This window comes from Arvicanthis niloticus, chromosome 9 (assembly GCF_011762505.2).
Source record: "Arvicanthis niloticus isolate mArvNil1 chromosome 9, mArvNil1.pat.X, whole genome shotgun sequence".
NCBI classification, from domain to species: Eukaryota; Metazoa; Chordata; class Mammalia; order Rodentia; family Muridae; genus Arvicanthis; species Arvicanthis niloticus.
Genome location: NC_047666.1, coordinates 58,251,459 through 58,381,313, shown reverse-complemented (window position 1 = coordinate 58,381,313; position 129,855 = coordinate 58,251,459). Strand labels below are relative to the sequence as shown.

General features: G+C 39.8%; 2 protein-coding genes across 4 annotated transcripts; one reads left to right on the top strand and one right to left on the bottom strand.

Moving 5' to 3' along the window:
• Positions 1-22,048: 22,048 nt before the first annotated feature.
• Positions 22,049-97,583, bottom strand: Kdm5a (lysine demethylase 5A). The gene is made up of 28 exons (XM_034511294.2): positions 96,051-97,583; positions 94,357-94,434; positions 92,464-92,586; positions 79,590-79,760; positions 73,871-74,005; positions 72,608-72,713; positions 70,411-70,502; positions 68,729-68,887; positions 65,960-66,079; positions 65,077-65,235; positions 64,002-64,183; positions 60,501-60,663; positions 55,995-56,114; positions 52,488-52,682; positions 50,367-50,548; positions 49,688-49,812; positions 48,703-48,853; positions 46,894-47,008; positions 42,616-42,971; positions 39,687-39,825; positions 36,463-36,642; positions 35,639-35,800; positions 33,356-33,907; positions 32,888-33,031; positions 32,371-32,530; positions 30,819-31,039; positions 28,742-29,152; positions 22,049-23,316 (listed from the first exon to the last, which is right to left on the bottom strand). Exons 1-28 carry the CDS (start codon positions 96,213-96,215, stop codon positions 23,110-23,112), a joined length of 5,073 nt encoding a protein of 1,690 aa, XP_034367185.1. The 5' UTR covers positions 96,216-97,583; the 3' UTR covers positions 22,049-23,109.
• A 3,862-nt stretch (positions 97,584-101,445) lies between these two features.
• Positions 101,446-127,640, top strand: Ccdc77 (coiled-coil domain containing 77). Of its 3 annotated transcripts, XM_076940462.1 has the most exons (12): positions 101,742-101,885; positions 105,544-105,597; positions 108,550-108,790; positions 110,164-110,306; positions 112,834-112,930; positions 115,866-115,929; positions 116,880-116,971; positions 119,948-120,096; positions 122,823-123,042; positions 124,264-124,389; positions 124,480-124,632; positions 126,415-127,640. In XM_076940462.1, the coding sequence occupies exons 2-12, from the start codon at positions 105,560-105,562 to the stop codon at positions 126,559-126,561; spliced, it is 1,470 nt and encodes a 489-aa protein (XP_076796577.1). In that variant the 5' UTR covers positions 101,742-101,885; positions 105,544-105,559; the 3' UTR covers positions 126,562-127,640. The 3 variants fall into 3 exon arrangements, with proteins under 3 accessions (XP_076796578.1, XP_076796577.1, XP_034367737.1); XM_076940463.1 differs by lacking the exons at positions 101,742-101,885; positions 105,544-105,597 and adding an exon at positions 101,446-101,564 and having other exon boundaries at positions 126,415-126,715; XM_034511846.2 differs by lacking the exon at positions 105,544-105,597.
• The last annotated feature ends 2,215 nt before the right edge of the window (positions 127,641-129,855 follow it).

Here is a 129,855-nt window from a genome sequence, read left to right as displayed (position 1 = left end):
AAACAAACAAACAAACAAAAAAAAACCAGCCCACAACCAACACCCCCACATGGGATAGTAATATAGTAACGAGTCCACAGAGGTGACTGGCCAGGATCTTCTGAGTTTGGTTCTAAGTGGGAGCATCAGTACCTGAGTCTGGGAACATGAAAGGTCTTTAGGTTCCTAGGAAGGCTGGCAATCGGATGAGAAAGTACTCAGGTTAGACACGGACGTGCCCTTGTCAAGGATGCTGAAAGTACACTGTATATCTAACAGCTGGACCAACACTGAAAGAGGTAGAAGATTGAGATTTGGATGAACAGAAAGAAACTTCCAGAAAGGGGGAAGTGCTGAGAATGTAGGGGAAAGGGCATTCACAGAGGGCGTGCCCTGTCGTAGAACAGTAACTGATGCTATTCCTGACTTCATGAGGATTAAAAGACATTAGTTACTGTCATCTAAAATTGCAACTATAGGGATAATATGTAGAGATTTCTGGCTTCCTGTGTACTTTATTTTTTTTAATCTTTTCTCGTTAACAACAAAAAAAAAATGCCCCTCCAAGGTCACAACTGTGAACCTCGGTTTCATCCTCTTAGGACAAGACTCTTATTTTATTTGATATCTTATTTTTAGCATCCCTTATCCCAGAATCTTTTCTGTGTCTAACTTATCTGATTCTTCAGATAATAACTTATCTTGATAGAGTGACTTTTAAAAAATATTTTATTATTGATTCATGTTCCTGGGAGGGAGTGTAGTTCTAGAGGAGGCCTGAAGAGGGCGACAGATTCCCTGGAAGTAGCGTTTCAAATCGTTGCGAGCAAGTGGGTGCTGAAGACCAGTCTCTGCTCCTCTTCCAGAGGGAGCTCCTTCTATTAAGAGAGCGACCATTTCTCAAGCCCCCGGCAGGGTGACTTTTTCTAACTCTCAGGCCACAGGGTGAAGAGAGCGTGGCAGTGAAGATCCAAGTGGAGGGGAGGTTTTCTTGACTGGCAACAAGGAGAAACAGTATGGTGATTAACATAAGAGACATTCTTAATTTTCCATGATATGCCATGTATGTAATTTAGATTTAATTTATATTTGGCAGGGAAAACAGTAAGCAACAATGAGAAAGAATTGTTGAAAAGAATGAAAGTCTGAAGCTAAGGGGTTAAAAAGAATTTTAGATGAGGGTGAGTGTTGTATGGTGAAATAAGATTTTCGTTCTAAGAATAAAAAAGGGAGAAGTTTAAAACCAAGTTTTGGCCAGGCGGTGGTGGCACACGCCTTTAATCCCAGCACTTGGGAGGCAGAGGTAGGCAGATTTCTGAGTTCTAGGCCAGCCTGGTCTACAGAGGGAGTTCCAGGACAGCCAGGGCTACACAGAGAAACCCTGTCTCGAAAAACCAGAAGAAAAAAAAAAAAAAAACAAGTTTTGAGTAGATTGTACAAGGTTTGTGGAGGGTGGGCGGTGAGGGTGGTGGGAGGGCGGTGTGCGTGAGATGGTTGAAGTTTGCGAGAGTTTCCTAAGGCTGTACTGGCCTACACTTGACAACATTTACAGGAGCTGGCCAAAGAACAAGAACATATGTCTAACTAAGTGCACCCCCAACCCCCATGCCTCTGCTCACCTTTTTAGGCTTAAAAAAAAAAAAAAAAAAGCCTAACTCGGGGAAATTGAGTCACAGCAAATCCAAGATTTAAAAAAAGTTTGGATTCTTTTGCCTAAACTTCACCTAAATGTTACATAGACATTAAAGGGACAAGCTTGGCGGAGCTGTCCTGTGTTCAGCAAAGCTTGGAAGCCTGCGGCAATGGAGACAAGGGGGCAAAATCATCCAGCCAGGACCCCAGCGGAATGAGACCCTTCTCATAAATTACTCAGTCTTCTTGACCAGAACGGTCACAGATCCCAGAGACCGGGCTCTAACCAGCACATACCTTCTAAGAGTCCTGGGGCCTCCAGTTATGTGGGATGCAGTATAAAAGTTATAACCATATAACCACATGAAACTCTCTATACCATAGCTCCACAGGTGTGTGAGGGATGTGGAAGTTGCTGAAGACAAGCAAAAGATGAGAAAACAGACCCCAGGGGGAGGCCGCCTGAGCCCAGACCCCTTCAGAGTCTGCAGGTGGAGTCACAGACATGCCCAAGGTAGAAAGAAGGAAACCCTGACTGAGGAACGGATGGACCGCCTGTATAGGTGGATTAGAGGCCTTCTCCTCCCAAGTGCTGCTGCTGGTAATGTGATTACAATTATTTTAGAATAAGTTGAGACATGATTTGGCCTTGAGAAAAAAAAAAAAAAAAAAGAAACTCAAACAATAGAAGCCATCTTGCTGCCAATATTTTAAAAGACCTCATGAAGGCAGCGGGTGTTAAGGCAGCGGTACCTCATGGTACCCTCTCCTAAATCTGGTAACAGAGTGAAACGGTTTTAAAATGTATACTTAAAACCTGGACTAAGAGTCTCCCTTAGATTTGCCTAGGTTTGAAATAGCTCTAGGAATGTTGTCTGCCTGTTCACACAGCTGTCTGACCTTATGTGTCTTAGTGATTCACAGAGCTTCCCACCATAGAAAGTAAGAATCAGTTTCTCCAAAATTGTGTGCTGGGAGTCTCCTCTGTGTGTGTGTGTGTGTGTGTGTGTGTGTGTGTGTGTCCCCAGCCTTCTTTTCCAAAACCCTCCACTCAAATTCCCAGCCTATTCTTTTCAGCCTGGGGACCAAAGACTGATATAAAGCAGAAAGAACAGATCGGAACTGACCTTGGCGCATCCTTTCTGGGGCTCTTAGCCACTGAAACCAAAATCAACGGAAGAAAGTGTTTTGCTGTCTGGTGCCAAATCGCTAGACCCCCTAAAGGCAAGGGAGACAGGAGCAGGAAGCTGAGGAAGCAACATCCTAACCACACACAGGAAGCAGAGAGAGCAAGCCAGAAGTAGGCTTAAATCCTCAAACCTCATCCCTAGTGACATACTTCCTCCGGCAAGGATCTCTAAATGGTTTCTTAACTCCCCTGAACAGTGCCACCAATGGGAAACCAAGGTTTCAAATATACGAGCCAGTGATGGACATTTCTCATTCAAACCCCCATATTTGGCCCACAGCCTCCCTAGGCTCGTGATTATATCAGAATGCAAAATAGATTTAGTCTAACTTCAAAAGTCCTCATGATGGTTTCACAGTCTCAACACTGTTTAAAAGTCCAATGTCTTTTCTGAGACTCGAGGCAACCACGTGGTAATCTGAACAGAAAGAACTGAACACAAAGGCTCGTTAGCAAAGAACCGCTGATTAAGGGATCCAGAAGCAAAAGTGCACAAAGCACTCCCGAGATTGGGACTGAAGTAAGGGAGGGAAGGTAGCTGCCACAAAATATGTGACCAGTGAAGGACAAAGTCAGAGCTAGCCCACAGGGTCATCAGAGGATGTATGAGAGCCAGCCCATACAGGTGAATGGTGTCACGCCCCAACCAGCCCAGAACTATCCAGGAATCAACAACCCCCCTTCCTTCCTTATTGCCTCCAGGATCTCTCTGGGATTCCCTCTCCACAACCCCACCATCATGGTTCTGGTGCGGCAGAAGGTGTGCCCTGTGCAGCTCTGGTATGAATGCCTGGGAGAAAGGTGGGAGCTGAGAGGCAAGATGGGACAACAGTGCCCTATTGGTCACTCAGCTAACACGATGTATCCTACATCCAAACATCCACCCAAGGAAACAACCTTCTGTTGCCACCGCACAAGATGTAACTGCCCTTTCCACTAGGGAAGATGACCTTATTCTCCCTTCCTAAAGGAGCGAACTGCCCTCAGACATCACATCCATTATACTGGGTGCTTGAAGTTTGCAGTTAAGCCCCAGCCCCCCCACAGTCTTCTTACCCAACAACCAAACTTTCCTTACAGCTCTTGCAATTCGCTACAAGTTCATAGTCCATATCTATAGCGTTCTCTGCTCTCTTTAAAATGTCTGTCCTCCCTGGCTGGTAACTTTAATCCCAGCACTCAGGAGGCAGAGGCAGGCAAATCTCTGAGTTCGAAGCCAGTCTGGTCTAAAGAGCGAGTTCCAGAACAGCCAAGGCTACACAGAGAAATTTTGTCTTGAATAAACAAAACAACTTTTTTTTCCTATCCTCAACTAAAACCATACCTAGATGGGGGGCTTGTACATGGGTGAGATGACCCAAACCATCATTGAGAGTCTTGACTTTTCCCCCTTCTGTTTTCTCCAGTTTTTATTGACCTCTATGGTTGGCTGAGGAGCCTGTGTGGCAGCAGCCCACTTTCCCATGGGTAGCTGGGATCCATTGTGCCAGCCAGTAGTTTAACTGTTTCTTGTGCTCATTGGTTCTGTGGTGTACAAACCCCACTGTCTGAGCAGTAGCTGTCTCTGTGAAGAGGGAGCCAGTTGTATCTTTTAATTCCCACCAAGACCTCCAGTCCAGGAATGTTTGAGGCTTCTCAATGCTGTTGTATATGAATACTAATGCAAGGAACTTGTCCTGTCTCCCTGTGGTTTTCAGTACAAGATCTCTGCCTCTTGTCACCCACTGCTACCCTTGAAACATATTCCATATTTTTTAAGGTGTCATCTCACAATTGACACCATGACTGGCTTCTGGGTGACAGGGGATTGAACATGCATGGGCACAAGCCTACTGCTTGACTCCCCTTGCTGTGAAATTTGTTCTTTGATCAGATGTGATCTTGGGCATGACAGTGAATGAGAGAGCCCATGGGTCTACAGATAGGCATGTGGGCAGAAGTACTATGCAGGAAAGGAAAGTTTATGTCCAGAAAAAGTACTCCAGGGAGGACGACTCTCTCCTCTTACAGGGGGAGAGGTCAAGGGTCATCAACTTGCCATTAATGTCTGACTGGTGCCCTAGGGAAACAACTCCACACAGAGCTCTCGATCTGTGTTTGAGTTCCCTCCATCTCTGCTGCTAAGGCCACTTTGCTCACAAATCCTTTGAGAAATCAGTGTGGCAGCTGGAGAAAGATCCTGAAAGAGTCCTTGTTTGGTTGGTTTATTGGTTGGTTTTTCGAGACAGAGTTTCCTCTGTGTAGCCCTGGTTATCCTGGAACTCACTTTGTAGACCAGGCTGAACTTGAACTCAGAAATCTACATGCCTCTGCCTCCCAAGTGTTGGGATTAAAACTGTGCACTACCTAGCCTGGCTGACAGAATGTATCATTTTGTCCACTTTATTATCAAGCATGTGGGGGGAGGGGAAAAACACCTCCCAATTCTGGGAGGTGCTTCTACTTTTCTGTTCCTTTTAGGTCCCTGACCACACTGTCAGATTGTTAACTGCTCAGAGGATGTGGTTATCTTCTGGCATCTGTCAGTCTATTGAAGTGAACAACCAGCTGCCAACCAGGGGACTTAGATTTTCTACTCCCTTCCCCCAGAGTCATTCCTGACTTTGTTGTCATTCCTTCCAACACCCCATCACCAGGTAGGAAAGAAAGAAGGTTAGAGGAGGAGCGGGGTGTGGGTCTCTTTAAACTACTTTCTGCTGTTGGATAGGGGCATTGAGTTTCTTGGGGCAAGTCCGATATCCATAGTCAGGATAGCTCCAATTTCTTCTTCTAGTCTCTTTTCTCTAGACCACCAGCAACCGCAGATGAAGCAGGAACCAGCAGGAGGAACAACTGTACCTCCTTCTCCTCTTCTTCCTCTTCCTCTTTTTCCTCCTCTCCTCTTCCTCCTCTTCCTCCTTATTCCTTTTTCTGAACACCCACTTCCACCTCCTTGAGTGCACCCCTCTTGGGACTCTGGCATTTATACCCTCTCCAGACTTCTCAGAATTAAATCAGGCCCCTGCCAGAGCATGTGTGAGGCGAATAGTCTACTGTTGAAAATCTGAAGCAGCCCCATATCCCACATCTTGGATTAAAATAAAAACATGTTTACATAATATAAGTGGAGTTTTAAAGAAACCAAAATTCTCACTACCCAGCCTATTGTGAGAGGTGCTGCTGTTGGACAGGTGGAGCTGGGTTATGCAAGAGAGCAGTCTGAGCAAACCAGTAAGCTGGATTCCTCCTTAGTCTCTCTCTCTCTGTCTAGTTCCTGCCTCCACATTCCTGCCTTGGGTTCCTGCCTTACCTTCCTTGATGCTGGACTCTTAAAATGAAGCCAAAAGAACCTTTTCGTCCCTAAGTTGGGTTTGGTCCTGGTGTTTATTACAGTGATAGCAAATAAACAAAGTTAGCGTATGTAACCATCACAGCGCCTGTGTGATGGCATGAGCACATGTGTGCAGGTGTGCACACCTGTGACCGGGCAGAGATCACAGCATCTGTGTGATGGCATGAGCACATGTGTGCAGGTGTGCACACCTGTGACCCTGCAGAGGCCACAGACCAGAAGAAGGTGTTGGATCACTCAGAGCTGCATTATTGGGTTTTGTGGGACTCAAAGCTTATTTTGAGAGTTCTGGGATCCAAACGCTGGTGGTCCTCAAGATTGCAGAGCAAACCCTTAACTACTGAACCATCCGTCTCTGCAGATGGCTCCAGATAGAATCTTTTCCTTAGCATGAGCTCATTGACTTGTCTGGCTGGCCAGTGGGCTTCAGCAAGCTCCCTGTCTTCACTGCCTGCCCTAATGCTGATAGCTACAGACTCATGACTCAGTGCTCAGCCTTTACATGGATTCTGGGCACTGAATTCGAGCCCTCATTTCTGGGCATACACTGAGCCCTTATGCTGCAGGTCCCTACCTCTGTGTTGTCCATGTATCATGAAGAGCCCTCTATAAACCAGCCTCTGGTCCTTTCTCTTTCAGGAAACTGATCTGATGTAACTCGTGATGAGGCCTAGACTGAAGGAATTAACACGGAAAGTCTGTGTCAAAGGACACTGGCTCATAACTTTCTTGCACTGTGTTTTTATGAGCTTAGAGTAAATAAACTCTCCACTCGATGACAGATTGTTGAAGTGCACACCTAACTTTATGGCTGATACATGGTAACACAAAGTTCATGGCAGAAAGTTCTCCATGTCTTCATAGTTACCCAATATTGCATGACTGGATATATAATCTTTTTATTTTCTTTTTTTTCAAGACAGAGTTTCTCTGTGTAGTCCTAGCTATCCTGGAACTCACTCTGTAGACCAGGCTGGCCTCGAACTCAGAAATCCACCTGTCTCTGCCTCCCAAGTGCTGGGATTAAAGGCGTGAGCCACCACCGCCCGGCCTTATAATCTTTTTTTTTTTTTAAATTTTAAATTAATATATTAATGTGTGTGTGTGTGTGTGTGTGTGTGTGTGTGTGCCTGGTGCCCAGGAGTCCAAAAGAGGAAGTCATATACCTCAGAACTAAAGGTACAGCTGTGAACCACCATGTGGGTGCTGGGAATTGAACCTGAGTTTTCTGGGAGAGCAGCCAGTGCTCTTAATGGCTGAGCTATCTCACCTGCATGAATAATATTTACTGACAGTCAGTATCAAGCCAGAAAAACTCAGAAAGGTGAGCAAGGTTAGCCATGGGGCATGGGAGAAACTCTGTAAGCCTCTGCATGAGGAGGGCTCTGGAGAAGATAACTATCTCATGAAGGAGATAGTTACTCCTCCCATCCCCTTAGCATGGCTTTCTGATTCTAGATAGGTGACTTACAGGCCTAAGCTGGATTAACTCCTTTTTTTTTTTTTTAATATTTTTATTTATTTTTTACATGAGTACAACTGTAGCTATCTTCAGACACACCGGAAGAGGGCATCGGATCCCATTACAAATGGTTGTGAGCCACCATGTGGTTGCTAGGAATTGAACTCAGGACCTCTGGAAGAGCAGTCAGTGCTCTTAACCACTGAGCCATCTCTCACTGTAGATTAACTCTTAATTGAAGAAACAGTAGTATATAAATTCTGGGCATATCAGAATGTCCTGTCTCTATCCAGGGCCAGGGGTAGAACCCAGAATTCATCATTTTAACTGGAAGGATACTTTCACTCAATGGGCCTCAACAAACCCTTGAAATTTCCACCTTTTATATGGTAATTTAAATCTTTTTTTTTTTTTAATTTATTTATTAAGTATACAGTGTTCTACCTGCATGTATGCCTGCATGCCAGAAGGGGGCACCAGATCTCATTACGATGGTTGTGAGCCACCATGTGGTTGCTGGGAATTGAACTCAGGACCTCTGGAAAAGCAGTGTTCTTAACCTCTGAGCCATCTCTCCAGCCCGGTAATTTAAATCTTAAGGGAGCAACTACAGTGCTTTGCTTGGAAGGTGGAGCACTAAGGTGCCTATTAGGGAGGAGGTGCGTCCTTAGTAGCCGCCAATCTCTGTTTAGCTAGTTAACATTAGATGAGTTGTATGGAAACTTACTAGAAAGGATCTAACTGAAATATTTTATTTTATGTGTATGGGCATTTTGCCTTCATGTGTATCTGTGCCCCACATGCAGATCTGGTGCCATGGAGGCCAAAACAGGGATAGTTATTTAAAGGACAAAACCAAATTCTAAAAATAGTGGTTAACTTTGCTATCTGGTGTCCTTTTGACCCCCGTCTCAAAAAACAAACAAACAAACAAACAAACAAACAAAAAAAAACAAAAAAAAAAAAAAACCAAACTCAAAATCTCTTCTAAGACTCAAAGAAATCTCTCTTAATTGTGACTCCTTGTAAAATCAAAAAGCAAATCACATACTTCCAACTAATAATGACACACAATATTTATTACTATTCCAATAAAAAGGATACATAATGAGGAAATATTGGACCAAAAAGAAAGACCAAAACCAGCAGGGCAAACTCCAAATCCTGTAGCTCCCCGTCTGAAGTCTAAGGGCTTAGAGGTCTTGTAACATACTTCTCTTCTTTGGACTACTTCCATCCCCTCCAGGCAGCTCACCTTGACAGGTATTCATTCCAAGGCTCGACAATCTCTAACATCTTTTTGTTTGTTTGTTTGTTTTTTTGAGACAGGGTTTCTCTGTGTAGCCCTGGCTGTCCTGGAATTCACTCTGTAGACCAGGCTGAATCTCTAACATCTTGGAATCTCCAACACAATTTCAGCTTCTCTTTCACAGCATCACACAGAGGTCTCTCTGGGTCTTCCATACAGGGAGAACAATCCTGCCATGTTCCTGGCCTGTCTTAATTTGGGTTAGTATTTCTCTGATGAAACACCATGACAAAAGCAAGCTGGGGTGAGGAAGGTTTATCTGATGTATAGTGATGCTGATGTATACTGATATTGCTGTTCTTCATCGAACGAAGTCAGGACAGGAAGCTAAACAGGCAGGAGTTGGAGAGAGGAGCTGATGCAGAGGACATCGAGGGATGCTGCTTACTGGCTTGTTCCACATGGCTTGCTCAGCCTGTGTTCTTATAGAACCCTGGACCATTTTTCTCAGGGTTGGCACTACCCACAGTGGCCTAGCCCTCCCCCCGTTGATCACTAATTGAGAAAATGCCTTACAGCTAGATTTCATGGAGACATTTTTCTCAACTAAGTCTCCTTCCTGTCTGATGACTCTAACTCATGTTAAGTTGACATACAAAGCCATCCAGTACATCCAGTTAGCCATGGGGGCTGGTATGACTATTTATGGATGAAAGAAGAGAGATGTTTGTGGTAATGGAATTTCTTGGTGCAGTGGTTACACAAAGACACACATGTAATGGCATGTGTCACAGGTGCACACACATACCTGCATTGCTTTCTTGTTTATGTCATACATAATAACTGGAGGAATTGGGTCTATACTTCTTAATTATCTGTGCCTTTGAATAAGGTTTATTTTTATTCATGTGTATTGTATCTATGTGTATTGTAGATGTGCAGGTGCCCACAGAGGCCAAAAGAAGGTGTCAAGTCTCCTAGATCTGGAGTTGCAGGCAGTTTGGAGCCAAGCAACCTGGGTGCTGGGAACTGACTTGGGTCCTCTGAAGACCGGCGAGTGCTCCTAGCCACTGACCTCTTTCTCCAGCCCCATCTGTGCTGTTTTTTAGTTACATTTTTAAATTTTGTTGTATGTGTGCATACATTTCCAGCACACATGTGGAAGTCTGAGGACAGCTATGGGAGTAGTTCTCTCTCTCATCCTGCAGGTCCTGGAGAATAGACTCATTGCCTGGCTTGCTGGCAAGGGCCTCTATTCACTAAGCCAGCTTGTGGCTTCTCTACACTATTTTTATAACTCCTTACTCCTGTTAATTCATAACAGGAGTTTTCTTTTTAAAAATAAGAGATCAGCCGGGCAGTGGTGGCGCACGCCTTTAATCCCAGCACTTGAGAGGCAGAGGCAGGTGGATTTCTGAGTTCGAGGCCAGCCTGGTCTACAGAGTGAGTTCCAGGACATCCAGGGCTATACAGAGAAACCCTGTCTTGAAAAACTAAAAACAAAAACAAAACAAAAACCAAAAAAAAAAAAAAAAAAAGAGATCATAAAAATTTGGTGACATCTCACTAATTTCATTAAGTGACATAGGAAGCACAGCATTTACTTTGTTGAGACAGAATGAGTCTTTGAATGTGATCATTCTTTTAATGATTTGTTTACTTTTATTCTATGTGTGTTGGTATTTTCCCTGCATGTTTGTCTGTGTGAGGGTGTTGGATCCCCTGAAGCTAGAGTTACAGACAGTTGTGAGCCATGTTGGTGCTGAGAATTTAATCTGGGTCCTCTGGAAGAGCAGCCAGTGCTCATAACCATTGAGCCATCTCTCCAGCCTCAATAGTTCATTTTTATGTTTGTGGCCTCTTTCACAAATGGCTGGAACTCTCTCTATAGACCTTAGGCTGGCTTCAAAGTCAGAGATTCCCTTTTCTCTGCCTCCTGAGTCGTGGGATTAGTGTGTGTCTAAATCTTTGTGTTTAAAGTTTTTCCCATAAGATTTTAACATTTCTTAAGTTGTGATTCTTTTTTTGTTTTGTTTTAAAGATTTATTTATTTAATGTATATGAGTTGCCGTCAGACACATCTGAAGAGGCATCGGATCCCATTACAGATGGGTGTAAACCACCATGTGGTTGTTGGGAATTGAATTCATGACATCTGGAAGAGCAGTAAGTGCTCTTAATTGCTGAGCCATCTGTCCAGCCCTTATGTTTGGATTCTTAATAAGATTTTTTTCATTATTGGTGGAGTTTTCCTCCTCTACTGTTCTGACTATTGTCTTGGAAATAAAAGTTATAGTTCATTTTTAAAATGTCTAGATCTTATTGTGTATGTTTAAGTGATAGGAGACAGAGAGGAAGAAAGAAGGGGTTGGGGGGGAAGAGATAGAAAAGGGAGACAGGTGTAAAGAGTAGGGAAGAAATGGCTCAGTGGTTAAGAGCACTGACTGCTCTTCCAGAGGTACTGAGTTCAACTCTCAGCAAACACATGGTGACCCACAACCATCTGTAATGGGATCTGATGCCCTCTTCTGGTGTGTCTGAAGACAACTATAGTGAACTCATATGCCTAAAATAAGTAAATGGTTTTTTTTTGTTTGTTTGTTTGTTTTTTTTAAAGAGTAGGGAGGAGAGTGGTGGAGTAGGAAGAGTGGGAGGGGTGGGGAGGGAGAGAGAGAACGGACACGGTGAGGTCACAGGACAACTTTATAGAATTGGTTCTCTCCTTTCCCCTGCAGGTTCCAGGGCTCAAGCTAAGCTCTCCAGACTTTTGCAGCCTTTTAGCCACTGGTCCATCTCATTGGCTCTGTTGCTCACCCATCAGAGCCTTGCCTTAAATATGTAGCTGGGGGGAGGTGGGGAGTCTTAAACGCCTGTTCTTCCTGCCATACCCTCTTGAGCGCTGACATCATAGGTACACATATAATATACAAGTCTATGGTGATACTGTTACACACAACAGATAGCCAACGTGGCAAGTATATTGAACACACACACGGAGAGGTTGTGTTTGCACTACAGGTTTTGAAATGACTATGTATAGATGCAGGGAGATGAAAGCACAGGCCAACAATCAGAAGAGTGAACAACATGCCATATTTACTTAAGAAATGTAGTCAAGAGGGAAATAGTTTAGAGAAAGCTGGCATTCTCACACTGGTTAACTCAGGACAGAACAAAGATGTAATATAAAGAATAAAACTATGGAAGCATTAAGCCATCAGGGAGGTCCTTCTATATCGTGTAACGGCAAAGCTCACTGTAAGCATGTAAAACAAAACAAAACCCAATCAACTAAACAAACAAAAGCCCAGGAACCATAAAATTTAAAAAGTTGATTATCATAAAAGTTAAAGAAAACATAAATGAGGCTGACAGACTAATACCAAGGTGCTCAAAATTTGCAACACAAAATAAAGACCGTTTACAACATACATAGCTCTTAGAAATCAAGAATTCACATAATGGAAATGGCATAGTCTTTAAAAACCATAAAATCAGTATTTATGGTTACATACCAATGTTCTCAACAAACTAAAAGGCAAGTTACAAAGAAGTACATTGAGTGTGAGATCCCTTATATAAAAGTGTACATATTTGTTTACATAAATATGAAGAGAGTTGTCTTAAAATAAATAATTAAGCCAGGCAGTGGTGGCACAAGGTTTTTGTTTTTGTTTTTGTTTTTTTTTTTGTTTTTGTTTTTCGAGACAGGGTTTCTCTGTGTAGTCCTGGCTGTCCTGGAACTCACTTTGTAGACCAGGCTGGCCTCGAACTCAGAAATCCACCTGTCTCTGCCTCCCAAGTTCTGGTGGCACTTTTTAATATCAGCACTCAGAAGTTTGAGGCCAGCCTGGTCTACAGAACAAGTTCTAAGACAGTTAGAGCTACACTGAGAAACCCTGTCTCGAAAAACCAAAACCTGCTGGGCAGTGGTGGTGCACACCTTTAATCCCAGCACTTGGGAGGCAGAGGCAGGTGGATTTCTGAGTTCCAGGCCAGCCTGTTCTACAGAGTGAGTTCCACGACAGCCAAGGCTACACAGAGAAACCCTGTCTCCAAAAATCTTAAAAATAAAAAAAAAAAAAAAGGAAAAGAAAAACCAAAACCAACCAACCAAAAAAAAAAAAAAAAAAAAAAAAAAAAAAAAAAAAAAAAGAATAGAAAAAGGATAAAAACCCAACAAAGTCACCATAACAAAAACATTAAATCTTGCTAGTGGTCCTTTTGTGTGGAAAACTATTTTTAATTATTATAGCATTAAAGTAAATAACCCACAAGGAATCAAATGGCACCTTTAAGCAAATAAGCTTGAAAACAGATGTTCAGGCATCAAAACAAAACAATGTCCTTTAAAAGAACATTTGGGAGCCATTGGTGCATCTATAAAGCAAAATGCCTAGTAAAGGGGTATCCATGTGAAAGAGCCTTAAAGGAGAATCATTTTAACTCTTACATTTTTGTTAGTTAATTGTGTATACAGGAGGTCAGAGGGCAACTTGCAGGAGTCAGCTCTCTCCTTCCATCACGTGGTTCTGGGAATCAAACTCAGGTTGACAAGCTTGGGGCAAACGCCTTGCTTGCCATGCCATCTTAACAACCCCCAAATAATAATGGCATGAACACAAGTACCAGTCATTTCTGGACATCTTAGGCAGATGTTTCTCCTATACCTTCTAGAAAGGTGCCTAGAGAGGCTTGGATTAAAACAAAAAGTTATTTATTATTATGTATACAGTGTGCTGCCTGCATGTATGCCTGTGGGCCAGAAGAGGGCACCAAATTTCATCATAGATGGTCATGAGTCACCATGTGGTTGCTGGGAATGGAACTTAGGACCTATGGAACAGCAGCCAGACCTTTTAACCTTTGAGCCATCTCTCCACCTATCCCTCTTTAAGACAAAGTCTATTTTGCAGCTCTGGCTGTTCTAGAACTCAGTAGATCAGGCTGGTATGAAACTCATAGAGATTCTCCTGCCTCTCCCTCCTGAGTGCTGGGATTAGATGCATGCATCGTCACTCAGTAGAGAGGTTTTCAAAAGAACCAGAGGAGAGATTCATTTTTCATTCACTGTTGATCCAAAATCCATGGTTAGAACTGTTGTATAAATGCCAACAGAACCCCAGGAAAAGAGGGGCTGGAAGATGGCTCAGTGGTTAAGAGCACTGGCTGCTCTTCAAAAGAATAATCAGCAGGGTTCCAATTCCCAGCACCCAAAAGCACCTCAGAACTGACTGTAACTCCGGTTCCAGGTGGAATCTGACATCCTCACACAGATATACATGAAGACAAAACACCAAGCGACATAAAAAATAAAATGAAAATAAAAAGCGTCAGGAAAACACATCTGAATTATACTAGAAGAGTAAGCTGAGAGGCTTCAGAAGTTTGAGCGAGAGAACAGTAAGGAGAAAAGGTAGGAAAGTGTGGTAAGCTACATGTAGAGAGTAGAACGGGTCAATAATGTACAGTGAATAACACGAGTGCCAATCAGTACTTGTTCAATGGTGCTTACAGAAATTAGCTTATATGCATACTAATTTCCTGTTTTTTAGATATAGAAAAATCATGGAAACAAGCGCTCTCTTCTCATGGGATGTACAAATACATCACATACTGCAAAGTCACATAAAAAATGGTCAAATATATCACCTACTGTAAACTTCCATAAAAGAACAGAACAGGTCATTGGGAGAGAGAGCAAAAGGGCCACTTCAAGGTAATATTGGCACTGGCTTCTCAGAAGAAAGCAAGCTACAGCATTCCAGAGGCAATGCTGGAATACAGTGAGATCCAGTATGTCTGAGGCATAGTGACTACAGACTTGTGTGGAAGGCAAGCTCAGACAGGGAAACCAGGCAGATGGCACAGCAAAATAGATCAGCTCTCCATTACCAAACTAAATGATGGTCCAGGAACAGAAACCCAGAGAAGTGACAAGGATTTGAACCATGGCATCACAATGGTGACAGAGGAGATGAAGACGGAAAGTAATTGCATTTAAAGAATGTAGTGACTTGGGAATCATCCACCAAAAGTAGTAATTAGAAGAGCATAGGATACAGAGAAGATTCAATTTTATGCAGGTAAAGAAAAAAACAAAACAAAGCAAACAAAACTAAAGAAAACCCCTAAATCAAAAATTAGTGACTAAGCCAACAAGGAAGTTCCCAAAGCAGAGTAGACAACTGTCAAGGCCAGAGAAGCAAGGAACTGAGATGTCCACTGACTCAGCAGCACAGCATTAACTGGTGACGTTAATAGGAATAATCTCAGTGAAATGCAAAGGCAAGAAATCAGTGACTGTAAAGTGACACAGTTTGGCTACAATGGATAGAGGGCAGGGAACAGCATGATGACTTCGAGAGAATATTAGTGGGAGAAACATAAGCACATTTGGGTGCCAAAAGAGGGAGTGACAGAAAATAAAAGACAAAAGATAATAAAATGGACTGAGGACTCAGTAACGTGTCTGCCGTGTAAGCATGAAGGCTTCAGTTGGATCCCAAAGACCAATAAAAGCTGGGTGCAGTGGAGTCCAGAGAGGTTACTGATGAGCTGTTTTGGTCTCAACATGGCTTTGCCCCAGTTCCACTCTGGCAGGACAGGATCATAAAGACAAGCTGCTGGTACCCAGCTGAGCTACTGAGCACCTGAGGAGGCTAGAAGAGTATTATGCACAGTTTGGGAGAACGACCCTGCTCTTAACTGATCCACAGAATTGCAGTCTTGAGGTCCAAATGGAAGTGCTTCTGCAAAACTTAGAGCCAAGCAGAGGCAAGCTCTAAGAAGAATGTCTTTGGCCAACAGTTACACATCTTTCTAAAAGTAAAATGGAGATAGTCAACATGGGTTGAAGGAGGATACCATCTTTCCACATTTCCTTATGATGGCCTCATTTACAGATGACTTTCCTCCTAAAGGTTACAAATTATTTTTGTATTATTAAGCGGGGTTTGTACTACTTAGGCTCTAGTATCTTCTTTACACCCTTTCATCTTTTAAGGGAGTTATTTTTTTTTTAAAGATTTATTTTATGTATGTGAGTACACTGTTGCTGTCTTCAGACACATCAGAAGACGGCATCGGATCCCATTACAGATAGTTGTGAGCCACCATGTGGTTGTTGAGAATTGAACTCAGGACCTCTGGAAAAGCAGTCAGGACTCTTAACCGCTGAACCATCTCTCCAGCCTGGGAGTCATATACTTTTTTTTTTTGGGGGGGGGGGGGTTGGAGACAGGGTTTCTCTGTTAAGTCCTGGCTGTCCTGGACTCACTCTGTAGACCAGGTTGGCCTCAAACTCAGAAATCCACCTGCCTCTGCCTCCCAATCGCTGGGATTAAAGGTGTGTGCCACCACACCCGGCAGGGCAGGAGTCATATTCTTAAAAGTTGTCTTTCTTTGTCTAGGCGAAAGGCTATAACTTAAATTCCTTTGGATTCCCTTTAACCTACAAATGGTAGGAAAACAGGCTATATACCTAACAAAAGGTCACACGTAGAGCTAAAGCCCAAATCACCTCATTTCTAAATTCTTTTTAAATTTTCCCTCTGTAAGTTCATGGCAACTCAAAAAGGTTCCTAAATTAAAAGTTTACCACAACATTTCTAAAGTGTCTCAATGCCTTTTTGTTCATGGAGAAAATACACAATCCAGCTCCAAACCTCACATCTAACTTCACTATATACAATTTTAAAATAGTTCCTTCTTACCAAATTACAGCAGAAACACACCTTATGGAGCAAATAGATGAGAATTATCAATAGTTCCAGTCACTCAGTTTTTCACATAATATTTGGTTATGTTCTTTTACATTTTCTACTATCATGTGACCTATTTAGTGATAAAAATGAAGAAAATCTGAATCTTCCTTTTTTTGCTGTTAACTACTTGAAATTCTCAAGATATACTTGATCTAAACCAAAAAAAAAAAAAAAAAAAAATCCCATGAGTATTACAAATAGGCTTGTTATCTTAAGAAACTTCAAATATCCACCAAAATCATTTTGCAAGATAGATTTCTCTGCAACCTCTTCTCATCAGCCCTCCTCAAAACACACACATGGAACCATACACTACTTGAAATAAGCTACTGGAAATATACTGCAGACATTAGTATGTTAACAATGATCTGTCAGTCATACTTGCATAATCTGGTAGCCTTGGCAACAGGGAAAAAGCTTCAATTACTCTTCTAAAGTAACTTGGGTTTAAATTACTTGTAAGTAGTTGAAGGCCAAAAGAAAAAAGGAAGTTTTCCCCATTGTTGGTTCTCAGCAAAAGGATATCCTAAGAACCAAAGTGGTGTAGGCCTGTATCACTATGTGGGAGCCAGGAGTAGGCACAATGTAAGTACAAGGCCCACATGGTGACAAGAGTAAGTTCAAGGCTAGCTTGGGCAACTTTATTGTAAAATGTAGAAAGGTGGCTGAGAATACAGCTCAGTGGTAGATGAACGATCCACTAGTTGAGAAGGGGCTAGGATGTCTTTTTGCCCCCCCCCCCTTTTGATGAAAACAGGACATACATGGGTAGTACATGTCTGTAATTCAGGCAGGAGGACCCTAAGCTAAGAGAACAGGCAAACTAAACAGGTCATCTTAAAAAGAAAACATGGACATGTAAAGTCCTCAAGAGTTACTTCTCTCCACACTCTGTATTACTTACACACACACACACACACTCTCAGCAGTGATATCAGGCAACACACCACTGATCAAATCATTCTTTCAGCTTAGCTCTTTTATTTTATAGACAGCAGGAAAAAGAAACAGTTTTGACCCAGGTTAAAAGTGGCTCCTGTTTATTGGCTAGTTTTCCTCAGGATGTTCAGTACTCATTTTCAGAATTTACATTTACTTGGAAACCATTTGAAATCACCACCAATACAAATGATGGGATCAGCTGAGAGTTGGGATGAGGAATCTTGAGCACAGACGTAATGGAAAACGAACAATGTAATAAAATTAACCACAGTTCAGACAAAAACAAAAAACAGAACATGTTCAAACATCCTGAAATCAAGTTCTAATTTCTGTAAGGCACAACTGTAGAGGAATTTTAATTCAGAACATGGCTGCTCTGGCAAGAGATCACATCCAAAGACCTTTTAGGTCTATATGATTTGGCTGGAATACAGACATGCCTTTAATCCCAGGTGACATAGGCAAACAGATCTCTGAATTCAAGGCCAGCCTGGTATAGAGCAAATTTCAGGTAATGAGAAGCTTGAGTCCAGAGTACACACCTTTAATCCCAGCACCCAGGAGAGAGAGGCATGCAGATCTCTGAGTGCTAGTCAGTTCTGTTCAGCCAGTTTGGTTGAGTCAATCCGCTGAAAGGCAGGCAGTGGAGCTGAGTTCATGGAATTCAGAGGCAGTTTTACTGGGAGAGTTTTACAGAGACAGGTGAAGACAGAATGACCCAGAGAATGAAAAGGAGCCAGAAGATTGAAACAGATTGCTAGGGTTAATTTGAGGCTAAGCAGAGTAATTCAAGCAGAGCAGAGAGGAAAACAAACAAACAAACAAACAAACAAAAATCCAGCGTTCACAAAGAGCTAGAAAGGGTGAGCAGAAAGTCATGGAGGCTGAAAACATTCGAAGCTTAGGTTAGCAGAGGGAGGCAGTAAGCCTGACAACAATTAAATCAGGAGAATAAAAGTTACTCTTACAACCAATAACCCAGGTAAACTTTAATGACCATGTAAGGGAATCATCAACTAGGGGAGGTTGAAGTTCTTAAAATATATTCCTGTTTGACAGACACATTATTGTTGAAGATGCTGTATCCTTTCACAGTGTACATTCTATGCCACACAGTGGTGAGTGGATGCAGGCTAAGAGAATACTCCAGTCTTAAAGACATCAATGTCCATTCTTTCCCTCTTATGTTATAAATACCTCATGGCAAATCCATATTCAAAGTAATGGTGTAGTTTGATTTAAATGGACATGATGTCTGAGAGGTTTTGTGCTTAAGGACCTATTCTAAAAGCAACATTCTACACACATAAAGCTAATTCATATGCGAAACTTTAGACTTGGGTTTAGGGTTATTTGGGACTTGAACAGCTTAAAACCTTTACACTTTGCAATTTTTGAAATCTACTCAAACTGTTGTGTTCTCCCAAAAATATACTGTTTTAACCTTTTGGTTTTTTTTTTTTTTTTTGAGGCAGTGTCTCTGCGTAGCCTTGGCTGTCCTTGAACTTGTTCTGTATACCAGGCTGGCCTCGAACTCAAAAAGATCCTCCTGCCTCTGCTCCCAAGTGCCAGGATTAAAAGTGTATACCACATGCCCAGCTGATAAGCAGTTTCTTTATATTCAATGAACTGCATCTAGCAAACTAAGAAACACAAATGGGTATTTCTCAGACCCTGTTGAGGACACAAAGCAGAGCTGGAACGGAAGCACTAGGGAAATAATGCTGATCTCAAGGATCTGGCAGTGTCGCCATGTTCCTCTCAGGTTATGGGCAATCACAGACTGAATGTTTGCTTCCCAGCTCTTCCAAGTATGACATACAGTAATTCATAATCTCACTGTGGCTCAAGTCGGAGTTGGGCAGGCAGAGCTGGCTCATAGCAGCCACTGCTCATGGCTTCTGCAGGAACACCAGGAGGTGAAACCGACACCCAAGAGAGGATGAGGACGCTGCTTCTCTCCAACTATGGACCAGCAACTACTTCGACCTTGTACTTCTGAATGTGCGGACCACACAGTTACAAATGACCTTTCCTGTGAACAATTATCAAAGACTTAACTCCCCCCAACCACCCCCCCCCATCTTTTTTTTGAGACAGGGTCCTATTATGTATCCCTGGCTGGTGTAGAACTCACTACATAGACAAGACTGGTCTTAAACTCCTGCCTCTGCCTCCCAAGTGCTAGGATTTAGTTTGTTTACTAAAACATAAGGCAGACTTCAACTTTTTTTTTTACTTCATTACCTTTGTCAAAATATTTGTAATAGGCCAGGCGGTGGTGGTGCAGGCCTTTAATCCCAGCACTTGGGAGGCAGAGGCAGGCAGATTTCTGAGTTTGAGGCCAGCCTGGTATACAGAACAAGTTCAAGGACAGCCAGGACTACACAGAGAAACCCTGTCTCGAAAACAAACAAACAAACAAACACATATTTGTAATAAAGGCAGTGAGAAGTAGTTTAAAAATATTAAATGCTTAAGTTAAAATGCTAATAATGAAGAATTGCAACTTTGAGGAGGCAGAAAGAAAAACATAAATCAAGTTTTAATATAAAATGTAAACAAACAATACAGAAGAATGGAGTTACTTGTAATTCTTCTGAAACAAAGCTTTACATCAGAACATCTACTTTTCGTTAAATAGATGACTCTTATTAATTCACAAACTCTAGGGTTAATTTGTGGGTAGAGTGCTATTTTCTCTTATATCCTTAAAATAAGAATTTTAAAAAGATTTTAATTACTTGTATTTGTATTTGAGTATTTTCCAGAACTACTGTCTGTGTACCACATGTGTACAGAGCTCTTGGAGTACAGAAGAGGATGGTACAGATGGCTGTGAACCACCATGTGGTGCTGAGAACTGAACCTGGGTCCTCTGGAAGAGCAGCCAGTATTTTTAACCGTTGAGTCATCTTTCCAGCCTCTCTCTTATGGTCTTTTGAGTTTTTGTCTAAATCTATGGTTAAGACAAATCAAATTCTTCAAATAAGTACAGAAGAGCCAAATGAATCAATTAAGTTATATATTTAAAAGTTTCAAAACATCAGAAGATGATAGGCAGCTATTCACAGGTAGACTGCCTATTCACAGGTACAGACTGCCTATTTCTGAGGTCTCAATAGACAAACACTGTACAAAGAACACAAATTATTACTCAAACAGTCACCTTTCAGTATCTTCATGACTCTTTACTATTGATAACACAGTTAACTGGATGGAAAATCAAAATTGTAAAATATATTCTGGGATTCTATCACTTACAATGTAAATTTCTGAAGGGTTGGTGTACACTCAATTTTTAAACCACAAGTATCTCAAGTCTTTTACAAAGACTAAAAGGTAAGAAATATTGTGCTTTTTTTTCATTGTTAACAAAAACCAAATAAAATTCTTAAGTGGTAATCTTCATGTTTGGTAAAATGAAAATGTGTGAAATTAGCTATTTACTTAATTAACCTTATAACCACTACTGAGATCTTAACTTACACTCACATTGAGATGGAAATTCAAGATACAAGCACAGCAACACATTCAAACAACATAACTGGTCAAGATAGGTTACTTAACATTAAGTGAAGAGACCAAAAAGTAGGTAGTATAAACCAGAGAAAGTAGTTTCAGAAACTGGATGTTGTACCTACAGCCGTACCACCTGCATGTGTATGTCTCATTTGACCTTGGAAACTAATCAGGGACAAGCCTGGTTAGCACTTGGGTTAAGGGGTTGGTTTCGTAAGAAAACTTTTCTTTTCCTAAGATGCCTTTTGAGGTAACCCTCATACCCACACAGTCTGTAACTGGACAGTACATCTCACTTCTAGTTACTAGAAGACATTTCTTTAAGAGACTGGGGCAAAGGGGAACAGAGGCTACAAACTTTCTAGGTTTGCTCAATGCCCCCTTTAACAGGACAACTGATAAGCTTAAGTCAAATTTTAGATTCTTAAACCAAGGTAAAGAACAAAGCATAGTGAAGATAAACACTATTTTTAGAAAACCTTTTTGTCCTTTAAAATATATTAGTCCCCTTCTAGCAGGAGTTTACAGAGTCCACCTAAGACCTTAATAAGAACACAGAACCCAATGGGGGGGGGGAGGGGGCACAGCACCATAGTTTCAAACATACAAAACATTCAGCACTGACTGGAATAAGACCAAGCTGCCCACAGACAGGGACAAGTCCCAACAAGGAGGAAATATATTATCTATTTGAATAGAAGAAAAGTGGAAGATATGTTTAGGTAAGAATAAAGAAGGAAGTGCTAACTCCTTGTACTACAAGGAAGGAATGGGATTTCTTTATCAAAAAGCAGAAAGAAAATGCAAGCTCTCAAATGGATTTTTGATGCTCAAACTCTATCATATGCTGCTGGTAACAGTAAATATATATATATATATATATAGATCTATATTCATATATGTATATCAAAAAAGGAAAAATAATCTATAGAACAGTCAGTAGTCAGAGACATTTAGAAAAAAGTAAAAACAAGTCTTTCTTTTTAAAAACGGATTTACTCGAACAGCTTCACACCCAGAGGACCTACAGCCCCACATCCTCTGATGAAGCCATGGTGTTACTCATCCACATCTGCTGGGGCCATGTTGGAAACTGCAGGCATTGGGGTTAGGGCTGCAAGGCAAAAGCTGTTATCTGCCAGTCTTGCTCATAGCCATGCATGAAGCATGGTGGAGTCTGGAATACTTGTGAGTGAGGGTTTCCCAGAGAAGCATGCATCACCGAGGCTCAGTACAACGTTCTCATTAGCCAACCTTACGCCCTCCAGAAACCTGGATCCGTGTACCTACTTTTCTTCTCTAAAACACAGACCCAGATGGACTTCCCAAACCAATGGGCTACTTGCCTTGAAGTAAGAAAACAAAACAACTCTTCTTCCCAGAATCCAGTCTAGTCAGATGTGCTAACCTGCTGACATACCCCTGAGGAAAGTGAGGGGCTCTTTTGGAGGATTTTCTATTGGTATAATTAAGCACAAGCAGCTGAGATCATAGACTGCACTGCCACCCCAAGACTTCTAGAAGGGATAACTTTGGCCTGCTCCTCTTAACTGGATCAGTAGGGCATAAATGTCAGTAATTACGGACAGAGTTGTACTCTGACTCCTGTCCAATTATCCTAATTAAGGAAAGTCAGGGCCTTCTGATGGCACCACCTGTATGTTGTAGCCTTCTACAACTAGCATCAGTTGGCTGACAGACACTTCTTATATGCCCCACTAAGCAATCCAAGTGTTAATGCCAAACAGCCTCCTGAGAGTTCCATTAGAACCTGACCTTAATTCAGCAAACCATACTCAAAGGAGTCAAGAGTTGAAATACTTGGCTGCTGCACCAAAGACGACATCCTCTGCACAGATGATAAGAGAATGGAGCCCACACAATCCATGCAGAGAGGAAGCCAGCATTAAGAGGACTTTTTCTTAAGTCCATTCATCTTTGGAAACAACATTCTGAGTGGTCAGAACCACTCTGCTTGATGAGTAAGGTCTCAATGTGGTCCACTTCCCCCCATGTTGCAAGCTAACAGGACATCTGCTAACTGGTCTCTTTAAGATCCTCCATTGGTAGTTTGTAGCTCATTAGAAAGGGAGGAGGTGGTGCTTGGCCTGGGCTATCTGGCCCCTGCTTCTTTGCACAGTTTATACAGATGTAATCTTCATTTTCAGCCATTTCTGGGGATACACCAACACAAACTTGATGAAACCACTCATCACAGCCACCATCACACTGTACCCAGTCTACCTGTAGAAGACAAAGATTGGGAAATGTTTAGCATCATAATAGTAAGGCCAGAATAAAAGCAAACCAGAGAACTTTCTTGGAATTAAGAAGAGCAAACAACTGAAATATCCAGAGATAGATATGACTTCTTATGGGGTTATTTTTCAAAGAAAGAAGCTGAGAAGTTAATACCCCCAAATTATATTTTACCATAGTGTGTCCACAAAATTAGGCCTCTTAGGTACTCCATTACCTTATGAATACCTGGGGTTCCTAGTGAGGCAGAAACATGATTGGGGAATACTTAACAAAAAAGGAAACTTCTAATAGAGCAGCCAAGTAGTTTTAGCTAATATTAACAATTTCTAGGCTCTAAAATAATGCAATTAACAATCAAGAAAGAAAGAGGACAACAACGTGAGGCAGTCCTGTGGATTAGCTTTATTTCAAAGAGATAAGCCAAAGTACTAAGAGCATTAAATACCTTTTTAGAAAAGCAGTCACATAGGCCACTTTTAAAACTACTATTTTTTATTCTTCTCTTCTTCCGTTACAAATACAACTCCCTATAAAAAGTTAGCAAATATCAGAGGTCAAATCTTACAAGTTAACCAATTACAACAGTCAAAGACACAGGTCAATAGATTAACTCTGGGGTTTAAAATTAGTCTGACTGAGAAAGTGACAGGTGTAAGCGGCAGATGCCAGGCAAACACTGATCCTTCAGACCCTACAGTGACTAGAAGAGGCACGAAAGGCTTTAGTTTGGTGACTTAAAACCTTGGTGCTAACAGTAAAGTAGAAAAGTGCAACTTCAGGCTTTTCTATTCGGAAGATGACCGTATACTTAATGTCATATTAGACAAGATCTATCATTACGATAACAAGAGCTACAGGCATCCCCCTTCACAACACAAAGGCTGGTCACTGAGGTGGCAATACAGGAAGCCACTTAAAATCCTAAGCTTTATCAGACCTTGGAGTAAAGAATGATTAAGGGATCAAAGAAGCCCCTTAACACAGCCAGAAGGACAAAGAAGGCCTTGGCTAGGTAAATAAGTTTTATTTAGGGAAAGTGAGTAGTTTTAAAATGCTTCCATAGCTTATAAAACAACAGTCATGTCAGTAAGTCTTGGTCTTATAATAGAGGATGGAAAAATTATTTATAAAATATTGCCATTTGGTTTTTATTATTTTATCATTTCTATTTTAAGCATTCTTAAATATTTGTATTGTTCTTAAATATCTGTCCGTTTCCCCCCTGTAATTAAATTCTTGAGGTGTTTCCTCCTAAGCATATAGTCTTACTGTGTAGCCTAGGTAAGCCTCATCTTCATCTTCAGTCTAGCACTCTGCGAGGCTTACACTTGAGACCCTCCTGTCTCAGTCTCCAGAGTGTTGGGATCACTACGGCAAAGTTGTAAGTTTTATTAAGCAAAGTACATACTCTGAGAACTAAGTGTGGACTTAAAGACATTCTACATGATTCCTACTTATTTCAGACCACTGCTGTCTGTAATATTGCTTCCCGTAAATTCAGAGGAACTTAATTATTCCCAACTAAACTAAATTCCATTTGTTTATAACTGGATGTTTTGCCTCAGCAGAAAGCAAAAGTATAGTTATAAAACTGATAACAGCCAGGCAGTGGTGGTGCTCACCTTTAATTCTAGCACTCGAGAGGCAGAGGCAGGAAGATCTCTGAGTTTGAGGCCAGCCTGGTCTACAGAGTGAGTTCCAGTACAGCCAGAGCTACACAGAGAGACCCTGTCTCAAACAAAACAAAGTAGAACACCCCCTGTCCCACCCAAAGAAATAAAAAAAAGTTCCTGCTGTAACCAGAGAAAAACTAGGATGTAATAGGCTGTAGAATAAAGTAAACGTAAAGGACCTGTAGGAAAGTAAACATTTATAAATGCTAACTACTGCAAGTGAACTGAAGATGAGTTTTCTGGGTATTTGGAGCATGTAATTAGAAAAACGACCAGCATTTCATGGGATTTGAGATCCTATGCTATTTTATAATGACACCCTAGCCAACGGATTCCTTTGCTCCTACCTCTAACCCTATTAACTTAATCAAGTCTTCATTTATGCTAGTCCACAGGAAAAAAAATGTTACCAAATCAGAGGTATTGGTATTTGCTACCAAAAAAAAAAAAAAAAAAGGCATTGTATGGTTTTTAAATCTATTTTTTCACTGTGTCTACTGGTTTCAAGTTTCTAAAAACTAAATCTATTATTTTCTTTCAAATAAGAAAGGCAGTACTTTCTCTCTTGTGATCTTGGTTAGAAGTACCTCCTAATCTTAACCCTTCCATTGCTTCAAAAAAAAAAAAATCAATAAATAGATAAATAAATAAAGACTTTTCTTGAGGTGGATATTCATTTGTGCAGATTCTGCTTCAGCCTTCTGGTTATATAACAACTTACCCTGATAATCCAAGTAAGGAAATTGTATCCTTCATTCATCAATTTCTTTATTAACAATCAACCCTAATTCTACTTCTGTATAAAAAGCCCCACAGGAGCACAAATCAAATTAAAGTTCAAAATGTTAACTGAATCCACAGACAATTCTCAGACTTAAGTTCCAGGCAATTTGTATTTTGTTGTATACATTACAGTGTAATACTGTTGGAGGAAAGAAAGAAAACTAATATTTAGTGATGGCCTTAGCTTACTAGTTTAATCAATATCTGTACTCTAAGCATTGTGACTAACCATTCTAGTTTGCCTAGGAGCAAACTAGGATAAATGAGCAGACCTCAGGGAGAAAAAGCATCTAGATTAAAACATTTCCAAACCTACTTCTATCTTGTTTTAAAAGTTAATTTCAGCTCAAATTTCATAGCTGATGGAAAAAATAGACTTTCAGAAACCCTCACCTTACTCTGATATTACCTTTCTTTATTCTTTGTTAGCTATTTTGCCACTGAAGCTATGTACATTCAAGTAAACAATCTTAAAAACTGTTTTCCCAATCTTTTTATTTTGAGAAAAATTAATATCCATTATCCATTATTGATAGGAGAAATGATGAAGGGTCATTCAGCATGATTTTTAAAGAGCATGGTGTTTTCCTGAAAAAGTGTTTTAAGTGTTTTTCTTATTCTGAAGTTGTATATCAGACATTTGTTAGGTACTTAAATACAAATAAAGAAAGTTGAAAAAACTTAAAAAAAAAAAAAAAAAAAAAAAAAAAAAGACAGTTTCTCTGTGTGTAACTCTAGCTGTCTTGGAACTCCTATATAGACCAGACTGGCTTCTAACTCACAGCCAGTCACCTCCTCTGCTTCAAGAATGCTAGAAAGGTGTGTACCACTACAGCCCAATGAAAAATTTTAATTTAGTAAACCAGTGCCAGAAAAAAAAACCCTGCAAAATAGCAGTGGAGATGAAATTTTTATAATCTGAAATAATCTGCATAAAACTAAACAAAGAAATACAATATTAGTTTTATAATGATAATGTCAGGGAAAAATATAATGTTAACCTTTAAACATTTTTCCAAAATATGTAGCTAAATCTATGTTCTACCAAAATGTACCCACATAAATATCAATTATGGTAGGAGCAAATCTCACCTCTTTACATTTACACAGCGTCTCCTGTTACCAAGTGCTCTCACAGACTGTGTCCTCTTTTTTTCCATGAGTTAATTTATATTTAATTGTATAGTGAGTGGGTGGTGGTGCCTGCAGTGTTTACATGCTGAAGGAAGAGGAGGGGGACACACTGCTAGTATTGAAATTATTGAAAATCAGCTAAAGAGGAAGAACATAGAAGAAGGAGCTAAGAGCCCTGAGCTGCTGTCTTCACAGCCAAAGAGGAAAAGCTAACTTCCCATCAGCTTGTTTAGTTAATAAATGAAGAATGACCCGTGAGTTGGGGATTTAGTAGAGAATCAATCTGCAACAGTTGGAGACCAGGGCTGGCTTTTTCCTTCTGTGGCTCTGCTACTAGTTAGCTCTGTAACTTTGCTCACACCATCATCTATAAACGTGAGAAGCTGGAACAAGAGACTTCTTGGTCCCTTTTCAGGCTCTAAAAATGTGTTAATTTTATTATTCAGAAAGTAAGTGGGGTACAACTTTCAAATTGTGTGTAGCAGCAGCAGGTCAATCGACATCAGGCGTCTTCCTTTAATGCTCTACACCATAGTTTTTGAGACAGGATCTCTCACTGAACCTGGAGTTCAGCAAGTGGCTAGACTGTGGCCAGCAAATCTGGGGGCTGCTCCTGTCTCTCATCTGCCCTCCCTCTCCTTCACCTCAATGCTACTGTTACAGACACATGCTGTTATGCCCAGCGTTTACATAGGTTCCAGTACTCAGGATCTTACATGCAAGCTTCAACAACTGAGCCATCTTCCTAGCCCTTTAAAATTACATATTGGTTTTAAATTTTTGGTAGCTCAAGCTGTCTCTAACTTGAAATCTTTATTTTCTCTACCTCCCAGGTGCTGAATTGTTTTGTATCACTACAATGGGTTCTTTCTAGTATTCTTGAGAGGAAGAATAAAAGATGTCTTCAGTCACTTAAAGAATTGAGATTTTTTTTTTCCTCCAATAAAGTCTGTCTATTTCTCCCAGAAACTAATGAAAGCATCACCTAAAAAAGAGCCAACACTGAATTACTGTACTTAAAATTTAGGATTAAAAAGTTACTACATGAGCCAGGCGGTGGTGGTGTTTGCCGTTAATCTCAACACTCAGGAGGCAAGAGGCAGGTGGAATTCTCATTTTGAGGCCAGCCTGGTCTACAGAGAGGGTTCTAGGACAGCCAGGGCTACATGGAGAAACCCTATCTTGAAAAACCAAGAAAACAAAACAAAACAAAACAAAAAAGCCCAACCAACCAACCACTCAACCAACCAACCAAATAAACAAGTTACTACACGTATTTGCAATGCACATAACAGTCCATATGTAGGGGTGAGAGGACAACCTGAGGAATCTAGCTTTCTCTTATATCATGTGGTTCTGTGAACTCAGGTTGGTAAACTCGGTGACAAGTACCTTTAACAACTAGGCCATCTACTAGCCTAGGCTGAAAAATTTTAACAATAACATTGTGAGTCTGAATTACTTGCTTTAAAAATCATTTTCTATTTAAGAGAGTATCTTATTAAATATATATTAAGAGAGTACTGTTCAAATATAAATAAGACAAAGATGAATTTTTCAGGTCAGAAGAGTATTTTGAAGACTGACCTGCACTGTGTATGAGGAGTACAGTGCTTGCCAGGGTGTCAAGTTCTCTATGCTTCTGTACATTTCTAGTAAATGACTTAAAAACTTCTTCCGTTAACACATACTTAAGAAGCTTAATTAAAATGGTTTAAAAATATGTCTGAAGTCCAAATTCTGGCATCACACTATACTATTTTCACATGCACACATCTGCCGCCCTTCACAGCAGGCAATGAACCCTCGCACCTCACCTTGTCCTTACAGGGCCTTTGGCAGTTCTGGGCTGCACACACAGCGTTCTCATCGTCAGACTCCTCTGCGCCCGACCAGTCGTACTTTGAGGGGATATCCAGCACCTTCCTCTCTCGTTTCTTCTCAGTGCTCTCTTTCACAAGCTCCACTTTGGCGGCGGCAGCCTTCTCTTTCTTTTTCTTTCGCTCTTCTTCTTTTGCTAACTTCTTGGCCAATTTATTAAGCTCTTTTGATTTGTCCACATTTAATTTTAATTTCTTCTTTTTAGGTTTATCTATTTTCTTTGGCTCCTTGGTCTTCTGTTTTCCTTCTCCAAAAAACTGTTCCACCTTTTCTAGCTTTCGTTTCCGTTTCTTCTCTGAAGAATCCTTTCCTTTCATTTTTAATGGTTTCTCTTCTATGCTATCATCCTTTAAAATATGAAATTAATCAAATCTTAATACAAAACTTAAATATAGTGTCATTCTCTTTTATGAGGTACTTAGAACAAGAAAATTGGACAAAAAGCAGAATAGGAGGTGGAGGAGACGGAAACAACTATTTTTTTTAATGATTCAGATTTCCTGTTTGGGATGATTACAAAGTTCTAAGAAGCTAGCTAAGTACAGATCTGTAATCCCAGCACTTGGGAAGTGGCTGCAATGGGGTGGCTTCAAGTTCAAGAGTAGCCTGGTCTATATAGTGAGAGTGAATAAGTTCTAGAAATGTATTGTGGTGGTATTTACATACAATATGGATGTATATAATAGAACTGAACTGTTACTCAAAAAAGGTAAGATGATAGATCTTGTGTTGCAGCTACTGTACCAACACTTTAATTTTTTTGAGACTTTATCTATTTCAATGATTCATGCATTTTTATTTTATGTGCATTGGTGTTTTGCCTGCATGTATGCCTGTGTGAGACTGTCTAATCCCCTGGAGGTGGAATTACAGACAGTTGTAAGCTGTAATGTGGGTGCTGGGAATGGAATCAGGGTCCTCTGGAAATAGAGCCAGTGTTCTTAACTGGTGAGCTGTCTTTCCAGCCTCCAACATTATTTTTTTTTGGGGGGGGGGGGTTGGTTTTTTTCGAGACAGGGTTTCTCTGTATAGCCTGGCCAACCTGGATCTCACTCTGTAGACCAGGCTGGCCTCGAACTCAGAAATCTCCCTGCCTCTGCCTTATATATACATGTATGTGCATACATGTATATGTAAGTCCCAACGGGTGTGGAAGCTGATGTTGATGTCACATGTCTTCCTCAGTAACTCTCCACCTTGTAAACTGAGGTACAGTCTCTAATTAAACATGGAGCTCACCATTTTGGCTAGTGTGACTAGCCAGTTTGCTCCAGAGATTCCCTGCCTCTGCCTTCTACAAACTGGGATTATAGGCAGGCCACCAAGAGCATCTACTTTTTTTAAAAAAAAAAATGTTTATGTGCCAAACTCTGGTCCTCATATTTGCAAAGCAGGCAATTCCCCAGCCCAACCTTTTAAAAATTTCAACATTTATCTAGTTATCTAAGTGACTGTTATAAAACGGTTTGATTAAAAAAAAAAAAAAGGTATTTTAAATTATGTGTGTTTCTGTAGGGGTATATGCATGTGAGTGGAGGGGCTTTTGAAGTAGAAGAGGCTTCAGATCCCCTAGAGCTGAAGTTACGGGTGGTTGTGAGACACCCAATGTGGGTGTGTTGGGAACTGACCTAGAGCATATGAATAATCTTAACATCTCTCCAGCCCCTAAACTGCTTTATCAGTTTATGTGTGTCTGAGAAAAGAGCTTGTGTAGTGGAGGCTAGCCTCAGTGTAGCCAAGGATGGTTCTGAATGCCTGATCTTCTTGCCTCTACTTCCCCTGTTTTAGAATTATAAGCCATGTGTTTTTTTATCCTTTCTTCTCTCTAGTAGAAATAAAAGAATCATTATATAAAATTTCAATGAAGAAAACAAGGAAACAAATATTTTTGCTTAAATGAGAGAACATGACTGTCAAACTACTACCCACTCAGCCATCCTGTTGCCAGCTGCAGCACTACTAAGCAACATGGACAGGTTAAAATCACTAATGAAGTCAGCATCAAGTCCATACCTCCATGATGTGTAAGAATCTGTCCTCTGAGGGTGGATGTGTGGCCTGCAAGATCCGCCATATGTGCTGTGTCTCATCAAGAGACACCTCTAGGAGATCTCCAACCATCATGAGTTCTTCCAACTGGGCTTTTGCTCCAGGAGACAATTCCAATACTGGAGGCTCCAAACTTCTGGGAACTAAAGGGCTCTTCCGAGGCTGCTTTCTTGGAGTGCTAGAACCTTTCCCCAAAGACATCAAGAAACAAAGCAAAAGTTTAGAAAAAAATTTACCTCTCCCCTTTATAGTAACTTTAAATAACTGAATTCATTATTTTAGTACAAAAAAAAAAAGGTTTTAAAAAACTGTACTAAATGGATAAGATAATGATCCATAAAATTTCTAAAGTTTATCATAGAGAAAATAATCTCCATTTTCCAGAGGAGTGAAAATAAAGTATTACTTATTTTCTCTAGGTAGAAGAAAAGTGAACATCAGTAAGAAAAAAATTCATAAAAAGAAAGAAGTTCCTAACAATTAAGAATACCAAACACTCATACATACATTTAAAAAAATAAAATAAAAATCGCAAGACAAACCAATCAACTCCAAGTCCTATACAGATATTAAGCATCAGTGAGTCCCTTGACAGCTGGCACTCAGCAGGTAGAGGGTAAACAAAGGTGTAACAGAGATTCCACACAAATGTGACACGTGATCATGTGACCTAAAAAACATTCCTAGTTGAGACTCTATACTTCTGTTATATTTTCAGGCCATCACCTAATAATAGAAATGAAAACAAATTTTGGCTTTTCACAACCACAGCAGTGTTTTCAAGCTCTCTCATTAGGTGACAACCAGATTATGTATTCAAGAGGGGTTGACAATCTGGATTAATATGTCAGAAAAGATTAAGATATGTCAATTAACTTTAAAATTAACTAAAAGATTAAGCTATGTCAATTAACTTTCTAAATATATATTATTTTGTTTTTCTCTGGGCTTAGAACCAGATCTAGGCCTTTTACTTGCTAGGCAAACACTACAACCAAACTCAATCTCCAACCCTTATGTTTTCTGTTTTGTTTGCTTTTTATTTATTTTATGTGTGTGTTATGTGCATTTGAGTCCAGGTACATGTATGTCACAACATGTGGAGATCAGACGACAATGCTTCGAGTCTGTTGAGGAACCTGTTGTTTCTCCTGTTGTGCTACTTACTGCAGACTAGCTGGCCTGAGAATTCCCAGCCAAATCTGTCTCCACTCACTATTTCTTGCACCAGTACCAGGACTACATACACATGCCCCTGCATCTAGTGCTTTTATAAGGGTTCTGGAAATCAAAGGTAGGCTGTCAGATTTACATGGCTGGTGTTGAACCATCTTCCAGGCCCACTTCTTTTTAGGAAGACAGGATCTCAGGTAGCCTAGGCTGGCCTCAAACTTGCTATCTGATAGGCAAGAATGAACTTAAACTCCTGGGCTCTCCTGCCTACATCTCCAATGCTTGGATGACAAGCATGTACCACCTTGCCAAGATTATACCATTTCCGGTGGGTAATTCCTACCTTGAGAACAACTCTTAGAAGCAGAAGAATATGCATGCTCTGCACAGAATGAAGGTGCTGTCCACATGTGAGTCACCACTTCCTCAGATTTGATGGGAATCTCTTCATCACAAAAGAGATTTGGTTCCAGACTGCTAGAGGACTTCACACTGGCTGAATCCTAAAGAACAAAGAAAAGTTATCAGAATTGTAACCACTTAATTTAGAAAAAGCTAAAAATAAAAGCTTTCAGGTTAAAAACTTCTGACATAAGACACTAAAAACATGACATTAAAATTAACTATAATATTACATAATACATAATCACCATGGCAGGAGCACCTTACCACAAATGCAAGATGTTATTTAAAGTTTCACTTTTGTTTCTTTTTAAGTTTTGAAAAACTGTCATTACCACATACTCAAGACAAATACATGACTAGGTTTCTCTTCCATCCTCAGTCCTTAAACACCAATGGCAGCAGTTTTAAAAACAGAACTTACCAGATATGTATCCTTAGCCTGTCCCTATAATTACCTTCATGTCATAGCCATATGTCTCCCGAATATCTTCATCAGAATCTGTTTCTTCATCATCATAGTCCATTGTTTGGTGGGGGGAAGATGATACACTGCTTACCACCCGGTTAAAAGCAGACTGCTGGAAACTAGGTAAGTGTCCCTAAACAACAAGATGAACAGACAGACTAAACAAACACAGGTAATTACTGTATGCTTAACACCAACAAAAATGTAACTAATTTACTTAAAAAGCAGCTAAGAGACGTCTTCAACAGTTAGCAGAAAATATGTTACAGTCTACCTGAATATTTTCAGATAGTATTTCACTAAAATGACTTGAATTTTTACTGAGAAGCACAGCTGTGTATGCAGAAGAAAGAAGATGCTATGGATCACAGAACTGCTGGCAAATTATAGTTGCTTTCCTAGTTACATACTAACAGACAGTACCACATAAACATGAAAAGGTAAATCAGTAGCTGACCTGTAAATCTGGATTAGCAGCTGCCTTTTGGAGTTCTGCACTGATAATCTTTTCAGTTTTTTCTCTAGCTGCTTGTTCCACCATACGTTGACTTAACACAGAGAGTTTGGCCAGGGCAGAGGACAGTTCATCTGTGGCTAGAGCTTGTCGTGCTCTATCTTGCCAACTCATGGCACGTTCTGTCAAACACTGCAGTGCCTCTCCTTCAGGCAACCGTACAGGCAACTTCTGAAGGGATACCAGGAGTGACAGAATAGTCTCTAGCCTCGGCCTCCGCGATCTCATGCAAAGAGGGCAAAGGAATTTTACGTCTTTAGCCTGCCAGCTGGATCCCTTTTTCTGGGAACTTGATTTAGGAAGGGGAACACAGCTGTTATGGAACCAGTCTTTGCAGAGCTCACATTGTAGCATAAACCCACTGGCTGTCTTGCGGCAAATACAAAACTTCACTTCTTCTATGCGGTCCACAATTGTCATCTTGGCTAGGTTGGCTGCTCTGAGGGAATGCATGGCTTCAATCTCCTTTTGCTCTCGTTCTTTGAAAACTGCCACCTGTACACAACAGGCATTTAATTAAAAGGCATCATTCTAAAATACCCACAAAATAGCAAATGTTTAAGCTAAGGATGTTTCTCCAAGTCCCAGCATTATGGTAACAGAGTATTGCCCATATAAAAAGTTTAGTGGCAACTTCCTGAAATGTAGGGTTATCACACAAACATTTCGACACGAACATTTCTCACCTGTGAAATGGACATTATTATATCATAGTACTTTATGCAAGGAACAGTATATATAGAGAGGGTATTTCTTGAGATCAAGCACCCTAGGTGCCAAGCCTGGCTATTGGACTTACAGACCAATGGTCTGAGGTACCAATTTTCCAGATTTTAGTTTTAAGTGCAGGCACACCACCAATCACATTTTATTGTTTTAAGGATTAAATACAATTATACACCAAAGTGCCTAATCTAATCCCCAGCATAACATACACAGTAACTAATGTTTTCCCAATTCTCAAGGGCAGATAAACATTTTTACTTTCCTTGGGAAGACCTCTTCATTTCATTGAGAAGCACAAGAAGCCTGATGATCGACTACAATAGTATTATGTAAAAATCACTTTAGCCCAGTAAATAAGAACAACTGTAATTTAAAGATCACATGTACCACCAGCATATTTTCTTTTTAAATTACTGGTAGGTTAGAAACAATATTGAAATAATTTCCAGTTCTATTTGCTGACAAGACTGACTTACTGAGCAAGCTCTCTAATGGAAGATCATCTTCTTTGGCCTCAAATTTATAGACAGAAGAAGTCTTTAAAAAAAAAATATTTATTATGTATACAGCAGTCTCCAACATGTATGCCTGAAGCCTGTAAGCCACTGTACGCCACTAAGCCTACATGTATGGCTTAGCAGTTAAGAACATTGACTGTTCTTCCAGAGGTCTTAAGTTCAATTCCCAGCAACCACATGGTGGCTCACAACCATCTGTAATGGGATCTGATGCTGTCTTCTGGTGTGTCTGAAGACAGCGACAGTGTACTCATATACATAAAATTAATAAATATTTTTTTTAAAAAGCCTACATTTAAGAGTAGCTTTTATCCATGTAGTAATAATGTAAGATATTATTTCAAGATCACCAAAACTGACTTTGAATATTCTTACCATAAAAAAAAAAGATAAATATTTGAGATCCAAAAAAGAGAAGGTCCTACAAAGAAATTCACTTTTTTTTTTTTATTACCTATAACAGAAAAGGCTCAGTAACAAGCAAAATATTTAAAACTGAATGAAGGGGTACAGCCAACAATAGAGCACTGTGGTGGTCGGTCTAGAAACCCGCATTTAATCCAAGCACCAAAACAAAGAAAACTATGCAGTAAAATATGGACTACTTTGATGGAATACTTAGTATTATAAGAACAGTAAGGAATAAATGTGGAGCTTGGGAATGTAACTCAGTGAGACAGCATTTGACCACACATGAGGTCTAGGTTCCTAGCAGCCAAAAAAGAAAGAGAGAAAAGAAGGAAGAAAAGTGTGTGTGTGTGTGAGGGGCAGGGGAAACTTGGGAAAAGAACAGCAAACTTTTTACACTATGACATACATGCAAATACACGCGTACACATACAACACATAAACACAGACATACACACAGACACACAGACACACACAAATAAGGTAGGTAAATAAATAGTTAAGAAACTGCTAACTTCCTCATAAAATTTTGCATTGAGAGAGCAAATACAAGGTCTGTCCCTTGGATCCTTACCACCATGGCTGTATCTCTTGACTCCTCCAGTCCTTCTTCTAAGTCACTCAAAGTCTCCAGGTCTAGGTCTTTCTCCTTTTCTTTTTCTATTATTTCTTTTACTTTTTTCCTCCTGTTTTTACCACTCCCATACACACCAATGTCAGTTCGTGGACTTAGCACCTGCAAAATTTTAAAAATATTTAAAAATAAAGACTAGTTTAAAAATTAAAACTCTTGAGAGTAAAAATAACCATTAATGGACCACTTTCCATGTCCAAGGTACCTTTTCATTTAACTTTAATGTTTAAGAGGCAAGATCTTACTTTGTAGCTCAGTCTATCCTATAATTATTAGTGATCCTTCTCCCTTCTCCCTCAGTCATCACACCACAGGTATGTTATCTAATTAAAATTTGACAACTATTCACAGCAGTTACTACTTCTCAGATTTTATTGATAAGAAAAACAGACTCAGACAAGGGACAGCTTGACAAAGGATAAAGGCTGAAATTCCAAAGTGTATCTATCCTCTTTAACTATTGTTAAAGATGTTCAACTGTTCAAGATAAAAGGAATTAAATTTTCTCTGAGGGATAAGACTCTTCAGCAGAATCTATTGACAAAGGTTTAGATATATGCTGGTTGCTTTTTCTGGATACAGCATAGATTAATGAAAAAAGGGTTTGCCTAAGACCAAGTTTCAATTCCACATCTGATATTAGCTAATAGAAATTAATTATAACGATGACTAAATTAGCCGAAAAGACCCTTTCGTCAACACTTCTATCAGGAGTGGTTTATCAACTGCTGAGAGAATGCTAAAGCAGACATGGTTATCTTCACCTGCAACAATGTATGGCTGGAATTCTTCTTAAGGAAAGTCCGCCCAGTCCGCTCTCTCCAGGCCCGTGCTGCTGCTACTTGTGATTCCACTTGAGGCAAGGCATCAAGACGCACAGGGATAGGACGTCCTTTAGCAGATAAGCTCTCAAGCTGTTCCAAGTAAGCATAGTTGTTGCCGCTCTAGAAATGAAAAAGTAGATCCATACAATTTTAATTCTGTCATGGAGTCTGGCAAAGTATTTGGAGAAACTTAGTCAATGCATTCTTTCTTTCTTTTCTTTTCTTTTCTTTTTTTTTTTTTTTTTAATTCAAAAAGGGGAATGGAACCTAGGCCTTGTAAACTAGGCAGGTAGTAGCCCCACTAAGGGACATCTTCAGTATTTGTGTTAATTTCTTTCTTTCTTTCTTTTTTGGTTTTTTTCGAGACAGGGTTTCTCTGTATAGCCCTGGCTGTCCTGGAACTCACTCTGTAGACCAGGCTGGCCTCAAACTCAGAAATCCACCTGCCTCTGCCTCCCAAGGGCTGGGATTAAAGGCGTGTGCCACCACGGCCCGGCTTGTGTTAATTTCTGTTTTAAATAAAGTAACTGGGTCTCTTTAATGAACTGAAACTTCAAATTTTCTACAAAAAAAAGTTAGTAAAAATTAATTTAATGTAGTTTATTTATTTTTGAGACAGTGTAGGCCAGGTTGACCTCACCCACAGGTATCCACTTGCCTCTGCCTCCTAAGGAATTCAACTTTTTGTTGTCGCTGTTTATTTTATATGTGTGAGTACACTGTCAATGTCTTCAGACATACCGGAAGATCCCATTACATTGGATTCCATTACAGATGGATGTGAGCCACCATGTGGTTGCTGGGAGTTGAACTCAGGACCTCTGGTAGAGCAGTTAGTGCTCTTAACCACTGAGGCATCTCTCCAGGCTCTTGTTTTGTTTTAATTTTTTTTTTTTAATTTTTTTTTTTTTTTGTTATTTGAGACAGGGTTTCTCTGTGTAGCCCTGGCTTTCCTGGAACTCACTCTGTAGACCAGGCTGGCCTGGAACTCAGAAATCCGCCTGCCTCTGCCTCCCAAGTGCGGGGATTAAAGGCGTGCGCCACCACTGCCCAGCTTTGTTTTGAAAAGACAAGGTTTTAGGATCGCCTTGATGGTCTTGGAATTAGCTCTGTAGACCACGCTGGCCTTGAACTCACAGAGATCCATCTGCTTCTGCCTCTCAAGTGCTGGGACTAAAAATGTGTGCCACTAACACCTAGGAAGAATTTGTAATGAACAAATTACCAAAATTTTTCTTTTAATAATTAATAAGAGAACCAGTAAGGTAAAAATATTTCAGAGAACAAGCTGAACAGAAATATATAAATGAAATTAGAAATAAAGAATGAATTTGCTACTAAAAGTAAATATTTTTAAAAGATTCTATAAGACCGTCTTGCTAATATGTATGTGTAGCATGTACAGCGCCTACAGACGCCAGCAGTGTTGGATCCCCTGGAACTAGAGTTACAGATGTTGTGAGTTGCCATGTGAGTGCTGGAAACTGAATCCAAGTCCTCCACAAAAGCAATAAATCCTCTAACCTGTGAGCCATTATTTCAGCCCCCATAAATAATATCACAGAGGACAACAAAAGAAACTTTTTTGTAGTGTAGAAATCTATGTTACCATTACAACCCCAAAATTAGTTTCTATGGACATAAGATTAAAAACAGTATCTTAGACTGTATAACCACTCCTGCTACGTTACAGAATGAAAGCTATGAATGATTACTTTCACCCTAAACACATGGTATTTTAGTATTTTTATGTTATGAAATCACTTGTGTTTAGAAGCATTATACTATATTCTAGGAAAAGGTTATTTCTCATAACTGATATAGTTGCTTGAAATTTTATTTTAAAGACACATCAACACATCTTGGAAAATAAAGACAAAAAGAAAAAAAAAATCAATGAATTTTGCTGATGTATGCATATAATCCCAGCATTTAGAAGATAGGAGGTAAATTCAGAGTTCAAGGCCCACTTTAGCTACACAGCTTAAAGCCAACTTAGACCATATAAAATAGTGTTTCAAAAAATAACCAAATCACTCTATCAATTCTTTACAATAATAATATAGAAATAGGGGACTGGAGAGATGGCTCAGCAGTTAAGAGTTTTTGTTCATGTATTAGACCCAGGTTCAGTTCTAACACCCACATGACTTCTTACTACACCATATAACTCCAGTTTCAGGAAATTCAAAACCCTCTTCTAGTTTTTCTGGGCTTGTGCATGAATGTGGTACACAAACATACATTCAGGCACAAATACATACAATTAAACAATGATTTTAAATAATAATATATTGTGGTATTATGAAACACTAATGGCAAAAATCACTAAGGTAGTAGGATAAGAAGAGTTAGCTTAAACATACAAATAAAAACACTCAAATATCAAAAGGGCAAACAAATAATATGTTCGTTCTTACTCCTTCTGGTGCCCAGCTATTGTCCCTTGACTACAGAATATCTTCTGGGTCAACCTAGAAGTCATGTAACCTGAGGATCTGTCCTAGTAAAAGAACCTATTCACTCAGAGCCTCCAAGTCAGTACTCTACCAAAGCGAAGGACTGACAATCCTTAAAAATGATCAAGGGCCGGGCTGTGGTGGCGCACGCCTTTAACCCCTGCACTTGGGAGGCAGAGGCAGGTGGATTTCTGAGTTCGAGGCCAGCCTGGTCTACAGAGTGAGTTCCAGGACAGCCAGGGCTATACAGAGAAACCCTGTCTTGAAAAAACTGGAAAAAAAAAAAAAGATCAAGGAGGTAAGTCAGAAATGGTAGTACGTGACTTTAAGCCCATTACTGAGGTAGCAGAGGCAGGCAGATCTCTGTGAATTGGAGGCCAGACTGGTCTATGCAGTAAGTTCCAGGCCAGTTTCCAATGTGTAAGAAACTCATATTCATGACCAATCAGAGCTACACAGTGAGACCCTGCCTCAAAAAACAACAGCCTCGCCCTTTCTCTGAAAAGTTGATTATCTAACTCTATCAACTTTCCTAATCAAAGCTAGTAATCTTTAAATATTTAGTATTTATCCTGAATTTTAAAATCAGAGGAAAGAATAAATGAATTATTACCTTATTAGCATATTCTAATGAAGTAAGGTTTATATCATTTACTTATGAGAAGGCATTACCTGATAGGCAGGCTAATCTGAACGTTTCTTTACCTGAATAGCTTCCACTTTAGCTGTCCATTCACGAGCCTTTTGTAAGGCTTCTTTTAAGGACAACACATTGGGTAGAAAGGCTGGAATGTTCTTGGCTTCATTCACAATATTTTCTAAATTTGCCATACTGTGCCGTGGTCTAAATGAACAATAAAACAGCAAGATACTAAGTAAAAGTTAAATTGCTAAAAGAATTAAAATATCATTTTCCAATGTGTTAGAAACTCATATCCATGAACTCATTTAATTCTTTTTTTTTTTTTTTTTTTTAATATTTTTTATGTATAGGAATACACTGTCACTGTTTTTAGACAAACCAGAAGAGGGCATCAGATCCTATTATAGATGGTTGTGAGCCACCTGTGGTTGCTGGGAATTGAATTCAGGACCTCTGGAAGAGCAGTTAGTGCTATTAAACACTGAGGCATCTTCTCTGGGCCCCACTCATTTAATTCTTATCACACTCCCACAAGGCAAACAAAGCTACCATCTTTATTTCTATTTTACAGAGAAGAAAACTATCTTATTTCTCATAAACTAATTGGATGTAGTACATGACACACAGGATGTTCTGATTGAGAATGAGTCTTGGCTGCAGGCTCCTTTTACTTACTCAGTGCTAGACTACCTCTACTCTACCACTCTAAAATACAAGCAATGATCAGAGGTGGGCATGGCTAGAAACACAGGGAACAACAGAACAGAAACCCATTTATGCTGAGCATTCACTGATGAACAAAACAAAGACCTTATTCTCACTCATCAAAATCTAAGAATTACACTGGTACTAAAAACTAGGAACAAATTTTTTTAGGCTCAAAGCCATAGGTAATAGTAAATTAATTCTGCCTAGAGACTTGAAAGTACTTTAACCAAGGCTCTAAACGAGTACATTATCTAATGAAAGAAAGTGAAAAGAAGTATGGGCAAAATTTATTTTTAAGTTGGCAGTTTCCTTTTTCGATTGGAGATGGTATGGTAGGTGCAGGGAGCAGATGGCGTGTGAGTGAGCATGAACTACAAGAGTTTGGGCAGCAACACATAAAGGACTCTGAGCCTCACACATCTGCTATGTAAAGCAGTGGGAAGCTTTAAAGGAGTGCACTGTCTTATCATGAATTCTGTTCCTTGTTAGGAGGCATGTGGGAAAATTCAATGGAATTAACTAAAAAAACCAGAAAGCATTTACCAAAGAAATTTGTTATCGATTAAAATTTTATGAGTTAGGATACTGTGGTAATGTATGCCTTTAATGCCAGCACCTGATAGACCTCTGTGAGTTCAAGGCCAGCCTATTCTACACAGAAAGTTCCAGGACAGCCAGAGCTACATGGTGAGACCTCCATGTAAAAAAAAAAAAAGAAAAAAGAAAAAAAAGTTTTGCTATATAAATATATACAAAGATGGTAAATAAACTTATGAAATTTCCAAGGAAATTCAATATAGAGTAAAAGGAAAAGGCTGTTATTTCTGTGAAAAAGCCATTATTTAAGCGGCAAAGAAAAGGCAAATGGAAGACATAGTAATCAATGCTAAGAGATCAAATGTACTAAGATATGATCCAGAAAGCTATACCACCACCTTTTTTTTTTTTTTTTGTGGTGAACTTTTTGATATAGAGTTCTTTCTTTGTGTAGCCCTGGAACTTGCGTTGTAGACCAGACTGGCCTAGTATACACAGAAATCTCCCTGCTTCTGCCTCTCAATTGCTGGGATTAAACCACCCCAGCTGCAAACCATCACCTGGCCAGACATCACAACTTTTTATTTTGTTCAAGATATTCAGTATCTAAAATTCATTTATCTACCTTTCTCTCCTCACTGAAATATTAGCTCTATAGGAATTGGGACCTTCTGGGTCTTGTTTACTACTGTCCTCACAGAACATAGAGATAGTGTGATATGTAGCAGATAATCCACAAACACTGCACTACAAAACTCAAGGGAAAATATATAATGATCATTACAGTTAAGCTAGTGGCAACAGAGTTAAAGACAGATAAAAATATAGTGAGGCAAAATCATCAGAATTTAGTGACTTAATCAAAAATTACTAGTTTCTTATTCCAAAGTCATTTCCTCTTCCCCATTTAAAATGTTCCCATCTCCATGAACTGTCACAAACAGATGATACATAGTTATCTGAATATTTAGGATATCAGAAGTTATAAATAAATAAATATTGGTATGTATTCTACACAGCATCTACAAAGCAAAATATCCAAGCTACACAGAGGCCCCTTTTAAGAAGCAAAACTATGAAATCACCTGAAGTTTTTCCTATCAAATACTTCCAAGGGTGTTTTGCCTATGTGCACGTCTGTGTTTGAATCCTCTGGAACTGAAGTTATAGACAGTTGTCAGCCACCACATGGGTGCTAAGAATAAAGCCAGGGATCCTTTGAAGAGGAGCCATTGTTCTTAGCTGCTGAATGAACAGTCTTCCCCCTCAATGGGCATTTTGTAACTCTTATTTTGTAATTGTATTACTAGCATAGACTTGAAACAATACTATTTCTCATCATTTTAGTTACCTAACAACATCCATTACACAATAGTCTGGACATATCTGAAACTGTTCTACATGTAGCCAAATTTGATAACTAGTGATTGGTCAAAAGGCACAAGACAAATAATGTAAGTTAATGAAACAGGCTGTATGTTCCTCCATCTCATCGACTCTCTTACTTAGGACGAGTGTTTTCTCTTGCATATATGTCTATGTACCGTGTGTGTGCCTGGAGGATACCCTGATACCCAAAAGAGGGTATCAGATCCTCTAGGATTGAAGTTACAAATTCATTGTGTGCTACCTTGTGCTGATACTTCAACCCGAGTCCCTTGGAAAGGCAAGCAGTGCTCTAAACACTGAGCCATCTCTCTACCCCTTAAGTTATTAAAGAGACAGCTGTCACCAAAACATGCTCACCTTGCTTGCAGGCAGACCTTAGCCTTCTCTTCCCATCGTTCAGAGACTGTGAGGAGTTCCTGTAGTTCAGCCATTGCTTTTTCCACAGCATGGTGAGGTGCCAAGCCTACCCCAGAGTCAATCAATTTCTTCATGACATCCAAAGTGACTTGTTGTGGATCTGATAGAGTTAGTCTTACTTCATCCAGCCACCGTGCCTGCTGTAGTTCTTGCTTTAGTCGGGGCAATTCAGGTAGCTCCACATAGAGACTAGAGCCCATGTCTATTAACATTTGGAGTTTGGAAGAATCTGGGGTTTCATCCATCATGGCCTCCTGGGCACGTTCATGAAATTCTTCTACGTCATCCAGCAGATTCTGAAAAGGTAAAAAATAAAACAAAAATAAACAGCAGATTTTGTTTGACAACCCATCTAGTTATAGAGTATTTGCCTAGTATGTACTAAGGCCTTTGGTTTGATCCCCAATCCTCAACATTACCACTAAAAAAATAAAAGAGCAAATGCTAGAAATAGTTCAGGCATAGTGTTAATTCTAGGCCCTTTTACAGTCTCACCAGACTAGCACAAGATATTTACACATCTGAAAATCTTAGTATGTTACCTGGTAACTAATTTCTTTCTACACTCCCCTTTAAAACGATTTTTTTACATACATGAGTGTTCTACCTATATGTGCATATATGTTCTACATATATGTGCACATGTGTGTGTGGGTGCCTGGTACCCTGAAAGGGCAAAAGAGGGTTTCAAAGCCCCTGAAAATGGAGTTAAGAATGGTCATGAACAACCATGTAGGGGCTGGGATCCACACCTGGGTCCTCAGGAAGAGCAAACAGTACTCTGTAATGTTGAGCCACCTCACCAGCTTCTACCTCTTCAATTAAAATATGGCTAGATCAATAAAACATGTCTTCTTATGGCAAGGAAAGTACGACTAATTCACTCAATAGATATTAGAAGATGACTAACTTAGACACAGGCTTTTCTACAGTATATAGGATAGAGCAAGATGGTTTCTTTGAAGTCTGTTGCAATCAAAGAAACAGCATATGTCTTTTGTTCTGCCCTTTTCTTTCTTTTCCTTCCTTCCTTTTCTCCCCGCGCCCCCCCCCCCCCCGAGATGGGGAGAAGGGAATGTGCCTAAGTCAGAGACAACTTGTGGGAGGCGGATCGCAGCACAGATTCCGCAGGTATCAGGAATGGCACTCATTTGGTGAGCCTAGTGGTGAGCATCGCCACCCCCTGAGCCATCGTGATAGACCCCATACATTCTAATATAGATAGTAGTAAATACCTAAATAAAACTGTTTCAATTAGTGTTACACATCCTAAATGTAAAGCAGGACAACCTAACAGAGAATGACCCAAGGTGAAAAAAAGGGTGAAAAAAGGCATTATTAGTTAGCAGTAGGTAGTAACCATGTATGAGTGAACCAGAACTAAAACAAAGAATTAGGGAGATGGCTCAGTAGATAAAATGCTTGCTGTATAAACGTGAGGATCCACACAAAGATGGGGCAGGAATGGTGGCCTGCTTGTAATCTCAGGACTTGGAGCCAGCCATAGAAAGAAAAGCTCCAGGACAAGTTGGCTGGCTGGACTGACTAGCTAAATAGGTGAGAGCTCCAGGTTCAAGCAAGATACCCTGCCTCAGTAAATAAAGTTGAAAAAGACCCCACCTCATTAAGTAGAGAATGGTTGAAAAAGACACCACTGGCCTTCATATACACAGGCACCTGTATAAATGTGTTCAGATATGAACATACATATGTAAGTGCATGCATATCATACATATGGGAGGGAGGGAGGGGAGAAGAGGGAAAGTAAAGATTAAATGAAGAGGTGTAATGGGAATGTAGTAGAAAGTGTTCAAGCCTGGCAAACATTAGTCACTGCCCCATACCTTGTTTTGAGGCAGGTTTTCATGTATTCTAGGCTGACCTTGAACTCACTATGTAACTAAATATGACCTTGAACTTCTGATCCTTCTATTGTTTATCTCTTCAGCACCGAGATTATAGATGTTTATTGCTATACTGGTTTTTGTTTTTTATTAATCTGATATTGGAGATCAGGGTTTCTGGCATGTTATATATGCATTCTACTAACTGAAGTACATACAGTCCAAGAGCTACTAAGCACATGATTTCCAGAGATGCTTGAGCTGAGTATGTTGCTACAAGTGAGTAAAGGACAAGTAGCAAACCTAAATAAGCAGAAGATGAGACAATGTCTTACAGATTACAGCAAGTTAAGCTTTCATTTGAAGCCAGGTAGTGGTGGCGCACACCTTTGAACCCAGCACTCAGGAGGCAGAGGCAGAGAAATCTCTGAGTTAGAGGCTGGCCTGATCTACAGAGCTAGTTCTGAACAGCTAGGACTGTACAGAAAAACCCTGTCTTGAAAATAAAACAAAACAAAAAATGATTTCATTTGATAATTCTGGAGATCCAGAAGAAAATGTTAATCATAGAAAAGGAATCTAATTCGATTTATATTTAAGATGAGTAAAAAGGAAAAGAGAAAAACAGTTAAGCAAGAGGTACTGCAGAGGAACCAGAGAGATGGTTCAGTTGCTAAGTGCACTGACTGGCTGTTCTTCCAGAGGACCCAGGATTGGATTCCAACACACAAAGAGAAATTTACAATCATCTCTAAGTCCAGTTACAAAGAATCAGATGTCCTCTTTTAGACTTCTTGGGCACTACACATGCAAGTGGTCTACAGACATACATACACACAAAACACCATACACATAAAACCACAACACGCACGCACGCACACAAAGATATGGCACAGAGCAAACTGTAAGTAAAAGAAATAAGAGGTTTACTGTGGGATAAAGCTAATAATGGAAGATGCACTGGAAACAAAGCAAACAAGTATTTTGACTCATCAGAAGGCCTTTACCATGCTTTTTAGTCTGCCTACAAAAATAAAGAGCATCCATCAGAACACAGGGTCTGTAGGAAGGTAAAAAGGAAAAAAAAAAATCTCAGAGCTAGAGATTTGAAAATGAACATGATATAGGTTGATTCTTTTTGAATCACATTAAGAAGGTATTAGGAAAGAGCACACCTAAAGAAAGGAGTATATTTGCTGATATAGTTTAACACTTATTAGTCAAGCTAAGAACAATAATAAAAAAATAAACAGGGGCTGGAGAGATGGTTCAGTGGTTAAGAGCACTGACTGCTCTTCCAAAGGTCCTGAGTTCAATTCTCAGCAACCACATGGTGGCTCATAACCATCTACAATGTAATCTGATGCCCTCTTCTGGTGTGTCTGAAGACAGCTATAATATACTCATATACATAAAATAAATAAATAAATCTTCAAAATAAAAACCAAATTCTTCAAAAATAAATAAATAAACATTTTTTTAAAGAGGAGAAAAAGCAGAAAAGAGGTACAAATTGTGTTATAAGCAGCCTTAGAAGAAAACTGTTCCTAAAATAGGCAGCTAACAAAGTACAATACAACAAGAATGTAACCTAAGATATTACAAACTGATGAGTTAATTAAAAAAAAAAAATATATATATATATATCTATATCAAAATTACTAACTATGCAGAATACTACTTGACATAGACCTTTGGCAGGTTTTGTTTTGCTTTAAAGGCATGTGCCACCACTGTCTGGCCACCTTTAAGATTTTTATATGATCATTAAATAATAACAGTCCTAGAAATGTCAGAGCCCTGATTTTAAAAGATCGTGCATATTATTAACTAATCATTATACCCTTGGTTCTTTTTATGTACACTGCAGTTAAAATACATTTGTGTTAGATGGAACTTTGACTCAAAATTAGCATAGAGAATAACTCTAAAATACTCATAGCTTAGGATTTTTAAATGGAATAAAGGCCAAGGGGCTGGAGAAATAAATTATGGTTTAGTGGTTAAGAGCACTAGCACTGGCTGCTCTTCCAGAGGACCCAAGTGCGACGACTCCTAGTACCTACATGGTAGAGAAAATGACCTGTAACTGCAGTTCCAGGGGATATGATGCTCTCTCCTGCCTTCCATGAGCACTGTACACACACGGTGCACAGACATACACGCAGGAAAAACAACTTAAAAAAAAAAAAAAAAAAGCCAAGAGACTGCCCTGTCTAACTAAATCTCAAATCATAATATCTAAATCTTGTATCTCATATATATGCTATCTAAGATTCCTTACATAGCAATACACAGAACCTAACACTAGTCTATACATACAATTCTAATTCGGAACAGAAGTTCATAAACAAAACAAAAAAGAATGTTTCACCTTTACTTGTCGAGTTTGGCTGATGACACACGGAAGACTAACAAGTTGTTGGACAAAGGCCTTCAATTCTTCTACTGTCAGTTTGGTCCGAGTCTTCCCACTATCTGAGCTCTGCCTGATATGAAATAATATTGAGACACAGAAAAATACAGTCAATCTGATATCAAATGGGGCTCCTACTCTCCGATGAATTAAGCCCTTAGCAATCCTAGAATTCTAGTGTTGAATAAACCCCCCCCCGATAATTATCAAGAAATAGTAACAGTCTTCTAATCTATAACTACTATATATTTGAAACATTAAATATATTCCCATGGTAGAATATGAAGCCCACTGAGAAAATGAAATCTTTGTGTCTTAAGAGGCTCACATTGAGAACATACGGGTTTGACCTGCTTTAGACTACTGAACCCCTTAAATACACCCCAAAATCTGTTTTATTTAACTATAGTTATTCTTATTTTCTGTGTATATGTTTTGCTTGCACATATGTATATCACATGAGTACAATGCTCAAAAAGGACAGAGGGCATCAGATCTCTCGGAACTGAAGCCAAGGGGGTGCTAGGAACTGAACCTGAGTCCTCTGGAAAAACAGTCAGTGCTCTTAACCATGGAGCCATCTCTTCAGTCCCCCAAAATCTTTTACATGTACACTTATTTTGAAACATGTCTGAGCTCTGTCTGATATGGAATAATACTGAGACACAGAAAAATATGGTCAATGGTCAAGCTTTCCTAAAAGCAAATTAATGTACACTGGAAAATGTCTCTAGCAAAGGTTCTCTGATTAGATTCTAAAAAATAAAAACTTAAAATCCAATGTAAAGAACTATAGAAATAACCACATAGATAGAAGAAATGTATTGAATAACTATAAAATAATACCACAGAAAATGTTTATAAAGTAGGAAGGACAGAAGGAAAAAGAAGTGAACAAGCCGTCTAATATATGGCAGGAAGAAAGCTCCAAGCTGAATGAAAAGCAAATGCAAACACTAAACAAAAGCATACCTTGTACATATGAATAACAGCAAGTCAAAGAGTGTTACAGAATGGAACAAGTTTATTGAAGAATAGAAAATTGTGAAATTAGAAATATAACTTCTCCTTAAAAAGTAAATCAGAAGCCCAGCAGTGGTGGCGCACACCTTTAATCCCAGCACTTGGGAGGCAGAGGCAATTGGATTTGAGTTCGAGGCCAGCCTGGTCTACAGAGTGAGTTCCAGGACAGCTAGGACTACACAGAGAAACCCTGTCTCGAAAAACAAAAAAACAAAAAAGTAAATCAGTTCTAACAAAAGGTAGAAAATAAAGCTAATCATCTGAACTAAAAATATTTTATTCATATTCAAATCTTTTGTTATTAAGTATTTTGATCCATGCTGTTAACAGACCTTTTCTGGATGCTGTGGTATGCCTTTAATCTCACTACTTGGGAGGTAAAGGCAGGTAGAGCTCTGTGAATTTGAGCCTATGTGTTTAAGTTTTTTGTTACTTCAGATAAAGTTGAATATACAGCTAGGTCTTTGTCCCAAAGATACTACATAAACTTCAGTATTATTTTCAGCATTGAAACTGGTAGGCCTTTTGCTGTTTCCTTAGTGTAGTTTCCAACGAGCTTAAATTTAAAGAACTTCTGATAATTTATGAACATGGAGAAAGGGAAGGAGTGGAAAAGAAGAATGAAAGTTACTAGGGATGGAAGAAACATGGCCATTGGAGCAAAATAGAACACAGGGCCTCATAGAGCAATTAAAGTGGAAAAAAATAGGAATCCAGAGGAGAATTCTACTCTTCTTGGTTTACCTGTGTTTTTGCTTTTTGCTCAGAAGAAGCTGAGCCACAGAACCACAGGTCTCAGCTTCTTTCACTGCATCCCTGAGCTTTCGAAAGAGATCATTCTCTGGGTATTTCCTATCCTCAGCATCTTCCAGCATTACTCGCAATTCAATCAAATCTGTAAAGATAAATATGATAATAAACACAAAAAAGCCATTCTACAACGGTCATAAAGCTCAGTCAAGAGTCACTAACATACTAGTAGAAACAATGAGGCTTTCAAAGTCTCCAGATGCTTATTGCCAATGGATGACTTCACTCAAATAAGCTATGTCTGATCTGTCTCCTTAACCCTATTCCCTCCTCCCTTTCTCTTTCCCTTTTCCTAATTTGTCTCTATTGAAAACAATCACAAGTCTTTCAGTGTCACTAAACTAAATCTGGCTCTCTAAAATATGTCCACTACAACTTACCTGTGGCCCTTTAAGCCAGCTTTTTCATTTAAAACAGATTCTCACTAGGTATGGTGGCAGTGTCGTATAATCTCAGCACTGACACCAAGGTAAGAAAGGTCATGAGACTGAGGCCAGTCAGAGCAACAAAGCACATTCTGGATCACAGCAGATAATCTTAAAACTACAGCCATAGCAAATGACCATACCTGCTACCTGATCTCAGAAGCTAAGTTATACCAGGTCTGCTAAGAACATGGATAAGAGAAAACTAAGTGTATATTCAACTCTGTCATTATAAGCTAGGATTTCCACTTGTTAATGGAAAATAAAAACACACATAAGTTTTTTTAAAGTGATAGTTTTTGCTGGGTGGTGGTGGCACACGCCTTTTAATCCCAGCACTTGGGAGGCAGAGGCAGGTGGATTTCTGAGTACGAGGCCAGCCTGGTCTACAGAGTGAGTTCCAGGACAGCCAAGGCTACACAGAGAAACCCTGTCTCGAAAAGCCCCCCCCCCCCCAAAGTGATAGTTTTTCATAATAAAGAAGGAAACTTAACCTTTCTTATGGTTGAAGCTAGCAGACAATGCTTCTGTAACACGATTGACCCAAGTGTCATAGGACTGTGCTCTCACTTTGACACCATAAAGCAGAGATGGGAGGTCTTCTAGTGGGTAGCGGTACCTATTTAAAACAAAACAAAACGAACAAACAAACAAAAAATAGAAGTAAAAGCTTCAAAATACAACCACCTGAAAATTAGGGGAAAAAAATCAAATTCCTGATTTCAATGGAGAAAGAGACAGATAGACAGAGAGACGGGGTGAGGGTGGGGATGGCCGGGGTATACAGACAGTGCAGAAACTCATGACATTAACTGGCCATGAAACTAAATATAGTAATGCTGGTTAGGTTTAATTTTAAAGGAAATTTAAAACTTGGGAAGTAGATAGTCAATAAAGTTATTTGTTTAGGAACAGAAAAGAAAGCAAAAAACAACATTAAGGTGGTTTCTTAATAGATAATGAGGACTGCTCTTATACCAACACTCAGGAGACAAAGGCAGAAGGATGTCTGTGAGTTCAAGGCCAGCCTGATCTACCATAGTGAGCTCTAGGCTAGCCAAAATTACAGAGAGACCTTATCTAAAAAAAAAAAAAAAAAAAAAGAAAAAAGAAAAAAGAAAAGAAAAAGAAAGAAAAGGAAAGAAAAGAAAAAGTGCAGTAACTTTTAAATACCTAAGACACTTGTTCTGCATGGGGCAGGAGCAAAGATCAGTTGGATGATACAGACATACAAGTCGCTCCGGATTACAGGAGCATGTGAGAGCTGAGAGAAAACATGTGGTTCTGCATGCTGAACACTGCCGCTCATCATCAGGAACAAGTTCAAAGACTTCTTCTTCTGACATCACAACACCCTAGAATATAATTTATGATTATCAGATCAGGTCTCAACTAAAAATGAAAACAGCTTTTAAAAAATTAAAAATTAGGCACTCTTTTAATCTCAGCACTTAGAAGATAGGAAGATGGATCTCTCTGAATTTCAGAGCAGCCAGGACTACATAGTGAGACTGTGTCTTTAAAACAAACAAACAAACAAACAAAACCAAATCAAGATATACAATTCTATCAATACAAACTACTCAAAAGATTAAGAAAGGTCAAAAGTTAAACCCTAAAAACAACTAGCATTTGAAGAAATAAGAGAGAAGACAGAGTAGTCCAATGTGATAGTCTAGAATCACATAACTTGGATGAAAAACAAACAAAGTGGATTTAATTTTCTTATTTAAAATAATTAATATTAGAGGGCCAGCTAGATGGCTCAGTAGGTAGAGTTGCTTGCATGAAGGCATGACTCATGGAATTCAATGTCCAGAATCCATAAGGCAGGAAGAGAAGACCAACTTCGGAGTTCTCCGACTTCAACATGCACCACTGAAAGTACAGGTGGATCACAGAGGGTGATGACAGTATGGGAACAACTCTAGAGAATAGCAGTACACATGTCATGAGAAGCAAAATGGGAAACATGGGGAAAAAACAGAGACAATACTGGAGCAGAAGAGGGATAAGTAACACTAAGGCTATTTGTAAAAGCCATAGAGAATCAAACTGTTTATAATATAGATAAATGTACATGTACATACACACACAGTTTGAATAAAGTTACATGACAATTGGAGTGATAATGTTCCCCGTAAGTGCCACATTTCTAATAAGAAATCCAGTACTAGACATGAAAAAGAGTTGCTGGTCAAGTAAGTCTAAGTGACTCTCAAAAGAAAATAGGCTAATGTCCTTGCTTGCCTCCAAGAAGTTGAAGGTATGTCCCTATTGCTGAAGATGCCATACACTTTAGAAAGAGGGCTAAGAGGAATCAAGTGTGATCTATCTCAGAAGCCTTCCCCCTGAGGCCTAACTTTCATGGTACCAGAAGGATACATACAGACTGTCAAAGGAGAAAAGCAGTCAATAGTCCTACCCAGCTGTAACAATTACAAAGCACAATAACCAACATAGCAGGTATCACCAAAGGTTCAATAGTGGTACTTATATCCTGACAGTAACCAACAGCTGCCTAACTGAATTAAAAACCTGCTTACTAGGAGGGAATTCAAGCTTTGTAAACCTTGCCAACTGGCTAGGAAAGAATCTACTACTTTCCTAAACCAGGATAATTTCTAGTTGCTTTCTAAATACTTAGCTTTATATCCACAGATTAAATGTAGCTTCCACTCTTCATCAAAGAAGTTTCTTTTTGGCAGAGACCATTATTAAAGCCATTAATTAGACAAAATGGAGACAACAGTTGACTGTGGGTTGCCCAGACCTAATTAATATAAACCCTGCACCTAAGAGGTCAGAAAACAACAGGGAAGAGGGGCAAGGAAAGGAAGATAACCAAAGTATCTTCTGTGCCTTCTAAATATGACAGAGAAGCTGCACTCAAGATAACCTATACAAGACCTAAACAATAACGCCACCAGATGACATGCCAACATGGAAGGGGCAATCTCACAAAGCCCTACTCCTAATGACTGTTCAGAGAGGGACAATCAGTCTTCCAAGCAATGAGTCCTCTAGTTGGTTATCTTATACTAAGTAGTCAGCCCAAAAAACATGTCAATACAAGCAACTCTAAATGCACTCAGCAGGTTGTATTTATACATATGTAACAATAATAATTTAAAAAGAGGCCATGAACTTGAGGCAGGTGGTGGGGATATAGGAGGAGTTGAAAGGAGCAGGTAATAAAGGAAATACAGTTCCTATATATAAAATTCCTAAGAAAAAACAAAACATAACCGCTTTTTAAAAGAGGGAAGAAAGAAATCTACTTAGCATACTCACCATTTGAACAACTGATTCCCTTAATCGTGTCTCTTCTTCAGTCATGAGAGTCAACTCTTTGCATACCATGGCAGCCAGCCCCACATCTAAGCATTCTGGGTCTGCTGCCATCTTGAAAATGAGTTCCTCGTGTGAAAAGACACAATGGCGTCTCAGCCGTCGATAGTGATTTACACACTGACGTCCAATGGGCAACTGAAAACAACAGATTTCAGAATTAAATTATATGTCCTAACACAGGCCCTAATTTACTTTCAGGTACTCATTCTTATTATAAAGATAAAATAAATCCTATCTGAACAAAAGATGTAACATTAATTGTAATTCTTTGTAAGCCAGACAAAATTTCACAGGTTTTTCCGCAGATAATGTCCATAAACTGAGATGCTAAGTTTCTGCCTGAAGCTGCCGATTTTTGAACTCACTGTGTACTGGAAGAAACTAAAGAGACTGAGGCCTAGTAATGAAGGTCCTTAATCCCAACACTCAGGAGGTAGAGGCAGAAAAATCTCTTCTACATAAAGAGACACTTCTGTTTTTGGGGGTGGGAGACCAAACAAAAAACAAAGCAAAAAGGAAAAAAAAAAAAAAAAAAAAAAAAAAAAAAAAAACCCCAAAAGAGCACAACAGGGGGGCACAAAGTTATAATTCCATCATTTGGAAAGTGGAAGTATAAAGATCATGAGTTCAAGGTTCAAGGCCATCCTTTGCTCATTTGAGCTCAGCTCATGGCAGACAAGACTCCACAAAAATTAAATAACTACATACATACATACATACATACATACATACATACATACAAAAGTGAAGTGTCATGAAGTTATATGAGTTAGCAAACTCTGAAACCAGTCTAACACAGGGCTACCAGTAAGTGCAAAGAAAAAATTTTGCAAAAAAATGTTAAAGTTCAGGCTAAAGTATTAAGTAAAAGTATTCAAAACTTAAGAATCCACAGAACAAAAAAAATATTATCAGAAGGGGAAAAAAATGAAAAAGGAAAAAAAAGATTTACTTATTTATTTAAGCAATTTACATAATCTGACTTGTCATTTTTTAAAAATAAGAACCATAGCAATGGTTGATTTAGATTCTAGCCTCTAGAAATTCTTTTAGTAACAACCAGCCTTGTAGAAAGAGATTTCAAAACTGTGAAATCACTAAATAATATGCTTTATTTTCTCTATCAGTAAAATCTATACAGACTATAAATGACCACTTCTCAAAAATCAACAGATATACTCTGTAGTTGGAGATGTAGTTCACTGGTACAGCAAGCCTTAGCAAGCACAAGGCCCTGGGTTAGACACACATCACCAAAGAATAAAAAGCCAAATACAAAGTGTCCTTAAGACGGTGTCTGAAAATTTCTATAGCCAGTTTGTAAACCAAATTATGATATAAACTACACACTCTCTCATTTCATCTTTCCTATGCTCAGCAGAAAAATTATGGTGGTTAGAGCTCGTATTTAAATTTAAAACCTGTAACACAAAGGGACAAAAAAAGGAATCAGACTCACAGAGTGTATGCGAGTTATCTGAACCAAGCAGTGTTATAAATGAATCCAAAAAAACATATTTTGAACTTGTGGCTATAACTGTCCAGTAATGGCATACAACTCCTTTGTATCTTAACCTATACCCCTTCAGGGTTTCTGACACAGTGTCTTACACTTTAGTCCAGCCTGACCTCAAAGTCACAACAATCCTTTTGCCTCAACCCACCAAGTGCTAGGAAGAACCACTAGGCCTCACTCACATTTTTTTTTCTTAAACATTAACTCTTTAAGCATTCCTTACATAGCTACAATAAAAAGTAGACCCACCAAACTGGTTTGTTTGTGGGTTTTTTTGTTTGTTTGTTTGTTTGGTCTTTTTTGCAGTCCTTAATGATAATAACATATGAGGAAGCCAGAACTAATATTCATTGCAACTATAAAAGCTGTTAAATTTTCATTCATATCACTACCTTCACCTTAAAAGATTGAACAACTCTCAACTATTAACATTTTAAGTTGTTTAAGGTTGGGTAAGTCAAGCTATTAGTCTCTTGACACACAAGGTGAAACTTAGGCCTTTAGGCTGATAAGATGGGTCAGCAGGTAAAGGCACTTTGCTGCCAAGTTTGATAATCTGAATTCAATCTCTGGGACCCATGTGGTAGAAGAACCATTTTTCTTCTGACTTCCACATGCATACTGCAGCACACACACTAAATACATGTAGAAAACACAACAAAATTAAAAAATCTTAAGACCACTAAAATTGAGAGACTCTTGAGATCAAGTATCAGTATTTGCTGGGTATGGTGGCCACCACTCAGGAGACAGAGGCAGGTGAATCTTTGTGAGTCTGAGGTCAGTCTAGTCTACACAATGAGTTCCAGGCCAGTTAGGGCTACATGTAAGACCTTGCCTCGGATGGATGGATGGATGGATGGATGGATGGATGGATAAAGATGCGTATTAGTGATCACTAAAAATCATCCCCACCTCTTACCTGAATCATCCTGTATCCTGCCCTGTATCTACCCAGTATCTTGTAAATCCTAATTAATGTTAGTTATTTTTCAAAAGAGCTCACACCCACAGCAAATCCTTAACTGAGTTTTAATTACACTGTATTATGTGTTTCCACATCCAAATATGAAAAGTTTTAAAATACTGGACCAAAACAAGACAGCTCATAGTCCATGCCCAGTGTTGTAAGCCTAGTTCAAGGGCAGGCTAGGAAACACAGCAAGGTTCCATGCCAAATTCAAAATACTATCCATTTTATTATTATATGTTTTTTTGTACGACTGACTAGTAATGAAATGTAACAAATTAAATTGTCCACAGAAAATATAAGATCAGTGTTTTACTAGAGTGTTCCCACACCAAAAGTGTTAAAAGCCAAAGAACCCAGCATTACTGGGGGTTGAAAATAAAGTCAGTGTGTATAAGTATTCATTCAGTCTTTGCCAGTTTTTTCTCAATCAACATGATGAAGCCACAACTAGTTGTGTTTTGATATAGCAATTGTTGTTTTATTTATACGTTTTTAAAAGACTTATTTATTTTTATTTTATGTGCATTGGGTATCATGCCTGCATATATGTCTATGTGAGGGTGACAGATCCCCTGGAACTGGAGTTGTAAGCTGCTGTGTAGGTGCTGGGAATTGAACCTGGGTCCTCTGGAAGAGCAGCCACTGCTCTCAACCACGGAGCCGTCTCTCCAGTCCCATCATTTATACATTTTAAGATCTAAAAGAGCTCAGAGAAAATGAAGACTAGAAGAAACACATCTATTCCCCCAGAAAAGACAAACAAGTAAATGCCCATTTAGTTGCAAACATACTAGGGAAAATATTGAATAAGGAATGCAACAAAAATTCTAAATTACAATAGCTACTCCAATATACCCCTGAGATACTCATGGGCTCTACCCAAAACCCAGCTAAGTAAAATACTGTTTTTTATAGGGGTGTTAGTAGACGTACAACAGCCACGTGCTATAGAACAGACCCAGTCAGCAGTACAGAAGTTCACCGCTTCGGCAAAATTGTATCCCTGGTTAAATCCAGAGTGATAGGCACGAGGAAACGTCACCACAAACTCTCCAGCACACTGATTAGTCCTGTACACCTAAATGAAAAATAGGAACAGAGATTAAAATGGGGGGAAAAAAGGACAGGCCAACTCAGATCATTTCAAAAATATTTTCTAAAATTGAAAGTAACAGAACATCACCTTATAAATATAAAAAATATTAGGATTTAAGAAACAACTACAACTCTGCTTTTTTTCTTCCTCCCCCCCATCCCACCCTAGAGACAGGGTTTCTTCTGTGTAACCCTGGCTGTCATTGAACTCTTTGTAAACCAGGTTGGTCTCAAACTCAGAGATCCACCTGTCTCTGCTTCCAAGTGCTGGGATTAAAGTGTTCTGCCATCACTGCTTGGCAAACTCTATTTTCTTAAAATGTTATATGACAAGAATTAGCAGCCAAAAGAAACTCAGAAAACTGTATTCACACTTGAAATAGAAGCAGAAGGGTCAGGAGCTCAAGATCATTCATTGCTACAAGCTTAAGCTAAATGAGAACCTTTTTAAAAAAATTTTTTTTTCTTTAAAAACTAAGAAAATTAGTTTTGTTCCTATGTTGTAAATAAAAATAAAAGATTAAATTTCCTACAATCATTGAATAATTTTTAGAAGTAAATCAATCAGTTAGTATCATGAGATATCATCTAATCAGTTTTCCCAAATGTAACTTTGTTTTGTGATATTATAAATGCGTTTAAAATTAATTTTAAAGCCATTTTTTTTTTATTTTATTATTTTGGTTCTTCAAGACAGTTTCTCTATATGTAAGAACCCTGGCTGTCCTGGAACTCAATCAATAGACCAGGCTGACCTCAAATTCAGAGATCCACCTGTCTCTGCCTCCTGAGTTTTGGGATTAAAGGTTTGCACCATTATGCCTTAGGTGTTTTAATTACAACCTTCAAAAATATATTCTGAAAGTGTTTCTTGATACACGTCAGTTTTTAATTCAAACAGAATTAGCATGCAAACAAGAAAGACACTGCAAGACAGTGGAAACAACTGTTTCAAGTAGGTTTAACCTTAATCCTCTGGGTTCTAGCAGAAATTTACCTTTTGAAGAAAAGGTAACATAAGTAATTTTATCTATCTTTGTATTACCATTTTATGAAGTGAATGTAGTAGCACATACTTATAAACCCAAAACCCGGGAGAAAGAAACAGGAGGATCGCCAGGTAGTGGTGGCGTATGCCTTTAATTCCAGCACTTGGGGGGCAGAGGCAGGTGGATTTCTAAGTTCGGGGCCAGCCTGGACTACACATGAGAAACCCTGTCTCGAAAAACCAAAAAAAAAAAAAGAAACAGGAGGATCACAAACTCGGTGCCAAACCTGGACAAACAATCCCTGAGGGAATGTAGCTTAGTGGTAAAGTAACTGTACAAAGTGTATAAGGCCTTGAGTTCCAGCCTCAGCAGCTCACAAAAACAAAAAATCCCCCAAAACAAACAAAAACAGAATAAAAAGTTGTAATGAATGCCAAATTGTATGTAGCAAACCTATACAGCAAGTTCAAGGCCAGCTGCTGCCGGACAAAGCAAAAAAACTCACTCTCAAAAGAAGAAAAAACCCACCAATATCTGAGCTAAGCAGTGATTCCATAGTACATTTTTATGTCATTATCTTCTATATTAAAAATGGAAATGTGAGGGGATATGCCTTTGATTCCAGCACTCAGGAAGAAGGAACAGGTAGGTATCTGTGAGTCTGAGACCCTCTTGTCAATCTAGTGAGTTCCAGACCAGCCAGAACCACATAGTTAAGATCCTATCTCTAATAAAAATAAATACAAAATATTAAAATAAAAAAAAAAGTGAAATATCCTGGAAATGAACTCCCGGACAGGCAGGCACTACCACATCAAGCTTAAAAATGTCTTTAATTATGGGGAACAAAAATCTTTTCCTTTAGCTTTAACTGTTAACTTGGCACAGCCTAAACTCAAGAGAGAGGAGTGCATCAATTGAAAACTTTCCTAGATTAGACTGGCCTGTGAAAGAGGACTATCTTGATTAATGTAGGCTGGGCAGTGTACCAACCCCAGCTCCATGTGGTGGTACCATTCTTGCACTATATTAAAAAGATAGCTGGGCTGGAAAGACTGAGCACTGAATGTTCTTGCAGAGGTCCTGAGTTCAATTCCCAGCAACCACATGGCAGCTCACTGTCTGTAACTCCAAGATTTGACACCCTCATACTCAGACATACATGAAGGCAAAACACCAATACACATGAAATAAAAATAAATGAATAGATTATTTAAAAAAAAAAGATAGATAAGCATCAGCCCATCTTAGCCAGTAATAGGCATCTTCCATTGTTTTAGCAGTATCTTTTAGCTTTGATTTCTTTGGCCAGAGGTAATGCTGTGTTTGCAACAGTCATGCAGGTGTCTCTTCAACTTCCTGCCTTGATTTCCCTCAATGATGGACTATGCATAAGCTGAAATAAACTGTTCCTTAAGTTGTTTCATTACAGCAACACAATAAAACTAGAACAGCTATCATTTTAAGAACCTGATTATTCTAGTTGAGTAGGGAGAATACAGAACATTAGATTAGATTAGTGAGTCACTGAGATAGTTCAGTGCGTACAGGCTCTTGATACTATTACTGGGATTCAGGAATCGCCACTCAAACCACATTAACACCAATTTTACCTAAGTAAGAATAGTTTATTGAATGCACACCTTAACTGAATGTTTAGAACTGCAAAAAGGAACGGGAAAGCTAATGGCAATATTAGTCTGCTCTCAGGGTAGGCTTTTTATATGAAAAAACAATTTCAAAAGTTTAAAGGGCAAGAAGGAGAACAGTTGACTTAATAGACAAAGTATTGTCAGCTAACTAATCTTTAAGCTGACCAGTCCTGTGTAAGCTAAGGATGATGATGGATGGATGGTAAACGGGAATTTCAGAACATTGAGGTAACAGAGCATGAGTATCATAATCATAACTTTTGACTTATTAGTAGCATTCTTCAGTGTCAGCCACAAAAACCACAGTGAGTTTGTATGTAGGTAGGAAGGGCTGCCTGGTGGTCGGCTCTGATTCAAACCTTTTTCGACACAACAGTTCACATTGACCTCTTATTTGATGGGTCCTACATAAAGCTTTGTGGAATTTCTTAAGATAAGCAAACTCATACAGAACACTCAGAACATACAGAACAAACAGGGTATGCGGTCAGCATGCCTTTGAATCAAGTCACTTCTTCTCTGTGTCGATGACTGGCAGGCCTGTTACAACAACAATATGAAATAGCTACCAGGCATGGAACAAAATGGCTACCGCTATTCTGGGGGGAGTCAGACCATAACATTACCATGCCTGATGACCTGAATTCAATCTCTAGGATCCACATGGTATAATTAGAGAACTGAATCCTAAAAACTGTTCTCCAAACTACAACACATGTACCATGGCACAACAGGGTTAAGACTAGGCTCACAACCAAAAACACAAAATAAGAAAATGCAATTACAAAAAAGTTTTAGAAGGGGGCTAGAGAGATGTCTTAGCAGTTAAGAGCACTTATTGCTCTTCTAGAGAACCTAGGTCAGTTTTCATCACTTCACATGGCAGCTAACAACAAACTATAATAACTATTCTGGGGGACCCAGTGTCTCCTTTTCACCTCTGAAGGTACCAGGAATGCATATAGCACACACATACATGCAAGCAAAACATTCATACACATAAAATAAACTAGAGAAATAGCTCCTCCATTAAGAGCACTTACTGCCTGCACAGGACTTAGGTTTGACTCCCAGCACCCACATGGTGGTTCACAACCACTCTCATCTCTAGTTCCAAGGGATCAGAAGCCCTCTTCTGATTTCCTCAGGTACAAGGCATATACATGGGGTACATACATACTTGCAGGCAAAACGTTCATATACAAATGTATTTTAAATTATGAAAATGGGCCACATAAGATATTTTGAAAAAATATTCTTAAACTCAAAAAGAGATGGGCATGGTGGTATGTACTTTTAATATCAGCATTTAGGAGGTAGAAGGAGGTAGATATCCATGTATTTGAATCCAGTCCAGCTAGGTGTGCAGACCACAGAAGAGTTACCAAGTAATACTCTATCTAAAAAAAAAACAAAACAAAAAACAAACAAAAAAAAAAAACCAAGCAAACAAAAATCCAAACAACAAAAGTTTAAAAAGAAAATCAAATTAACAGTTTTTATTGAAAAAATAGAAGGCTATTCAAATAGGTAGCTGTAAGACATAAAATATGACTCATACTTTAAGCATCCCTTCTTAATCATATTTAAGTCCTATTCAAAGTATAAATTCTAGTTTGGCTATGCTACAGGGCCTTTCACAACTCCCCTCCCCAAAACAAAGTAAGAATCCTAATTAAAAGCTAGAAAATCTTTTTAAATGCTTAAGGAAGACACAAGAAGACTCACAGGCACACCATGCTCCATGAGCACATTCGGGTTCATGATGGTTACTAACTGATGTAGGAGATCAGGCTGTGATTCAAATAACTCAGGGGCCAGCTCCCTCATCACCTCCTCCAGTTGTTCTGCAGCATGAGATGGTACACCATACCATGTCTTTGGCTCGCCCCTAGCAAAAGAAATAACTGTTTAGCTAGGTAGAACATGGTACCAAATAAAGCCAGGGTCTTTCATTCAAATCCACTAAATTATAATTAACTGTGCCATATTCCTGGCCATAGGTTATATGCCCAGAAACTTGGCAGCCATTCCATTAGTCAATGATACTATTAAAATGGCAAATAAGGCCAGGATATATGGACAGATAAGATACACACTCATTGCCACTGGAAAATAACCCAAAGTACATAAACAGGGATCAGTAAAAGTACCTTCTGAACAGAAAATAGATTACATGGAAATCACTGTTCAAAAGGATATGGACAAAACTCTCTTGATTCTCAGGAGACTTCTTTTTTTTTTTTTAAATGGTTTTTTGAGACAGGGTTTCTCTGTGTAGCCCTGGCTGTCCTGGAACTAGCTCTGTAGACCAGGCTGGCCTCGAACTCAGAAATCCGCCTGCCTCTGCCTCCCAAGTGCTGGGATTAAAGGCTTGTGCCACCACGCCCGGCAGGAGTCTTCCCTATTACGATCAAATGGTTAAAGCAGAGTCAATGATCTCCAAAGTACATATGAGTAACTTCATTCAGTTCAGTTTTCCTATCCATGGAAATAATACTACAGACTATTCAAACTTTAAGGTTTAGGGTTATAAACCTTAGGGTTGTCTACAAAAAAGACCAAAAACTAGGCATCATTATCTATTTTAATGCATTAGAATTCACTTAGAATACTCAGGAAATAGTGCTGGCTAGTTGTATGTAAACCTGACACAAGCTAGTCATTTTTGAAGAGGGAAACTAAACTGGGAGTATGCCCCCACCAGACTGATCAGTGAACAAGCTTGTGGTACATTTCTTTGATTGATGTTAATGTAGGAGGGCCCAACACACCATGGGTAGTACTAACCCTAGGCTGGAGTTCTTAAGTGCTATGAGAAAACAGGCTGAACAAGCCATGAGGAGTAATCCAGTAAAGACTTCTCCTCTATGACTAGCTCTAGATTTCCGCCCTGATGCTCCTGGATGACTGACTGCAACCTGTAAGATGAAATAAATCCTTTCCTCCCCAAGGTGTTTTTGATTATAGTATTTTTATCACAGTAATAAAACCCCTAAGATAGAAAAGAATTTAATTAATCAAGCTATTTGAAAGATAGTTACATTTCCTAGTTCTCATAATTTAGAAGACTATAGATGAGAGCTATTCCATTCTCTATAGGATTTACTATAGTAATATTTGGGGCTAGAGAGATGGCTCAGCAGTTAAGAAAATTTGCTGCTCCTGCAAGAATATCCAGGTTCAGTTCCCATCACCTATATAAGGCATCCCAGTTCCAGGGAATCCAATGCCTGGATGACAGATGATGACATCTGATTTTAGAGGCACTTGTACTCATGTGGTATGTGCACACATGCACGCACACACACATACATACACACACACACATATATACACACACACACTCTCTCATATACATACACATAAAATTGCATTAAATCTTTTCAAAAGTAATATTTTTAAAAGTATTATTTTGTTTGTGCTGGCAAATCAAATAGCTCCTAACCATATATAATCATAATGCACTTGAAATGTGGCTACTCCAACTGAGACAGTACATTTTCAATTTTACTTACTCTTAACTAATATTTAAATTAAAGATTAAAAAAAAAAAAAAAAAGACAGCCAGGTAAGGAACTAAGTGAATGAAAAAAATCTTTTAAGTGAGACAAAAAAAAAATTGGTAAATGAATTTACTGCATATATATCATAGGCATTTTTAGAGGAAATGTTACAAAAATGAAAAACTGCTTTAAGCTTCAAATACTAAATCAAATCTTTCAGCTATGAAGTTTAAATATACCATTTTACTTGTCGAGATATTTCCAAAGTGGAGGAATGGAGGCGGCTTGGAGCGGCTATGATCATGTACTTGCTCCTCTTTCAGAGCACCCACGCTCAGTCTCTAGCATCCCTGTGGCAGCTCACAAACACCCCAACTCCAGTTCCAGATGACCTGGTGCCCTCCTGCTCTTGACCTCCAAGGACTCATACACACATGTACACACACACACTCACACATACACAGGTATACACATAAAATAAAATGCAAATAATTTAAAAATATGTATCAAAATTTGCTGGGTATAGAGCTCAGAACATCAGTACTAATACTAAACACAGGAACAAGGTCTTTTAATCCCTAATATACAAAATAAGTCATCATTAATTTTCTCATATACTATACAAGCAACATTTAATTTAAAACTTGGGAGACTAGAAAGATAATTCAGTGGTTTAGAAAATTGGCTGCTTTTTCAAAGTATTTGAGTTCAATTCCCTGAAACAATATGGCACCTCAAAACGGTCTGTAACTATAGTTCCAGAAGATCTTGTACTTTCTTCTGGCCCTTGTGGCATAGTACACATGTGGCCCATATACATACATGCAGGCAGAATACCATACACATAAAAAATAACACAAACCAAAAAAAAAAAAAAAAAAAAAAAAAAAAAAAAAAAAAAAAAAAACCACAAACCCCACTCTAGGTTCTGGTAATTACACATACTTCCAAATTGTAGGTAGTCTGAGACAACTCCCCTACCCTCATCAGTATACTTTTTTGCTTTTATTTTAAAAAAATACTTTTGAAGTCAGTTCTCCCTAAAGCATCAGCTAATATTATTACATCTTAAAAATAAAGACCAGGCCTAATATGGTGATACACGCCTATAATTCTAGCACTCTGGAAGTAGTAGAGTCAGAAGACCCAGCAGCTCAAGGTGAGCTACACACAAGTTTGAGAATAATTTGTCTTGAAAAAAATTAAATAAATAAAAAAATTAAACTATGGCCAAAAAGAAAAAAGTCAGGGCTGGGGGTATAGCTCAATGATAGTTCAAATACTTGGCATATATGAAAGAGAATATTTTGTGTATTGTATGGATGCATCACCTGTCAATTAAAAAGTCTATGACCTATGGCTTAGGCATAAAACGGAAGGTTGGACATCCAGAAAAAGAAAGAATTCTGGGACAGAGCCAGGTGCAGGGTGATCCACCCAGGAAGATGTGAGGAGACGGACTCACAGATAACCAGAAACATGGCAGAATGTGGGTTAAAATAGTTGAGTTATCTAAGTTATGATCTAGTTAGAGAAAGCCTAGCCATATGTCCAAGGTATTTGTAAATGTGTTCTGAGTCTGAGTCTTACTTCTGGGAGCATGTGACTGGGAGGTAGAACCAGGCTTAACTTTTTAACATGAGTCCCTAGATTTAACTCCTAATACCACCCACCAAAAAGCCAAAGTCACTAAGTATATATGCTGTAACAAGATTGGACATACCAATGCAAGTAGTTAATGGAATAACTCCAGTGATCTTCAATATGCCAGCAAAAAGAAGAGAAGCACATCCCCACATAGAGCCATGGCACCTTCATACCAGAAATGTCCACATTAATATGTGCAAGAACAGACTGCTCCAGAACAGGCATGTTATTCAAATTCCAACCAGAAAGTGCATATTCCTACAAAAGGAAAAAAATTTAAACAAACTAACAAACAAAAAACCAGAGTTTACAAGTACTACTAAACAAAAATCTTAAGAGAATTTTGTAACCCACAGCTAATCTACAACTAATCTAATCTATGTACCTACAACTAATCTAAATAAATATTTGGTATCTAAATATCTAAACTTTTCTACGTTCTACTGACATTTCCCTTTGTTTTAGGAATATATACATATACACATACACACCTGCAGAAGTCAGAGGGACCATTCTGGATCTCTAGAACATACTTAAACACTGAGCCTTCTCTCTAGCCCACTTTTAGATTGTAGAACAGAAAGAGCTAGGCAAAACCTATAAACTAGGGCCAGTGAGAGGCTGGGTGAGTAAAGGTACCTGCTGCTAAATCTGACAACTTCAGTCAGATCCTTGAGACACTCTATAGACAGAGAGAACTGACTCTCATACATTGTCCTTTGACTACCCCAAACAATCCTCCAGCATGTGACACACACACTAACAAAACAAAGAGAATTGGTTTCATAATGAATTTTTTAAAAACAACTTTCAAACTGGATTAAAATTTAAATAGTTTTAAATTTTAGAGATAAAGTAATTCTTAAAGATATTTTGAATATGCTTTGTTATTTATAACAGTCTCACTATGCAGCTCAAGTGAACTACTCATAAATCTTACACCTTAGGTTCCAGAGCATTGGGATTATAGGCATGCACACCCATGGTCAGTTCAAAATCATTGTTTATAAAATTAAAGTTTATTTATAGTCTAAATTCTACATACTTCATATTTGACACTGGCAAGGTCACTAAGGATTAGAGAAAGAAAGTTTTCTATGAAAATGCAACATGAGCTTCAGAGTAAGAAGTTTACATAACAGTATCCACACCTCTTCTTCTGGCAACATCTTTCTCTGACCATCCTTTATAGGAAATCCACTTCCAAAATCTTTTGAAGAGATATCAGCTCCATACTCTACAATAACATCTTCTTCAATACTACTTACTAGCCGCCAGAATTCCTTTTCTACTAGCTCTGTTGGAACCATCTATAATAGAACCAAAGATGATAATTAACTCATTATAATTATAATCCCCTAAAACATAGTATACAGACCAACTGAACAAAAACATGATAAAACAAATCACCCCACTTTCCTGAGCAGAATTAACTCCTATTATCTCCCCACTGAGAATAGGGAAAAGCTAAGGATAACTAAAATTTAAACATCAAAATGCTTTTCATGTAAGTTGTGGTGGTGCATACCTTTGAGTCCAGCACCAGGAGGCAGAGGATCTCTACGAGTTCCAGGCCAACCTGATCTATAGAATAAGTTCTAGGTCAGGCAATGCTACATAATGAGACCTCATTTCAAAAACAATAACAACAACAACAATAAAAAAACCAAACAAAAAAGAGAGCTGGAGAGATGGCTCAGTAGTTAAGAGCAGTGACTTCTTCCAGAGGTCCTGAGTTCAATTCCCAGCAACCACATGGTGGCTCACAACCATCTCTAATGGGATCTGAAGCCCTCTTCTGGTGTATCTGAAGACAGTGACAGTGTACTTACATATATAAAATAAATAAATAAATCTTTAAAAAAAACAAACCAAACAAAAAAAAGTGAAATTAACAAAACATTGTTAGGACCGTAATTTTAAGATTTGGTATTCTCTAATCTTTTTTTTTATATTGTTCTCAATTTCTACAAAACTTGACAGAAAAAAAAATCTTTGTTTCTCTCTAACCCAACCTAAATGATAGCTACTCACATGGACTGGCATATTGAAATAATCAGACTTAAAATTATCTGCCATCTCTCCAAAGCTTTGAAGTGTATATTCTCTTATAGCTTGCTCAAATCCAAAGGCTTCTCGAGGTTTGTTACATTCCTGTAGGGAAAAAGATGCCTGAGGCAAACTCATTGAAAGTGAAAAAGCATTAAAACCTGCAAATACTAAGAGATATGGATGGTAACTCAGTGGAATAAGCTCTCAGGCCCTAAGTTTGATATCCAGACAGACAGCATATAAATGTCTAAAATATAGTTTTTCTTGGTCATTTCTTTAGCTGAAACAAATCTAATCACCCTTACAAAGCAAAACATATATCAGTTATTTGCAACAGAGCAGTTACTGGAAACTAGAATCTCAACTGACTGTTCACTCCTCTAAGGTAATGTTCTGCTACCAAAACAAGACTCAAAAGGAATACAAACTAATAACCAAACAGAAGAATGCTACCATTATTAGCACTCACAGGACAGAAAAGCTTGTGTTATAGGACATCTACTGGACTGTTAGGTTAGGAGAATGGTTTCTTCACATTACCAGTCACCAAAAATACCTCTAAGTTTTTTAACAAGTAGTAATTATAAAGCCATAAAAGCCTTTAATTGAATCGAGATATCCAAAACACTCCTTCTCTTCAGAGATGTACCATGACATTTTGTTAAAATAAATACACAGATGAGGCATTTCCTAACATTATCTTTCAGTAAGGCCAGACATTATGGTACATGTCTGTAATTGCAGCACTCAGGAGCAAGAGGATATTAAGTTCCAGGTCAGCCATAGCTACCTAGAAGATGTTATCAAGGAAACAGAAAAAAAGAGAAGAAAAGAGACAGAATGAGGAAGGAAAAAGATAAAATAAAAGTATAAGCAAGTCACATTTGCACAAGCTAAAAAACAGCATCTGTTCATTTATAATACATGGGTACTTCTCAAATTTTAGAGCTTCATGTCTAACTATCACTGTAATTTAACAAACATCTATAGGGGCTGGAAAGATGGCTAAGCAGTTAAGAGCACTAGCTGTTCTGTTTTATGAGAAGACCTGGGTTTATTCCCTAAAACCCGTATGGTGGCTCACAATTGTTTATAACTCCAGTTCTAGGGGATCTGCGATGGTCTGAATGAGAAATGTTCCCCATACTCGCAAGCATTTGAATGTTTGGTCCCCAGTTGGTGGGGCTATTTGGGAAGGCTTAGGAAGTGTGGATTTCTTGGAGGAAATGTATCACTGGAGGCAGGCTTTTCAGTTAATCACTTGTTTTGTTTAGTTCATTCTATTTTCTTGAAGCTATGGTTCAATGTGTGGATACTCAGCTTTCTGCTCCTGCAGCCATGCCTGCTGCTTTGTTGTTTATCTCCCTGCCATGACAGACTCTTATCCGTCTGGAACCATAAATCGTTCTTCTACAAACTCCCTTTGCCATAATGTTTCATCACAGCAACAGAAAAGTAACTAATACTGGGTGTGATGCCTTCTTCCAGCCTCCACAGGCATCAAGCATGCATGTGGCACAAAGACAGAAATGCAGACAAAAGTCCCAAACACATGACAACATCTATAACCTATCTTAATTTTTATTCTAGCATCATAAATCGGGAGACTAAGGAAAGAGGGTTACATTGAGTTCAAGGCCAGACTGGGATATGGCATAAGACCTTGTCCAAAAAAAAGTCCTGTTTTTCAAAATAATGTTTCTAAATGCCAATCTATGTACAAAGCTTTGTGAATAAAAAGATCCTATACACACTGTCACAGAAGCTGAGTCTTATTTCAGTAATTTGGGGTTTAGTAATATAATTTCAGGAGATTTTATATTTCACACTTGTGGTTTTGTTAACAAATATACAAAGATTTTTGGTAAGCACTTTGTAAGTATTTGCTAATCCTTGATTTTGAAAACTGGCGGTCTCCTAAAAGTGGTCACAATGTCAGAGACTACTTAAATATAATGCTAATCACTGCTTTCAAGTCCAGGAAATAACTGTCATCTAAAATATTAATAATTTCAAGTAAACCAAGAGCTTTGGTACTTTGTAATTTTTGTTCTTCCTGAGACAGGTTTTCTCTGTGTAGCTCTGACTAGAACTCACTATGTAGATCAAACTGGCCTCGAACTTAGATCTGCCTGTCTCTGACTCCCAGGTGCTAGGATTAAAGGTGTGCATCAGCACCTCCTGGTGGTTCTTTGTAATTTAATTTTAAAACTCTTACGTGTATGAATATTTTCCTTGCATGTACATCTGTATACCAAATGCAAGCCTAGTACCCAAGCAGGACAGAAAAGGGTGTAAGATTTTCTGGAATTAGGAGTTAGAGATGGTGGTGAGCTAACCATGTGGGTGCTGGGAATCAAACCTGGGTCCTCAAGAAAAGTGATAAGTGTTCTAACTGATGAGCATCTCTCCAGCTCCTTAAAATGTTTTATACATCAGTATAGTTCTCCCTTAGTTCTAGTCACATTTTATTTTAAACTGTTGCCATTTATACATAAAATAACTTACAGTTTTGAAAGTCTCATTCAACTAAAACAATAAAATTATCTAACCAATAGTCAGAGAAAGAAAAACGTTAAGACAAGCTGCCAAAAATACAGTTGTTACACATCCATTCAAAATACTCTCTTTAAAGTCCTAGAGATTTTTCAACAACTATAAACAAGAGACAAGCTTTTGGAAACGTGTTTAAATTACATGCACAGTATACTGTCATTAGTTTAAAGTGAAGCCATAAGGTTAAGTTTGTACCTCAGCAACACATTTAGGACACCTCCAGTCTCCTTTGGGCACGTCAGGTAGTGGTGGAAGAAGACAGAACGTATGATAGCTGTCATCGCATCCATCACACAAAAGCAGTCTATCCTCATTGTTTCCTCGACCACAAAACATGCAAACATAGAGATCAACCTATGAAGATAAATAAAAATAATTCTATTTTCTATAGCATATTGTATTTTTTCCATGAACTATTCTATCAAACAAATAAAACAATATACACTAAAAATTAAACATAGCTTAATCTTAAAGAAATCTATTTCAAACAATTCTCCCCAGAACTTCTAGAGGCAAATTAACAAAAATATAAGGTGTCAGATAAAAAAGCAGTATAATCTAGGGAATGGAAAAGTAAACTTATACTTCCAAAACATCACTCATTCCACATACAAATACTATACTACGGAATGAATTCTGAAGAACTGCTACTGAATATCCCATCTCAGTGACTTTTAAGAATCCTTGGAGGGGACTAGAGAGATGGCCCAGTGGTTAAGAGCACTGGCTATTCTTCCAGAGGATCCAGTTTCAATTCCCAGCACCCATGTGACAGCTTACAACTGTTTCTAACTCCAGTTCCAGGGGGTCTGACACCTCACACAGACATACACATACACGCAGGCAAAAAACACCAATGCACATGAAATAAATATAAATAAATTTAAAATTTCAATCCTTGAAATTGGCCAGGGTTTTGCCCAGGATCCAACCATGCATACCCACCCCAGTAAATATCAAAACTTACAGGTGATTAAATCCCACATATAAAATAAAAAATGGCTTAGTATTTGTCTATCTTCTATACATATCATCGCTCAGGTAAGTCATCTCTAGATTATTAACACTAACATTATGTAAATGCTTTAGAAATTGCAACACTATATTGTTTGGTAAATGATACCAAGGAAAGAGGGTTATTTTATGGTGGGCTTGCTGAGGCACACCTGTAATCCCAGCCCAAAAGGTTAAGGCAGAATCATCTCAAATCTAAAGCCACTAAGGCTTCACCCTATGTTCTAGACCAGCCTGGCCTATACAGCCAGAACCGATCTGTTTAAAAAAAAAAAAAGAAAAAAAGAAGAGTTCTGCATTGCTCAGTATAGAAGCAATTTATTATTATAATTTAAAAAACATATATGGATTCTTCTGTTGTTTTTGCTGGTTTTGTTTTTTTGCTGTGTACCATGTACATGCCTAGTGTTCTCAGACGGCAGAGGTCAGAAGAGAGCATCAGATCCCCTGCAACTGGAATTACAGATAGTTGTGAGCTGCCAGGTACGTGCTTGGTATTGAACGCAGGTCTTCTGGAAGGGCGTTCAATGCGTTTAACCACTGAACACCTCTCCAGTTCTAGAAACAATTTTTAAAAAGTCTTTGATCTATATTTGGTTTAACCAATGGAGGCAAAAGCGGAAGAAACAAAGGGCTAACTACATATAAATTTATATTCACTTCTCTATGTCAGTTACTCACAGGCATATGATTTAGGGGAATGTATATCAGACAAAACAAAGTTAATATTACATAAACCAAAGCTGCAACTTGAGATTTTTCACCATGTCTTTTAATCAAATAAGCTAATTGAACACCATATATCAACACACAGCAAGACAAAAATAAATCTTTTCCCGTCTGACAAATCCCAAAGCACTTACAAAGTTAACAGAGAGAGTTCCTTTCCGTTGTCTCATTTGCATGTTAAATGCATCTGACCTGTTGGTAACTTTTCGTCTTCGTGTGACCTCATCTTGAAAAAAAAAGTTATATAATAAAAGTAAACTGAAGTTGAGTGCTTACTATGAACCACACGCTATTTAAAGTTACTTAAATAAAGTCTCACAACTAGCCGGGCGGTGGTGGCGCACGCCTTTAATCCCAGCACTTGGAAGGCAGAGGCAGGCGGATTTCTGAGTTTGAGGCCAGCCTGGTCTACAGAGTGAGTTCCAGGACAGCCAGGGGCTACACAGAGAAACCCTGTCTCGAGGAAAAAAAAAAAAAAAAAAGTCTCACAACACGATAAAGATAAACTTAGTTACTGTTGGCAGATGAAGATAAAGAACTTAAGGTATAGCAAAATTAGATAACTGGTTTAAGATTATATAGCCAAATATATAGCAGATTTGGGATTCTAATCTAGACAAATCCAGAGAGTTAAAACCTTCAATGACTGCCATATTTAGTACAAACTGTATATATGTATGCTTTAGAGAGGGCTCTCAAGTTAGTCATAGTTTTTTCTTTATCAGGCAATGCAGTAACTATAAGAATAACAGAAGGTCAGGAATGGTTGTGTCCGGCTTTAATCCCAGTACTCAGGAGGCAAAGACAACAGGTAAATTTAAGGCCAGATTAGTCTACATAGCAAGTTCTAGAACAGCCACAGATACACAATGAGACCCTGTCACTCACAAACAAACAAACAAACAAACAAACAAACCAAAAGTACAGAGCCAGGAATGATGGTTCATATCTGTAATCCCAGTCCCTTGAGACTAAACAGGAAGATTGTCAAAAACAATAAAGAAAAGAAACCCGCAAAAACAAAACAAAAAGATGAGGGTTTGTTTTTTAAACTAGGCCTCATGTCTGAAGTACTGGTAATTATTATTATACTAACTGTATAATAATATACAGTTTTTATAATATGTTGGTTTTTTTTTCATTTTGTGTTACTAGATTTTGTTTATGTAGGTAAATATTCTATCACTGAGCTATATCTCTAGCCTTTTATCTTTATTCTATCTTTAATGGTATTTTGTCTCTACAAAGTGCCCAGATTGGCCAGAAACTCAGTGTGTAGTCCAGGCAAGTCTCAAACTTATATTCTGTCTCAGCCTTCTGCATAGCTGGAATTACAATAAACCTACATTACCAGGCCTGGACATTTCCAAAGTCTTGAGAGTTCAACAATATTATCTGATCCCTTACAGTTCAGCCCATAATCCATATTATATTAGTTATTCATCTAATAAAGGCAGAGCAATGTGTGACTTTAAATAGTTTATTCAATTGTTACACTCAAATGGTCCAGCCTAGTTTTGGTTAAAATACATGTTAAGTTAACATGCTATATAAAAATAATGCAACCTGATTTTTGCATCAGGAGCTCTACTCACAAACATTTCTAATATGATGCTAAACTAGGCACTTTGAAGAAAATTTATTTCAATGGTACAATATATAGAGGACAAATTATTTAGAAAATTAAAATAATATTCAGAGTTTAAAGTTCTAACCTCTCCTCAGTCTATTTTTATACTAAAAGTCTGAGAATCTCTTTAATTTAAAAGCAATAACTTTTAGAAGGCTATGTGGCAACCAATAAATTAATCATTAGTGAAACTAAACTTAGTCTTTAGATATTAATTGAAGTTTCCATGTTGTGTATTAGACATGGAGGACAGACAATTCTTCTAAAAGTCAAAAAATACAGTATAATATTTGTTCCTTACACATTACATTTAATATCTCTACCATTAAAAAAGCCAGTCTGCCTACAAACCAGGTAGCAAGTTTACAAATGTTTAAGACTTCCCAGCATATGGGCTGGAGAGATGGCTCAGTGGTTAAGAACACTGACTGCTCTTCCAGAGGTCCTAAGTTCAATTCCCAGCAACCACATGGTGGCTCACAACCATCTATAATGGGATCCAATGCCCTCTTCTGGTGTGTCAAGTCAGCTACAGTGTACTCATATACATAAAATAAATAGATAAATCTTTTAAAAACAGAAAGAAAGAAAGAAGGAAAGAGAAAAAAGAATTCCCAGCACACAGTGAAATTCAAATGTCACTTGCACCTTGTAACTACCATGTCATTGTACTTCAATTATATACAAGTAAGAGATTTTACCTTCTTTATCTTTTGCTCCTACTGCTAGGCCCACAACTTTGGGTCCAGCCCCAAAAATCTGAAGTTTCTTCAGTTCTGTGTTTCTATTTACTTCTCCAGAGTCTGACTAAAAATAAATAAGTAAATAAATAAATAAATATTAGCATTATTACTCAGAATCAAACAACTAGTTTTAAGAGATAGGATCTTGCACCAGAAACATATGTGGTGCATAGATGTACACTGAGGCAAACACTGATACACATGAAATAATAAAAATGTTCAAAAAAGAATTTACCCTGCCTGGCAGTGGTGGCATACGCTTTTAATCCCAGCACTTGGGAGGCAGAGGCAGGCAGATTTCTGAGTGCGAGGCCAGCCTGGTCTAGAGAGTGAGTTCCAGGACAGCCAGGGCTACAGAGAAACCCTGTCTCAAAAAACCAACCCTCCCTCCCCCCCAAAAAAAGAGATAGGGTCTTAGCTGGGCAATGGTGGCTTGGGTCTTTAATCTCAGTACTTGAGAGGCACAGGCAGGCAGGCAGGCAGATCTCTTAGTTTGAGACCAATCTGGTCTATTTCCAGTCAAGAGCTAGTTCCAGGTCAGTCAAGGTTACACAAAGAAACAAACAAACAAACAAACCAACAACAAAAACAAAAAAACTACTCCCCTAAAGTATTAAGTTCATGAGATCCTGTCTCTAAAAAAACCAAACCCCAAGTAACTTCTATTAAAAATAGTCCATGGGAACTAGGCAGTGGTGGCGCACACCTTTAATCCCAGCACTCAGGAGGCAGAGGCAGGCAGGTTTCTGAGTTTGAGGCCAGCCTGGTCTACAGAGTGAGTTCCAGGACAGCCAGAAAAACCCTGTCTCAGAAGACTAAGGGGAGGTTCATGGGGCTACTGAACATAGCTCACCAAGTAAAGGCAGTTCCCGCCAAGCATGACAGCCATAGTTGTGTCCTAGGACCCCGTGGTAGGAGGAAAGAACTGACTTTCAAAATTTTTCCTCTGGACTGGAGAGATGGCTCAGTGGTTAAGAGCACTGACTGCTCTTCCAAAGGTACCTAAGTTCAACTCCCAGCAACCACATGGTGGCTCACAACCATCTGCAATGGGGTCTGATGCCCTCTTCTGTTGTGTCTGAAGAGAGAAGTGGTATACTCATATACATAAAATAAAGTCATTAAAAAAAATTGTCCTCTGACATCCACATACATACTATGGTATGTACTTAAATACACACACACTAGAATTTTAAATGGCCCATGAACACTGACAGGTACCTGAGATTTAACTCGTCTTGTTCTTTTTGGTGGAATATTCATTCTTGTTCCCCGCTCTGGGGAAGGCTGGATGTTAGTGCTGAGAACCTCAGCCTCAACTTTTTCTTTAAGATCTAAATCAGGCATTTGTACACCCTAAAAGAGAAGGACACAAGAAAAGAGAAAATTCACTAAAACAAGTATGAAAATGAGTGAAAAAGTCCCTAACACCACATGAATCCAGGTGGTAATCCTGACCTCATAGTCATCTATCTGTAAGCTCAAAGCAATCCTTGACAAAGCAAATTCTGCTTTGTTCTTCAGAGTATCTTATGCAGTCCATAATATATCAGAACTAGCCTGGAACTCTCTATATAGCACCACCAAACCAAGCTCCCAATGTGTGAATTTTTCAACAAGCTCAGAAGGATTTCTTTTCATGGAAATTGAAAGTAAACACAAAAATTTATGTAAAAATGCAAACTGTTTGAAAATATTAAAAAGGAACCAAATTAGAGAACTTATACTATGAGGTTTCAAAATTTACTATAAAATAATACTGAAAATTGTGCAGCAGGGGTTGGAGACGGCTCAGCAGTTAAAGACTTAAGTATTGTTCTCACAGAGGACTCCAGCATGGTTCCCAGCACCCACATCAGACAGCTTTCAATTGCCTGTGACTCCAGCTCCTAGAGGAGAAAATGCCTCTGACCTCTGTAAGCACCTGCACTCATTTGCACATACCCACATAGAGACATACATAGACTGGAGAGACTGGAGAGATGGCTTGGCTATTAAAGGGTAGGTTCACCAACCCAAACTAGACATGCATAAACATAAAAGACCTTTAAAAATAAAAAGACAGTACAGTACTGGTGATAGAGTAGAAATATAGTAGTTCCTCCTATCTGTGGGGCATCTGTTCTAAGCTCCCCATTAGATGTAAAATATTGTGCATAGTCCTGAATCCTATATACCTTTTCTGTATATTTATAGTTAGAGTAAACTTTAATTTGTAGCAATTTTTATTTTAAATTCTGTGTTGAATGTTTTGCCTCCATACATACATATAAGTGTCTAATATCCTTGAAGGTCAGACAAGGCACCAGAAACTGGAGTTTCAGATGGTTGTAGACTGCCATGTAGATGGCTAAGAACTGAAGCTGGGTCCTTTGCAAAAGCATCAAGTCTTTCTGTTGCTGAACCATCTCTGTGACCCCAAAACTTCAACTTGTAAATTAGGAACAGTAAGATGCTGACTATAGCTGGGTAGTGGTGGCAGAGGCAGGCATATCCCTTGAGTTCAAGGCTAGCCTGGCTCTATAGAGGAAGTTCTAGGACAGCCAGGGCTACACAGAGATACCGTCTCAGAAAAAAAAAAAAGAAAGAAAGAAAGAAAGAAAGTGACTATAAAAACAGAACTATAGTAATATAATGAAGTTATATTAATGTGGCCTATAGTACTGAAAGTTCCTTACTGTACTTTCATCTTTTTACCTAAATTTATCTCCAAATTTGGAGGGTTTTTTGGTGTAAACCGTCAACTTCACATTTCTGGGCCATTATTAAGTAAAATAAAAATGGCTTACACCCAAGTACTATAATTGCAACAGAAAATGTAACAAATAAAATGTCTCTTAACTATCTAAAAGGCAGAAATAGATGATCCATTACTAGGGCAAGAAAGAACAAGATGTAATCACACTATTCAGAATGAAATGTAAAGTGACACAGTATACATTTCTGAACTTAATCTGGACATGTGGTATGAACTTAACTAGGTAAACTGAAATGAGAGAATGAAACCACATAAGGAAGGGAGTCCTGTGGAACTATAGAACAATACAGACATAAGCATATAGTTTTAGGGTCAACTCTTGGTCAATAAAGGTGACAAATAAATCAATGGGAAGAGCTTTCTTTTGAAAGGGGTAGAACCAGGTACAGTGACACACACACCTATGATCACTAGTGTTCAAAGATGGCTTGATCTACATATGGAGTCCTGGCCTGCTGGAACTACATAGCAACACTCTGTCTCAAAAGAAAATAGATTTAGAAAAAAGAAAAAATAGAAGGGGGGTGGGGGGGAGGAAAGCCTGCTGACTTTGAGAGAACAGAGCAGCACATAGATACCCGTTAGTGGTTAGAAGCCAGCCAGGGCTCAATAGTAAAACCTGTTTCTCCAAAAAAAATATTTTTACTAAGAAGTTTCAATTACTCTATATTTCTTTGAGCTCCAGAGCAAGACATAGTCTCAAAAAATAAAGCTACACCAAAAACAATGTATAAAAGAAATCAATAGGAAGCTAAATCTTCAAACAGACATCATTATAAAAATGTCTAACTACATTATCACAAAATATTTACAAAAAATATACCTGAAAAAAGGCGTATCCAGAATAAATATCAAACCTTTACAAGTATAAGGCAAACAGCTCAACTTTAATGAAAAAAAAAGATATGAAAAGACACTTCAAGAAAATCACAAAAATGGAGGAAATCTAGAGATGGTTCAGTGGTTGAGGGCACATGCTACACTTCGCAGAGAACCAGCATTCAGTTTCCAGCATCTACATGGCAGCTCACAACTCTGTAACTCCAGTTTCAGAAGATATGTGCGATGGTTTGAATATGGTTGGCCCAGGGAGTGGCCTTGTTAGAGCAGGGTGTCACTGTAGATATAGGCTTAAGACCCTCATTCTAGCTGCCTGGAAGTCAATATTCTGCTAACAGCCTTCAGATAAAGATGTAGAACTCTCAGCTCCTCCTGCAGCATCCCTGCCTGGATGCTGCCATGTTCCCACCTTGATGATAATGGATTAAACCTCTGAACCTGTAAGTCAGCCCCAAATAAGTATTGTCCTTATAAGAGTTTCCTTGGCAGGGCAGTGGTAGCGCACGCCTTTAATCCCAGCACTTGGGAGGCAGAAGCAGGTGGATTTCTGAGTTCCAGGACAGCCAGGGCTACACAGAGAAACCCTATCTCGAAAAACAAAACAAAACAAAACAAAAAAAGAGTTACCTTGGTCATGGTGTCTGTTCACACAGTAAAACCCTAAGAAAGAAGTTGGTACCAGGGACTGGACTATTGTTATGATAGGCCTGACCATGCTTTTGTTTGGAAGAATGTGGATTTGGGGACTTTAGATTTGGACAGCAGTGGAATGCTTTAAGTAGGGCTTAATGGGCTATCCTAGTAGAAATATGTAAGTCTTTGGTGTTGAGGGTGATGTGAACTGTGCAGACCTGGCCCAAGAGGTTTCAGTAGAGAAGAATTTCAGTATGTGACTTAGAGACTATTTTGGTGAACAATGTGGCTGCTTTTTTTTTTTTTTTTTTTTGCTCTGTCTGAAGAGCCTACATAAGAGGCTAAGGTAAAGAGATTTATATTAAATAAATTGACAAAGGAAGTCTCAAAAAAAAGCCCAGCAGGGACTTTGTTCTCTAGTTAGGTCTCATGTAGAGCATTTTGAACAAGTGTAGCAAGCTTAGAAAGGAAAAATATAAAACATATGGTTCGAGTATTAAAGGGGCACCAGGAAGTGAAATGGAGCTGAATCCTGTGTTCTAGGAGAGAGCAGATTAAGTGAGTGGGATTTGGGGGCAAGATCCTACCCAGCTAAATTCAGATCCAGGCATGGTGGTATAAACTTTAATCCCAGAAGACAGGTATGCAGGTCTCTGAGTTCAAGGTCAATCTACAGAGTAAGATCTAGGACAGCCAAGCCTAGGCAGTGAAGGAGTTGGAAAACAGAAAGCTAGTGATAATATAACCGAACAAGGGGGTCATGTTCCAGCTCTTGTAAGCAATAGAACTCAGCAACTTCAGCCATGTGGCTCTGGCTTTAGAGTGAAGAATAAAATGGACCACTGGGACAATTGATGCTAGTGTAGCTGGAAATTAGCAGTGACTAAGAAGAGACCAGCTTCACTGAGGTGAAATCTTCTGGGAAGTGTTTTCTGAGAGCACAAAGAAGCTGTGTTTCCAAGATTTCAAGATGCCAGAGCCATAGGCTATCTGCTGAGGAATGCTGCTAACAGAGAGTGGAATCAGCCTATGCCAAAGAAGTTTGTTGCAGTCAACAAAGATGAAGGAGGAGTCGGAGATCTAAAGATCACTCTGACATAAGACATGGAGATACAGACTTTGGAGTTTGCCCAGCTAGTTTCCTGTCTTGATTTGGAATTACAGTTAAGTGATTAGATGAATCTCAGAAGAGACTTTCAACTTTTAACAGTGTTAAGACTGCTACAGACTATGGGGACTTTTGAAGTTGGAATAAATGTCCTTTTTTATTATGCTATTGCTAGATATGGCCCCCATAGACTCATGTGTTTGAACAAGCCTATAGGAGCCAGGGAGTAAAACGTGATGATTTATTTATGCTTGGCCCAGGGAGTGGCACTATTAAGAGGTGTGGCCTTGTTAGAGCAGGTGTGTCACTGTAGGTGTAGGCTTAAGAACCTCATCCTTGCTGCCTGGAAGTCAGTATTCTGCTAGCCTGGATGCTGCCATGTTCCTACCTTGATGATAATGGACTGAACCTCTGAACCTGTAAGTTAGCCCCAATTAAGTGTTGTCCTTTATAAGAGTTGCATTGGTCATAGTGTCTGTTCACAGCAGTAAACCCTAACTAAGACAACCAGTGAGAAAAAAAGAACAAGATTGATCCATTACAATTCTCACAAAAAAGCTTTAAGTTAACCCTGCATGATGCATTACCAACTTGCCAGACACAATGGGCCTATACAGGAGGCACAACAGCCATAGCAGTTGGTACCTAACCAGTCCCTTCTTAGATTTGAGGTCTGTTTCACAGAAGGGAAGTCACCTTTGATACTATGCCCATAATCAAAAAGCCAATGGCTGAAAAAGTGATAGTCCCTAGTGAGAAATTTACTGCTATTTTGCTAAATAGGCAAGATATGTCTGTCAAATTGGATTTTAAATATTTATGATCATATATTAGTGCTGCCATCCTCTTTGATCAGAAAAGCTTCTTTTTACAGTGTGTGGTGGATAATACAAAGACTCATAACTGGTTAAAGAGGTAAGAATAAGAGGTTATTTAAGGCTCAAATTCAAAACAGAAACCTCTGAAATGCCCACTTTGAGGTGTAGCCAACACTAAGAAGTGGGGTTTTCAGGCTGGGTATGGCAGCTTTTTTGTTTGTTTGTTTGGTTTTTTTGTTTGTTTGTTTGTTTTTCCAAGACAGGGTTTCTCTGTGTAGCCCTGACTGTCCTGGAACTCACTCTGTAGACCAGGCTGGCCTCGAACTCAGAAATCCTCCTGCCTCTGCCTCACAAGTGCTGGGATTAAAGGCGTGCGCTACCACTGCCCAGTTGCCCAGTGGCAGCTCATACTTTTAATTATAGCACTCAGGAGGCAGAATCAGGTAGGTATCTATGAGTTAGAGGCCAATCTAGCCTAGAATTTCAGACTACACAGTAAGACCCTGTCTCAAAAAATCCAAATTAGACCAAACCTTTTTTCCAGAAATAATGAAGATTTATATTAAATATGAAGACAACCTTCATTCCCATTATCCTTTACCCAGCAAACCACTAGAAATAATTCTAATTTTTAAACTTTAACACACTTTTTCTTCTCAAATCTTGGTGCCTAGACAGCTATCCCACTTTCCTATGCTTAAGCATATCACTTACAATGAATATCACCTGAAGTTTATACTTGGTAAATTAAATTTTCCACTCTAAGAACTATGATGATCTCACCATGAGGCTGACACCAGATTGGAAAAGCTCATATGGGTAGAGAATTCTTTCATAGTGTGACTTCAAAAGAGACCCAGTTCCTTTTCCTGGCAGATATCCCAACCGGCTACCCACTTTAGACCATTTCTTCTCTTTGGTGACTATTTCAAAGCCTCCTTTGCTGGCAACAATCTGAAAAAAAAAAAAAAAAAGAAAAAAGAAAAAAGTAGAAATTCTTTAGGGAAAGAGATTAATTGCAAGCATCCTAACTTGTATAAGCTCAGCATCCTAACTTGTATAATCTCAAAAGATAAAACCTTTTCCCCCAGAGCAGCTGATAGAGTGTTTGCCTAGTATGCAGGGAAGCACTGATTTTGACACCTAGTACCATAAAACCTAGGTGTAGTAGTGCACACCTGTAGTTCAAGCTCTCAGGAGGTGAAGACAGGAGAACTCAACATTCAAGGTCATTTTCTGCTACTTGGTAAATTGGAGGCCAGATTGAAATACATGAGATCTGACTTTAAAAATAAAAACAGTGGGTCAGTAGGATGGTTCCTCCAGTAGGCTGTTGCTTCCAAGTCTGATGATCTGAGTTCCATCCCTAGAACCAACACAACAGGAGAACCAGTTCCGACAAGTTGTCTTCTAACCTCCACAAACACTTCGTGTTTGAGACCATGCATATGCACAAAATTAATGTTTTAAAATAGTTTCACCAGGTAAGTAAAATTTCAGCATACTAACACTGTATGTTGTCTGTAAATATAAACATTATTTTGGACTTAAAATGTAAATTTCCTTTTATTAAACTGACACTGTTGCATACAAAGGAATGAAGACAATGATTTTTACAAATATCAAACCTTAAAATTTAATGTTACTTGGGTCCACTTTCAAGATACTCAAAAGCATTTAGTAAATTTATACTTTGTACATTATGCAGCATGAAAAAATATACACTTGTACCTTCCCCCCCACCATGAGCAAGCCTGAAGAGACCTTGGTTACCACAACAAGGTCAAGTGACGGGATCTAGGTGGAGCTACCCACCTTGGCTGCCCGGAACACAGAAGCGGAACTGCCCCTGGGGCTTGCCCTAAGACATCTCCGGCCATGACCTGGAATGGACTATGGATTATCCCACCCATCTGGAACCAGGAGGGGTTGTGGGTTGGGTCTTCCCCTTTAAATTGAGAGCTGAACATTAAAGCTTTGGGCCTTGATCAGAGAACTTTGTCTTGGCCTCATCTCTTCTCGCCCTCCTTCCCCCTTCATTCCCAGCCCCCCTTTCAGGTGAATCCAGTTGACTTGTGGCCGCGGGCGGCTACAGATTGGCGCGCCATCGTGGGACTTGAAAACGGGGACCAGCTGAGGAAACACTGTCTTAGGTGGGGCCCCACGGGAAAAAGGTAATAAAAGAATGTATCCCGCGCACTTAGGAAGTAGCAAACAATATTGAATCTAGCGCTAGGTAAGTTTAGGAGGCCATGTTTGCAGGAAGTGCGTTGTGAGGGATACGGTATAGGTCTAGGTCAAATAGGTGTTGACCCGATGCCTACTTTGCCTAGGGGTGACAGTGAATTCGGGATAGGAGACCGGCAGATGCCCGCAGCCTTCAAGAGCTGCCTCAGACGAGAAAGAGCAGGGTTAGAAGAAATTGGAAAACTAAAAAAGCAGCCACAGCTACATACATCTCCTAAAGAAAGGGATAAAGTGTTAGATCCTAAACTTCAGAGAGAGAACGGGTTTTGAAAAGCAGTTGTTTTCTCTCTGGGTTATGCCAGCAAAAAGAATGGAAAGGCTGTTTCAGAGCTCTCCTAGGAACAAGAGAAAATTCAGGAGACGTTTTAGACTAAGAGAAACTAAGAGAAATCCTTAGTTCTGCTTTCTTTGTTTATTGTCTTGTCCTTGGTGCACCAATGTCCACGTGTGTCTCATTGTGTTTTCTGTCCACATGTCTCGTTGTATGAATGATTGGTCGTCTATGTTTCATGTTCTATGTTTAATGTTTAAAAGATTGTTAAAATTGCTTGATTCAACACTTGGTCTAGTTTAACTTGGTTTTCAAAGGCAGTTCTAATATGCAGAGCAGCGGCTGATAAGTTTGCTTAACACCTGTAGCTAAAAGTTTGGGAGCTGAGCTGAGCTGGAAAGGCTGCCTTTTTAAAGGGACAGGCAGGTTTCTTGGATTAAATAAGGAAGTTAAGAGTTGTTTGTCGTGGAAAAAATCTCAGTGATAAGGTGCTTTTATTTTAGAATTGTGGCTAGAAAAAGCGAGAAATTTTGTTTGGTTTAAATATATAAGATGTGTTGTTACTTCATTTTTGTTTGTAATTGTTTTTAAGGTACAAATATGTTCATGTCTTGGTTATAAATTATTGGCCTATAAGTTATTGGATTTGATTAAAAATTTACAACTTTGGTAACAAAAAGTTGGCTCAAAACTGGTAACACAGGGTTAGTCATTCAAAAACCAGATGTATAAAAGATATAAAAGCAATGTCTATTTAGTGAGATATTAAAGACTGCACTATCGTGCATTCATATATAAGAACTGCAGCCAAACTTTGTAAGGTAATCCACTTGGTGTTGATTTTAGAGAAAATAGATTGCTTACATTGTTAAAAATTGGTTTTGTTTCCAAAAATTATGGTTATATACTAATATTGCAAAGGAAACTTAAAAATGTCGTTAACTGCCAACATTCCTTTGGCTACAGCTGACAGGCAGTTGAATCGTGAGCTTGAAATTTTTTGACTTGGTTATGTTTATAGTAGAAAGGCTATAGCAGGTAGAGTTAAATAAAAGAGTTAAAATAATTGTGGCACAATATGGGTCTAATGACCCCTTCACACAAGCTTTATTGGATACTGTGATAGAAGCAAATTCAATGCTCAAATATTGGAAAACTATATGTAAGGCTACTTTGTTAGGAGGAGATTACTTGCTTTGGAGCTCAAAATGGCGTGATACCAGTAAGAAAACCGCCATGATGATTGCCCAGGCAGGCAATGCAGATTGGGATCTTAACATGCTTCTATGAGAAGGTTAATATGAAGGTAATGCTAATCAGGTTAAACTGCCTACAGGATTGCATACATAGGTTGCAATGGTTGCCTGCTGTGCTTGAAACCTACTAAAGGGGATCTTAGTGGAAACTTATTCAGTATCAACCAGGGTTCTGAGGAACCATTCCAGAAATTCGTAGACAGGCTGCTGAAAGCAGCTGGTAGAATTTTTGGAGATCCTCAAACAGGAATTCCTTTTGTTACTCATTTGGCTTATGAGAATGCTAATGCAGCCTGTTGCACAAAGCAAAGACAGACTTACATGGATACTTTCGTCTTTGCGCTAAAATTGGGCCCTCTTACCATCAGGGTCTGTCTGCCTTACAAGGGACCACTGTACAAGCAATGCTTGCACAGAACCGATAAAAGATGTTTTTAAATGTGGAGATTCAAGTCATTTTTAATATGACTGTCCCAAAAACAGGCACCAGCAAATAATCCGGTCACATGACACATTTGTCCTTGGTGCAGGAAAGATAATCTCTGGGCCAGGCCTCAGGATATAGGCCAAGATTAAAAACATTTACATTTGAATTAAGTTGATATACAATGGGTGCAGCAGAAGTTTGTGTGACAAATACTCTTTTTGCCTAGGTCATCCTGACCAGCCCCTTGAAGGGTGTTTTCTGGAATTTGTTTATTGCCTTGTTTGTTCCTTGGAAGGGTCAGCTTCAGGGCCAAGAGTTGTAATGATTATGCTGGAGAAATTTAAATAATGGCTGCTCCGCCCATGGCGTTGTAACTACCTGCTGGAAAAAGAATTGTTCAACTTGTTTTTTTTGTTCCTTTGCATCTAATTCCTTCCAAATTGTTAAGAAAGAGAAAGGACAAGATGGCTTTGGTTCCTCTAATATATATTGGAGCAATATATATCACTAGCAAGAGACCTAATCTTATGTAACAATAATTAGAAGATTGCCTTCAGCTTGGCATTCATCTGATACTCTCACTCAGCTAAAATAGATTGGTTATTGAATTAATCCAAAACAAAGTTCAAACTTAAGATTTATAAAACTAATAGGGCATTACAGCCTGACTTGCCTACTCCAGCTGCCATTTCAGTAAATATGTATATAATTATTATAGATCTAGAAGATTGTTTTTATACCATTCCTTTACATTTCTGGTAAGGCGTTAGGTTTGCATTTAGTAGATTTGCTGGTAATTGAGAATCCAAGGTTCTCACATTATTGGAAAGGTTTGCTTTTAGTTTCATTTGCATTTAATGATTTTCAAAAGTTGTTAAGAGATTATTTGGCTAAAACCTCATCTTAAGCTTACCATACGAGGATTTGAACCTATGTTTGATATTCTCAAGGGACATACAAGTCCTAATTCCCCTTGACAATTAACTAAAGGAAAAATAGCTTTGCGGAAAGTAGAGTAAGCTGTTAGTTATCAACAGACAAATTATATAGACTATGAAAATTGTTGGCTGTTTGTGTTATTATTACTCATGCCCACAGCAGCCCTTTGGCAAAAGAAACCATTTATGTAGATTCATCCTTGTTCATCTACAAGTAAAGTTTGTGTTAATAAAAGATTGTAAGATAGAATCCTAAAAACATTTTCAATAAAATGTTTATTCCTTATTCCAAATAGCAATTAAATTGGTTATTGAAAAATGATATTTGGCCTATTATGGCAAACATTTTAAGCAAATTTGGTGATCACTATCCAAAAGATAAGTTGTTACAGTTTTTCTCTGCATGCTTTTATATTTCCTGAAATTTACTACGCATGCAGCTCATAGAAAAGACATTTACTGTATTTACAGATGCCTCATCTATTGAGAAGGCAGTATATGTAATTAGATCACATATTTAGATCACATGTTTATTTTCTTGAGTTTTCTCTACTTGAGCACAAATAATTAAATTATGTGTTGTAGTCACTGTTTAAAATACTAGAAAATCAAGCTTTCAATTTATATACTTATAGCCAGTAAATGGCTCATAATTTATAATTGCTTAAAATTGTTCCTTTTTTAGGTATTGCTAATTCTCAAATTTTATAGTTATTTATAAAAATACAGCTTAACTTTTAAAACATGTACTGTCTCTGAACTTTTTAAGACATTTAAAAGCTCATTGGATTGCCTGAGCCCCAGGGCAATGCCAGAGCAGATTTGTATAATAGACAGATTATAGGCCTTGCAAATAATTGGCCATACTATCTTATTCTTTACAGCATCTTGATACAATAATTTGGCATTTCTAAAAAGTGTGCAAGTTAAATTGCAAAAACTTGTTTTTAGTATTTTTAATTTTTTTTTTTCATAATGGTGTTAAACCTTGAGGACTTATGTAATTAATTTTGGCAAATAGATGTTACTCATTTTGATTTTTAAAAATTAAAATATGTACATGTGACTTGACACTTTTTAGACCTTTTAGTTGCAACTACTTTAACAAGAGAAGCAACTAAAAATATAATTAGTTATTACCTATATTATTTCCCTGTGCTTGGTGTTCCATACCAGACTAAGATAGGTAATGGAACTGGCTATTGCAGTTATTTGACTACAGTCAAACATTTGAGATGTTTTGTTGACAATTTAATATTGAAATTCCTTATTATCCTCAAAATTGTAAAAGAGAGGTTATGAGACTTTAATATCTTTATAACTCTCTGAGTGTGGGAAAAACAGCTATTGGTGCTTCTTCCCTGATTTTACAAATACTCTAAAAGGTTGGCTTTTTAAACTAAAAAGGGGGGGAGAATTATACCCTCCAAGATCACCAAAAGCACATCTTGCTTTTGTGTTATTTCTCTTAAATTTTCTGCAAACTGATGTTAAAGGTCAGTCTGCAGCAGATTGCCACTGGCATCCAGTCACTTCCAGGGTCTAATGGAGAGACCCCCTAACTAATTCTTGGAATGGTCCTGACCCTGTTTTAATTTGGGGTCTTGGCTCAGTCTATATTTTTTCAGAAAAAGAAAATGGAGCCCGATGGCTGCCTGAAAGATTGGTCCGTCAAGTAGACACAGATCTTGAGCCTAATAATTATGATTCTGATAATGAAGAATCTGATGACAAAATTTAGTCAGACACATTATCATGTGTTAGCCATGGAGGACCCAAGACTCTAGATAAGGTTGTTACTCTATCCAGGGTGTTCCCAAGTCTCATCTCCATCCAACCTAAAAGAGGGGGCTTCCGCCCCTAGACCAAGCAGAGAGGGGCCACCCAGAACCCCTCTGTCTGGCAATCTGAATTCTTGCTAAGGCTGCGAGGCTAAGCACTGCAAGGGAATATAAATAAAAGTTAAAAATATGTTTCTGGGTTCCCTGAGGGACAAGCCTGACTGCATAGGGGTTGATGTCGAAAGTATCCCCTCTCCAGGAAAAAGACATCAGGACGGGTATGACCTTCAGGCCTTACTGGACAACGACAGGAGGACTGGAGCCATTACAAGGTTCCCTTTAATTACTGGAGGTCAGGCCTCTATCCCCGCCTGGGTAAGATGAGAATTGCCACGGTCCTTCTATACTTGGAAAAGAGAGGAGACTTCAGGGACAGCCCTGCTTAACTCTGAAGGCCTAAAATCAGCTATAAGCCTAAAATTCAGCAATAGGCCTGGCTTATTTGCCCGCTCAAAGTCTTAGGTCTCCATGGAAAAACACTGAAACAGAGGGCTATAAAGTATTGTAAACAGACAGCTTTTGTTGAAATCTACCAGCCTGAGTAGTCATAGACTTTGTGTCTGATCCCTGTCAACCAGCAGTTGGATGAGATACTAAAACAGTTCCATTTTCAACCTTATTTCCTACTCGGCTTGGATAATTATATTGCTGTTAACGTTTGAACCTTGTGTCTCAAGCAGATAAGTTGCCTTCACACAAAGATCTCTCCCAACAAGCCCGGCTACTCGGTACCTCAGATGGGATGAAGTCGTGTACCCCACACAGCTGCTTCTACTGGACCCGTTCCTCCTGACCTATCCTCAGATGGGCTCCATAAACCCTGGACAGCAGGACACAGCCGACTCTCCTGCATCCTCCATACTCATTCTTCTAGGTTCCCCCTAGAGATACGTCGCCCCCAATGTCAGCAGGAAGTAGCCAGATATCACGACGACGACCCTATTCCTGTTTCACCTCTCTCTTTTCTTTTTAAGTTAACTAAAACGGGGGAAACTGTACCTTCCCCCCCACCATGAGCAAGCCTGAAGAGACCTTGGTTACCACAACAAGGTCAAGTGACGGGATCTAGGTGGAGCTACCCACCTTGGCTGCCCGGAACACAGAAGCGGAACTGCCCCTGGGGCTTGCCCTAAGACATCTCCGGCCATGACCTGGAATGGACTATGGATTATCCCACCCATCTGGAACCAGGAGGGGTTGTGGGTTGGGTCTTCCCCTTTAAATTGAGAGCTGAACATTAAAGCTTTGGGCCTTGATCAGAGAACTTTGTCTTGGCCTCATCCCTCCTTCCCCCTTCATTCCCAGCCCCCCTTTCAGGTGAATCCAGTTGACTTGTGGCCGCGGGCGGCTACATACACTAACCTAAAAAATTAACCCGTCCCACACTCCACAAAAAAAAAAAAAAATTTTGCCAGGCAGTGGTGGCGCACACCTTTACTCCCAGCACTTGGGAGACAGAGGCAGGTGGGATTTCTGAGTTCCAGGCCAGCCTGGTCTACAGAGTGAGTTCCAAGGCAGCCAGGGCTATACAGAAAAACCCTGTCTCGAAAAACCAGGAAAAAAAAATTTTTTTTTTTGAATCAAGCTGCTGCAAGTCTGGCCACATTTCTGCGTTAAGGGAGCTCATTCCTCTAGCAAAGGACCTGAGTTTGATCCCTAACACCCATGCTGGGAAAGTCACAAGCTAATTCCAGCTGTTCCATGGATCCAATGCTCTCCTCTTTAGAACTCCACAAGCAGCTGCATGCACATGATGCATATATACACAGAACACAAACACACACATAAATATATGTGTGTGTACATATGCAGATTTGTATACAGACACACACACCGGGACTGGGGTGCTGAGTAGAGTATGCTCCAACCTTGAGGATACCAGTTATATGTATCCCACCACTCAGGTAAGAGGATCAGAGTTCCATGCCAACCTCTACTATATAGTGAATACTTAAGTAGTTTTGAGTCACATTAGATTTGGTTTGGGCATAAATATAGTTATGTAACAAACAAAAATCCTAAAACAAAGGGCTGGAAAGATGGCTCAATATCAGTGAAGATAGGAAGATTAGAATTTCAAGATCCTCCTTAGCTCTCATCAAGCTAGAGACAGATGAAAGCCTGTCCCTCAGAGAGAGAGAGAAAAAAAAAGAAAGAGAAGTTGATATATGGAACATAAAGTATTCCAAATTTATGATCTTTTTATGTGTGCATGGCTTTTAATCCCAGCGGCACTCAGGAGGCAGAGGCAGAGAGGAGGCAGAGAGGAGGCAGAGAGGCAGAGGCAGATGAATCTCTTAGTTTAAGGCCAGCTTGGTCTATAGAGGGAGTTCCAGGACATCCAGACTACACAGAAAACCTCTGTCTGAAAAAAACATAAACCAAACAAACAAAAATCTTTTTATTTATTGGTGTTTATACTAAGGGGGTGCATGTGTATCACAGCACTCACATAAAGGTCAGAGGACAACTCTGTGAAGTTTATTCTTTCTTCCTCCCTCCCTTCCTTTACTTGGGTTCCAGGGATCAAAGTCAGATCATGAAGTAGCACGGCAAACCCTTTAATCAATGAGCCACTTCATTAGGCATAAGATCTTTTAGACCTACAACTCAGAGTAAAAATTCACACATAATACACAAAACCAAACAGGGAAAAGTATCATAAACCCTTTGTTTGGAAACATAAAGGTACAAAATCAGAACCAGCCAAAAGCACTGCAAGTGACTAGCATGAGAAACAGGAATGGATGTGGACAAAGAGAATCATTTTCATTTTAAGTCTTATTCATTTTGTAAAAGCCTATTACTCAGACCCATCGCCAAATATTTAAAAAAAAAAAAAAAAAATCTATTCCCAACAAAAGGAATTAGATTTCTCAAGATGTAGCTAAACATATGGACGACAAATTTGACACTGGCGTTCTGATTACATTGCCTCCCAAACAGAAATGCAATCTAACCTCAAATTAAAACCAGTAATGGCTTTCTAATTGGGGGGAAAAAAATCACAGGAAGTTTAAATTTTTGATGACAGTGTTTGGGAATTTTTGGTTAGGTTTTTTTGGTTTTTTTGTTCCTACAAGATTTTATTTTAGTGCTTTTTAGTCATGTGTGTATGTGTATCTATGTGGGAGTATATTCAAGTACAGGTGCCTACAGAGTCCAGAGAGGGTATCAGATCCCCTGGAGCTAGAGTTGTAGGTGCTGGGAACCAAACTCATGTCTTCTCCAAGAGTAATAAGCACTCTTAACCTTTGAGCCATCTCTGCAGCCCGTTTGTTTCAGAAACAGCCTTACTTACTTACATAGCCCAGGTTGGTAAAGAATCCTCAAATTTGTAAAAAACAAAAAGCCTCTTGAGTGCTGGGCTTACAAATATACAATACTGTACCTGATTAAAAGTGTCTGAGTGAGAGTGTGTGTAAGGGATTTCCTCTTTTTCTTTAAAGACAGGGTCTTACTATACAGCCTCATATTGAAGTAGATCTACCTCTACCTCCCAAGTGACAGGATTAAAGGTATGGACCACCACACCCAGCCAAAAGAGAATTCTTTTTTTATTTTTATTTCCTTCCCTCCCCGCCCCCCCGCCCCCCCCCCCCCCCCCCCCCCGACAGGGTTTCTCTGTGTAGCCCTGGCTGTCCTGGCACTCACTCTGTAGACCAGGCTGGCCTCAAACTCAGAAATCCGCCTGCCTCTGCCTCCCAAGTGCTGGGATTAAAGGTGTGCGCCGCCACCGCCTGGCTATTTCCTTCCTTTGAAACAGGATTTCTCTGTGTAGCCCTGACCTCAAACTCACAGAGATCCACCTGCCTCTGCATCCCAAGTGCTGTGATTAAAGGGGAGCATCACCACCACTAAGCCAAAACACAATTTTTTTTTTTTTTTTTTTTTTTTTTTTTTTTGGTTTTTCGAGACAGGGTTTTTTTGTGTAACCCTGGCTGTCCTGGAACTCACTCTGTAGACCAGGCTGGCCCAAAATACAATTCTTAAAAGAAACTTTTAGGGGACAGAGATAGCTCAGTGATTATGATCAACTGCCATGCAACCATGAGGACCTAAGTTTGCTACTAGCACCCATGTAACAAACTAGGCATACTCTCATGTGTACCTGTAATCCTGATCCTGTGGAAAGCAGAGACAGGAGGATTGCTAGGGTTTGAAGGCTTTCAACCTAGTTGAAAAAACTAAGTTCAGGTTCAAGAACTTAGTTTTCAAGACTCTGCCTCAAAGAAGTGGTTCTCAACCTTCCTAATACTACAAACCCTTTAATACAGTCCTCATGTTGTGTGACTCCCAACCATCAGATTATTTCATTGCTACTTCACAACTGTAATTTTGCTACTGTTATATAAACTATAATGTATATATGATATGTAGGATATCTGAAATGCAATCCCTGTGGGGATGAGACCCACAAAGTTGAAAACTACTGGAATAAGGCAGAATGTGATAGATAAGGACACTCAATGTCCTCCTCAGTATTCCAAATGTACACAGGTACACACATGCACACACTAGAAATTTTAGGGGCCAGGCATGCATTGTATGCCTATGCAAGTCTGAAGCCACTAAAGACAGGGCTGGGGATATAGTTCAGCTTTGCCATATGTGACAATTAGTATTCACTGTCAACACCATCTAGAATCTTGTTAAAGTTAACTGATACGGGAAAACCATTCCCTGGATAGGGAACCTGTACTATATAGAATGCAGAAAGGAAGTAAGCACGAACATTTATTGCATTGCTCTTGATTGTTGATATAGTGTGATTAAGCCTCTCTCATACTCCTTAATTCTGATTTCTCCACTATAGCATTCTAACCTAGAACTATAATCCAAAATAAGTCTTTTATCCTTGAAGTTGCTTTGCCGAAGTAGTTAATCCCAGTAAAAATAAAAGACACTAATATAACACACAAGCCAAGTGTAAGAACCTGAATTCAAATCCTCAGAATCCATGCAAAAACTGAGCAAGGTATTGAGTCTGTAATTTCAATGTTCCTATAGTATGGTAAGGAGATAAAGAAACTTGACTAGCTAGCCTGACATACACAGTAGAGAACATGAAGTAGTAGCCCCTGCCTCAAACAAGGTGGAAGATGAAGACCAACACCCAAGAATGTCCTCTGACCTCCATATGTACACATGCTACATGTATGTATAAACACAAAGTCTGAGGCCAGCCATAAAGCAAGATCCTGCCTTAAAAGTTTTAATTGATTAATCTATGAATAAATAGGTTGATAGATAAATGGTGGCATACACCTGTAATTGAAACATTCAAATAGATGCTATAGCAGGAGAATCACATCATAGTCCAGGGCATCCAGGGACATAAAGCAAAATCTTGTCTCAAAAAGCCCAAAAGACAAACAAACAAAATAGGGGATAGTGGCGATGGTGGGACCTGAGGAGATGATGGGACCTGAGGAGATGATTCCATTGTTAAAGTGGCTATCAAAAAACTAAGGACCCGAGTTCAATCTCTAGTACCCACTTAAAAAACTGGATGCAGTGGCCTATTATAATCCCAGGTTGGTGAATAACAGAAGATCCATGGAGACAGATGACCAGTGAACCCCAGGCCTTGGCCTCCATACACACATATAAGAAATTATCAATAGACATAACAAGAATGTTTCAAAAAACAGGTTAAGAGGCTGGAGAGATGGCTTAGCAGTAAAAAGCACTCCAGGGGACCCACTTGTTTGTTTTAACAGATCTCTCACTATGTAGTCCTAGCTTGGCCTGGAATCCGAAAGACCCATCAGTTTTTGCCTCTCAAGTGCTGGGACTAAAAGTATGAACTGCACACTGAGCTCCATGTTTTCCAACACAATAAAATTCTGTGGTTGCTGTGACTTTTGAATTAAGACACTTTTATTATTTTTGAATTTTCTGTTTTATTAGTTTCAAATGCCTAGCACCCACATGGTGTCTCACAACCATCTGTAACTCTAGTTACATCTCTAACAATACAGCATCTAACACTCTCTTCTGATTTCCATGGACAGTACAGTACATAGACACACATGCAGACAACACACCAATGCACATAAAATAAAGATAAATCTTTTTTAAAAATCAAGTAAATAAAAAAAAATTAAATATAAACCAGGGATATGGCTCAATAGCAAAGTGGTTGCCCAGCAGTGCAAAAAATTATTTTTTAGGCTATATTAAAAAATCTGGGGCTGGAGAGATGGCTCAGCAGTTAAAAGCACTGACTGCTCTGGCAGAGGTCCTGAGTTCAATTCCCAGCAAACACATGGTAGCTCACAACCATCTGCAATAGGGTCTGATGCCCTCTTCTGTTGTGTCTGAAGAGAGCAATGGTGTACTCATATACATAAAATAAATAAATCTTTAAAAAAAAAAAAGTAAAGAAAAAAAAAATCTGCTGGGCATGGTGGCTCATGCCTCTGGTGCAAGCCCTAAGAGGCAGACGCTGGCAGATCTTTGAATACAAGGCCATCCTGATCTACAAAGCAAGTACCAGGACAGTCAGGGCTATTACACACAGAAAAGATTATTTAAAATTCTTAATTTCATGAATCACCAACCTCTGTTCAATTTCCTCATGAGAGGACCTGGTATAAACCAAGCACTACTAACTACCACTGAACTATATCTCAACTGTTCTGCTCAATTTCTAAGACAAGTATTGGCCTCACCTTACTTAAAGCATACAAATCCAGGATTTTTCTCTCCACCACAGGGATCTTCAATGTAGATCCTTGAAGTTCCCAAAATTTTGCCAGTTGATCCAAGAAGTCCAATCTTACTCTAGTCATTGCCTAAAATGATTAAAATACAGAAATCAAAAACCACAGGACTGGGGATAAAGCAGGGGACAGTGATGAATGGTTCTAAGTGTTGAACTCAGTTGGCTGAGTTGTCCAGCTATTTGGAAAAATTTAATAAACAGTCTAGCAGGCTTGGACACAAAAACAGCAACAGAAATGAAGTATCTGCTATGTAAGCACAATCACAACTGTGAATAATGGTAGAGCATATCCAGGTGGAACACTTCAACACCTTACTGACCAAATGCAAACAACATTTTGCTATCTTTGTTTCCAATCCAGAGAAAAGTATCCTTGCCTAAATTATCCCTACCTCAACTCCATCTTCTTCCCCATCGTCCTGTCTGTGATGGCTGTCTCTCTTATTCTCACTTCAAGGTATCCTTTTTAATAAAGTTCTTTGCTAGATGTTAAAAGAAAGCCTCAGTTGAGCAGTGGTGGCACAAACCTATAATCCTAGCACTCTGGAGGCCGAGGAAGGTAATCTCTGGGTTCAAGTCCAACCTGGTCTGCAGAGTGAGTTCCAGGATAGCCAGGGCTACAAAGAGAAACCCAGTGTAAAAAATAATAAACAAAACAAAACAAAAAAAAAAACATAAAAAGGAAAAAAGAAAAATAGAAAAAGAAAAAAAAGAAAGAAATCAAAAAAGAAAGCTTCTCCTTCCATTTAAATTCTATTATGTTCTTCTTGGTTGTTTTTGCGTTTTTGGCTCTGTATGGGTGTAGTATGCCTACTGATACTGGAAGAGGACATCTGATCCCCCTAGAACTAGAAATGCAGAGAGTAGTCAAACACCATGTGGATGCTGGGATTCCAACTCAAGACCTCTGAAAGAACTGCTGAGTCATCTTTCCTGAGTGTGTTATCTAACATACATATAATTAGGGAAAAAAAATTCCAAGTTTGGAGCTGGGCATCATAGCAAGAACCTTTTGTAACCCCAGCACACTCAGGAGGCTGAGACAGAAGGACTGCCATAAGTTCAAAGCTAGCCTGGGCTACATAGTAAACTCTAGACCAGACCACTTATTAGCTACAAAGAAAGACTATCTCAAGAAGATGGGAGGATGGAAAAGAGGGTTGGGTAAGTAGCTCAACTGGTGGAGCACATGCCTAGCTTCTTGAACCCAAAATTCTACCCCTAGCATCGTATAAACTGGGCATGATGGTGCACACCTGTGATTCCAACATACACACAGGAGGTAGAAGCAGGAAGATTAGGAGATCCAGGTAGTCATGGGCTATACATCAAGCTAACTGACATCTTGTGCCACATGAGACTCTGCTTTTAAAAAAAGAAAGGAAGGAAGGAAGGAAAGAAGAAAGAGAAGGAGGAAGGGATTTCCACTTTTTAAAAGGTAAGCACTAGAATTTCCACTAAAAAATATGTTTAAAAAGTCTTCTATTATCCCATTGAGTGAAGAAGCAAAGAAAAAAAAAATGTAGTAACTACTTGAAACAGTCTTAAAAGACACTATTCTCAAATATCAAGTAACTATTATTCATTAACTCTCATTTAACACAAACTCTGGGTCCTGGTACATAAGCTTTTCAATGTTCTCTATCTAAAATCCTAAGATTTTAATAGTAAAAGTAAATTAAGTTTTGGCAAAAAAAAATAAAATTCTAAGATAAGCCATCAGGAGGCTGGAGCTATATAAAGCCATGGCAGAGAATTTGCTTAGTCTGAGTCCCAAACACCATCACCACTAAGGAAAAAAAAACAAAACAGAAAGCAGAAATACTGGTCTAATACTCACCTCAAGTTCATTCAGGCGCTGGACTCTGGGAGTGAATCGGAAGGTTTTTACTTCACAGGCAAATGGAGGTTGCCAATCCTAAATAGAAAGAATTATTCTGGTCATTTAGCACAGAGCTGTCACAAATCATAGTGACAATACAATAGCATATGTAAGTCTTCACTATAAAGGCAAAAAAAAAGTAATGTTCTTATAATTTCCATTTTAATATTACTTGGAAAAACAATTCTCAAATCTTACCATCCCACAATACAAAACTGTACTCTCCAAGGTTATCCAGGAAGAATACAATGAGCTTGTCAAATGCAAAACAGTGTCCAATAAACACACAAGTTTACCAAGTAAAACTTTAAAAAAAAAAAAAAAATCCACTGACTGAGTACTGAGTAGAGGCAGGAGGCTAAGGGTTCCAAATCAGCCTAGACTAGATAGCTTGACCATCTTAACAACAAGGACAAAATCATCAGAGTGCTTGCTAGGAAAGAAAGCCTTACTGCAGAACATCTGCATCCACACACTGGTTCTCCTTTAACAGGGAACAGGGATAGCATCTAAAAACATCCAGTTGACCCTGGTGCTGATTTTTCAGCAACATTTGAACAAGGTTTTTCTCCCATGTTACTGAGGATGGAGGCCTGGGCCCTGCAGCACTCTCCCCCACCACCAACATTATCTGGAAAGCACCTAATGAATTTTAAAAAAACAAAACAAACCCTTTTGACCTTGAGCATATATACCACTTAACCTCCTAGGGAATTAACTCCACTCATTACGGGGTATCATCTGCTTTTCTAACCTTAAAAAGTGAGGGTAATTAACCAATTTATAGGCAAAGTTGATTATTTATTTTACAGTTCGGGAATCTTTGTCCCTTACTTTCTTACATCTAGAGATTTCAACAGTTTCTTCCATCCCTATTTATTGACCAATTCTTTCTAAACAACATTAAAAAAACTAATTAATGCTCTTTATCTTCTTCGAGGATGCCTTTCTTGTTGGAGTAATAATTAGCGTGGGGGTTCTAGTATAGTGACATCACCCTGGAGACAACCTGAGGTCAGATTACATTTTCAGAAACCTAACTAGTGACCTGTGAAAGTTTGATAAACTGAGCATTAGCTGGCTCTGGACACAGAAACAGTCCTCAGAAGTGCGTTGTTTCATTTTAAAAAAAATACGCAAATAGTTCATACATGAGCGAACGACAAGAAACTTCAAACGGCTTTCCCTAGGAAGGGCCTGAAGCCTTTCGTTATCCTTTCCTTCAATCCACACTACAATATCCATGCTCAAATAAATTCCGGAAGGAAAAAGTCCCAGAGATCCCTATTTCTTTGAGGGCAGACCTGAGAGCTGGTGGGATGGCTCAGTCGTAAGGCCCAAGCCTGACAATCTGAGGTCGAGCCCCGAGACCCACAACCCACAACCCACAACGCAGGAGAGAATCGACTCCCGACAAAATGTCCTCTGACCTCTCCGCGAGCGCACGCACGGACACAATAAAATAAAAATGTGAACGTGGGTTCAGAAACCAGGGCAAAACATCCTCCAAAGTAGCCTCGGGATGGCAGGAGATGAGGGAGGGGCCCCACGAGGGCACAGAAGAACCGAAACAGGAGAGTTTCGGCAAGAGTAACGACCCTCCCCGCCGCCCCAACACGCCCCCCCCACCCCGGGCCCTCAGGCTCCGCTACCTTGGGTGGACGGATTTTGCAGATGCCAGTTTTCTCAGCCAAAGGCCGGATGCGACCGATAAAACTCAGCGGGTCTGTGAACTCCTCCCAACTGGGCTCAAAGACCGGGCACTCGGGCGGCGGCACGAACTCGGCCGCGTAGCCCCCCGGGCCCACGCCCGCCATGGTCAAAGCCGGGGGTCGGGGGGGGGCGCCTGAGGTGCACGAGCGGGGAAAGGCTAGCTGACGGCCACCAAGCCCTCTCACGTCTCCTCACAGGGGCCGCAGCGCATCTTCTTAGGAGAGAACGAGTCCTCACAGAAGACCCAGAAGCGCTTCCTCCAGGTCGTTTGTTATTGTTTCCTTCAGGGCTTTTCCTCTCAGGGACAGGACGCTTCCGGAAGTTAACGTACTGCTAAATCCGTCCGCCACGGCAGGAAACAAAATCCCACCGCCGCCACGTCTAGTCCGGTCTTCTCTCCTTCCTCCCTTCCATGACAGCCGGCGTGCCCCTTTTCCTCTGCTTGCCCGTCAAAGTTCTGCGCTCTCCGTCCACACCGGGTGCGTGGCCCCTGAAGGCTGCGCGACCTCGCCTCGAGGAGAGGCGAGGGAGAAGCAATCCCGCAAGGTTGAACGCGCTCTTCCGGCGCGCGGAGGAATGTGTAATGCCTCAGAGAGCAGAGGGACTGCTTCCGGTGAGGTGGTTCCTGTTCCTCTTTGTGTGGTGGGGACACGAAAACAAGGTGGGCCCCGCTGCAGCTGCTCTACCCTGTTTGTCCCCCCGAGACCCGTTTATAAACACTGTTGTCTACGTTTGGGCGAGCAACTAACCCTTGGCAGAGTTTCCGTGTCTCTGTCTTCTTTCAAATGCTAGTCCTGTACGAATAATGTCACTCGGTCGCTTTCATACGGGTCTCTCGCTTCTCCGTGACCAATTGGTTTCAGCCCTCTTCCGTCATTACGTGGGCCGGCCTTAACCAGCAGTTGCGAATCGCTTTCTCCTCACCACACCGGGAGCTCTCTAGCTCCTGGCCTTGCTCTTCTGTTGGCAGTCATCCCGAAACCTTATTGGAGAAGTAAGCAGGACCTGAAACCCCCCTGCTTTGTTAACCCTTTTTCAGTTTGCTATGAAACCGGTCACCTTGTCAGAAACCTCTACGTGTAAGGCCGGGCATGGTTGCTCACGCATAAAGTTCCAATCAGCAAGGGCTGTTTAGAAAGAAAGAAAGAAAAAAAAAAAAAAGCCACGTTTCTGGTATACGCTCCTTTAATTCCTGTATGCGTTTAAGCCAGAGTCTACAAGGTTGAAGGGAAGAACCGGCTCCAAAAGTTATCCTGTGCCCTTCACATCCATACGTCCACAAGTAATGATAGACGGTTTAGGGACAGTCCGAGCTGCATATGAATTTGAGGCCTGATTAGGCTACAGGAGGCCTTGTCTAAAATAAAGAAAATCCCTCTGTGGTGGCACAGGACTATAAACTCAATTCCGGGGAAGGAGGTGTCGAAAGAGCACCATAAGGTCTACCTGGTATGCATATCGAGTTCCAGATCACTCAAGAATACATGGTAAAGGCCAGAACAGTGGAACTTGCCAGCAAACCTGGAACCTGAGTTTGATTCTAGAACCAACATGGTTAAAGGAGAGAACTCCTGAGAGATGTCATCAGACCGTCACACGGGGTCACACGGGTCGCACACATATGTATGCATATTCACACATTAAGTAAACAAAAGGGGTGGGGGAGACTTCGAGGTAAAACTCTGTGTCAGAAAAGGGGGGAGGGGAGGGATCTATTCTGCTAGTTTAAAAAAAAAAAAAAAAAAAAAAAAAAAGGGCCCAAGATCAGGAATGCAAGGAAATAGACTCAGGCTAGTTTGTTCAATTACTTTCTGTACTAGGAATTGAACCCAAGTCCTTGCACATATTAGGCAAATGGGCTCCAGTCTAGTCTCCATTTCTTGCTTAAAGAAAAGGGAAAAAAAGGTGCTATAAAAAGAAAGAAAAATGGACGCAGGAAGGTATGATGAATTATATGCAATTACTAAAATAATTTATAATAAGACTTAGGTAGCTTAGTACTTAATCAGAAGATAAACAAACTGCACATAAAAAGAGAAATAGTAAAATTCAAAAGACTTTTTTTTTTATTAATTTTGTGTTTGTTTGTTTTTCAAGACAGAGTTCCTCTGTATATCCTTGGCTGTCCTAGAACTCTCTTTGTAGATCAGACTGGCCTCAGACACACAAACATCCACCTGTCTCTGCCTTGCAAGTGCTGACATCAAAGGTATGCACTACTATTGCCTGGCATACTTAAAATTTTTAAACTCATCAAAATAATTTTTTCATTACATATGCAATCAAAATATAGTGTTATTTGGCTGGGAATTAAAGCTCTAGGTTTGACCCCTAACACCACCACTTGTAAGAGAGTGGACCTGTAATCCCAGCACTTAGGGGATGGAAACAGAAGGATCACAATTCCAAGATCATCCTAAGCTATCTGTGTCAAGGCTACCCTGGGATAAAAAAAAATGTCAACAAAATAAGCAACTTTTGAGGAAAAAATAATTCATTTCAAGTAAATTGAGGAAAAATACATTCCAAGTACCACATATCTGTAATTTATCAGTGTTAGAGTAGAATGAAATTAATACCTATGTCTGGTAATTATTTGGCAAGGCTATAAAATATGGCCTCTCATATGTTTCATTTTACTTTTGAGCCAAGGTCTCCCTATTTCATCCAGGCTATTATTGTACTGGACACAAATGATCTTCCTGTCTCGGCCTCTCCAGTATCTGGAACTACAAGTATATACCACTTCTAAATTTATTTTTTAATATCACAAAACCTCACACCAGAGTAACAGGAGTGAGCAAATCTCATCGGGTGAAAAAGGTTAAAAAATACTGAATTTCTAGAGAAATGCCTTTTAGTTTCAACAGTATTGGGGTTGTTTGATTTTACAATACTAGGGTTGAACCCAGGGCTTTACCTGTAAGTACTGCCACTAAGCAGTTAATACAATGCTGTGTGTAGGTGTAGAGCTTCGTGGTATGAGGCACATGTAGAAATCACAGGAAAACCTGCTGGAGTCAGTTCTCTCTTTCTGCCATATGGGTTCCAGGAATTGACTCATCAGGCTTGTCAGAAAGTGCCTTCATTGGCTAAGCCGTCTCAGAAGCCCCTTATCCTTTGCTTTAAACTTTATTTTTAATACAGGGTCTCACTCACTAAGTTGCCCTGTGTGCTATCTTTAAGCTGACTTCTCCTTCCTTGGTCTCCATACCAGGTTGGTCCTCAAACATTTTGTTAACAGCCCATTGTAGCTGGGTGGTGGAGGCCTTTAATATACCAGCACTTAGGAGTCAGAGGCAGGCAGATATCTGAGTACATTGGCAGTCTAGTCTACAGAGTGAGTTCTAGGACAGCAGGCTACATAGAGAAACACTGTAAAACAAACAAGCAAGCAAACAAACAAACAATCAAAAAGCCCATTGTAAGGGATAGAGAAATGGCTCTATCCCCTCACCAGCCAGTAGCACTTTCTGCTCTTTCAGAAGACCTGAGTCCAGATCACATCAGCCACGTTGAGTGGCTCACAACTGTCTGTAGCCAGGAGATCTAATGCTCAATTTAAACTTATGATGGCACATACACGTGTAACACATACACACGTGTATACATTTTTAAAGATCTCACTGTAGGATAGCCAGACCTGGTAATCTGACCTCACTGTAGTTTAGCCATACCTGGCATTCAGGGTCATCCTCTGCTACATACTCAGTACAAGACCAGCTTGGGCTACATGAGATCTTGTCTCAAGTCAAAATAACATGAATACATTTTAAAATTATTGAAAGATCCCAAAATTTTTACTTACATAGATTGCGTGTATGGATACTTATATTTTCTATATAGTAGCAACTAAAGCTAGCACACTTGGCATGGCAGGATATCCCATAATTCCAGCAGAGCGACACCTAAGATATGAGAATCAAGGATTCAAGACCAGCCTGGAATACATAGTGAGTTTAAGGTTCCTCTTCCTCCTCATCTTCTTCCTCTCTCTCCTTTTTAAAAATTGGAAATGTATAGAAATGGGTGAATCATGCTTTTAAAATTAGTGCTTATGCTATAATTTACACCATGTTACTAACATTTTAGATTTATTTTATGTTTATGAGTGTTTTGTCTACATGTATTATTGTGCCGAGTTCCCAAGGAGGCCAGAAGACCAGAACTTGTCTCCAGTCAAGAGATTACATATTCAAATGTTATGTCTAGCCAGTCTCATTTAAACATCAGGAGGATATATGAAGAGCTGAGAGTGGTGGCTCATGCCATAAACCCAACACTAGTCAGGGAACCCTATCTCAGTAACAAAAGAGGATTTATAAAAGGATTAATTCTGCAAGGTATAGTATCATTGCCTTAAACTTTGAAAAGCTTGAAAATTGAAGCTTTCATGCCTACATCAACTTCAATGGCTCACTGATAAGTGTACACAATTTTTTCAATGTGATAGTTCAAATAACATTGATTTTCCTATTCATGTCACAGGAAACCATAGGAGAACGTTTATAGTTTTTCCTTCTTTGTTATTCTATTTTGGTTAGTCTCTGGGAAATTCTTGGTGTCAGGCTTAGGTGGGGAGAATAGTTCAGTGGTAGAATACTTGTTTACCGTTAAGTAACCATGATTCCTGAAGCCTGAGTTCAGTCCCAGGTTGTATCCAATGAATGAGCAAACAAGCAAATGACATTAAAGTGTGTTTTGGGTCAGGGTTGATGGGTTATACATTTTTTGTTTGTTTGTTTTGTTTGTTTGTTTGTTGTTTTTTAAAGGGTTTCTCTGTGTAGTCCTGCCCTAGAACTTGCTGTGTAGACCAGGCTGGCCACCTCTGCCTCCCATACACTGGGCTTATTCCTTGAGTCCCAGAATTTGAGACGCAGATGCAAGAGGATCTCTGTGAGTTCCAGGCTAGCCTGCTCTACATAGCAAGATCCAAGCTAACCTGGATACATAGTGAGGCTTTCTCAAAAAAAACCAGAAATAACAAAACAAAAGCATATACACATACATATACATAATGGAGAGATGGTTCAAGAGTAAAAAGCATTCGCCTGATTTGGTTCCTGGCACCCATATGGTGGCTCACAACCATTCCCAACTCCCTAACTACATCTAACCCAAGTCATAGAAGTTACTTTCTCTCTTCCTTCCTCCTGGTTTTGTTTTTTTGTTTTTGTTTTTTGAGTCAGGGCCTTATGTAGCCCATGCTTCTAAATTGCCCAAGGGTGACCTTAAACTCCTGATTCTTTTTCTTCTCTTCCCAGGTGTTGGGATCACAGGCTTGTACAACTCCGTAGGATTTGTGGAACTTTTCTTAGACTCACTTGAAACAAACTGAAGGCTCACTTGAAACAAATGGCAATGTGTACAAGATACTCTGGGAAGTTCCTGTCATCTGCTCGTGATTATGTATGCCATTTATGCAACAGATTTCATTAAAGGAAAATAGTTACGTGAGTTCATACTGAGTTGTCAAAATGGATGAGTTCCAACAGTCAAGGGATACTTAACTCCCCCCCCACACACACACATTGCAACCCCCCTTCCCCATTCTGTCTTTGCGCAACGATGTGTGCAGAAAAGAAACTACACTTCCCAGGAACCTCTGCCGGTGAGGCGCAAGGCAAGATGGGAAGTGCTGGTGAACAACCGTCCTATTGGTGTGCAATCTAAAAGGCCGCCTGAGCTCGTGAGCGATTGGTAGGGTTTTGTAGACGCTCGCTGATTTGAGTTGTTTTTCGGTTGCGTTGCCGGACGCCTGGGGTTAGCGCTTGGTGAGTGTGGATTTCAGGGAAAGGGTGAAAGGGTTTTAGGACAGAGATTGGGAAGTAAATCTGGTGAGATAAAAGCCTTCATAATCAGTGCGGACGGAAGCTACAGAAGACTAAACCTGGGGCCCATAGGAGATTTAGGACCAGTCAAGGAAAAATTGTCTGCAAAAAGAGAAGTTTCTGGGACTCGGAGAGCTATAAGAATGACTGATCTAAGATCTGGTCAAGAACTGTGTGAAGTTGCAATAGGATCCAAAGGTCCTGGAGATGAACAGAGTTCCGGTTCCTTCGATTTCCTCGTTTGTAAAATAAGGGATAATACAAATACTTCAGAAAGTGGTTATGTATGCAGATAAACACGACATTTTAGGGACGGAGTTGTGGCCATTATGTAGAGTGTTTGCTTAGCATGCCCATGGCCTTGAATTCGATCTCTTACACGTACAAAACAGAAACCTTTTATATACACAGGCATTCCTGCCTTGGAAGGTAGTGTTAAGATGGCTTCTGTCTGCCTGGAAGATTGGTTATCATAGTAAAACTGCAAATACAGTCACTTTCCTGTGGAGGATTTTTTTTTTTTTTTAATTTTAATTATTCGTTTTGCTTTTTGAGACGGGAATCTTACTCTGCAGCCCAGGTGGGTTTGCAATTCACTGTATGTACCAGACTGGTCTCTTGGCAGTATGCTCGTCTCAGTCATACAAGTGCTGGGAGTACAAGTGCATAATCATTTTGTGGGTTTTGTTGTTGTTTATTTGAGACAAGACCTCGCTCTGTTCCAGGAGCTTAACTCTGTACCCTAGGCTGCCCTCAATTTTGGGTGGTCTGCCCAATGCTAGTTTTTAACTGGCAGAAGACACCACAACTGGCTTTCTAAATCATTTTGGAAAAAAAAAAAAAAAAAAAAACTCAAGAAAGAGATGAAGGAAATAGAATTTAAGATGAATTTTACATGCAGAATAGACTTGATTAAGTGAATTTACTAGAGTAGTAGAAGGAGTCTTAATTAAACTGCTAGGAAGCTCATGAACAAAGGCATAGAACCAAGAACATTATGTGTCTGGCATGGTGTATAAGCTTTTAATCCCAGTGCTCAAGAGGCAGAGGCAGGCAATCTCTGTAAGTTCTAGACCAGCCTGGTTTGCATAGTTCCTGGCCAGCCAAAAATGGAGAGTTCGATCCTGTCTCGAAAACAAACAAAAAAGAAGATTTTATAGAAACAGGATGTGTTTGGGGAAAGACATAAAAATAAGTCAGGGGCCTGGCCAGTGGTGGCACATGCCTTTAATCCCAGCACTTGGGAGGCAGAGGCAGGTGGATAGTTCAAGGCCAGCCTGGTCTACAGAGTGAGTTCCAGGACAGCCGGAACTACACAGAGAAACCCTGTCTTTAAAAACCAAAAAAAAAAAAAAAAAAAAAAAAAAAAAAAAAAAAAAAAAAAAAAAAAAAAAAAAATCAGGGGAGAGGCTTGGCTCTAGAATAGAAAATTTTGAATTCTAGACTTTATTAATGTTACTGTCTATAAGTAGCTACTGATTGTTTTATAATTGTTTTGTTTTTTGGTTGTTTTGGTTTTGGGTTTTTTTTTGAACAAGGTATCTATCACCATATAACCCTGGTTGTCCTGGAACTCAGGCTGGATAGGAGACTCAAGAAAAGAACTGGCCTAATCTTTCTCTTTTAAAAAAAAAAATCATTAGACAGGGGCTAGAGAGATAGTTCGGTGCTTAAGAACACTGGCAGCTCTTCCAAGGGACCTGGGTTTGAGTCCTAGCACCCACATGGCAGCTCACAATAGGCATGCAGGGAAAACACCCATACACATATATTCTTCAAAATTATTAGAGCCAATTATAAAAACAGTATAAGATGGCTCAGTAGGCTGAGGTGTTGCCAAGCCTGACAACTTGAGGTTGACCCTCCTGGAGATTCCAGGGAGTAGGGAGAGAAAGCTGACTCTTTAGACACACACATATATACATGCACACACACACACACACACACACACATTTTTTTTAAATCAAAAACCAAGATGATCTTTTCTCCCTAGTTAGATGTTGTTAGTTGAGATGATGGCGATTATAATGTTACAGAATTTTTTCTTTTGCTATTTTAATATATATATATATATATATATATGATTTATCTATTTTTTTATTTATATGATTACACTGCAGCTGTCTTCAGACACACCAGAAAACAGCATCGGCTCCCATTATAGATGGTTGTGAGCCATCACGTGGTTGCCGGGAATTGAACTCAAGACCTCTGACAGAGCAGTCAGTGCTCTTAACCACTGAGCCACCTCTCCAGCCCAAATATATATTTTATAACTTTTTGTTTTGTTTTCCTGGCACTAGGGGATTAGAACCCAGGGCCTCACATATCCTGGGTGATCTTTGTTAAAGATAAAAAGAGTAGAAAAGCCAGGCAGTGGTGGCACACACCTTTAATCCCAGCACTTGGGAGGCAGAGGCAGGTGGATTTCTGAGTTCCAGGCCAGCCTGGTCTACAGAGTGAGTTCCAGGACAGCCAGGGCTACACATAGAAACCCTGTCTTGAAAAACAAAACAAAACAAACAAACAAACAAGAATAGAAAAAGCAAGTCAAATAAAGTATTTTTGGCTCTCTGTTCATTCTAAATTTGGTGTGATAGCCTACCTTATTTCCATGGACTATGTTGCTTATTTTTAAAAGTTTGTTTTTTAATTTATTATTGTGTTTATGTGTGTTTATGTAGTGGTCAGAGGACAACTTTGGGTGGGTTCCAGGGATTGTACTCAGGTTGCCAAGCTTGCTAAGCTGTCTCTGCAGCCCCTGTTTTGCTGATTAGAAACTGGATGGATACAGTGATAGAAGCCTGTAGTCACTGCAGGCAGGCTGAGTGAGACAGGCCAGTTCTAGGCAAGCCTAGACTACATAGCAAGATCTTGTAACACAAACAGTTTTAGTGAGCTTGAGTGTACTAGGCATGGGGCTTTGAAGTTGGAGGCAGGAGGATAAGAAGTTCAGTGCAGTTTAAGCAACATAGTGAATTTGAAACCAGCCTGGACTATAAGATCCTGTTAGGGTATGGGTGGGGAGGACTGGAGGTACAGCGTAGTTGTTTGCTCAGTATACACAAAACACCGAAGTTGATCCGAAGAACTACACAAATTGTGTTTGGTGGCACATGCACTCTGGGTTGGAGGCATAAGGATCACAGGTTCAAAGTCATTCTCAGATACATAGGGAATTTAAGGTCATACGTTACATGAAACCGTGTCCCAAACAAACAAACAACCAAACACCCAGCTGGGATGTGGTTCAAGGCCAGCCTGGTTTACAGAGTTAGTTTTAGGTCAAGGCTACATAAAAAGAAACCCTGTCTCAGAAAAACATAAAACCAAAAAACATTATTAAGGGATGTAGCTCAGTGGTAAATGTTTGCCTCATACACATAAAAACAAGTTAAACCTTTCCCCCACTTAAAAAAAAAAGTTTTTCTTTACTACAAGTTGGATAAGCAATTAAGAAACATCCAATGTTGGTCTAAATGCCACACTCTCTTCAGGAGTCAAATATGGTAACTGAGGCGGTAACTGCTCTGTATAGCCTATATTTATTTACTTATTTTAACTCTTCATGGCCCTCATCATCATTTTGTATATTTGATAGGTGTGAATAAGACAGAATGAACTTTACCCCGACACATACACCTGTCTGCAGAAAGTAAGATATTTGCCTATTTATGAGTTGTTAATTAATCAGTACTTCTGTAGGTTTTATCCAGTTGGTATAGGAGCTAAGGGGACAGCATACTTTCTAAATCTCAATTCTCAATTCTTATTCAGAATCTAGTTTTTTTTGTGGGAGGTGATGTGTGTGTGTATTTTAGTTTTGTTTTTTCAAGATATTTTCTCTGTGTAGCCCTAACAATCTGACAGTTCTGGAACTCACTCTGTAGACCAGGCTGGCCTCAAGATATCTATCTACCTGCCACTGGCCCCAAGTGCTTGGATTAAAGGTGTGTGCCACCACCACCTGTCTCAGAATCTAGACCTTAAAATAGCTTACCAATGGTGGTGGTAAGCATCTTTAACCCCAGGTGGTAGAGGCAAGTGGATCTCTAAGTTTGAAGCCAGTCTGGTCAGCATATTGAATTCTAGGACAGCCATAGCTACATAGAGAGACCCTGTCTCAAACAAAACAAACAAATTTTTAAAAAATGGCCTCTCTGTGGAACTACCAGAATTCATTCAGTGTGAGGGGTCCCAGTGATGGTGGGTCTTTGGTCATAGGGAGGTACCAATAAGTAAATATGAGATGGATTTACCACAAAGCCTTCATCCCTCACAGCCAAAGCTCCCCTCCTGCAGAATGTAAGAGTTACTCTTATTTTTTAATAACTTATTTTTTATTTTATGTGCATTGATGTTTTGTTTGCATATGTGTCTGTGTGAAGGTTTTGGATCCTAAGAAACTAGAGTACAGTTGTGTTGTGAGCAGCCATGTGGATACTGGGAATAGATCCCATGTACTCTGGGACAGAGTAGCCAGTGCTCCCAACCGCTGAGCCAACTCTCAAGCTCAAGTTGCTCTTATATTTACTGGCCTCTTTTTCACTCTGAAAATAAAAATATTATTTCTATCATGGGCTTTTGTGTAGGATGCTAGGGATGTGTTATGCTGGGGTGTTGGGCTTATACATGCCAAGCGTCTGCTCTGCTCCTGGGCTGCAGGTCTAGTCCCTAAAAGCTGTCAATAACTGAGGGAAGTGTTAGGTTTCCGCTCTACTGTGCACTACACCCCTGCTTTATTTATTTTATTATTAAGTGTTTATTGCACACACTTGCTTACTTAGATATGAACATGTATATTATCCACATTCACTAGCTGTAACTCTCGTGCAAAGTTTCTGCACTCTAATGTCTATTTTGTCATGGCAGAGTTTTTTATTTGCATAGATATTTTGCTTGCATGTGTGTTTGTGCACCTCTCGAACAATTGATTTTTGGAACTGGAGTTACAGATGATGGTCATGAGCTACCATGTGGTTGCTGGAATTCCTGGGTCCTCTGGAAAAACAGCCAGTGCTCTTAACTGCTGAGCCATTTCTCTAGCCCCATATATTGTAAATTTTAGAATGCCAAATTGGATTGGTTTTCATATGGGGACTTCTGCACCGTTTCTTTTTTAAAAAAATTTTTGGTTGGTTCTTTTTTAAGGGGAGTGGTACTTGGTGCTTGATTTTCTTTTAAGGCAAAGTCACATTATATGTAGCCCTGGCTTGCCTAGAACTTACTATATAGACCAGGTTAGCCTTGTCCTCAGATATACATGCCTCACTATTTGTTTTCTAGCTCTTACTGTGTTAGCTTAAGTCTCTTGATTGTTATTTTATTATTTTAATGGTGTACCATTGCAGTATGCCTTTGTGCCAGAAGAGAGCATCAAATCCCACTATAGAGCCTCCATGTGGTTGGTGGGAATTGAACTCAGTACCTCTGGAATAGCAGAGGTCTTACTGCTGAGCCATCTCTCCAACCCCCCAAGTCTCTTGATCATTAAGAACAAAGAAACTAAACTTTCCTTTCCAGTCATTCCTTTTTTTCTTTTGCATTCTGGGTTGGCCTGGAACTCAGTATAGCCAAGGATGACCTTGGATTTCTGACCCTCCTTCACCTCCTGAGCACTGGGATACTTTTATCATTTATGCCATCTTGTCCTAATATCTGCAGTTCAGTTTCAGAAGCTAGAGCTTAGGTAGCTTCTGGAGACATGTTGTTCCCGTTGCTATGTATCTGTCTTATACTAGATTTTCTAATGGGTTACTATGTTCTTTTTTTTTTAATAAAATCTCAATTATTTGATTCTACCAATGAAGGCTCATGAACCAGATGTTGGAATGAAAGCCTGCTAGCTCAGAGAGGCAGAGAAAGTACCCAACTGACGACCCAGAAGCAATCCCCCATCTCACTACATTTCAAAAAAGCTCCTTCAAACTGATGCCCTTCTCTTCTACTTCCTGTGTGTCTTTCCATCCATCTTCCTGACTCCCTCTTAGTCTCTGGAGTTTTCTTAATAATCCTATGTTCACTTCCTGTCTTCTGGTTGCTTACTCTGCCTCTTGCCCTATGGTTGACTTTATTTGTTCCTGTTTATAATATTTAAGCAAAAAGCTCTTGAATTAAAGGTATGCTAAGGCTGAGACAAACCACAACTAAAAACAGGTTTTTCCAGTAAATAGCACAGTCTCAGGGTTCACAGTGTGATCAAAGATCCTGCAACAGTACTACGTAGTATCCATTTATATTGTTTTTTTAAATGTTCTTTTTAGTCTCAGATTTTTATTTTAGATATAGTTTTAAATCATTGGTACTTAAAAAACAATTCATAAAAATTTTCACTAACCAGTTGACTCAAACTTTCAGTGCATATGAGCACTTAACACCACTAGATTTGGTGACTGATGGCTGTAATCCCAGCACTTGGAAGATAGATACAGGTCTGTCTTTGTGAATTCAAAGCCAACCTGGTCTACATAGCCAGGTCTAGACCAGCCAGGGCTACATAGAAAGACCCTGTATCAAAACAAAACACCTATAACACCTCTTTTATTTAAAAAATTATGTTTTACAAGTGTTCAGAGGACTTACTATATGCTGTTCTAATTTCACATAGAATAACAACAATTGCCTCCAAACGTGGTGCTGGCTTTGGCTTTGCCGATACCAACAGGTGGAAGAAAATGGCAGACTCAGTGGAGTCAACTCCCCTGCCTTCACTGGAGGATCGTCTGGCTGTCCTTTGCCCGTCTCAGGAGCTTCTGGAGTATTATCAGAAGAAGATGGCCAGCTGTGAGGCAGAGAATGAAGACCTGCTGAAGAAGTTAGAGCTCTACAGAGAAGCTTGCGAAGAGCAGGTAAGAGAGAGACAGAGACATACAGAGAGAGATTGAGAGAAAATTCCCATGGATCCTGGAGCTCACTGACCAAGCCTTGATGAACGGCTATGCTGAACTCTCAGTTTAAGGAGAGACCCTGTCCCAAACAATAAGTTGGTGAAGCAAGGGAGGAAGACAACTTCTGAGTCACACACACACACACACACACACACACACACACACACACACACACAGAGAGAGAGAGAGAGAGAGAGAGAGAGAGAGAGGGGGGTGGGGAAGGAAGGAAGCACGTGGCATTCTCAATGCTGATGCTATTGGGTATGAAAGAAAACTTAAGGGCATAGTCATTAATGTTTGAAATTCCCAATCACACAAATCCTGTACCTTGTCTTTTCATTTTGCCCTCCTTCCCTTCCATCTTCCCTTCTTTTAGTGATAGATATCGAACCTAGGGTGAATCCTACTTACCTGATGCTCTGTCACTGAGATATACCCCCATCTCATCCTTTTGCTTTTTAGCTCAAATGTGTGTACAAATACTGCTACTTAATTTCTCTATTGGTGAAACTATCAGGTATATTCCTACACGAACCTGTAAAAGTATCTTTTATTCTCCTGTATTAATAGTTGTATTGGAAACTTACTGCTTCCTTCTGCTAACCTAGGCCTAGTCCTGGAAGCTTCTAGCCTCTGTACAATCTAGTCTAAGCCTAGAATGTTTTCAGCCTTTGAGACTTGCTGCTGAATAAGCTAACCTTTTCTAGTTCTTCTCTGGCTGGCTGGCTCAACTTAGCTGTTCTATCTCAAACTCCTTTCCAAGCTGACTGATTCAACCTGTCTTCTTTCTCTCTACCTCTCCTTAATTGCTCTGCTTGGCTTCAAACTAACTCTGGCAATCTGTTCTAATCTTGTAGTTCCTTCTCATTCTCTGGCTCATTCTGTTCTCATCTGTGTCTAGCTTGTTCTCTCTGCAACCTGTCTCTGTAAAATTCTCCAGTAAAACTGCTTCCTCTCCTTTGCTTCACTGCCTCTTAAATGGCTTCCCTTTTCCTCTTTCTCCTCGAGAGCTGGGCACACTCTGTTCTGTCTCATATTTCTCTGATTCGTCTCTAATCTGTCATTTTGTCCACCATTCAATCAGACATTTTCAAACACAGCTGCTTCCTTCTACAAACTAACTTTGCCTTCATTGTTTGGGATTAAAGGTATGTGCTAAGGGCTGAGCCACACTACAACTAGGAACAGTTTTGGTTTTATTTTTGTTTTTATTATCAGTAAATAACACAGTCTTGGGGCTCACAGTTTGATCAAATTTCAACCAACTCCTTCATATCCACTAAGAAGTTTCCTTTGAGACCTAATGTTTTCAACTACTCTATTTTTTTTCCCAGCATAAACTTGAGTGGAACTTGCAGCAAAGGGAGGAAGAGATTGCTGAACTGCAGAAAGCCCTAAGTGATATGCAGGTCTGCCTCTTCCAGGAAAGGGAACATGTTTTACGACTCTACTCAGAAAATGACCGACTAAGAATCAGGTACTGTCTCAGTGGTTAAGAGTGTGTATTGCTCTTGCAAGGGACCTGAGTTTGGTCCCCAGCATCCATATTCTGCAGCTCATAACCACCTTTACCTCCAGCTCCAGGGGACTTCATGTCATGTTCTAGCCTCTGAGGACATTGTAAATATGCACACATGTATACAAAGCACTAATAAAAATATTTTTAAAAAAGAAAAGAATCAGGTATTGAATAGAAGGGAAATGTTAAAATGAAAACTCTGAGTTACACTTAAATGATGAAATTTATCTACAGTCATCCTCTTCTTCGTGGTTGGGGGAGGGGATCGAAACTAAGGCATTTCCCTCATTAGTCCATGTACCTGAGACCCAATTAATCTGCTCTAGCAAAAACTCATCTGGCATTGAAACCTCCTTTGGAGTTGTCCAGAATCCATTTGCTTTTGTATAGGTTATGTAATGAATGAAGAAAAGAATTTGTGTGCACTTCCTCCAGAGTCTTTTATCCTCTGTCTTTTTGACCAAGTAGGGAAGGCTAGTTTGAGAAGTTTCCCATTGGCATACCTCTGAAAAAAAAAAAACAAAACAAAACCAAACAACCAAAAAACCCCAATTCCCTAATTTGGAAGTTGTGCCAACTACCAAGTGTGTGCCTTCTAATTAGACATTGGAAACTGGGGAAATGAGTCTGAAAATCTAGTAGACTCACTGTGAACTAGATCTGGGCCAAAATTTGATTACTAGGATGGTCCCCATACACCTGGTGCCATGATAGTGCTTTAGGTTACCAGGTAACAGCATCTCCTGAGGCTCTGTACCCAGCAGGCCTTGAAGTACATGAGTCTTGTATTTTCCCTAGTGTGACTACTAGAAGATATAGATAGCCATAGACCCTTTAATGAGGCACTTGTGGAAAAACAGGGTCTTGTCCTAAAAGATAAGACTCTTCTGGACAACTTTTAGGAATCATTTCTTTTCTTCTACCATGGGTTTCGGGGAATGAACCAGTGCCAAGTTTTGTACAATGAGCACATTAATTCACTGAGTCATCTTGCTGGGCACAGATTGTGGAGTTATCTTTATGGTGTTTGTTTGTTTGTTTGTTTGTTTTGGAGGAGGGTGGCCACCTATTTTCCTTCTTGATTATTCTAATTGTTTAGCCAATACCCATTAATTCCTCCCCTTCCCTGCTCTTAGGAACAGGCTGTTCTATAATCATCTGTGTCATTAGCTCTGAAAAATCCCTGTTCAGAGTTTGCTTCCTTGAACTGTTCCTGACATTAGCTGTTAGGTTTCGTGCCTTGGGAAACACCTTGGGAAACAAACTGCACTGTGGGATTTTTTTCCAGGATGTTTGCTGGGAGTATGCTAGCAGGAGAGGAACAAGAGAGATCTGCCTCTGAGGAAACAAGGGGAGACTGGAGACTGGCTGGGCAGATGGAGAACTTTGTGATTTGGTTACAGCAGGTCCCCGTTGATACCACAGGGGCTCTGAAGCTGAATGGCTTTTCAGAGCCATCTGAACTGAGGCAAAAAGAATGGATTTTTATTCCCCCTCCCAGCCCCACTGAAGGCACTGAAGGCAGGCTGTCCCTGAGGAATGGGAGGCACAAGCAGGGAAGCAAGTTTCTTTTCTCTTGAGCAGTTCTCAAGGGAGAGTGGACTGTGAGCCATGTGCAGGCTGTATTTCCAATCAGTGCTGAAAAGGAAGACCAATTAATGTACTCTTCTAGAAACAGCTAAGAAATTATTCCCTGGCCCTGTCTTTGAATTCCTGAATTGGAATACTTAATCTTTCAATAGCTGGAGCTGAGGTATAGATCTTTTTTCATTTTTAACTTGTGGGTATAGTCATTTTTAAACATGGGAAGCTGGGGATATAGCTCAGTTGTAGAATGTTTACATTGGGTGCACAAAGCTCTTGGTTTGTTCCTAGCACTGTGTAAACTGGGTATGGTGGCATAGGCCTGTTATCTCTAAGGCAGACAGCACAATCAAGGATCTGAGTTATCCTTGACTCCACGACAAGCTCAAGGATGACCTGGGATATGTGAGACTGTCTCAAAAAAAATTAAAAATCAAGAAATCTTTTGGAGCTGTAGAGATGACTCAGTGATTAAGAGCACAGACTGCTCTTCCAGAGGTCCTGAGTTCAATTCCCAGCAACCACATGGTGGCTCATAACCATCTGTAATGGGATCCGATGCCCTCTTCTGGTGTGTCTGAAGACAGTGACAGTGTTCTTACATACATAAAATAAATAAATTTTTTTTTTTTAAAAAAAAGGAAAGAAATCTTTTGAATCCTATTTTGTTGTTTTGTTTTAGACTACTGTATAGTTCTGGCTAGTTTAGAACTCAGTGTGTAGACCAGGCTGGCATTGAACTCCCAGAGATCTTCCTGCCTCTGCCTCCTTTGTGCTGCCACTAAAGGCGTGCTCTACCACAACTGGTCAGAAGGGAAACCTTTTAAATAGAAACAGTTACTTACTGGGGTGTATAATGTTTATCTTTTTTTATTATTATTTTTTTTAATGAGAATTGCAGGGAACTGGAAGACAAGAAAAAGATTCAGAATCTGTTAGCTCTTGTGGGACCAGACACTGGTGAAGTGACCTATTTTCATAAGGAGCCTCCCCACAAAGTAAGTATTTCTGCTGTGGTATAATGAGTGTGACCTTTGCAAGACACAGGTGAGGGTCCTTAGTCAGAACATCTCTACTTGCCACAGACATGTCACGGAGAGCAGTGAGCCAGCCAGTATCTGCTGGAGGTTTAAAGCTCTTCTCTGCAAAAACCTTTTGAAGATTTTTTTCTTTTAATATGAAGAAAATGACAAGGGACTGGAGAGATGGTCTAGCAGTTAAGAACACATTCTGTTCTTCCAGAGGACCTGGGTTTGGTTCTAAGCACCCACATAGCAGCTCACAACCATCTGTAACTTCGTTCCAGGGAATCAGATACACTCTTAGACATGTACACAGGCAAAACACCTGTACACATAAAATTTAAAAAAAATCTGAATGTTCTGTCAAGGTATAACACATTTTCAGTGCAAATAAGTCTTCAATAGTCATTTTTGCAGGGGAGGGGACTGTCACATTACTAGGAGACCTTAATTTTATATTATGCTTTTGTGTGTAGTTCTTTGTAAATGCTACTAAACTTTTTGCTATTGAAAATAGATTGTAAACATTATTAGAAGTATATTCAAAGTGTCATAATTCTGAAAACTCAGAATCCCTATAGATACTGATGAGTCCCGACTCTCAGGAATAACTTGAGAGTAACTTGCCAGGAATTTGAAAACACGGAGAAAAATGTTGATTTGATTTCATTATATGTTTTAATGCCAAATTATATCATTGTTGGTGAATAAGTGTACTTTGGGTTTTTTTGGTAAGGAAGAAAGAAACCTAAAGCCTAGGGTTTGGCCACAGCTCACTGGCAGAGTCCTTGCTGTGCAAGCGCGAGGCTCTTGTTCATCCCCAGGACTGTACCAGAGAGAACAAGGGCAAACTAAAGCTGAGACCCGCAGGTGCCTTTGCGGAGATTAGAGAGGAAAGCAAAGCTAGTCTTTGTGAAGGAGACACTTCAATACTTAATTTCTTTTCAAATATTTTTATACTTATTATAAATTAATAATGGTCTTTATCAAAAACACACAGATGGTGAGACACACTTTAATCCCAGCGCTTGGGAGGTGGAGATGGAAATATCAGGAGCTCATGGCCAGCCTGCGTTCTATGAGATCTGGTCTCAAAAGAACCAAAACAACAACAACAAAACCCCACACAGACAGAAGTCCATTATATAAAACTGATAGTTCCCCTAATCTATCCCCAGAGAGGAATCATAAATAATACAATATTTATATAACATATATGTATTATAGAATAGTATAAATATATATCTTTTTTCCTAGTAAAATATTTACGAGTATGTATGTACTATTTTAATTTTTTATTTCTTTTCTTTTTGTTTTTTTGGAAACAGGTTTCTCCGTGTAGATCTGGTTGTCTTCGAACTTGCTTTGTAGACTAGGCTGACCTTGACCTCAAGAAATCTGCCTGCCATGCCGGGCAGTGGTGGCGCAGGCCCTTAATCCCAGCACTTGGGAGGCAGAGGCAGGTGGATTTCTGAGTTCGAGGCCAGCCTGGTCTACAGAGTGAGTTCCAGGACAGCCATGGCTACACAGAGAGACCCTGTCTCAAAAAAATCAAAAAAAAAAAAAAAAAAAAAGAAAATCTCCCTGCCTCTGTCTCATGAGTGCTGGGACTGAAGGCGTGCACCACCACTTCCAGCATATTCCAATTTTTAAAAATAATTTATGTTTATTTTATGTGCAGTGGTGTTTGCCTGCATTTATATTTATGTAAAAGTGTCAGATCTTGGACTTATTAGACAGTTTTGAGCTGCCATGTGGGTACTGAGAATTGAACCCAGGACCTCTGGAAGAACAATCAAAGCTTTTAACCACTGGAGCATCTCTCCAGCCCCCTATTTTAGGTTTGGGTTTTGTTTGTTTGTTTGGTTTGTTTTGTTACATTTTATGGGTTTATTTTTTGAGACACTGTCTCACTGTGTAGCCCTGGCTGTCCTGGAACTCCCTTTGTAGACCAGGCTGGTCTCAGGCTCACAAAGATCCACCTGCCTCAGCCTCCTAAGTACTGGGACTAAAGATGTAGACCTTGGGGGCTTGAGAGATGGCCCAGTTGTTAAAAGCACTTATTCTTGCAGAGGACCTGGGTGAAGTTTCCAGCACCCACATGGTGGCTCACAACCATCTATAACTCCAATTCTAGAGGATCTGAGTATACCAGGCATGAACATGTACACATGCATGTATGAAGGCAAAACACACATAAAATAAGTAAAGATGTGGGTCAAATTTTTACTTTTTGTGTTAAAACAAACAAAACAACATCACACACACACACACACACACACACAGTCTAAATATGTAGCCCCAGCAAATCTGACCAGCAGGTGACCCAGTGTGGCCTCATACTTGGAATCTGAGGGCACACCTCCTTGCGTGGCTGCTTTCATCTGTATAAAGTTGTATAAAGTTCATCTGTAGCATTATGGTATATACCTAATGTGCATATTTTTTACTATTTTCCTAATGTTCTTATCAAAGGGCACTTTACTTTTTTGAGGAAGGGGTATATTTTCAGACAAGGACTCCCTTTGTACCCCTTGGCTGGCCTGGAAGTCGATATATAGACCAGGCTGACCTCAAACTCATAGTGACTGCTATCCAAATGCTGGGATTAAAGATATACACCACCACACCCTGCTCAAAAGCACTTTTAAAAATATATTTTGTTAAGTTGCAGTGTGAATTTATTTATTGGTAATTATTTTGTGTTGACATTGGATTTTAGCAAAAAAAAAAAAAAAAAAGAAAGAAAAATGTTACTTTGACCATGCTACCTTTCAAATCCATGTGATGTGTTTACATGATCATATATTAGTTTTGACCTGTTTAACTTAAAAATGTTAGATCTGTAAAGCTAAGGCTAAAACCTGCAGTTTCACAGACACTGAACCCACTTTTACACCTCGTTCTTTAGGTCAGCATTCTCCAGAAGACTATCCAGGCTGTGGATGTGTGTGAGCCTTCAGCTGCCAAAGCAGGTAAACACCATGCTAGACGTTTTCTCTGACGTTGAGTTGAAAATCCCACTGTGGAGTGACAGAGAGAGTGACTGGCATTCATAACAATGTCTCTGGCAGGCTACTACCATACACTTCTACAACTATGGAAGGAGTGAACTATTGTTTAATGCAGGGAGGTTTGTTGTTGTGTTGTTCATATGGAAGCATGTATGTACGGATGTGTGTCAGCGCCAGAGATCTGTGTCTGGTGTCTTCACCTTGTTGAGACAGTGTACTAATGACAGGGTAACTGGTAGATAGCCATCACCTTGTATAAGCACTGTGTACTGCTAGCTATTTTTACATATTCAGTTGTTTGCCATAGTTATGCTACTGTGCTAGAAACCATTAGACGTTTTTCCAGCAAGTTAGGTGCCTCTACACCATCAGCCATTCTCCCCACACCGTTCCTCCTTCATGCCCTTCCCAGGCTCTAGCCACACCCCTGCACCATCAGCCATCCTCCCAACTGCTCCTCCATGCCCTCGCCAGGCTCTAGCCACACCCCTGCACCATCAGCCATCCTCCCAACTGCTCCTCCATGCCCTACCCAGGCTCTAGCCACACCCCTGCACCATTAGCCATCCTCCCAACTGCTCCTCCATGCCCTACCCAGGCTCTAGCAAACATATTCACTTTTTGTTGCTTGTTACTCTTCCTTCGGAAAATCGTGTAGTATGTCAAAACCTAAGTGTTTAAATTTGAGTTTTTATTGAGGAACTATTTGCAACTCCAAAATTTGCAACTGCAAAATTCCCATAAGAAACTTCTGTCTGGGAATCAAGCACTGTAGGTCTCTGGTGTGTTCTTTTCCTTCTCTTGCAGGTAAAGGAAACGAAACTCCCTCAAGGTCTATGCTGGTGCTTGAGTAGCAGAAGCAGAAAGAAGAGCTAAGTGGAGTTTTTGATGAACTTTGTTTCCTATTTTAGATCCTGGAGTAAGCAAAAGACGAGTAAGAATAAAGGACAAGGAGGACATTGCTGAGCGCTACCAGAGGGACATAGAGACACTCCTCCTGCAGGTGACACCCTAAACTTGACAGACCAAGGCGGTTTCTCTCCACACATTGAGCAGTGTGTAATGTATCCTTACTGTTATTATATGAGAACTATCCCTTTGCACCTGGATTGCATTCAGGCATGATGAAGCCAAGACAATTGAGATCATTCTTAATATTTAAGCACTTTCTTTTCTAGCAAAGTTAGAGATGGTTTTTTTCGTTGTTTTTGTTTTGAGTTTCGCTTTCTTTTGTTTTGAGACAAGGTCTTTGCACAGCCCTGGGTGGTCACTGTGTAGACCAGGCTGGCTTCACACTCTGAGATCCACCTGCCTCTGGGATTAAAGACATGTGCCACCACACCTGGTTTAGAGGTAGTTTTAATACAGATTTAAGTCTGAACATTAATGTAGGAGAGAAAGTCCTACATAGTGGCACACTCCTGTAATCCCAACACGTAGGAGCCTGAGGCAGGAAGATTGACATAAATTTAAGGTCTGCTGGGCTCTATGTAGGGAACAGCAGACCAAGTATGGCTACCTAGCAAACTCTGTCTATCTATCTCCTCCCCTCTAAGAGATATGAGATGGGAGGAGGGAGTCTGCTGTTCTGGGGTACATGAAGAACAAGACTCCCAAGATGCCTGACTAAGTCATGTGGAAGCTTTATTTCTGCTGTTCTGGGGTACGTGAAGAACAAGACTCTCAAGATACCTGACTAAGTCATATGGAAGCTTTACTCACTGCTTCCAATTTGTTGGAGTTTTTAAAAGCAATTGTGCACATATACAAAAAGGCAGTGTGGACATGAAAGTATTGTTTACAGAAGCAGAGAGATAGCAGTTAAGTGGTCAGGCAGTTCTCATAACCTTTAGGTCATAGACACAGTGTATAGAATTTATGACTGGTCCAGACAGTTTACACTAGGAATTTATGGTTGAGCTGAGTGTGCAGAGACCAGCTTTCCCAAGATGGTTTTCTCATTTATTCTTAGACTTAAAATATTCTTAGGAATATCATCACAAGACTGGAAAACTATAGTTCAGTAGTCCACTATACTGCTGCAGGTAGCCCATCACTGTACAGATCTGGAAGTATACAGGGAATGAAATTTTGTTTAGTGTAGGATTTTGGTGGTGGTGGTGGTGGTGGTGGTGGTGGTGGTGGTGGTGGTGTGTGTGTGTGTGTGTGTGTGTGTGTTCATATGGGTGCGTTGTATGTGGTTGTATATTTGGAAGGAGGCAAGGGAAAACAGTAATGCATGCCCTGCCATAGATGTGGATTTCTCAAGAGAGGATAAATAACCTCTTAGCACTTATACTTTACTTTAAAATCATTATTTTTTATTTGAACATTCTAGAATGCTTCCAGCAACCTTTTTAGTTCATATGCTAAGTCCTATCTAACAAACCATTCTAAAATAAGAATTACCATTTGTTTTGTTTTTTGTTTTGCAACAAGGTTTCATCATATAGCCCTGGCTAGTCAGGAACTCACAGAGATCCTCCTGCTTCTGCCTCTTGAGTGCTGAGGCCACCGTGCCTGGCTAGAATTTACTTTGTGATCAGCTCGAGGACCATAGAGAGAATAGCACAGGGACATGTGTCTGTTTGACAAGTCAGCATTGGGGTTATGTTCATTTATTTAGTGCATGTATTCTAAAATCTAGGAAAATAATAAACCATTATCTTACTACTAGGACATGTATGTCATTAGGAAAGTTCCTGTCCCTATTGGGGGAGCAGTCCATTAACTTAAACATTATTTCTACCTTTGGCCAATTCTCAAAAGTCAATACAGCCAGACCCCAAGAAGGAAATTACATCACACCCATTTTGTCACTGTGTGTCTGTGTAACTAGGACATCTTGTCTTGTCTTTTCTTGTCTTGTCTTGAGACAGGGTTTCTCTGTGTGGCCCTGGCTGTCCTGGAACTCTCTCTGTAGAACAAGCTTACCTCAAACTCACAGAGATCCACCTGCCTCTGCCTCCAAAGTGCTGGGATTAGAGACATGTGCCACCACTGCCCAACTAAGTAGGGCATCTTAAAAGGGAGAGAGTCCTCTAAGTCCAGAAGGAGACAATGAAGTAAGAATACTGGGGTTGGGAGAAGTAGGCTACAGCTTTCACTGTGTGTGATGTAGAGACCAGCTGGGTGTGAACAAATTGTTGGTGCTTGTGCAGATTAATACCATTTATAAGGCATTAAATAAAAAGGACTAAGAGTTAGTGAGATGGTTCGGCTGCTGAAGTGCATGTCAAGAAGTGTGAGGGCCTGAGCCCAAGTCCCTAGCACTCACAGCAAAGAGCCAAGGTGGGGCTGGAGCAGTGGCTCAGCAGTTAGGAACACTGGCTGCTCTTGCACAAGACCCAGGTTCAATTCTGAGCACCCACATGACAACTGACAACCTCCTGTCACTCTGATGCCCTCTTCTGACCTCCATGGCAGGCACCAGGCACACCCGAGGCTAACATATGCCTAGGCAAAACATTCACACACACACACATTTATTTCATTTGCATACTTTTTAAAAGAGAGAGAGAGAGAGAGAGAGAGAGAGAGAGAGAGAGAGAGAGAATGAATGAGAACGAATCTAGGAAAATCCGGGCTGGCAACACATGTGTATACCCTGTCCTGGGGGAGTGAAGAAAGGCAGATCCCTGGAGCTCACTGGGCATTCAGCTCGGGCAATTGGTGAGCTCTAGTTCTGTGAGAATCCATGTTTTAAGAAATAAGGTGGAGAGTAACTGGAGGAGACACTTTACTTCCATTCACATGTACACACACAGGTATGAACAGAACACAAGCATGTACAACATACATACACAAATAGATCAGAACTGAGATTTGTCTTTTTTGGTCCACATATCACCACCACCACCACCACCACCACCACCACCACCCCGGTTTTCCTTTGTGTCTAGGAAGGGCTCACTTCAGAGATCCAAGATCCGAAGTCATAGAAGCAGGAATGGTAACTCACTCCTCTCGGCCCATGTAGGTGGAAGCACTTCAGGCGCAGCTGGGAGAGCAGACAAAGCTTTCTAGAGAACAAGTTGAAGGGCTCATGGAGGACAGACGGATCCAAATTGAGGAGATCCAAGTTCAGCACCAGAGACATCAAGAGAAAATCAAGGAGCTGACCAAGAGGTGGGGACTCAAGAAATACCGAGCTAACAGGCATCTTGTTTTTCTGAATGGCTTAAGAGATGACTCAGCTGTTGTAAGCACTGCTCTTACAGAGGATCTGGGTTCAGTTCCCAGCACATACATTAGGTGGCTCACACAATCTGTAACTCCAGTTCCTAGGGGATCTGGCACCTCTGATCTCCAGAGGTGTTCAACAAGTACATCATACAGATAAACTCACACAGGTACACATTTAAAAAAATCTTAGCCAGGTGACGGTGGCACACACCTCTAATCCCAGCACTTGGGAGGCAGAGGCTTGTGATCTCTGAGTTCAGTGGCAACGTTGTCTTCAGTGTGAGTTCAGTCGTAGTGGCCTGGCCTAGCGTGTATTGAGTTCTGGGTTCATCAGAAATAAAAATAAGATTGATGGTTATAGGGATGGAGAGATGGCTCAATGGTTAAGAGCAGTCACTCACTACTTTTGTGTAAGAACCCAGTTCAAGTCTGGGCACCTACTGCCTCAGCCTCTCCTGTGTTGCTTTAGTTTAGTTTGTGCTTTGGTCAGACTAATGATTTAAGGAACAGTTGGTTTTAGCAGGGACATGACTAGGCACAGCAAGTCTTGAGCTGAAGACTTACTCAGACCAAATCCACATTTCCATAAAGACTAGTATGTCTTTATGACAGCCTCCCTCCCACCATGTGGCATTCTCATGTCTCTGTTCCCTAGCTTCCTTCTGTTTGGCCTCAGTCTCACCCTATGTGTAGCATAGGCACAAGATGTGGGTTTGGGTTTGTTTGTTTGTTTGTTTTCGATAGTTTCCCTCTGTAGCCTTGACTGTCCTGGAATTTGCTCTGTAGACCATTGTCTGGAACTCAGAGATCCGCCTGCTTCTGCCTTCCAAGTGCTAGGATCAAAGGCATGCGCCACCATCCCCTGGCTTGACGAGCTTTGTTAAGTTGTTCCTAACCATCTCTTTTCCCCGTTAAACATGCTTAATTCATTTTTATTTTATTTTTACTTTTCAGACAGGTTCTCACTATGTAGTTCTGCCTGGCTTAGCACTCTCTATTTAGTGGAGGTTGGCCTTGAAAACACAGGGCTCCTGTTTCTGCCTTCCCAATTAAGGGCACCCATCACCATGCTAGTCTCCTCTTTAAAATGTGGGTGTGTATATAAGTGTATAGGGATATATGTGTATGTTGTATGAAGCCAATGGTCACCCTTGGGTGCTGATTCTTGTCTTCTGAGACCCCTGTGTCTCATTGCCCTGGAGCAGGGTGATTAAGTTCAGCTGCTGGCCAGGAAGCCCGCCCCCCGGGGTTGCTTGTCTTCATCTCCCCTGCTAAAGTTATTAGGTTTTTATTGGCTTCTGGAGGAAAACTCAAGTCTTCATGCTTACACAGCAAGCACTTTACCTTCTGAGCTTTTTTATTTTTTTTAATATTTATGATTTATTTTTTTTGTGTATGCATGTTTTGGCTGCATGTTTGTCAGTGTATCACTTTGCATGCCTGGTGCCTGAGGAGGCCAGAAGGAATGTCAGATTCCATGGAACTGGAGTTACAGATGGTTGTGAACTTCCATTTGGGTGCTGGGAATTGAACCTGGGTCCTCTAGAAAATTAGCAAATGGTTTTAACCATTGAGCCACCTCTTCAGCCCCAAATTTGTTTATTTTTGAGACAGAGTCTCTAGCCAGGCTGGTCTCAAAATCCCTATGTAACCAAGGATTACCTTGAACAACTTAGACTCCGGTCTCTACCGTCCAAGTGCGAGGCTTACAGGAACACTCCTCTATAGCCCATTTATGAAGTGCTGAGGATTGAACTCAGGACCTTGTATGTTCTGGGCAAACACTGTACCAATTGAGTTATATTCCCAGCCCTAATTTTATTCATTTATTCATTTTTGGGTTTGGGGTATTTTTGAGACAGGGTCTTACTCTTGGATGGCCTTGAACTCATAGAGATCTGTCTGCCTCCCAAGTGCTGGGATTAAAGACACACACCACAATGCCTGGCTGTTTATTTATTTTTGGGAGAATATTGGGTATTAAATGAGGGGCTTCACATATGCAAAGCAAGCACTAAACCACAAAGCTATATTCTCAGCTCATAAAATGTGATTCAAAAATAAGCAAAAATAAGATTTATTTTAGTTTTTAACTGTATGCGTATCTATGAGTCTGTGTATTTATGAGTGCAATTGCCTATAACATCCACAAGAGGTCAGAGCAGTATGTAGTCTCAGTCACTCACTGAGCCATCTCTCCAGCCCAAATTTTTTATATTTTTTATCAGTTTTCCAGTATGTAAATAACCATCTTTTTAAGCTGAATTCTCAAATTAACACTCAAGCAAGTTTTTATAAAGATGAATCTGAACCAGGGAGCATAATATATACCAGACACTTCACCTAATAAAGCATGTAAGGGTGTCAGTGATCAAACTGTATGTATGTTTTAAAAACTGCTAGTATTTCAAAGTTCATATTGTACAATTTTGCCAGGTGGTGGTGGCGCATGCCTTTAACCCCAGCACTTGGGAGGCAGAGGCAGGTGGATCTCTGAGTTCGAGGACAGCCAGGGCTACACAGAGAAACCCTGTCTCAAAAAAAAAAAAAAAAAAAAAAAGTACAGTTTTTAAAGAACTGCAGTCTTCTTTGGAATGGCCTTGGATTGATCTGTGCAGTGACTGAGCCGTGCAGTGCACCCATGCTCACAACTCTTCTTTCTTTCATAGTCTCCATCACACCCAAGAACTGCTCTATGAGAGCACCAAGGACTTTCTACAACTAAAATTTGAGAACCAAAATAAAGAGAAGGTCTGGATGCTTGAGAAGGATCACCTGCTGTCAAAGATTAAGCAATGTAGAGTGCAGTGTAAGAGGAAAGAAGACAAACTTGGAAAAGTTGTTCCCATTTTACATGAGAGTCATCACGCTCAAAATGAATATATTAAGGTAATGTCATTCTTTTCCTGGAACAGTTGAGAAATTCAGAATTCCTTGGAGTTAAGTTAAAGCTCAGTTGATAGAATTCGTGCATAAAATACTGAGGCCCTGGATTTGATCTTTAGCACTGCGTAAAACCAGGTGTGATGACTCATGCTTGTAATCCCAGCATTTGAGAGATTAGAGACAGGTGATTGAAAATTCAAGGTCCTCCTTGCTGCATGTTGAGTTTGAGAGTCTGTTAGAGACTCGGAGAATTTCAAAGAGCCTATACATTGTTATGTAAAGATTCATTCAGTTGATGAAGCTAACTAGCAATAATGTCATGAAATACATAACCAAGAGTACCTGATCATGATGGTAATTGAGAATTTGCGATACTAAGCTAGACAGAATTCAAGACCAGACTGTGGAGTAAGACTCTGTCTGAAAAAGAAGACAAAATATCACATGTCATTCATTCATTCATTTCCTGATTCAACTTATGGAATAGACTGTGGGTATAGCACTGTAAATTAGTCTTTTTTTTTTTTTTTTTTTTTTTTTTTGTTTATATTTTAGTGAACAAGGAAATTCATGTAATTTTATATCAATAAGAAACTTATATAAGGATTGTATTACTTGTTGGAATTCTGCTTCAGAAAAGGACCTAGGGACATCCTCTTAAGTCTGGTGCTTTTGGGCTGGGCAGTGGTGGCGCACACCTTTAGTTCCAGCACTTGGGAGGCAGAGGCAGGCGGATTTCTGAGTTCGAGGCCAGCCTGGTCTACAGAGTGAGTTCCAGGACAGCCAGGGCTACACAGAGAAACCCTGTCTCGAAAAACCAAAAAAAAATAAAAAAATAAATAAAATAAAAATAAATAAATAAATAAATAAAGAGCTAAAATACATAATGTCCTGTTCTGACATCCCTCGTTGACAGACAGGATGTGGACATGTAAGCCAGATAAACCCTTGCCTTCCCCAGTTGCTTTGGGCATGGTGTTTCATTACAGTAATAGTAATCCTACTCGACACCTGGATCATTGCATTTTAAAGACTATCTGCTTATGTAATTTGGAGAAAGGACAGACAGGAAACTATAGCTATAGCAGGACTCTGGGGCTCACATCTGTTTCTGCAGATTTGCTCTGAAAATCTTTTCCTCCCTTCTTTACCCCAGTGCTCTTTTGAATTACAAATTTGATTATAGGACTGAACATTGAAACTTTTCATCCCTTTGGCCTACAGTCTCTTAAGGATAAGCTAATGCAAGAGAAAAAGCTCTCCAACATGTACCAAGAACAGTGCATTTCCCTAGAAGAGGAACTTGCTCGAATTCGGGAGGAGGAAGGAGTGAGGAGAGAGATCTTCAAGGTGTGTGGTGTTTGACACTTGGGCTGAGTAGACCCTGCAGGCTGCTGAGGAGAGCCTCCTCTTCATGCACTCTTCCTCATCCATTTTTAGGACCGTTCCAACAAGATGGGCAAGCGCTTACAGATAATGACAAAACGCTATCAGGCCTTGGAGCATCGACGAATCCTGGAAGTAGAAGGCTTCAAGACAGACATTAAGGTTCTCCGACAGAAGCTGAGAGAGCTGGAGCAAATGCTCTATAAGGTACTGTTGCTCCTGCGGTAGGAAAGGGAAATCAGGATAGGAGTGTGGAAAGGTGGTCACGTGGTTCCTCAGAAAGATGCCCAAGGGTGAGATGTAGATTTCAGTAAGGTGTGTGGAAGAACAGGGCACTGGCTTGACCTCCAGCATTACAAAACCAATAGACTGTGCTTTGTCCTTACGTGAACAACAGATCAGTAAGTATCCTTGAACCCTCTCTGAACATTAGTTCAGCAGGAACACTTTGTTGAAAACACAAAAACAGACATAAACTTACAAATTATCACCTCTCCCAATTCAACTAAATTAAAAGAATTAAGTGTGTCCAGGAAAAGGAGGCTGGGCAGACGGCTCAGTGAGTAAAAGTTGCTGGCTGTGCAAGCATTATGACCTGAGTTTAGGTCCCCAGCACCCACATGAAAGCCAAGACAGACGTCCATCTGCAACCCAGGGCTGAGAAGAAGACAGGAGACCCAGGGATGAGCTGGCCATAGTGTAGCCCTTCATGCGTGTGTGCATGGCTGAATGCACACACACTCTCAAAAGAATTGTTTGGGTTTTATTTTGTTCTTCTCTCTCTCTCTCTCTCTCTCTCTCTCTCTCTCTCTCTCTTCTCCCCTCCTTCTCAAATTTTTCAAAAAAGATTTTCTCTGTGTGGGGGGTGTTGAAATTATTATATTCATTTTTATTTTATTTGTTTGCATATGTGTCTGTGTGAGGGTGTGGGATCCCCTGGAACTGGAGTTACAGACAACTCTGAGCTGCCACGTGGGTGCTGGGAATTGAACCCATGTCCTCTAGAAGAGCAGTCAGTGCTCTTAACCACAGAACCATTTCTCTAGCCCGAAGAATTGTCTACTTTTAAAGTGGGAAATGACTGAGTAATGAAGTAGTTTTCCAGACCCCTTTTAGTATCTAGTCTGCCTTAAGAGCTTCAGTAGAGATTTAACAGTCACCGTAAGTCCTAAATAGTTGCTGTGTTCTGAACAAATAGGAAAAAAAAAATGACACTTCCTGTCATTTTTGGCAAATTTACCAATAATGCTATGATTGGTCTTGTTTTTTAAAAATATTTTGCTGACATTTGTTTATTTACATGTGCAGGCGTTTGCCATGGTGAATGTGTGGAGGTCAGGGTACTCCTTTCTGTTCACTGGTCCACCATGTGGCTCCTGCGGACCCAACTCAGGCTTGGTGGCAAGTGCCTGTACTAACCACTGAGCGACCTCACCAATGCTGTATTGATCCTTTTGCCCACTGTTAGTTATTTAATAATCTTTAATAATCTCTATCTCAAAGCTTCTCTCTGCCCGTGTGTGTGCGTGTGCGTGTGCGTGTGCGTGTGTGTGTGTATGGTTTGAGATGGTTTCTTGTCAGCCATGCTGTCCTCACACTGCATAGGTAGCCAAGGATAACCTGGAACTCTTGATCTTTTTGCCTTCTCCCAAATGCTTTGACCAATTAAATGTTTTCATTTAAAAATGCATCACTGAGTCGGGTAGTGGTGGTGCACACGCCTTTAATCCCAGCACTTGGGAGGCAGAGGCAGGCAGATTTCTGAGTTCGAGGCCAGCCTGGTCTACAGAGTGAGTTCCAGGACAGCCAGGACTACACAGAGAAAAACCTGTCTCGAAAAACCAAAGGGGGGAAAAAAAAGCATCACTGAAGAATCTTAGTACTGCATTTATTGTATGTAAAACGGGAGCCAGCATAGCTCTTCGTGGTGTGATTTCTCTCCCTTAGCTAGTGCCATAATTCTTTCTCTCTTTTTTCTCAACTCTCTAGGCAACCATGAGTACTCATGGAAATCAGGACCTGGCCATTCTGTGTGAAGTCCGTGATAGCAACAGAAGAACTCATAAGATACAAGGAGAACTGAAGAACCTCAAGTCTAAAGTGTTTGGTCTGGAGAATGAGCTTAGGTTGTGTTGATGTCTCATTTTAGGTTTGGCTTCCGGAAACCTGAGGCAAAGTCACTTGTTCCCAGAAAGTGGACATGGAGTTGTCCAGAGTAGTGGCATCAATTTTAAATAAAGATAGTGTTAAGGGCATGATAGTTCACACTTACAATCCCAGCACTTGGGAATCTGAGGCAGGAGGATTGCCACAAATTCATGGTAGAAGCAGGTGGACCTCAGTGATTCATGGCCAGCCTGGTCTACAATAGTGACTTCTAGATCATCCAAGGCTACTTAATGAGATCCTGTATAAAAAAAAAAAAAACAAAAAAAAAAACAAAACAACAACAACAACAAAAATAAAACATCAAAACTAGAGAAGAAGAAAAACAGTAGCAAGCTTGGCCCTGGCAAAGCCGCCCTGGCAGACTGCCGTCTCACCGACCCATTAGCCTTTCTGGGGCCTTGGAACTGTAGCCTCAGTTACTTGGAGACTTTTCTACTTTTCTTTTATATATTGATGGGCTTTTCTGTCTTTAAAAAGTCAGTGATGGCATGTAGCTTCTCTGGTGAAGTGCTTGTTGAACAGAAAGCCCTGGGGTCTATCGCTAGCACCACCTAAAGCCAGGTTTGGTGGCTGACTGTAGTCAGCACTGGAGAGAGGTATATGTAGGAGGATCTGAAGCTCATATTCACCCTTGGCTGTATGGTGAGTTCCAGGCTAGCCTGGGCTACATAAGACCATGTCTAAAAATGAAAACAAGAAACAAAAACAAAACAAAACAAAAAGATAAAAACTTTGGAAGAGCTGTTTTACTGAGCTTGGCTAGTGGGAGAACGTGTTTCCTGGAGGACCAAAGCCATTCACTGAAGTGCATTCCGACTCAGGAGTTACATACTCATGGACAGATTCAGACTTAGCTGTGTTCTGCGTGACTGACCACCAGAGGGCAGCACGGCCCTTGCTCTTAAGTAAAATTAGTCCTCAAGAACAGGGTGCTACTTACCTACAGTGGGCAAAACCAAAATGATACTTTATGTAAAAAAGTTTGACATTTTATTAATATTTTTAAAATTATTCAAATTAAGTATTTTCAATAAAATGTGTGGTTTAAAACATCTCAGTGTTCTACAAGGTCTCATGCTTATGCCTTGTATAAGCATGTATCTCAGTTTACTTTCTTTTTGAAAAGTGTTTTACAGGAGTTTATAAGTTAGGGTGGAGCTGGTGACTGCTGCAGCCCATGTGGAGACTGGAGGAGAACCCAAGGGACTTAGCCCTCTTCCTACTGTGTGGGCTTGGGGGTCTCAGGTTGTCAGGTGTGGCACATGTCTGCTCTCTGGGCCAGCTCACCAGGCCGCACTTATTGAGCCTCCTAAATCCATCTTAGGGGTCCTGAAATGAGGTCACAGTTTATAAATAGATGACCAAGGACATTTACATCTAGGCAGACCCATTAAAAATGTGGCCCTGCCCACTGCTGACCTATTACAGTCTGGGCTTCAGTCTCTTCCTAGAAGGTGAGCTGACAAGTTGTTAGAACTATGGGAGAGCTCTGTCTGAGAGACAAGTTCCTTCTCGGGATAATGCCCTTTCCTTCTTTCAGCATGAGACTCCTAGGGACATTTCCGTTTCTTTAGGGCCCATTGTTTTAATAGTGTGATAGGCCAAGAGACATGTATCTGTTTAGAATACCTTCATTTCTACCAAGTCTGTTACATTAACATTTGGGAGGGAGATGTCGGGTAGATCTCTGTGAGTTCAAGGCTATCTTGGTCCACATTGTGAAGTCCAGGACACCCAGACCTATACAGTGAGTCTGTTTCAAAATAATGTGGAAATCATTAAGATACCTAACATCAGCCTCAGGCATGCATACACACACACAGACACACACAGACAGATACACAGACATACAGACACACACATGCACAGAAACACAGAGATGCACACGCACAGATATACATGCACAGACACACACAGTTTTTATACTCCAAAGTTTGGTGGGAACATAAACATAGGATAAATTCAACTGAGGAGAAAAGTACTGTGGGTGTGCACAGTACAATCAGCAGGTGACATAAGGTGTTCTGTGTGAGTTGAATCTTTTTTTTTTTAAAGATTTCATTTATATGAATACACTGTAGCTGTCTTCACACACACCAGAAGAGGGCATCAGATCCCATTACAAATGATTGTGAGCCACCGTGTGGTTGCTAGGAATTGAACTCAGGACCTCTGGAAGAGCAGGCAGTGCTCTTAACTACTGAGCCATCTCTCCAGCCCGTGAGCAGAATCTTAAAGCAAATTCACAATCAGACAGAGGTGTTAGAAACAGAGGAACAGCACACATACAGGTCTGGAAAACCAGAATGGGGGAGGGGGGTGCAAGCAGAGAAGACACTGTAACAGACAAGAAATTGTATAAACTCCATTTAATTCAATTATGAAAGGTTGATGGGCCAGGCAGTGGTGGCGCATGCCTTTAACGCCAGCACTTAAGAGGCAGAGGCAGGTGGATTTCTGAGTGTCCTGAGGCCAGCCTGGTCTACAGAGTGAGTTCCAGGAAACCAAAAAAAAAAAAAAAGAAGAAGAAGAAGAAAGGTTGATGGTGTGTGTGTGTGTGTGTGTGTGTGTGTGTGTGTGTGTGTGTGTGTTTGTGTCTTTTAAATTGTTTGTTACATTTTTCCAGCGTTCCTGTGTGGAAGTCAGAGGATACGTTTCTGAAATTGAGTAGCTCCTTCCTCTAAGTGGTCTCAGGCATTGAACTGAGATCATCAGACTAAACAGCAGACTCTTTACTTGACCATCCCAGTGGCCCATTTAAAGACAATTCAGTTAGAAAGGTTTCATTTTACTTAAAAATAGAGAGAAATAAATACAAAATAGGCATGGTACTGCATACCTGTAATTCCCCACATACTTGTGAGACTGAGGCCACATTGAGCCCATGAATTCAAGGACAGCCTTGGCAACATAAACTGTCTTGAGAGAACAAAAAGAAAGACTTCAGGGTAACATGGTGACTTAGGTACTGTTTTGTTTTGTTTTGTTTTGTTTTGTTTTCCTGTGGAGAGACATGACCAAGGCAACTCTCATAAAATTAAGTGCTTATCCAGGGGCTTTAGAGTTTTATCCAGTTTTAGAGGTTAGACCATTATTATCATAGTTAGGAGTATAGTGGCAGGCAGGCAGGCAGACATGGTGTTGGAGAAATAACTGAGAGTTCTACTGATCTGTAGGCAGCGGGGGAGAAAGGGAGAGGGAAGACAGAGAGAGAGAGAGAGAGAGACACTGAGTTGACGGGCTTCCTCCAACAAAACCATA

Bases quoted from the DNA above. Each gene is read 5' to 3' on its own strand.
- Kdm5a (XM_034511294.2), bottom strand. From the start codon at position 96,215: ATGGCGGGCGTGGGCCCGGGGGGCTACGCGGCCGAGTTCGTGCCGCCG. The intron at 72,714-73,870 runs GTACCTGTCAGT...ATTTATTTTTAG, and splicing joins CAAGACGAGTTAAATCTCAG to TCAGACTCTGGAGAAGTAAA. The intron at 35,801-36,462 runs GTGAAGATAACC...AAAATTTTGCAG, and splicing joins CCAGCCATACATTGTTGCAG to GTGCTAAGTCCACGAACTGA.
- Ccdc77 (XM_076940462.1), top strand. From the start codon at position 105,560: ATGAACTTTACCCCGACACATACACCTGTCTGCAGAAA. The intron at 105,598-108,549 runs GTAAGATATTTG...AATTTCACATAG, and splicing joins CATACACCTGTCTGCAGAAA to AATAACAACAATTGCCTCCA. The intron at 115,930-116,879 runs GTAAACACCATG...TTCCTATTTTAG, and splicing joins GCCTTCAGCTGCCAAAGCAG to ATCCTGGAGTAAGCAAAAGA.